Below are 124,927 nucleotides of genomic sequence, written 5' to 3'. Positions count from 1 at the left end.
TATAATTTATTAGCATAAATAAGTTTTTGCCAATGGAAATTTTCCCCTAACAGATAGCATTATGCTTAACAAAAACAAGTCACGAGGGCATGTTTGCATTATACATAACAATTAACCTGTGTATAAACATATATAATAAGAAAAAAGAAATTCAATACATTCTCATCCAACATATTGCATTCTTTGCTGAAACAGGGAGTCACCGTCCATATGCTGCTGCCATCCAAGCTCTAGCAGGGGAATAACTGCAGATTGCTTGTAATCGGATGGATAGTGGGACAACATCTCCTTAACCTGTACGTGCATGAGTTAAAACTTTAGGAGCACTGAATAAAAAATTGTAATTATTTTTTTGTTTACCATTGATTTTTCCCTATAAGACGTTCTAGATTAAACAATCACTCTAGTTTACGCGGAAATTCTTCATTTACAATCCCCATCGGCTGATTACAAATGGTTTCCAATAACATAAAATAATTGTGAAGAAAAACAACTTATGAGTGTATAGAAATTGACTCCTATATTTGTCTTAAATATTGAAGAAGTTCCCTATATTTGTCTTTGCTCAAAGTATCATGTAACAAACTAAGGATGACAATGGGGTGGGGTGGGGATGGAGGGGCCTACCCCATTTTTCACCCCATAAAAAAATTTCACTCCCATTCTCCATTGCATTCCCCAATAAATTTAATCAGGTGGGGATGAGGAATCTTATGTGGAGAATGATTTCTTTGTCCCCACACCATTCCCCATTTACTTATTTAATTATTTTACAATAGGTATAGATATATAATTTTAATAAATTAAAAATTAGAGGCTTAAATATAATAAAATCATTACTATATTAAAAAGTATTTAAATTATTGAAAAAACTTCAAAAGTTTGAAATAATATCTTGAAACGATATCAAAACCGCAAATGTCTAGATAAATAATAACTAAAAAAATAAAAATGTACAACAACGGTTCAAATCCTTCTTTGTTCGGCTTCATTTTCTCTTTATCATATTCATTCAGCATTAGCCTATGACTGTCACTTAAAATCCTGCAATATCAAATAAAAAATTAATGACGGTTAGTTCACTTCAAATTTATTTAAGAAAAGGTTTTGTTATATGTCATTTGTGAACATATGTAATAAATAAGATGACTAACCTCATTTAAAAAGAAATTTACCTCATATGTATCTTTATAAAATGAGATGCATCTATTTTTTGTAAAAGAACCAAAACTATAGCCTGATAATATAAATAAACTCACATATGAACAATGGTTTGCTAAAACCAAATAAAAATCTTAAAATAAAATAGAATTAAATATATGTATACACCTTTAATGCAAATTATTTATTCATACAGCGTACCTTTAATTTCTGCCACAACCAATTTTGAGTGCACATCAAAGCCTCCAATGTTTTAAGATGTAATATGCTACAATATGGACTCACGAATCTACCATTGGTACTAAAAGCAGACTCATAAGCAATTGTAGAAACATGAATGACTAAAATATCTCTAGCGATAGCATGCAAAGTAGGATATTTACTCCCATTTACTTTCCACCAAGCCAATATGTCAAAGTTAGAAGACTTAGGTAAGATGAGCTCCCCAAATAAAGGTTGACCTCCAACTTAACATGCTCATCACTAGTGGTATTGCTAATAAATAAGTTAAATGATGCCAAAAGATCAACCTTTCCCCAAACCAATTCTGATTGAGAATATAAAGCAATTGTAGATTGATAAACTTCTTCACTTGTATTATTCTTCAGCTAATATTTTGTCATCAACTCATAACAAATCTTATGAATTCTATCAATTTCATATGAAGAATCATTTTGGTATATTTTTGGAAAGTAAAACTCTAATAACTTTATTTGAATCTTAGATCTAAAACAGTGGCCACAGGCATTATCCCATGAATCACATTCCAATATTTGTCAAATTTTGCTCCCATATATGATGCCATATCCTTTATTACATCACATGCGAAATAAGCCACTCTAAAATTGATAGCTATTTTAACAAATCATTGGAAAGTAAAGGTTGTCTATAGGATACTGGGTACTTGAAAATAACTCAATCACTTCAAAAAATATTTCCATTCTATCACAAATCTCCTTGGCCAACATCCAATCTTCGTCATACGGTAAATATTTATATTGTGACACTCGTTGGTTTAAATGAGGGAAAATAGTTTTATATATCAAGGCATTATGGAGCATTAAATAGGTAGTTTTGCAATCATGAGATAACTTCTTACTAATTTGGATATTCAAATCATGAGCAGTTTCAAAAAAAATTTCCTCTCTTTTAGGTGTTGCTATCCAATAAGCAGCACTATTACGAATTCTTTCAACACTATTACTAATCATATCCAATCCTTTTTTTCACTATCAAATTCAGGATATGGACACAACAACGCATATGAGAAAATTCTCCACTGAATAGAAGTGAATTATCACACAATTTCTCATAAAGAATTTCAATCATAGTGTTATTAGTGGTACAATTATCTACTGTTAAAGTAGAAAGTTTGCGATCAATATCCCAATCCAATAAACATTTTGTCAACACATCAACAAGAACATCAGAAGTATGCGGACATGGAATATCAATAAACCTATGAATGAAGAATAACGATTAATTAAAAGAGAAATATTATCAAAGATATTAAAAAAAACTAAGTCATGCCAATATAACAATAATTTAAAATAAATTTCATTTTATAGAAAGTACCTCATAATTCGACTCTGCAATTTCCACGATTCATTTATGAAATGTGTTGTGATGGCATCAATTCCTTTTTTTTATTATTAGAAGTCCACATATCAGTAGTAATAACAATTTTGCTTTCATTACTTTCCAACAAGCTCATTGTTTTTAGATTTCCCATAATCATAGGTCATTAGGTATTTTGGGAAACCACCTTAAATAATGGTTGAACAGAACTAAAGAACCTTCGAAATCCAATGTGTTCAACTATGCTAAGAGTAGTAAACAAAGTGAACAATGCAAAAATAGTGCATAAATTGCACTCTAACATCATGTCGCAAGCTCTCTTCGTGAGTTTTCTTGATCAAAGCTATAGGTATCAATTTTTACTTTTCCCTTAGCTGTTTTTGTGGCTTTCAACATTACTTTTACATTTTTTTGTTTCCGCTAGGGGCATATATTTGAAATGATCATGCGAGTGTTTGGTCCCACTCTTAATTTTTCCCTCCTAGTCTCTTACCATAATAATTACAAACCCACTTGTATTTTGCATCAATTTTCTATCTTTTAAAGTGACTCCAGGTCACAAATCTTAAGTTTCTCCTTGGAGTGCCATTATGCTCAACCTATGCATCAGAAACTATTATTGGATCATTATCAGGAATTTCTTCAAGCATCGGCATATCAACAATTCCAGTTGGAACTTGGCCATCTTATTCATTCTCATGTGATTGTCCTGACATTTTTTCTTTCACTTATATTTGAAAAAATAAGTTAGCTCTACATTCAACTTTACTATAATAGAAAAAGATAAAATAATAGCCTTTTTCCATTTGTCACCTTAGCACATAGAGAATAAATACGGATAGCAATTGTGCCTGCAAACCCGCAAATCCGCCAAAATCCGTCCACCAAAACTTGCCCGCTGCAAATAATTTTGCGGGTTGTGGGCGGGTTTGGAATGGGTTTGTTATTAACCCAATATCCGGCAGATACCCGCATGAGTATCCACTAGATCCGCAATGTTTTTTAAATATTTTAAATTTAATTTTAATTAAAAAATATTTAAATCTAAAAAATATATAAAGAAAATATTACAATTACGCAAAGTGCCAAATAACTAAAGTGTTTTTGTATGATCTATTTTTTTTAATTTAATGCATGAATTATTTCATTATTATAATTTTTTTCTTCAAATTAATATTTCAAAAATATTATTCTTTGGAAAATATTAATCTCAATCATTATTGTAGGCATCATGTTGGATGAGTGCTAATGATGGTGAATGAAATGAATATGTTCTCTGGGAGCTTGTGTTGAATGATAATATAAAATATAATTGTTATTTTTAGATACTAGTTTATGGTTTTTTTAAAAAATATTTGTGTATTTTATACTTAAATTTGAGAATTTGTGTTGGATTGATGTTAAAATTTTAATTTTTCATTTACATTGGTTAAATTTAAAATTGAGTATGTTATGTGGAATTTGAGGTTATTATTGTAAATTTATATATTGAACATTTGTGCTTTTAAATGTACAAACCCATAAAAAACCCGCCGGATACCATTGCGGGTTTGGTAATTATCAAAATCAGCTGTGGGTTGCGGGTGGGTTTGGACATTTAAATTTTGTGCGGGTTTGGATTTGATAATGACAAACCCGCTACGGGCGATACCCATTTCCATCCTTGACAATAAAAGAAAAGATACTTTTTGAAATTTTAACTATATCAAGCAAGTTGAAAGCAACAATTCAAGCCAATATAGGGGCAAGAAAAAAAAAACCATGGACATGTTGCATATACTTTTGTATGTCTAAGCCAAGATCAAGCTACAGTAAAATATTTTCAATTCATCGGATTTTGCTAAAATTTTTTGAAGAATGAGGTTGGATTTGTTAGAAGGAAATGGCTGAACGACATCTTAAGACAATTATATATATAGTTTTCTGGTCAAGGATTTTAAAGTACGGGAAAATCTAGGAAAGCTTTAAAACTGCAAAGCTTTAAAGGTTTACAATTTTAAGCCTTTAAAATCATGCAATTTTAAAGCTTTACTGCACTTTGCCGCACTTCAAAATTCCAGACTGGAACATTTTTTTTTTCTCTCTCTCTCTCTCTCTCTCTCTATATATATATATATATATATATATATATCTTTTAGGGTTAAATATTTACATATAATGGGGATGGAGGTGGGGAGTATAAAATCAAACCCTATCCCATTAAGAATTTGAGGATTATTTTTCCTCGATCCCCACCCTATTCCCAAAAAAAATATTTAAAATTCACCTTAAAAAATGGGGTAGGGCCCCAAACCCATATGAAATTTTGTCATCCCTATAACAAACTTCTTGGTACCAAAATTTGAATTACACAGCTGGAGTGTGGCACATGAGCAACATTCCCCATGCTCAATATGTCCTTGCTAAGAATGAAAGAGGAAATTGAAAGGGCAAGGGTAAAATAAGCAGTTCTCAAAGAAGGAGCATGAGCCTCTTAACAACCTAAAAACTATATAAAATTTCTCCCAATATATCTTAATTCTTAAAGTTGCCACATGTCAATATAGGATCATTGTAACAGCAACAAACCCTACACCAAAATTGCTACAAGTCAGCATAGTATGGTTCCCACCAGGACCACCATAAAATATTCATCCAACAGTCACATGCACCAAAGATAAAAAAGGAGACTAGTTGAGCAGCTGCTTAAACAATCATTGAAGTTAGCAAATCTCTCAACCTTGTTGGCTCATTTGAAATAAGACAATTAGAATAAAAGATATGTTGTCAAAAGAGACAGTCTCATAGAGGACAAGTATCCAACCTTAAAAAGCCCAAAAGATTTTAGATGAGTAGTTAAATTACTTTCACCTGACTTGACTATTGGAGTGCTGTCGTTGGCCATTATCGGCATTGCCTCTACTGACTTTCTTTGTTTTCAAGATTATACGAGCTCTGACTGGCCTTTGAAAACTACCCTGAAGTAACATTGCCTCCATTATTCACCAAACCACCTCTCAAAGTAAAGCTCTCATAATGTTTTTTGCTTGAACTAAAATTAGGGCAAAACATTTCGGTCCATCTATGGGTATTGAATAAAAACTTGGTTATCCCAACCTCTATTGGCAAAGAGAGCTTCCTATCCTCAAAGAACCATTTTCTCTAAAAAGAACCCACTTTTCTTCACAGGAATTTGATTTTTCTTTACAAAGATGTGATTTTTCTCTAAAAAGTCATTTTTGTTGACAAAAAACTTGATTTTTCTCCACAAAGACGTGAATTTTCTTCACAGAGACTTGATTTCTCTTCACAAAGATGTGATTTTCTCTTTTTTTTAAAAATTCACTTTTTTGTCCAAGGCTTGATTTTTCTCCACAAAAATGTCACTTTTCTTCACAAAGGCTTGGTTTTTCTCTATAAAGATGTGATTTTTCTCCAAAAGAAAAACTCACTTTTTTTCACAAAGATTTAATTTTTCTCTATAAAATATGACTTTCTCCACAAACTTTTTTTTCGCAAAAACCCTCTTTTGTTCATAAAGACTTTACCTTTCTCCATAATGAACCCTTCTTTTTTTTTACAAAAAAGGCACAACTATCTTCAAAATGAACCAACTTTCACTGTCAAACACCAGAAGCCAGGTGAAACAAGATATCAACAAAAAGAGACTATTGACGAACTCCCAAAGGGATCATCCATAATGAGAAGAACTCCTAAGGAATTGTCCCAAAATGAAAAGAATTATAAGTTAGGTTGCGGGGTTCTACATGATATCAAATCTAAACCCATGTATGAGTAGACCCACCATATCTTTCATGTGACAAGAATCAAGTAGAAAAAAGATGGTATGCAGGTGCTAGCGGAGTTAATGAAATAATCTCAAATTACTTGAAAATAGTTTAGGTATGAGTTAGAATCTTAGCTTTACACATTTAATAAATATTTTGCACTTAAACAAAAGGATTGATAAAATATTCATCATATCTAGAATTTAATTTTTATTTTCTAATTGAAGATGCAATAATTTATTTTCAGAGGGAAGTCGTTAAGTCAATGCAATTGATAGTTGGTGTAAATTAATTCAGAACATGCACGAAACACTAACTATATCCCAATTGATTATTATTAAAGAATTGGACTATTGGCACCTTTCCAAATACTTCTTAAAACCTTTTTCCCCCCCCTTAACTTACCTCATTAAAATATTCAAAAAAATTATAAAATTTTCCCTTATTCTAAGACGGTGAAACTATTTGAACCCATTAAATTACTTATAAACTCATTTTTTAATGAAAATTTATATTACAAAAATAGCCATAAACAAAATTATCAAAAAGGATAAATAATTTCATTAACTAATTAAATTCAGCTCTTCGCATCCACCGTAAACCCTAATCCTCTCCTCAAAGGCTCCACATTAAATTGACTATCTTTTTTCCAATTTTAATATTCGAAATATTGTAATTCATGAATTGCTCCGGATGTTGTAGATTCAGAAGCAATATTTTGTGAGTGGATTCAGTAAGCACTTAACATTTAACGTTGTATAGAAATAAGGTGGCTTATCAAATGGAGATATTCACCAAATTTCCCAAATTAAAGAAATGAGAAAATATGACTTTTCAATATACAAGACCAGCAACATGAATTAAAAAAAAGAAATTGAGAAAATGACAGTGAAATAATACAAATGAAAGGGAACAGAATAGGAAGGGAGTGGGTTTCTGTTATGTAAATTTTAATGTATTCACAAGCACACACGTCTATTGAAGCATATGATTAGGAATAATGAGGTCGAACCCACAGGGACTGTCAATTTTTATGAAAGTTAAATCTAATCTAAACTAATTAAACTCCACCCTTATAGATAAGAAAATATTTTGTTTGACAAAATTAAAACGAATAAATTATCATAAGAATTCAAGAAATTGAGGCTATTAGAATTTCAGAATTCACCACAGTTCAACCTAAAAATTATCGAATTACCAATCAATACCAATTTTAGAGTAACAACTCAAAATTAAATCGATGTCTATTCATAAATGTAACAATTAAGGCCAATTAAAATTAATCTTATGTAGATTATTTTTCTACTTAATAATATGATATCTAAGCATCCCATGTAAACATATTGAATAACAAAGAGTCAAAATTTTCTTGAATACTATGTGTAAACAGTTTAATGAAAAACATAAAATCAAAGATAATCGTATGCGAAATTTATAAATTCAAATATAAATTTAAACAAATATTAATTCTAACAATTAATAATTCATGATAAAATTAGTGAAAAGATTTAATCATACTCAACCAAATAAATTACATATATAAAGATAGAGCTGGCAAAACGGGTCATCGGTCGTGTTCGTGTCGTGTCAGCTTCGTGTCGTGTCAAATTTAGGTCAACCCAAACCCGACCCATTTAATAATCGTGTCAAAATATTGAGACCCAAACCCGGCACGGAAAAATAATCGGGTTACCCAATAACCCGTTTAATATCTATATATTGAATAAAAGTTATATCAAATATTTACATACTATCATACATACGTATGTACATACATACATACATAATTTATCGATATTATAAAATATACATATATACCAATATATTACACATTTACACTATTGAGGTTTTAATTATATATATATAATATTATCTATCAATATTATAAAATATACATGTCTATCAATTTTTACACATTTACACTATTGAAACTCTAAATGTATTTAAAATTTTATAAATAAAACACTGTGTTTATATTCACCCTTTTAAAGAATAAAAAAAGAAAATCATCTCTAATATTTGAGTTTTAATGATAAAAATATGTAAATTATTTTAAAATAGAAAATATAATCGGGTCATTGATTGGGTAAATGGGTCAAGAATTTTAACCCAAACCCGACACGAAAAAAAATCGTGTTGACCCGGACCCGACCCATTTAATAATCGTGTTAAATTTGGCGACCCATACCCATTTATTTATGTCGTGTTCGTGTCGGGTAATTGGGTCGTGTCAAATTTTGCCAGCTCTATATAAAGAATTAATGAAATAAAATATAATCCGTAACCCTAACGTAGAAGATTTAAAAATACATAAAGAGATTTCAGATAATAAAACCAATAGAATCCATTATGCGGCTGCTGCCTCCAATTCTTCTCTTTTATCGGCGGCTTCCGATTGTCCTCTCTATTTCGTTTCTGTCTTCTCTCCCCTTGGCTTTTATAATGCTTAAGCCACCGACCTTAATAATTAAAGTTCAAACCTTTCTTTGTCTTTTCCTTTTTCGTCCGCATGCGCAAGCTTTCGTAATTCGCCCATGATTTCCCAAAGCCAAAAGACTTTATTTTCCTCCCTCTCACGTGCATGCTTATTATGGAAAGAAATTGATAATGACCCATTTAATTTGCTTCTACTAGGGATGGCAATGGGGTGGGGTGGGGGTGGGGAGGCCTACTCCATTCTCCACCCCATTGAAATTTTTTACCTCCATCCCCACTCTATTCCCCAAAAAATTTAGTGGGGTGGGTGGGGATGGGGAATCCCCACGTGGGGAATGATTTCCCCATCCCCACCTCATTCCCCATTTACCTATTTTATAACAGGTATATATACATGATTTCAGTAAATTAAAAATTAGAGACTTAAAATAAAATCATCACCATATTATAAAGTATTTAAATTATTTTGAAAAAAATCTCTAAAAGTTTGAAACAATATCTTAAAATGATATTAAAAGTGAAAAATATTTAAAAAAAGCAGCACCTTAAAAGAGAAAAGAAAACATAACAATGTTTTAGAGTTGAAAAAGAATTATATTGTAGGGTTTTCTTTTATTCATATCCTGTTTATATTACATAAAAATTAAAAAAATTATTAATTGACATTATAGTTGATAAAATAAAAATTATTAAATAAGAATTAAAAACATATTTATATATAATGGGGATTGGGGTGGGGACTGTAAAATCAAACCCCACCCCGTTAAGAATTTGGGGATTATTTTCTTCCACTCCCCACCCCATTTCCCAAAAATTATTCAAAAATTTTCCCGTTTGGGGTGGGGCTCCATGGGGCCCCAAACCCGTGGAGGATTTTGTCATCCCTAGGCCTTCTACAATCAGCCCGTCAAGCACAAATCCACTAAAATTCTTTCCTATCTTGATTACTTTAAGTATTGTTCATTTCTTAACTTCTAATTTATTACCTGTTGAATAAAATAATTTAATTAACAAAAAATAATAAATAAAAATAACTAACAAATATATAATAAAGGGTAAAATATATAGATAAAGGGTGGGGCTATTTGCACTCTAAAAAATACTTTGAACACTCTTTTTCTCGCAACACTCACTTCTTAAAATTTTTAAAAATAATTTTACTCAATACACTCTTGAAAATGCCAAAACAACCCTCAATTTGTTCATCACTACAAACCCTGAAAATCAAATCCCATACAAAGAACCTTTTCGACAGCACTCTTCCTCGTAACTCTAACACAATGGCATTGACTTCTGTTTAGTTGCTCTGAATGAAGGGACGATGATGAGGGATTAAGGGTGTAAAAAAATAGAAATGCTTGATAATAATATACTTGAACCTACTGCAGAAAAAAGGAGCTGCAAAAATTGAATTGTACGCTCGTGACTGTTAGGAACTAACAAATATCAAATATTAACTTTTGATAAATTGGAACCTTGAGATATTACAAGTATGATTTTTTATGGTGGTAGAATTTGACATAAAAGCTGATTCAACCTATATCATTTTGGCCATAAAATTATTAAGTTTGATAGTTTCAAGAACAACATCAGCAAGGTAGCCCACGAAGAAAACCAAACTTCTGATTCTAAAATGTATTTAAGTGGTATAATAGTTTAAAATTGATTATAATGTGGACTTCAAGAAGTATATCAAAGAAATTAGAAACCTAAAAATTAGGGTTTGTGTTGATGTAGTGAAAGGGTAAAGAGTAATGTATTTTATTGGATCACACAAAATTGTCCTTAATGGTAAATTAAATTATGGGTGTTTTTGTAATATAAATTTATAAAATAAAAGAGTGTTCAAAGTAATTCTTTGAGTGCAAATAGTCTCACCCATAGATAAATTATGCCCATTAGTTTTGAGGGATATTAAGTAAATGACGACATAATATGAAACAATAAAGACATAATTAGGGCTACTTTTGGGATATTATGAGATTTATAAATTAAAAATCTAATATTGAGATTTTAGTAATTAAGTAAATGAGTGTTAAGAGGACTTAAATAGGTTAAAATGGACCCATTTAAGAGGCATAAAATCCTTTAACACTTCCATTAATGGCAAAATTAACCTCAATGAAACTTATTCACATAAACTTTTTTTTTCATATTGTCAAACCCCATTTTAATGGGGAGTTTCTTTTGTTTCCTCTTCTTTATGGCTAATATATATACAATCTTTCTCTAATGCGGGCACCTTCATTTTTTTTTTTCATACAGACACACTTTTAAGCAGTGCAGTTTAATAGAGTTAGATTTTAATGCTATTAAACCACATGGTTTTATAAAGCATGTTAAAATAACTTTATTAAGCTGCACGACTTAACAATATTTTTGCTTTAAAAAAGAAAAAAAGAGGATGCCTACACCTAAGAATGATTTTATACTTCCCTCAACTATCACTCTAAACCATAAACTCTCATCGTCATCCTTGATTATGTAATATCCCACATCGCTCGAGTATGAGTGAAGCCTAATGCTTAAAAGGGGTGATCCACACATTAATTAGCAAGATGGCATTTGGGGTGTATGGGCACCCTAAGTACATATCCGTGAGATCTTACACCCAGAATAGACAATATATGTTAAGATAGTTCATATTATGGAGTTATAGAATTAACGAGCTAATTAGTTTTTGTTTGTTAGTATTGCTGATGTGTAACTTGCTGAGTCAGCTGGTTAGTTTTAGTTGTTAATAACGGTTTAGTAACTGAGCCTTGATTTTGTTTTTCACATACACAACGCGTGTATACCATTCCAGATTATGTATATATACAACAGTTGTCATCAAGATCAATAATATAACAAATCATTTTTTCTCATTTTTGCTCTTCGAATACTCTCAACATTTTCTCTCTGGTTCATACATTTTCTCTGTATCCAAACACACGAACTCTGTTTTTTAACTTGGTATCAGAGCTATGATCCAAGCTGCCATGGCTTCTTCAAGCTCAAATCCAAACATTAATCAAACTGTTTCTTCTTTTACCTTCACAAATCCAATCAAATTAGACAGATCAAACTACACAATCTGGAAATCTCAGATCCTTTCTACAATTCGAGCCAATGGACTTGAATCTCTTCTTGATGGAACTAGAAAGTGTCCAAATCAGTTTCACAATCAAGAAGAAGCAAGCTTAAGTTCAGATCGAGTAACTGCAGCTGAGCCACAGGAAAATCCAGAGTTCAATAACTGGAAAAGGCAGGATCAGTTGCTGCTGAGCTGGTTGATGTCATCGATCAGTGTTGAAATTCTCAGTCTAGTGGTAAATTCTAACTCATCTAATGAACTCTGGACTAACATTGAAGAACAATTTAGATCAGAAACAGGTGCTAAGAAAGTACATCTGAAAATGCTACTTAATAATCTCAAAAAATGATCAATGACAATCACTGAGTATTTTAGCAAACTTAAGGCTGTGAGTGATGAACTTGCTTTGGCTGGAAGTCCTGTAACCAATCTAGATTTTATAACTCATCTGATATGTGGATTAGGACAGCCATATTATCCTGTGGTTGTATACATAGAAGCTAATATGTTGAAAATGTCAGTAAATGAAGCATATTCTATGCTTTTAACTCATGAGGCTAGAATAGAGAGTAATCAACAAAATGCTAATAAAGAAGCTAAGTTGAACTATACTGCCAATATGGCTCAGACTGGACCTAACAAGAAATTTAATGGCAATACTGGAGGTGGTTATGGTAATTGGAACCAAAATGCCAATTGGAATGGAAATAATGGGGGCAGAGGAGGCTACAATAATAATAATGGAGGAGGTTTTGGTAACTGGAATCAAAATGTCAACTGGAATGGGAACAATGGTGGCAGAGGAGGCTATAATAGCAATAATGGAGGAAGAGGTGGTTTTGGCAGAGGTGTTACAGGCCAAGGAAGAGGTAACTGGTCTGATGGTAATCACTGGAATAATGGCAATTTCAACAGGAATTATTCTGGACAAGGAAGAGGTGACTGGAATGACAGTGGCAATGGTGTATTTGGTCAAAATGGTGCCTTTAATGGTAACAAAGGTGTTCAGAATTCTCCTGCTGTCATCTGTCAAATTTGTTTCAAGCCAAGGCACACTGCAGCTGAGTGTAGGAACAGGTTTAACAAAGATTTCACTCCTGCATATCCACCCTCAAACTTCAACCCTTATCAGTCAAACACAAAAGCTGCTTTTCTCACAACTTCAGAGGGTGGCTTAGCTGATCAAGGATGGTACTTGGACAGTGGTGCTACTCACCATCTCACCAACAATCTGCAGAATCTGAATATGGGAATGAAGTATTCAGGTAATCAGCTATTACATGTTGGTAATGGGGAAGGTTTGAATATATCACATATTGGATATGCTTGCTTTCATACATCATGTGACTCACTTTTACACTTAAATGACATCTTATATGTGCCTGCAATAACCAAAAACCTCATTACTATTTCAACACTTTTGAAAGATAATGACATAACCATTGAGTTTGTTGCCAATCTTTGTTTCATTAAGGACAAGAAGAAGACTGTGCATCTGGCTCAAGGGATTGCTAAAGAAGGATTGTATCAACTGTTGTCAAAAGATACTTTTCTTTCCAAATCCTGTTCTCTAGCCTATGTACCTAGATCAATGATTTCTGTTATTAGTAATTCAGCTTTTGTTCTGTCAAATAAAGCTGAAAATAAAGCTTGTACTGAATCAGTAAATTCTAAGAGTCATGTAAACATTACCAAATCTGTTGTTTGTGGAAACTTACTGCATCAACGACTTGGGCATCCAAACAAACATGCTTTGAAAAATATTATACCTCATTTGTCTCTTAAGTCTTCTATAACTTTACCTGATTTCTGTGATGCATGTCAGTATGGAAAACTTCATCAGTTATCTTTTTATTCAACTAGAATTAAAACCTCAGTACCCCTGGAGCTTATACATACTGACCTTTGGGGACCATCTCCCATGCCCTCCTTTTTACATGGATATAGATACTACATCAGCTTTGTAGATGATTACACCAGATACTGTTGGATCTTTCCTTTAACTTTCAAATCAGAAGCCTTAGAAACCTTTCAAAACTTCAAAACCTTGGTCGAAAAACAATTTAACCTTTCCATTAAATCTGTACAGTCAGACTGGGGGGGAGAATTTAGAAGCTTTGTAACATTTCTTCAACAAGAAGGGATAAGTTTCAGACATAGTTGCCCTCATACACATCACCAAAATGGGGTAGTAGAAAGGAAGCATAGGCACATTGTTGAAACAGGGCTAACATTACTTGCTCAAGCTCAAATGCCTCTTTCTCTTTGGTGGGAATCCTTTCATACAGCATCCTTTCTTGTCAATAGATTACCAACACCTGTCTTGAACAACATCTCTCCATTTGAAAAACTTCATAACAGAAAACCAGACTATCAATTTCTTAAGACCTTTGGTTGTTCTTGTTTCCCTCTGCTCAAGCCTTACAACAAGCATAAACTCAGTTTCCATACCCAAAAATGTCTTATGATAGGTTATAGTCCTATTCACAAGGGTTATAAATGCCTAGATCCTACTGGAAAAGTCTATGTTGCAAGGAATATTCAATTTAATGAGTCTGAGTTTCCATACACTGAGCTGTTTACCTCTCATAAAACTGTCAGCTCATCTTCTAAATTTCCACAGTCTGAAAATCCCTTTGCAGTTCTGAATTATCAGTCTTTCTCTCAAGACAGCAGCTCTACATATCCATCTGCAAGCATTCCTGATTCAGGTGCAGGTTCTGATTCTACTGCCCTACACACATCACCTTCTATCTCCTCACACAGTATATCATCCACTCCTCCACCAACAAACACAGAACCCTGCTCAACACATCATCCTTCTACCTCCACTCAAACACAAATCTCTCCTCCTGTTCATAACACTCATTCCATGGTCACAAGATCCAAAGCTGGCATATTCAAGCCTAAATCCTACTTAGCAGTTTCACAAGAGCTTGAACCTACCTCAGTCAAATTAGCTTTGAGTGATCCAAAGTGGAAGCAAGCTATGCAAGCAGAATTTGATGCTTTGCAAGTCAATGAAACCTGGGAGTTAGTTCCTAAAGAAGCAGCACAGAAGATTATTGGCAACAAATGGGTGTTTAGGATCAAGTACAACCCTGATGGCAGTATATCTAAGCATAAAACTAGGCTTGTTGCAAAGGGCTTTCATCAAACTCCAGGTGTGGACTTCTTTGAAACATACAGTCCAGTTGTTAAGCCATGCACAATCAGAGTCATCTTGAGCCTTGCTGTTATGAATCACTGGCCTATAAGACAACTTGATGTGAATAATGCCTTTCTAAATGGCATTCTCAGTGAAGAGGTGTTTATGTCACAACCAGAGGGATTTCTTCATCCTCAGTTTCCTACTCATGTGTGTAAACTGAAAAAGGCTCTTTATGGACTCAAACAAGCTCCAAGAGCTTGGTATGAAAAGTTGAAGAGCTCAATGTTGCAGTGGGGTTTTCATACTTCCAGATCAGACACTTCTTTATTCATCCAACACACTGAAGGAGAATTGGTTGTAGTTATTATCTATGTTGATGATATATTAGTCACTGGATCACATACCAGATTTGTGGAAAGAATTGTTCATCAGTTAGGAACAGAATATGCCCTCAAAGACCTTGGGGAATTTAACTATTTTCTTGGTCTAGAAGTCACACCATCACTTGAAGGACTTCATCTTTCTCAGACCAAATATATTGGTGATTTACTTAGGAAGGCACAGATGCTGGATAGCAAGGGATGTCAAACACCTATGAGCTCAACTGAGAAGCTAACTAAAGACAAGGGGACACCTTTTGAAAATCCTTCTCTGTATAGGAGCATAGTGGGGTCTCTACAGTATGTCATTTTGACAAGGCCTGAAATAGCCTTTTCTGTTAACAAGCTTAGCCAATTTCTCACAGCTCCTTCTGTGTTTCATTGGCAAGCTTGCAAACGAGTATTAAGATATCTTCAGTTGACAGCAAATTATGGTTTGCAGTTCTATCACACTGGAAAGCTCACATTGACAGCATTCTCAGATGCTGACTGGGGATCAGATTTGGATGACAGGAAATCAATTGGAGGCTATTGTGTTTACTTAGGCAACAATCTCATTTCCTGGTCTTCCAAGAAGCAGCAAATAGTCTCCAGAAGTACAGCAGAATCTGAATATAGAGCTTTGGCCTTGACTACTTCAGAAGTACTTTGGATTACATACTTATTCAAAGAGCTGCAAGTGCAGCTGCTACAGACTCCAGAACTTAAATGTGATAACAAAAGTGCTGAAGCATTGGCAAGCAATCCAAAGTACCACTCAAAAACAAAACATATTGAACTTGATTTGCACTTCATCAGAGAACATGTTGCTAGAAAGGAAGTTGAAATTAACCATGTTCCTAGTTGTGAACAAGTTGCCGATATCCTCACTAAACCATTAGCTGTTGATCAATTTAACTATCTTAGGTCCAAGCTCAATGTTCTTCCCAGACCTTGAGCTTGAAGGGGGCTGTTAAGATAGTTCATATTATGGAGTTATAGAATTAACGAGCTAATTAGTTTTTGTTTGTTAGTATTGCTGATGTGTAACTTGCTGAGTCAGCTGGTTAGTTTTAGTTGTTAATAACGGTTTAGTAACTGAGCCTTGATTTTGTTTTTCACATACACAACGCGTGTATACCATTCCAGATTATGTATATATACAACAGTTGTCATCAAGATCAATAATATAACAAATCATTTTTTCTCATTTTTGCTCTTCGAATACTCTCAACATTTTCTCTCTGGTTCATACATTTTCTCTGTATCCAAACACACGAACTCTGTTTTTAACTATATATTGCCCGGTCTAAGTTTGATCATGAGAAAATAACTTTTCTATTTCGATACATTGTTGAATTAGAATTAAACTTATTTGAGTTTTTAATAGTTGGGTCCCTATTTCGATTTTGAATAATTTTGTGGTGGCTTGTTGGAATTTTTCTAACATTGGGTTTTCCTAATTGCTAAATATATATTTTAAGGTTTCCATAAGTTTATCAATCCACTACAAATTCGCATTTTATATAAAGGTTAAAGTTGCAGTACACTTAAAGTGGAATTTTTTTTTTAAAAAAAATCTTTTTACATAAGTTTATCTAACTTTTAGATAGGGGTTTTAAAAAATTGTCTTTTTATATAAGTTTATCTAACTTTTATACTTTGACCTTAAAAAATGTCTTTGTAATAAATAGTTTCTCTAATAGTCAAATATAGTTGCGAAGTTTAAGCCCATCCACAATTATCCCAATTTTCAGCAATTTTCCTTATTTTCAAGATCCAAAGCTCCCTATTAGAAAAAAGAAAAATAAAAAGGAAAGAAAGATCAAAATCTCTGTAGGGTTATAAATACCTTGATCGTTTGAGAAGGAAGCTTTTCCTTTGATTTGGAAAGCTCGATTTTTAAAATATTTGATCATGGTGGATTTCTTTTTCAAATCTCTCTGACCATATTCGGGACTATGGATTAATTCATAGACACTCTATCGGGTACGAATTATTATATATTTTGAGATATTGCTTTAGACTTTTGATATATAATTGTTTGATTTTGCATCAAACATAGTTTATGCCTGAAGAATTGCATTAAATACCAAAATAAACTTACCAACAAGTTTTAAAGCAATAATAATAAATAAATGTAATTTAATTAATGTGCAGAACTGATTTAAAATCAAAAGAAAACCTTGGAGGAAATTTTTTGCATGTGTATTAAATCTATTTTTTGAAACTTCAAATACAATGTCTTATTTAAAGAACCGTAAACGTAAAGAAGATTCTTACGCTCCGTATGTTCAATATCCCTGTCAAAAATCCAGCATCAAGATTATGTAAGTAGGTAATGTTTGGCCATTCCTTGTCATTGTCGTATTAAAATTGGTGTCTTACAAAATCTAGTTCGCTGATTATTATGGCAGGAAAAGGCATTGATTTGGTTTAGAAAAAAATGGAGAGAGACACGACGGTGACGACAGGTTATGGAGATTTATCTGATGATGTGATGGTTGAGACTCTGTCCAGGTTGCCTGTAAAATCATTGATGCGCTTTAGGTGCGTTTGTAAATCTTGGTATTGTTTAGTTAAGGATCCTAATTTTATTTACAAGCATCTCAAAAGAGATAATAGTATGCGTCTCATGATTTACTGTACGTATAAGAATCCGTATGATACAGATCCGTTTAACGACCTAATTACTTATTTCTCTATATTCCCTGATAAGACACTGACGGACTTACATATTCAAGATCTTGAGCCTACAATGAAAGGAAATACAACTGGGCCTTATGATGGTATATTTTTATTATTGGGAGATCATACTCACATAAACCTATGGAACGTTTCGATGGATGAATACAGAGTTGTCCCAAGGTACAAAGTTCGCCTTCCATGTGATACAAGGGCTCACTCTTCTTATTATGGCCTTGGCGTAGATCCCGTTGCTAATGACTTCAAGTTGGTTTTGGTACTCACGTTGTGGGATGAAAACAGACAATGGACTTATGATGAATTCTCTCCAGCTGCTGTGTACAACTTTACTACCAACTGCTGGAGAGATTTGGGAGGCTTTCCAATGAGTCGTCATTATAGATTTGAAGGGGCAGATGATGTATACTTAAATGGATTTTGTTATTGGGTAGTGCATCGTCCTGATTATTACAAAGAAATTCTCAAGTTTAGTATGACTGACGAGGTTTTTCAAGTAATACAAGGGCCAAATATTCCTCAATTACTAAATTATTATGAATCAGCAATGAGACCTTGGATGCTAGGAATATATGACGATTATCTTTCTATACTATACTCAGAAGAGATGGCACATTCTTTTGACTTATGGATAATGAAAGGGAGGTCTTGGACCAAACAATTTACTTTTGGACCTTTTATAGAAACCTATCAGCCACTTACATTTTGGAGAAAAGGTGAATTTTTGTTACAATCAAGTGACAAGCGACTGGTCTTGTATGACTCTACATACGAAGAAATGAGGGATCTCGGAATTACAGGCTTATGGTTTTCGGTTAATATTTTAAAAGAGAGTCTAATTTCCGTCAGAGAATAATCTCGTGTTACCTAGATTTAATTAAGAGTTGTATACATCTGGGTTATTATCGTGTATTACAATTGGTAGGTGGGAAGCATTATCAACACACTCCGTTTTTCCATTCTATCTACTTTCTTTAGCGAAAGAATTCTCGCCAAAAGTGTAATTAAAGAAACTTAAAAATATCTAATGAAAATCTAATTTAAATACATCAAATAAAATGTTCAAATAATACCAGTGAAGAAGATCATTTAAATAAATACAAAAAAAAACAGTAAAGAAGCTTGATCTCCCTATAGCACAGGCCCCCACGTTCATTACCATCAATTTGTTCCTCTAGTGTGATTTTGTATACCACAGATTTTATAACAAGATTCGGAAAATAAAGGTCTAAAGGATTTTTTTACTTGTCAAATCGAAGATTATGGTATGGTAATCAAATACTAATTAGCAGATTAAATTTGGCACTACGCCATTACCTAGTTGTTCCAACTCCAATCGATCTAGTAATATTTGTTCCCTGCCCAACATTTCCATCCACACCATAGAGTTCGTTACTGGGTGAATTTGGTTTTCTTGACCGACAAAGTTCCCTATATCAGTATCTTTAACTGAAATATTCGTAATACTGAATTGATAATTGAGTAATTGTTGAACAGGCAAATTGTGTTGGTAGAATGAAAATATAAAATAAATAAATAAAATCATGTGAATCAAGTAGTATTTTCATCTAATCTATTATGTCACATCAATTTGTATGAAATAGTTTCTATATAGAGTTTGTTACTTTAGAGTTACCCTTACCCCTAATAATTATATCCAACCAAATGAAAATAAATTTGTTTAGATCAAAAAATGTTTTTAAGCCATTAACATTAGTAATAAGGTTTTAGGAAAAAGAAAAAAAAGGATCATTCTTTTGGTCCACCAACAATTACAAGGATCATGTAGTTGGTTTAATTGTTAAATCTCTTGTGATAGGCTCAAATGGTTCAAGAATGAAAACAGATAAGTATAGTCGCTCGTTTAATTTATAAACAATCTTGGTAAGTTGTAACAAGAGTAAGGTAGAATTTGGTAGTGCTGTAATTTATAAAATAATTTATATTAGCTATACTGTAAAAACAATCAATTATAAAGAAAATTAATTAAATGTTTGATAAAAATTATTTGTATAAGTGTTGTGAGTATTAAAAGTAGTTTTATGTGTTTGATAAATCTTATTATTAAACTAATATTAGAATGTAAATGATTGAATTGGACATAATATTGAATAAAATTTATTTACATATGTATAAACACGTATATAAAATATTTTTTATTTTGTATATATAATATTAATAACAAAAATAAATGTTTCATATTATTAATTCTATTATTTTATTTTGTTATCTCAGTATAATTGGTAATAACAATAATTTCTTTAAAGTTAATGATTTTATTTCCTAATTAAAAAGGATAATTTTAGTTTTTTTATAATATATAAAGATGTATATTAAATTGTATTAACTATAAAATTAATTCTCAAAACAAGATTTTGAAAGCTACTCCGTCCTTACTTTAAAAATTCTACTTTAAGACGGTGTGATTTTCCCAAAAGCAATTTCTAAAAAAATTTACCAAATACCAAAGTTAGCTTTTAGCCTTCAAAAATCATTTTTTAGCCACCTAAAAGCAATCCTAAATGGCCCTAAATGTTCCTATAGTCTAGGATTTAAACCAATTGCGCAGTTAGTCTTTATATTTTCAAAAATTGTGGAAAATCTACTTCCATTAAAATTTGGTTAATTGTTTTCTACTTTTTATCTATTTCCATGTCAAATTTATTTGAATTTTAGATCATATAAGATAAGAATACTATTTTACCCTTGAAAAGTTAAATCTAGTTGTTATGGAAGTAATATTATTTTAAGCAATCATTTAAAATATAAAGATTGACAAATATTTGACCATTAAGGTTACTTAAAATAAGTTTAATTTAACTAGTTTACCTTATATTTTAAAAGTACAAAATTATCCAAAAATTACTTTAAATTTAATGAATTTTATTTTTTTAATAAAAATGTTCTTTTCTCTAGTTCTAACTAATATATTAGCACTACTTTATTAAGATGATTACTAATATTTAATTAAACTAACAAAATATATTTATGACATAATGCTCGTGAAATTTGTCAAGTTGTCAAATTTATAACATTTACAAGTGTGAGTATTGAAAATTATTGGATTTCATTTAAAAGGTTAAATTATAGGTCATAAAACTAAATATTTAAACTATTAGATACAATGGCACATGTTCCTTGTGCAATTTGTTCACCTTATGTTACAAAGGAAAATTAGTAAAATTAAACTTATACTGAAAAATTATAAGAAGGATTTAATTAATTAATTGTTTAAACTACTAGTTAATTTGTATTTCTTAAAATAATGTGACTAATGGGGTATTGGGGTGGAAATATCACCACTTGTACCACTACAAAAAATTGACTTTTTAAGATAATGTTTTTTATGGCAATTCCAAATTTGTCACAAAATAAAATTTATCATTACAAATTCTTGACATCGTAGCTAATAGTCTCATCCTGAATTGTATTATATTTTGTAACTAATATTGTTTATTTTGAGACTCATTAATTGATCATTGATTTGACTTTTTTACAACAAACATTATTTTAGTCGCAAAATGACATTTTTTTGGTGAAAATTTGGAATATTTTGGGATAATATTTCGTCACTTCTGATAAAATAAATGATCATGAATATAGTTATATTTTGTCCCTAAACAACAGGCATAAATTTGGACAAACCATCAATGACATATAATATTATTCTCCAAAGTTATTCCAGATTTCTATAATTTTGAGAGAACATTCATTTTGTCACATATAAGTATCTATAGCGACCATAATAAAAATTGAACGTTTTGAATTAACTTATTAATGTTGTATTTTTTTGACTAATTTATTTTGCAATTTGAAAAAGGAAGAGTGATAGTTTTATCCCTTATAGATCCAATTATTACACTTACTAGTAGATTTTTTATTACTCATTTCATCCCTACAAGTGAAAGTTTAACTGAAATAATAGTGAAAATAAGTGTAAAAGGGTCATTCAAGGCATTTCACTTGGGATTAAAAAAATTCAAAAAAATAGGGGTTTTTCGGTAATTAAGCATGACCTGCTCTTCATCTTCTCTAACTCAATTTCTACACAAGAGTTACGCTCGTACTCATAAAATCCTGTAACTCATGAAACTCTCATAGACTAAATTGAACCCAAAAATCACACACTTTAGGAATGGCAAAAGGTTGGGTCGGGCTCAAGCTTGGCACAAAAAAATTTGAAGCCCGGCCCTAAAAAAACCCCAACACTTTATAGTTAGGGTCGGGTCGGGTCGGGCCCAACCCTACTCTACCGAAATAGTTTTCAACCCCACAATTCAATTCCAATTTTCACAACCATTTCAAACACAATTAAATTCCACAACCATTTCAACCATTTCAAACACAATTCAATTCCACAACCATTTCAACCCCACACACAAATTAATTTCAAAATCCAACATGAAAAACACACAATACAATTAAATTAAAAACACACAATGTAATTCCACAACCATTTTAGCCATACACAATTCAATTCAACAACCCAACATAAAAAATAAAAAATAAAAAACTCATGTCTTATACAAAAAAAAACACAATTTAGTTCCACAACCCAACATTAAAAAAAAACCATCTTATACAAATAAAAACTCATAATTCAATTCCACAACCAAACATTTAAAAAAAAAAGGAACTACTCCAACACTTGCGAGCCACTTTCATCTTCATCCACCAATTCCTCTCCACTAAAAATTTCACTTTCAAGAATATTATCTGTAAAAAAAAAGAAAAGAAAAAGAAAGTGACAAAATAATTTAAGTTTTTAAAATTATTACTAAACCAATTGTTTAAATATTTTGTACATTATTTGTATTCATCGCTTTGGAGTTTACCCATAGCCAATGTTGAGTGCACATAAGCGCTTCCAATGTTGTAGGATGAAGTCTACTCTGATGTGGAGTCAAGACTCTACCTCCAGTGCTAAACGTAGATTTAAAGGCAACGGTTGTCATAGGAACGACTAAGATATCATTGGCCATTTGAGCCAAAATAGGGTATTTGACGTGGTTCACCTTTCAATAATTCAGAATATCAAAGTCCGGAGTGGATTTGATTAAAGGTTCTTCTAAATACCTCTCAAGGTCAGACTTCGATACCATGATCTCACTATTTTGGCTTGTAAATGCCTCAAACTTACTTATATAAAAAACGTTATGGCCAGTTCCTACATTAAAATTAAAACGAACATCGACCGAAGAAGATTCACTAACAACCGCATCACTCACATTCTCATTCTTACCTTTATAAAACTTAACCAAATCGTTACTTAATTGTGCACCCTTTGAATTTCATTTGCAGCACCCTCACCATAAAGTTGTGGAAAATAATGATTAACCAATTGCATCTTAAACCTCGGATCAAGAATAATCGCCATCACTAAAATCCCATGAATTTGGGCCCAATATTTATCAAATTTCATAATCATTTGACCATCCATTTCTCTAACCCTAAGCACATTAGAAAGTTCTCATTCATCCAAATTAATCCTCATTTCAGATATCATTGACAAAAAAAAAAAAGATTAGATGTGAGATATTGCGTACCTGAAAATTACTCTATAATCGAGTAAAACAGCAGCAAATATTCCAACATCTTTTCAGCCATCTCCCATTCCTCATCTGTTGGCAAAGAGATGTAGTGTTTGTCACGCTGCTGCGGTCTAGAAAAGACTGTTTTATATTTCATAGCAACATCAAACATAACATATGTGGCATTCTGTTGTGCAAATTTTAATGTACTCGTAAGCGCACGAATCTATTGTAGTATAGATCTATGGTGACGAGTGTCGATCCCACGAGGAGGTGGATTTTAATTGTGTAGAATTAATTTTGTAAATGGGTGATTGGATTTATGGTGGAAATGATTTGGAATATGCTAAAACTTAAATTAAAATGGCGAGAATAAATTCTAAAATTGGTATTGAAATGGCGAGAATAAATTGACGAGAATTATATTGAAATGACGTACTTGGGTATCTGGATCCGTATCAACATGCATCATGGGCTAAATAATCCGTATTAATGCCAATTAAATCATGAGGGGAGAATTCACACCTCATGAACCACGCTCTAATCAATATGGTGCTAAGGGCTTATCGTGCCAAATAATAATAACCTTATACTAGAGAGCCGGTGTAACCAAGGCGGTATCTAAACAAGACTATTATTATTTGTCGACGAGAAGTCAAAACATCCACAAAAATTAGAGGGGAAGAGAAAATAAATTTACCAAATTAAGCCCATGACACATGTTGAGACTTCACCTTCAACCCAAGCTTGAAAGAAAATTAGCCACTCATAGTTGAACTAGGGGCAAAATGGGAATTTATTAAAATATGAAGAAAATACAAGATGGAGAAGGAATTACAGAAAATGGATCCCAAAAATGGATTCAGAGATATCAAATTAGGGGGGGAAGGCCCCCTTTTTATAGATACATGGAGTAAATCATGGCCATCGGATTAAAAACAGTTTGGACGCTCAGGATTGCGCTACGTCATCAGTCAACAGTCCACGGTTTGACCACGCGGATGAACAGTAACACGATTTGATTGAAAATAATCCTGTGTGATGCATGCACCGTATGCGAGATTTTTCGTCCACTGATATGCTGCCACGTCACCATCAACAGTATATAAGAATTTTAGTCCAATAGGATCGTGACACCTCATCAGTCAATGCCACGTCATCAGTCCGTCTATGTGAACAGTGTCGTGAACAGTAACGTATACAGTACCGTACATGTGAATAGTACCGTATATGTGAACAGTGCCATTTTTCCTTTTATGCTCCTCCTAAGGTTTTCGACCGTCCTGAGTTCAAAAGTGATGTCCGTTTTGCCATCTGATTTCTAGTTTATTGTGAAATGACTATGATGCCCCTAAAATACATAAAATACTTAATTAAAATAAAACACATGTAATTAAATCACAAGAAGGTTAAATACATAAAAGTAAGGGTTGTTAGTAAGACTTGAAATGTAAAATGACGGTTTTCTCCTTTATAAATATGCATTTTCTAACACTCAACACACCCCCCAACCAGCTTATTGCTAGTCCCTAGCAAATGAAGCGAAAATAAAATTCAAATTCAAAATGATTTTTTTTTTTAAATTTAGAAACACTCGTGTTTATTCAATCAGATTAATGATAGCAATCAAATAAAAGTATAAGCATTATCTCCAGTCTAAAGTAACATCACACCCACATCAACCATCCACATGAATCAGCCCAGTAGACTTTGTTATAGCTACTTTCAAGAATGACATGTCAAAGCCCAAAATCTCACTGGAAGTAGTGACACTCTCACAAAGAAATTAAACCCAATAAAAATAGTCGCTCCAATGAATAGTAATTGAGAGAAAATAATGAAGAAGTGATATCACATGCTCTCACCAAGATGAAATAAATATGCCCTCAGCTTAAAAATAATACGATCTCAAGTCAAATAAAAACTGTTAGTCAACCCAATTTATTTATTTATTTTTTTTATATGCACCACTACATCTTTTTAGCCCATATAACTAGCTTCTACTTCAAACTATAGTTCCCTAAAATCAAGAAGGACTTTTATTAGGACGTAACGTAGGCTAGGGACATGGCTAACAAAGAAGGGAAATAAGGAAAACAAAGTGTTTGTTTGAGAAAAATGCAGAGAAATTTTTTTTTTTTTTGGAAGTTGCAAGGTGGATTTCACCTATTATTTTTATTTTTATTCTTTTGAAACAACAACTTTTGTTTTTTTTTCTTTTTTTTTTTTGGCATAACTTCACTGAACAAAATAATTATTTACATTTTTCTCAAACATAAATAGGTGATGGAACTTATAAGACATCGGGTAATACTCCAAATCAGAGTGGGTCAAGATGATAAGTTGACAAAGAAAATGTTTTTTTTTTATTTTTTTTTATTTTTTTATTTTTAAGGGCTCAAAAGGGTTAACTATGGATATTTAATAAAATGGATGGCTAGAAAGGCTCAAACAGATCAAAGATGACATTTCCATCGTCTTTTAGGGCTCTAAATAATCATCCATATCTACTAGTTAGATGGGCCTCCCAATGTAACAACACACATTTTTTTTTATTATTTTACAATTTTTTTTAAGGGTTAACTCAAAAGCAATTTAGAGATCGTGTGTAAAATAATAAACTGTTAAGCTGTATAAAGAGTGGGCAAAAGGGTTATTCTCCAAGAAAAATAATAGGCTCAAAAACTCCCTTGGTACTTATTATGACATGTTCATTCCTTCAAGCAACTCACATTTGTCTCCGACATCAACATGTAAAGTAGCAAACATAGCGTAACGTCACTTAAGACCAAAGATAATACAAATACTAAAATTTGAAATTAATCATGTCATCCAATGTTAAAACAAATCACACAATTTTTTTTTTTTAAACAACATTCTACCCCCCAACCTATTCTAAACATGAAAGGAAAATATGCATGCAGAAATGTGAAAATGATGCATAAAAACTAATTAGAAAAGTTACACATAAAATGATAGAAAACGAAAATGATTTTTTATTTTTTTTTTTAAAGAAGATGCGTTTCTAGAGGAACTACACTCCATATTCAGCCATCTTCGACTCAAAAGTTGGAAAATGTATATTTATAGAGGAGAAATTAAAAAGAAGAAAAATAAACATAAACACATAATAAAGAAAAAGAAAATGTCTGAATTTTTTTTAAGTTTTTTTTAAAATTTTTTTTTTACGATGAAGATGCGTTTCTAGAGTCACTACACTCCATATTCAGCCATCTTCAACACAAAAAGTTAGCAACAGTTAGTTTCTACAACAAAAAATTAGTAAAAACTTAACCAAAATTCCACAATTGTCGACTATTCCCTCCCCCCAACCAGAACGAAACATTGTCCTCAATGTTTGATAGGAAAGAAGTAGAGTTTAGAAGACATCACCTGGGTGGTGCAACACAGAAGAAAATATTTACAGGCGGAGAGTTAAATCTAATTTATACTTCTTACTGCTGCTACTGTTACCATCATTATTTGGACGCTCCAACACAAAGGTCCAAGGGTCTGGCTCCGGTCTATAAGCTTGTAACAGATCCAGTAGCTCATTAGCAGTGTGAGCACAAAGAAAGAGTTTTTTCACATTAGCGGGAATGAAATAGTTTTTTATTGCATGGTTAAGAAATGCGATAAAGCCATCATAAAAGTTATTGACATTTAACAAACCGATGGGTTTCTGGTGGATGTGCAGATGGGCCCAAGATGCTAGTGTGATAAGTGCCTCTAGTGTTGCAAGATCTCCTGGAAGGAAAATAAAAGCATCAGCATGATTAAGCATTTAAGTTATTCTTTCTTGCATACCTGAGACGACTAACTCTTCTCCAGTTGATGAGTCAGACGAACTGCCCAATGGTTTTAGGACTCTTGGGATGATGCCTAACACTTGACTTCCTCTGATAAAAGCTGCTTTTGAGACCATTTTTGATAACCCTCGGTTACCTCCTCCATACACCAAGTGTAATTTTCTCGCTGCTATGCTTCGACCAAGATCTATGGCTGCCTCAACGAACTCTTTATGTTTGCCATATGTAAATCCAGAAAGCACACAAATGTTCTTGAATTGTCTATTGGGAGTAGCTGACATTGTGATACTTCTCAAAAACAATTTGTGAGTGCTTGACAAAAAAGAAATCACATTTAAGAGTCTTGGTGATAGTGGGTCATGGTTGTGTATGAGGTAATATGTCAGTGTCAAATAACGCGTAAAGCACGTGGCTCGCAAGTCAAAAAGAAAACAGTAAAAAGGAAAAAGCAAACAGTAATAAAATTATTAAAGACAATAATGCAAACAATAAGACAATAGTGAAATAAAATAACAATAAAGTAAAAGGATATTTACAGGTAGTTGCGACTGTGGCTCACATCTTCCTCTGGTTTTACGTCCAGAAATGGCTTGAACGCCCTCTATGGGTCGAGGATAGGCTTCCTATCCAGTTTTCTTATAAACTGGCAAACATGGTCGTTTATAGTCAGATTTCCGAGACTATATCGTGCATGCTCTTTCTGGAATAATGACCATAACTGGAGAATCGCTCTTTGCACATATCCACTGGGATGCGTTTCAAGAGACAAAAGGATATCATCCAATGACTCCTTATTCAAGCCATCCCTAATGAATTGAATCTTATTTTCCCTGTTATCAGACACCATTCCTAAAGAACATGGGTTTTTATTGCAACTCATTCTGGTACACTTATGACAAGCAACAGAAATTCTTCGAGCTCGTCGTTTTCTTGCATAATTTCCTTTACCACAACCAGGCATATATACAATAAATTTTGGAGGTAACTCACCTGCCGATCGTACTTTAGCCTCGATTAACCAACGGATGTCAGCAGGTATGTTATTCCTCATGAGTAATCGCATGCGTTCGGACCGAGCTTTATAGATCATAAGGAGGGCATTCTGAGGAAGTGAAGGGAATCGCTTGTGAAGCTTCGCTAGAATCTCGTTTCTGTCCATACTTTCGCCTCAGAATATCAGTTATTATGGGAAACTGAAGTAACCGACTTGATTGTCACGGAGTACCGTTATCCGCCACTTCACCGGGGTAACAAACTAAAGCACACAAATAGAAAAACAAATTAAAACACACAAAGAAAATTAAAATCGTCCTCTTATTGAATTTACCTCAAGCTCCAACTAGATGTCGTAAACACTTCTCTCAATGTCTCTGAGTTGGCGTTCTAAACCCTCAACATAGGCTACTAACTCTAGTGGTTGTAGAGCCCAAATGCGTTGTGTTTTACAAAATTGAATCTGCCTTTTGAGATGAGTTTTGACACGTTGAAGTGGTTTAAGAATGTTCAGAAGGAACGGTCTAAGTATGAGACTCATGATTAAAAATGATAAGAGAAAACTTAATGGTAAAATAAACACACTTATGCAAAAACAATTTCAATTAGCAAAAGAATAATAATAAAAAGAAATAAAGAAAAATCAAATCAACTAAAAGAAAAAAAAATCAATTCAAATTTGGTGGGTCACTCAAATTTATTTCGGTGTCTTCTTCATGTGGTTGGTATTCTAGATATGGCTTTAATCTTTGACCATTAACTTTAAACGTGACACCGTTCTTTGGGTCCTTAATTTCAATTGCCCCATGTGGAAAAACAGTATGAACAATAAATGGGCCAGACCAACGAGAGCGTAACTTACCTGGGAATAGGTGCAAGCGAGAATTGAATAAAAGCACTTTCTGACCTGGAGTGAACGATTTTCTCATAATTTGCTTATCATGGAAGACTTTCATTCGTTGCTTGTAAATCTTGGCATTTTCGTATGCATCATTGCGAATTTCTTCAAGTTCTGCCAGCTGTAATCTTCTTTCTGAGCTGGCTTGCTACATGTCAAAATTGAATTTCTTGATGGCCCAATACGCACGATGCTCAAGTTCCACAGGTAGGTGGCAAGCTTTTCCATACACTAGCCTGTAGGGTGACATCCCAATCGGGGTCTTGAAAGCCGTTCTATATGCCCATAATGCATCATCAAGTCTTAATGACCAATCTTTTCTATCCGGCCTTACCGTCTTTTCTAATATGTGCTTTATTTCTCGATTGGAGATCTCAACTTGGCCACTGGTTTGCGGATGATACGGAGTCGCCACTTTGTGTGTGATTGAATACTTTGTCAAAAGAGCTTTGAATGCTTTGTTACAAAAGTGGACACCACCATAACTAATTATTGCTCGAGGGAATCCAAAGCGTGAAACAATGTTGTTTTTCAAAAATGCTATCACCACCTTGTGATCATTGGTCCTACATGGAATTGCTTCTACCCATTTTGATACATAGTCAACAGCAACCAATATGTATTGATGGCCAAAAGATGGGGGAAAGGGTCCCATGAAGTCGATACCCCATACGTCAAAAATTTCAACCACTAAAATTGGATTTAATGGCATCATGTTCCTTCGTGTAATGCTCCCCATTCGTTGACACTTATCACATGAAGAACAGAAAGTGTAAGCATCTCGAAATATAGTTGGCCAATAGAAACCACATTGTAAAACTTTAGTCGCTGTTTTCTTAACGCTGAAATGGCCTCCACAAGCTTGTTCATGGCAGAATGAAAGGATGTTCTGAATTTCACTTTCTGGGACGCATCGTCTAACAATTTGGTCTGCACAATACTTGAACAAATACAGGTCATCCCAAAAGAAATTCTTTATTTCTGCAAAGAATTTAGCCTTTTCTTGCTTGGTCCAATGCTCTGGAAGTTTACCTGTAACAAGATAATTAATTATATCAGCATACCAAGGTAATACTTCCACATTCATTAATTGTTCATCTGGAAATGACTCATTCAATGGTAATGATTCTGTAATTGTGTCAAAATGGAGACGAGAGAGGTGGTCCGCCATAACATTCTCTGTGCCTTTCTTATCTTTGAATTCCAAGTCAAACTCCTGCAAAAGTAACACCCAACGAATTAGTCTGGCTTTTGCATATTTCTTTATGAGAAGATATTTAAGAGTAGCATGATCCGTGAATATAATTATTTTACAACTAATGAGATATGATCGAAATTTTTCCAATGCAAACATTACTGCTAGCATTTCTTTTTCAGTAGTTGAATAGTTCAACTGTGCATCATTTAATGTCATACTAGCATAGTAAATAACGTGGGGAATTCGATCAACTCTTTGTCCTAATACTGCTCCTACTGCATAATCAGATGCATCACACATTAGCTCAAATGGTAAGCTCCAGTTTGGGGGCTGAATGATGGGTGATGATGTCAACAACTGTTTTAACTTTTCAAATGCCACAAGACATGAATCATTAAAGACAAAAGGTGCATCCTTAGCAAGTAAATTGCATAAGGGTCTAGAAACTTTGCTAAAATCTTTAATGAAACGTCTATAGAAACCAGCATGCCCAAGGAAAGATCTTACTTCTCTGACTGTTTTGGGTGGAGGAAGATTAGCAATGACATCCACCTTGGCTTTGTCAACCTCAATACCTTTGCTCGAAATGATGTGACCGAGAACAATACATTGTTTTACCATAAAATGGCATTTCTCCCAATTTAAGATCAAGTTCTTCTCAATACATCTCTGCAGAACTAGTGTTAGATGATGTAAATATTGATCAAACGAATCACCAAAGACAGAAAAGTCATCCATAAAGACTTCAAGGAATCGTTCAACTATATCAGAAAAAATGCTTAACATGCATCGTTGAAATGTAGCAGGTGCATTACATAATCCAAATGGCATTCTCCTATATGTAAATGTGCCAAAAGGGCAAGTGAAAGTAGTTTTCTCTTGATCTTTTGATGCTATGGGAATCTGATTATATCCTGAGTAGCCATCTAGAAAGCAATAAAATTCATGGCCTGCTAATCTATCAAGCATTTGATCGATAAATGGTAAAAGAAAATGGTCTTTACGTGTGACAGAATTCAACTTTCTATAATCAATGCACACACGCCATCCTGTAGTTACTCTAGTGGGTATCAATTCATTATCAGCATTCGTAACTACTGTGACTCCTGACTTTTTGGGGACAACTTGTACAGGACTGACCCATGAACTATCAGAAATTGGGTAAATGATACCTGCGTCTAATAGTTTAAGGACTTCTGTTCTAACAACTTCTTTCATGTTATGATTTAACCGACGTTGCATCTCCCTAGTAGTTTTAGCATTTTCATCAAGGTGAATGTAATGCATGCAGTCACTGGGTTTATACCTTTTATGTCTGCTATGGTCCATCCTAATGCCCCTTTGTGCTCTTTCAAAACATCCAACAACTTACCTTTTTGTTCGTCATTGAGGGATGATGAGATGATTACCGGCAGAGTGCTTTCTTCTCCCAAAAATGCATATTCCAGAGTGTTGGGCAATGGTTTAAGATCGAGTTTCGGTGGTGATTCTGATGATGGGATGAGTTTCTTCTCTGATGGTGCTAGTTGTTCAACTCTTGACTTCCATTTATTAGTGTCCAAGGATGGTGCGGAGTCAAGTAGGGCGTTGACCTCATCGACTGATCTGTCAATATCAAAATCCAAACCAAAGTGAGTTAAACATGTTTGTAAAGGATCATCACTAAGGTTTGAAATAAAAGTGTTATCAACTAATGCTTCAATTAAATCCACATCAACAATTCCATCATCTGCATTGTGAGGTTGTTTGGCAATGTTGAAGATGTTCAGCTCCATAGTCATGTTGCCGAAGGACAACTGCATATTTCCAGTCCTGTATTAAATGTGAGCATCCGCAGTTGCCAAGAAAGGTCGGCCTAGGATAATGGGGATGTACTTCCTTGAATCCTGTATTGGTTGAGTGTCAATTACAATGAAATCAACAGGAAAATAAAACTTGTCTACCTGGATAAGCACGTCCTCCACAATACCACGAGGTATTTTCGTGGACCGATCTGCAAGCTGTAACACCACTGGAGTTGGGTGTAATTCTCCCAGTCCAAGTTTCACGAATACAGAGTAAGGCAAAAGATTTACACTAGCTCCTAAATCCAACAAAGCATTCTTAATTGTGTGGTTCCCTATACTACATGAGATAGTGGGGGAGCCTGGGTCTTTGCATTTTAAAGGAATTTTATGTTGGAGTATAGAACTAACGTTTTCTGTTTAAAATGCCTTCTTTTGAACATGCATATTTCTCTTTTTAGTACAAAGGTCTTTAAAAAACTTGGCATAAGATGGAACTTGTTTAATAGCATCAAGCAAAGGGATGTTAACAGTTACCTGTTTGAAGATTTCAAGAATCTCACCTGTGGATTTTCCTTTTTTTCCTTTAGCTAACCTCTGAGGAAATGGAGCTTTGGGAATGTATTCTCGTGGGTTGGTTTCTTGTTTCTCCTCCGGTGGTGAGTCCTCAACATTCACAGGTACAATTTGATTTTCTTTTGTCGCCGGCATCTCCACTTTGTTGTCGACTTCTTTTCCTTTTCGCAAGGTCATGACTGCTTTGACCTGTCCATGCTGTTGTGGTGAACTGGTACTTGCTTCATGTACTCCTTTAGGATTAGGCACTGGTTGACTTGGAAACTTGCCTTTCTCAACAGTCATTGCCAATGTCTGAACTGAAGAAGCAAGTTGTCCCACCATCTTCTCGAGGCTTGAAACTGATTGAGCTTGTGAGTTGAAGCCTGTTCTCAACTCATTTCGTAGTCCATCAATGGTGCGGTTTTGTTGCTCAATTGTGGAGTGAGTAACATTCTTGAAATTCTGGAATGCATCCTCCCATGGTCTGGGTTGAGAGTAGTTCTGGTTCTGATTGTATGGTCTAAATGGGGGCTGAGAGGCTTGAGGATTTTGAGGAATTGGTGGAGCTGGAGCTGCTGGTCCATTCTGTTGGAATCCTTGAGACCATGAAAAATTGGGGTGGTCTCTCCATCCAGGGTTATATGTGTTGGAGTATGGGTTGTAATTCGATGGTTTTCTCATTACACCTATGGCATTGGCTTGATCTGAGTATGAGTCATGGTCATGTGGCTCTGTTGATTTAGCAGTCGATAATGATGCTATTTGTCGAGAGAGACCTTCAATTATCGTTTTGACTTCTTTAATTTCTGAACTTGATTCGCCAATGTGAACCTCATTTACTCCCTTAATTCTTCTAGTATTCTTGAGTGATCGACTCCGTTGTTGGGAATTATTTGCTTGTCGCTGGAAGAATTCCCAAATCTCTGATGCACTTTTTGACATTAGCTCTCCTCCACTTGTTGCCATTAGTCATTCTTGCACATTCGGCAATAATCCCTCCAAAAAGTATTGGCATTTGTGCCATTTCTCGTACCCATGATGTGGACACTTCAAGAGTAACCCATTGAATCGCTCCCATGTTTCGAAAAATTGCTCGTCCTCTCTCTGTGTAAACTCTGAAATTTCCCTGCGAATAGCATTAGTTTTATGCACTGGGAAATATTTATTCAAAAATTTAGTTACCATTTGTTCCCATGATGAAATGCTATTGGCAGGCAATGTATTAAGCCATGAACGAGCTCTATCCTTTAAAGAAAATGGGAATAATTTGAGTTTTACATCATCATCTGAAAAATTTTCGTATTTAAAAGTTTGACAAATAGCATGAAAATCATTCAGATGATTATATGGATCCTCATTTTCTAAGCCATAGAATGTTGGGAGACAATTTAGCACACTAGGTTTTAGTTCAAAACTCCTAGCAGCTACATTTGGGTATCTTATACATGATGTGCTCAAATTAGCTAAGGGACTGAAGTAGTCCTTAAATGGCCTCTCCTGTGGTTGCAAATCCATTTTATTTTTAATTTGTTTGTGTGTGCGAAGTGTTTTTTCTAGTTCAAGGTCTATAGGTTCAAGATTGGGTAATAATGACCTACGACCATGCATGCAAAACAAATAAAATAAAAATAAAAATAAAGATGGGAACAAAACAAATAAAAATAAAGAAGAGGGAGAAATTACGATACTAACCTTATTGCGCTATTACAACCTTTCTATAAAAATACACAAAAATAAATACGTGAAAGAAATTAACTAAAAATTAAATTAATTAAAATAAAATAAAAAAAATTACAAAGAAAAATAAATTAAAAATTAAATTACAGAATTTTAAAGAAGAGAAAAAGAAAAAAAAATACTAACCTTTAAATGTAGATTCACTTTTTTTTTAATAATAAAAAAAATACAAGAAAACAAATAAAAGAAATTATTCACAAAAAATTAATTTTACGAATTAAAATTACTTACCTCCCCGGCAACGGCACCAAAAACTTGTTGTGCAAATTTTAATGTACTCATAAGCGCACGAATCTATTGTAGTATAGATCTATGGTGACAAGTGTCGATCCCACGAGGAGGTGGATTTTAATTGTGTAGAATTAATTTTGTAAATGGGTGATTGGATTTATGGTGGAAATAATTTGGAATATGCTAAAACTTAAATTAAAATGGCGAGAATAAATTCTAAAATTGGTATTGAAATGGCGAGAATAAATTCTAAAATTGGTATTGAAATGGCGAGAATAAATTGACGAGAATTATATTGAAATGACGTACTTGGGTATCTGGATCCGTATCAACATGCATCATGGGCTAAATAATCCGTATTAATGCCAATTAAATCATGAGGGGGGAATCCACACCTCATGAACCACGCTCTAATTAATATGGTGCTAAGGGCTTATCGTGCCAAATAATAATAACCTTATACTAGAGAGCCGGTGTAACCAAGGCGGTATCTAAACAAGACTATTATTATTTGTCGACGAGAAGTCAAAACATCCACAAAAATTAGAGGGGATGAGAAAATAAATTTACCAAATTAAGCCCATGACACATGTTGAGACTTCACCTTCAACCCAAGCTTGAAAGAAAATTAGCCACTCATAGTTGAACTATGGGCAAAATGGGAATTTATTAAAATATGAAGAAAATACAAGATGGAGAGGCAATTACAGAAAATGGATCCCAAAAATGGATTCAGAGATATCAAATTAGGGGGGGAAGGCCCCCTTTTTATAAATACATGGAGTAAATCATGGCCATCGGATTAAAAACAGTTTGGACGCTCAGGATTGCGCCACGTCATCAGTCAACAGTCCACGGTTTGACCACGCGGATGAACAGTAACACGGTTTGATTGAAAATAATCCTGTGTGATGCATGCACCGTATGCGAGATTTTTCGTCCACTGATATGCTGCCACGTCACCATCAACAGTATATAAGAATTTTAGTCCAATAGGATCGTGACACCTCATCAGTCAATGCCACGTCATCAGTCCGTTTATGTGAACAGTGTCGTGAACAGTAACGTATACAGTACCGTACATGTGAATAGTACCGTATATGTGAACAGTGCCATTTTTCCTTTTATGCTCCTCCTAAGGTTTTCGACCGTCCTGAGTTCAAAAGTGATGTCCGTTTTGCCATCTGATTTCTCGTTTATTGTGAAATGACTATGATGCCCCTAAAATACATAAAATACTTAATTAAAATAAAACACATGTAATTAAATCACAAGAAGGTTAAATACATAAAAGTAAGGGTTGTTAGTAAGACTTGAAATGTAAAATGACGGTTTTCTCCTTTATAAATATGCATTTTCTAACACTCAACACATTCCATCTAGTTACACAATCAAGCACCAACATTTTCTCACACTTTACTTGTAATTGCCACGCAACCATGTCAAAAGTTTATACCCTCTTTGGTGTGCCCGTCCAATAAGCCACACTATTCCTAATCTTTTTAATCCACTCCTCAATCTCTTTCATCCTCTCCTTCACAATTAAGTTTAAAATGTGAGTCACACACCTCATATGAAAAAAGTCCCCACCCATTAACATAGAATCAACTGGAATCAATCCCATCAACTTATCAACCATGGCATCATTGGTGGAACAATTATCTAAAGTTACAACCGATATCCTTCTATCCACATTCCAATCCATCATACATTTAAAAAATGCTTTAGAAAGAAATTCAACTGTATGTAGAGCCGGCAAGTATATGAACCTATCATTACCAAAAAACTAAATTTTAGAATTAATTAAATTGAATTAGAAATAAGTAAACATAATATCGACTTTGCAAATATATGAACTTATTCATCACCAAAAATCTAAATTCGACTTTCTAACCGCCAAGACTTGTCCACAAAATGTCCCGTAACAACGATGTACCCCTTCTTTTGATTACTCGCAGTCCACATGTCTTTAGTAATTGCCACCCTACTTTCATTATTCTCTAATAAAGCCATTGCTTTTGCCTTTTCAGCTTGATACAATTTAAGAATCTCACTCTTTAAAGTGTTTCTACTCAAATTCTTCACCAAAGGGTTGTCATAAGACATCAAATCCCTAAATGCATCATATTCCACAAAATTAAGTGGTAGCTCATGGTTTACAACGAAGGTGGCTATCTTTTGCCAAGCAATAATTGGATCAAATTCTCTCATCTCAATACAACTTGTTCTATCATCTTTCCTCGTCAAGTTAAGAGTTTTTTGTAAGCTATCAAAAACTGAAGGAACACCCTTTGCTTTACATGATCTTTTCAAATGTCTATCCAAATGTGAGGTTCCATTATGACCAGATCCTACCAACTTAGCTTGACAATGATTACATTTCGCCTTCAATTCACCATTAATGGTTACCTTAGTGAAGTGTCCCCAAACATAAGAAGGTTCTTGCACACCTCGCTTTTTTTATTACTACTTTATTGTACCCGATCATCACCATGGGATGCCTCTTCAACTCTTTTAACTTCTTAGACCCCTTCAAGATGAATGACATCATTTCTATTCTCTTCGCCAACATGAAAATCTTCACGTGAATTTGACATAATGACCTAAATAAAATGTATAACAAGTTGCAGTTAATTTATAGACTTAAAATATGATTGAACTTATTTATTTTAAGTTAATTTATAAACTCAAAATATGATTAAACTTAATTTACAATTACAACATAATAATTAATATTTACAATCTTATATAAGGCTATATTTAGCTAAAATATAATATTTATAGTAACTACATAATCATTATGAATATAATTAGCTAAAATTATAAATAAATTTATAAGCTTAAATGAAAAAAATTAATTAATATTTATGAAATTATAACTTAAGATATAATTAAACTTAATTTACAATTATAACATAATAATTAAATAAACCCTATATATAGCCTTATATGTAGCCACAATATAATATTTATAGTAACTACATAATTAATTAATTAACATGAATATATTTAGCTAAAATTATTAAATTATAGATTCAATTATAACCTTAAATGAAAAACATTAATTAAAATTTATGAAATTAAAATTGCCAAATCTAAATAGCTAATGCCAGCAGTAGAAGCTGCAGAACATGTGCGTAGCAGCTCAATCTCTGCATTGGCTGGCAAGTGGACGCAGCAGGACGGCGACAAAGGGCGGCTGGTTCACGTCGTGGCGTCGTGTAGCTGATTGTGATTGCAGTTGGAGCAAACTGCAGGCAGTAAGCGACAGTAAGACAAATGGTTGATTGGTTGGCATGCGGTGGACGGTCACAATGCTGGCTAATAGGACGGAGGCTGAGTGGCTGACTTTGGGTTTTTGTGAATTTGTGTAAGTGTATGTGGTGTATGTGATTTTCGGTTTAGAGTGAAGTGTGCGTGTGTGATCTGTCATCTGTGTTGTGTGTGTGTGTAAAACTTGTGTTAGCTTTTTTTTTTCCAAATAGGGTCGGGTTGGGTCAAGTCGGGTCGGCTTAAGCCCGATCCTGACCCGAAATTTGTTCGGGCCTAAAACTTTTGGCCCGAACTCAACCCAAGACCTGAAAATTCGAGTCAAAGCCCTAAAAATTAAAGTCGGGTCAGTCGAGCCAAAAATAGGATCGGGCTAAATTGCCAAGCCTAACACACTTATTTCATAACTATTAGCCATCTGTGTACCTTGAAAAGGTTTCAATTTGTTCACTTTGAGAACTCTCTTAAATCCATCCCTTTTTTTCCAAACTTCTCTTTGCTCCATCTTCAATTGCTTCGTTTTTTTGTCCCTTTATTATGTGTAAGGGTAGGTATTCACACCCAAATCCTGATCTAGTGTGTGTTTATCTTTCACACTTAAATTCTAATCTAGTGGGTGTATATATTTCACATCCAGAATTTGATTTGGTGTATGTATGGTTTTATTTACTACTTTTGTAGGTTAAGGCATGTTTGTTTTCTAGTTTTGCATATTCATATTTTCAGAGCTATAGGATTTCATGTTATAACAAATGGGTCAATTAAGTTTTATATGAGACTGTGATGTTGTTTGGCTACTGAGAAAATGAGAAGAAAAGAAAACTTTTGTAAGTTAAATATTCTATTTTCATTTATCTCGATTGAATTTAGAAATTACAAGCTTTTTATATGTGATTGGAAGATTCTACACACTTTACAAACATAGCTCACTACTAACAACCTCTATAACAAATTATAAAAAACACAGTTGACTCAATAGCCATGTCAACATACACATTAACTAACTAATTCTAATATACTTAACATCCCCCTCAAGCTTAAGGTCTCAAAAAAACATTAAGCTTATTGCACAAATAAGCAAATTGATCATAAGCTAAAGGTTTGGTAAGAATATCTACCAATTGATCAAAGCTGGGAACATGAGTAATAGAGAGCTCATGCTTAGCTATATGATCTCGAACAAAGTGAAGATCAAGCTTTATGTGCTTGGTGTGTGAATGATACTTTGGATTACTAGCCAATGCGTTAGCACTCTTATTATCACAATACATGACATGAAGCTAGTGTAAAGGGACTTTAAGTTCTTGTAATAGATAAGTGATCCAAAGCATCTCAAAGTAGCAAGTGCAAGTGCTCTGTACTCAGACTCTGCTATTGATCTAGAGACAATCTACTACTTCTTTGAAGACCATGAAACTAGATTGTTGCCAAGAAATACACAGTAGCCACTAGTGGATCTTCTGTCATTAGGATCTGAACCCCAATTAGCATCAGAATAAGCATTTAAGATGAAATAACTTGAATTAAAAAACTGGAGTCCATAGTTTGCTCTACTCTGTAGGTATCTTAGTACCCTCTTACAAGCTTGCCAATGGAGAATAGTAGGTGTAGCAATAAATTGACTTAACTTGTTGATTGAAAAGGCAATATTAGGTCTTTTTAAAGTCACATACTGAAGAGAGCTAATAATGCTTCTATAAAGGGAAGAGTTCTCAAACAATACACTATTTTCTTTCTTTAACTTTTCAGTTGCATTCATGGGTGTGTTATATCCCTTGTTATCAAACATATGCACCTTTTGAAGAATATCACCAACATATTTAGTTTCAGAGAGATGCAAGCCTTCTAGGCTAGGATTTACTTCTATGGCAAGGAAATAATTGAATTCTTCTAAGTCTTTGCAGGCATAAGTAAAGTCAAGCTTGCTGATCACCCCTTCTACATGCTGTTTATTTGATCTAGTGATAAGTATGTCATCTACATAGATAAAATAACCAAAATGTCATCACTAACATGTTTAATAAAGAGAGAAGTATCAAACTTTGAGGTTTGAAAGCCCTATTGCATTAATGAACATTTCAATTGATCATACCAAATTCTTGTAGCTTGTTTAAGACCATATGAAGCCTTGTTTAACTTGCACACATGAGAGGGAAATCTAGAGTCAATAAAACTCTCTAGTTGGGGCTTATATACATCTTCAATAAACACTCCATTTAAGAAAGCTTTGTTGATGACCAACTGCCTAATAGTCTAGTGTTGCATCACTGCTAAACTAAGAATAATTCTTACTATACAGGGCTTTACAACAGGGCTAAAAGTTTCAAAGAAATCCACTCCTTGTGTCTGATGTAACCCTTTAGCAACTAGGCGTGCCTTATACCTAGAAATGCTCCCATATGGATTGTATTTGACTCTAAAAACCTATTTATTACCTACAACCTTTGTTCCTGAGTCAAAATGAACTATAGTCCATGTCTGATTTCTATGCAAAACATTTATCTCCTCTTTCATAGCCATATACCATTTCTGATTGGACAGAGCTAATTCAACACTTATTGGTTCTATGTCTTGAGTTGCTGCCAGATAAGTTTTGGGTTTGAATATTCCAGATTTTACTCTAGTAACCATAAGGTGTGTCGATGTAGAAGGTACAGAGGAGGATATGATGGATTAACTGGTGTAGGAGGAAAGTTTGAGACTAAACTTGGCTTAAGGGAAGCAATAGGGAGTTGAGTTTCATTTCTTGGTTTTGAAATGGCTATAGATGGTGCAACTAAATTAGCATCATTGGGATGAGGACTAGAGAGAGAAAAATGAGTGAAAGACTTACTTGCAGGGGTTTAAATTTTTTTAAATTTAATTTGCAACTAAATAGATGTAGAAGGTGCAACTAACAGCCGCCAGTAATAAAATTTTCACCTGAAAATAAGAGGAAAAAACAATCCTTTTAATTTCTAAAATATTAGATTTTAATCTCAAGTACCACCTTCACTAAAGGTTGCTATAAATCAATGTCCTGATCTCATTTGTCTAGTTTTGTGTCTTGTTCAGTCTATTATTCACTTTATTGTGAGCTTCAAAATCATCATCTTCACCCTCAAATTGATTCATCCCATTCTTGTTATTCTCCCCTGTGGCATAAAATTCATCCACGTCATCATTGTTGCTCGTGTAATAATAATTTGCTTTTACCCTTGATGATCTTGGATCATATTCTTCCTCGGATTTAGATTTCCATATTGCATTTTCAAGATCACTAAACATGTTTCCCGACTCAAAATCATTGTTTGTCATTTTTCTATTAAAATCAACTTCCACATTTCTCTTCCGGCATTCATATTATTGAGCTCTTCCAAACTTTTCTTGCTTCCGTTTTAAAATAAAAATCTACTGCATAAGAATTTTTAAGGAAAAAATTATTGACTTTTGAGCAAAGGTTTAATTAGAAATTGTCATATTATGTAATTTTAGTAAAAGTTAAAATTGTAAAATAATTATAGGGGTTTTAAGAGGTATTTGAAGGGGTGCCAATGGTCCCACTCTTAGTTTATTTCAGAAGAAAAATCTATACATTCTCCCGTTTTCTGATTTTTATTTGGTGTTCACCGCAACATTTTGATCGAACCCAAATCCGTAAGAGCAATGGATATGGCACAACATTTTTGTTGATTTACTGATATTTTCGATTATAGAATTTTATGGGTTTTATATTTTTTGGACAAACGTTGGAGAAGGAATTAAATCTGCAAGTTAAACTACATAAATTTTAAATGTTTGTTTAAATACAAAATAAAGTTGAAAGCTTTACTTGTTCAAAGCCTCAATGATTCTGAAGAATGAAATCGTCAAATGGGAATTGATATAGAATTTGTCTTTTGTTTTTTTTGTTTTTAGGAATCAAATTAGAATGGATTTAATTTGAAGAAATTCGATAACTTGTTTCACGTCATTCTATCAAGAGGATTGCAAAGTAAATGTGCGAAAAAAAAATTTTGCCATTCTTTTAAATTCTTAACAGTAGGAATTAAACATGTCATTACAAATCTAATAAGAATGTAAGTGGTAAAAGATGTATTTAAGAGGGATAAAATGGGTTTTTCACCTTTGAAAAATTAAAATGTTTTCGTCCAATAAAGATCTTTTTTCATCGGTAACCTTACGTTTTTTTCACTGGTTAATATTTTCTAACAGTCATTTCTTCCGGTCCACTTAGATGCGAAGTTATTGCTATCCAGGATTACCCTTTTTTTGGCAATTTCCCGTTCCTATGCCATAAATATTTGGGGTTTGAAGATCAAAATCCCTGTTAGATCATCTGCGGAGGAAGCTTTTCCTGTTATGTGGAAGTTCGATTGTGGATTTATTTTTTCCAATTATATTTGTCACGAAGCTTGCGTCTGTCGGTTATCTCAGGTACGAAATATATATTTGTTATTGCTTTTGACTTTGATCCATAATTTTTCACTTTGTATAAAACATTGCTAATGAATACCTATCCAATTATACAATAACTACACCTCAATTAATTAATGAAGTTAAAATCGAATGACCTTCGAAATTAAAGTAAATCTCTGGAGGAAGAACTTTGCTTGTTCATGAAATCTTTTTTGATAATGACAGATAGTATGTAGAAACCTATCAGTCTAACTTATTCTTAAAAAATCCTTTCACTGTTTGTTCTCTAGCCCTGACAAATTAAATTCCTGCACCGGGATATTCTACTATTAAAAGAAGAATCTTATTACCTTACATAATAATGTAAGATATATAACTCTTGTACAATCGGTTGATGAAAATCCAACGGCTGTGAAAATATAAGATATCAAAATCTTGTTATTTTCACAGCCGTTGGATTTTCATCCAACGGTTGTGGAAGAGTTTTGTATGTTATATTATTATGTAAGATAACTAAAGCCTTAAAATAATATTGTTCTTTAATTCTTATGTAATCAATTCTTATTTGATTGGCCACATCTTGTAGGGATGGCAATGAGACAGATTATGGGTAGTGATCATGATCCCTAAACCTGAACTCGAATTGGAAGCAATTCCTGAACCCACCCCCATACTCGATAATTCATATTTGGAAACAATTCAAGGATAGTCTTGAAATTTTCCCAAATGAGACGGGGATTAAAACAATGACCCAATCCCCATTATAATATATATATATATATTCTGAGGTGGAGGTGCAAATGCTCGCATTTCTTTTAACGCGGACATGCTCTTAAACAATATGGTTTAATGGGTTTATTTCTAAATGAACTATAAAGCCGCATAGTTTAAAAAAGTTAAAATCTTAACTCTATTAAACCTCATAGTTTAAAAGTATGTCCATAAAAAAAAAATGAGGGTGCCCACACTAGAGAAGGACATGTAAAGAAATTAGTAAAAAAAAACTAATAAACCAATTAAAATTAATTAGACTAGCCGAATGGATGCATCTATTTAATTAATACATTCATGTTATTTTTGATCCCACAAGCTCGCTAGCTATTCCTTGGAGTACAACTTGTAACAGAACCTTTAAATTTATATATGTATGACAAAGACTACTAAAATTTGCTGATGAGGTTTAGAACCTTTTTTTTTTAATAACTTAATAAAATTTATAAAGTAAGATCATGATCCAATGTACAAAATTGAAAAAGAAACGAGGGAGTTCAATATATGCAGGATCATTAAAAAATGTCCATTTAATAATTTGATTGTTGGGATTAAGTGTGTGTGTATGTAGATGTATGTGTGTGTGTGTGTATACAAAATTTTATTCCAAATTGAAGTGCTAAAGCGGTATCCTGGTTTGGCCCCTTTTTTTAAGTTTATTAATAACAATTTGTGTAAAACAGTTTGTGTAAAGACTTAAGTCTATTGATTGATTCTTCAACCACAAATACAATTGGAATCTTAGCTTGGAAATAATAACCAAAAGAAATTAATTAAAAATGACGGAAACATGTTAAAAAAATATTTCTATTCTTGCATACCATTCAAATTATATTCATGTGCTCCAACTACTTCCATGAACCAAAATGAAAAAGACCAGCAAAATTAAGAATTTACATTTTAATAATTTTATAAAATTAAATTAACTTGAATATATGATTGATATTTTTACTGTTGAAATAATGAAAAATCTTAGATTAATAAATCTTTTAATTTTTAAAATTGATTTCGAGTCGGGCTCATAGGCCTTATTAAATTCTCGAATCCGAAGCTGAAATTTTTTGTACCACGGAATTGACAAACTATTCATCATGTATCTATGTCTGCTATTCTTGTAATAAAGATCGAATTTCCATCTCCAACCAGTGGAATTGATAAGTTAAAATTTTTTTATGATTGTCAAAACTCAAAAGTCAGAACTAAAAGTCATAATGATAGACAATTGAAATTTTGTTTTACAAAATTTTAATTTTATTATTAATTGTCGCAGGAAAAGGTATTGATTTGGTTTTGAAATTGCTGTTTTACAAATTTTTCATGACTGTCAAATGTCATAATTAGAAGTGATAATGATAGACAAGTGAAATTGCTATTTTACAAATTTTAATTTATTATTAATTGTCGCAGGAAAAGATATTGATTTGATTTTAAAAAAAATGGAGGGTGCAATAAGGGCGACAAGTCTAGGAGACTTATCGGACGATATGATGATTGAGACACTGTCAAGATTGCCTGTAAAATCACTAATGCGATTTCAGTGTGTTTGCAAATCTTGGTATGATTTAGTTAAAGATCCTAATTTCATTTACAAGCATCTCAAAAGAGATAACAATATGCGTCTCATGGTTTACTGTACGTATAAGAATCCAGATGATAGGGATCCGTTTGACGACCTGATTACTTATTTCTCTGTATTCCCAGATAAGACACTAACAGACTTGCATTTTCAAGATCTTCAACCTATAATGAAGGGGATTCACATTGGCCCTTATGACGGTATATTTTGTTTATTGAAAAGTCATACTCTCATAAATTTATGGAACGTTTCACTGAATGAATACAGAGTTATCCCAGAGTGCAGACCTCGCCTTCCATTATATACAAAGACTCACTATGCTAACGTTGCATTGGGATTAGATCCCGTGACTAAAGACTTTAAGTTGGTTTTGATACTTACCTTATGGAATGATCACAGAGATTCGTTTCATGATTTCTCACATGTTGCAGTGTACAAATTTAGCACTAACTCTTGGAGAGATTTGGAAGGCTTTGAAATGAGATATGATTATATGGTTGACAGGATATTCAATGTATATTTAAATGGATTTTGTTATTGGGTTGTTTGCCGACCTGATTATTCCAAGGCAATTCTTTCGTTTAGCATGAGCGACGAGGTGTTTGAAGAAATGGAAGGACCAAGTGTTCCTCAATCAACAACTTATTATCAGTCAGTGAAGACACCTTGGATGCTAGGAACGTATGATGACTGTCTCTCTTTACTATACTCGGATAGTTTCGCACATACTTTTGAGTTATGGACAATGACGGGGGGGAATTGGACCAAACATTCGACTTTTGGACCTTTTATAGAAACATATCAGCCAATTGGATTTTGGAGAAAAGGTGAATTTTTTCTAGAATCAAGTGACAAACGGGTGGTCTTATATGATTCTACATATCAAGAAATGAGGGACATTAGAATCACAGGTTTATGGTTCACGGTTCATGTTTTAAAAGAGAGTTTAATTAGACTGAAGGAAAAGGATACGCAGCAATAGAAATTAGGTGGTTACCTAGGCCCGGGTACAGATGATGGCCTGGAAAAAAATACAAATGAATTCCCGAATTATAGTGAACTCAATTATTATTTTATATTTATTTACTTAATGTATTATTGTATTACAATTTTTTTTCCTAAATAAACTATCAAATTCTTAGAAATATCTATTTAAAATTATAGTTTATTGTTGAGCATTGCTACACATCCAAAATTTTCTATCTCAGAAATTTATCCTAAATGATGTGATATTCATTAATTGGTTGGTAAGATAGTACAATTAATTCACTTAAATCTTATAAAAAATTATCAACCACTTAATTATTGACACATCAATTGGGATGAAATTTGGGGTTTCTATCATTACTCTTAATTGTTTCACTCCCAACAAGGATAAAGATTCAATGCTGAGCTGAGTTTTTGCTGAGCATTGAATCAATAATTGTTAGGTAAGAGAAATGAAAAAATAAAAACTCAAAATAAATCTTGACCATTGATTCAATGCTTAGGAAAAAAAAAAGAAAAAAAAAGCTCAGAATCCTAATCCTCCCAACAAAATCTCAAATTAAAGTTAAAATTAATATTTCTGATGTTACAAAATCTCCATTTAACGTAAATTAATACGTTATAATTAAAACCTTATAAATTCCTTATACACCACTAACTTATCCATTAACAATTTTTAGCTCCAAAAGCAAAAACAACATGCACGTTCGACGCCTTTTTGGTTCTTAATGGGAAAAAAAAATTAACGGTTTTCTCTACTTTCTACTTTAAAAAAAACACTATTTTCTCTATCTTCCATGATCCATAAAAGTTAATTGTTCGTTGTTGCTTAAAGACTTAAATCATCAACGTAAGGTTAATTTATGAATTCATCTCGAATTAATTTTCAGGTTTTATTTTGCTATTCTTCTCTCTCAGTTGTTTAATTTATTATTCTTATTTTCTTTTTAAAAAATTTGGTGTTCATAAATTGTTATCTTTTAATTTTTAGCATAATGATATGCTTTTTGCCTTTATTTCAATGGAAATATTAAAGGATTAACTACATTATCCACTGAGTAAAACATATTGGCAAATTTCAAATATAAAAATTATGCATCTCAAAATGCTAGGAAAAATGACTTAAAATAAAAAAAAATTAATGATGAAATTAGTACATGTATTTTTCCTCAAATTTTTAAGAAAGTCTAATTAAAATAATTTGTCTAAGGGCCCAAGTTTAGTTGAACTGTTCTTGCCTAGCAAGTTAGATGTTTATGACATCCCAATTTTCGACTTATCCACATGGTACACATTAACAACTTTTATTGCAAAAGTATATTTTAAAATTAAATTTATTTTTTTTTGGGGTAAATACGTCTAAGAATTTCTAAAAGTGACTAAATACATCACATAAATTTTGAAATTCCATTTTTTTCCAAAACAATTAAAAAAATAAAATGCAATAACTCTCATTTTATGGCAAACTGCTAAAGGAAGGCAGAAAGCTTAATGTTACACGGCTTTTCTTTATGATGCGGCAAACCTATGATGGCTGATTAGTGTTAAAAATTGTATGTTTATTAAGGGATAAAAATATTATTTTGTGCTATTAATGTAATTTATATTTGTAATTGTGTAATATATTGTGAATTTCTAATTATTTTTCTAAATATTTGATTTTGTGTATTTTTGTGTGTTTATTAGGTAAAAATAATAATTTCATACAATTTGAGGCTCCAAACAAATATATGGATGTCAAATTTTGATTCCGGAAGTTCGAGAAATTATGTCATTGTTGAGGAGGAGCTGAGACTTTTGTTGTAAATTTTTATGTTTTTACCACGGTAAATGTGGTAATTGTAAAATTATAAGTTTTTATCATCTTAGGTATGGTAATTGTTAGTGGAATGTGTTGGATATGCTTGAGTGGATTAAGTTAGATTTATGTTTTATTAGTGGGACAAATGTAAGGTTAAGATGTAATTATATTTTTTTATTTGTGTGGTGTGGATTTACCATGTATTAGTATAAATAGAGAGGGGGGTGAACACACCTCTTCACATATTCTCTTCTCTTCTCTTCTTTCCCCCCAAATTCTTCTTCTTATCTCTCTTTGTAATATATTTTCAATAAATAAAATTAGTTTTATTTTCAATTTTCAAGCATTTTTTTAATTATGTCTTTTTTTGTTTTTAAAGAAAATTCCTTTTATTTTAAATACGTTTAGCTAAATATTGGTAGTTAGGAGAAGGAGAAACTCTTAGAAAAAATATGATTTAATCAAATTCTATTTTTAATTTTATAAATTAAATTTTTTTCTATTTAATTTTATCCATATTTTATATTTTGAAATTTTGATTTATTGTAGACAAACATCGGATTTCGGCACAATGAATTCTTAATATCTTAGTATAAAGTATGGAAAAATGGTATTTTGACTTATTGTAGACAAGTTAAGTTTTGGCACATTAAGTTCTTAATCCATAATAAATTAATGGGAAAATAGTTATAATTTATACAATTAATCTTTTGGGAAAATGAAAAGAATTTGTTAAATTATATTTATTACTAGGAGTGGATCTATAACCCTAACTAATTCAATTTCATAATTCTTAAATTAAATTGCATATTTTTAATTTTAATTTTTAATTTTTTTGATAAACTTAAATAAACAAATTAAATCTTTTCTCTGTGGATCGACTCCGAACTCACTGAGATATATTATAACTGGACACTCTTACACTTGGGAGAAAATCAAACATTTTTAAGTCGTGTCAATGGCGTCAAGCCTCGCTCGACCAGCCACTCAACAATAACAACAGAGGCTATGTCCTAATGCACACCTTAGGACTTTTCACTTCAAGGAAGGAGAAACAAACACACACAAGATTATTTTTACGGAGGCACCGACCTCTAACTTTTCTATTCCCTCAATAAGAAAAAATTACAACCTAGTAAGAAGCTATGCGCGCTTAGAGGATCTCACTCTTTACTAAAATCTGGACCCCAAAACACACACTCACCCTCACTATATACACAAGTTACAAATGACATCCCCATTTGCTAAGGGGCAGCGCACCACTTCAATTAATTTCCTCTTTTGTATTAATTTTTGTTCATTCTTTATTTATTTTTCTTCATACTCTTTTCTTCTTCTTCTTTATTATTATTATTATTATTAACAAATTTTTTTTAATAAATATAATCACAATTTCTATAATACTAGTATAATTATTTGAAAAACTATTTTTAATATTACCAACAATTATTATTGTTTGGGGTAAAATTGAAAGGATATTTTTGGACCAATATATCAAGAAGATGTGGACAATTACATGGGCAAAATGGCATAATGCTTATAGTAATGTAAAGATACTATCTGGAAGAATTTACTGCATCTAATGGCCTTGGAAATTAATGGTCAAGATTGGACACTTCAAGATATTTATGAGAAAGAATAAACCTAGTATAAAAGAAATATTCATGTATTGTTTTCCTTAAATATGACGCATGAGCTTAAAAATATTCTCTTTTTTAACTTAAAATTGACATCTAACCCTAACTTTTATACATTCTCTTTATCACTATATTTTAATCACCTATATATTAGGAAGTGCTCTACCTCTCTAACATATAAATACACACTTTTTCCCTTTCCACTTTTAGATCAACACCCACTTCTCTATTTTTAGAAGGCCATGCCATTATTTATTCTCTACCTTCATTATCTTCCCCATCATATTATCACTCTCCATATATTTATTTACCATCTTCATCTTTATCAACACCAACCATCTTTATATGGCTATCTAGCTTTATCATTTATCTTGCATAATATAAAATCTTACATAACCTCTTATTTACATAGTGGATTGATGATGATTTGCTCCCATTGATTAGGTCAAAGGCCAAACCACGTAAATATTGTGTGTTCTTTATATTTATGTTTGTTTTAATATAGTTTCAATTTGAGGTCAAGATTGTGTTTGACGTATAAGCTTACCTGAACTAGGATAGTTACACTAAATATTCTATGAAACCACTTGAGCTATATCTTGAGTATACCTAAGCTATTCCTAAGCACACATTATCCACCCATATCACATCCCTAAATTAAATCCTACGAGGCTCCATTGAGCTCTTTTATTATTCCTTATATAACCACCTCAACTCACTATGTGCATTACTTTAGCTCGCCACCTACTGTATTTCAACTAAACTACTCACACTAAACATTTTACATATCTAAATTCAAACTTAGCATAAACTTCCCTCAAATATAAATTTATTTATTTGAATCAAATTGAAGCTGGCTCTAGTGAGAAAGACTCAATTAGTTCGAATTGGATCATAATGAAAATTTAGTGAAAATATTTATTATTAATTTTTTTAAAAGAAACTACTATATATTTCAGAAAATCAGAAATTTTCGAGATTACAAATTAAGTAGCATGAAAAATCTTCCATCTAGACGACATACTCCGAATAACCCAAAGCAGATCTAATGAACACGTCTGCTACTTGATTAAACTCTTGAAACACGACGAATCAAAAACTCTTGCTTTGGCATACACAAGCGTTGAGTGTCAGCAATAAACCAAAACAACTCATTATGAGCATAATCTTGACCCAAAACCAATTTAACCACTCTCAAAGGATCCAACTTGAATACTCATAGAGACAAACCAATCTCATCAGCAAGATGATTACCAAAGCATAATGTTGCAGTCTCCCCATAATCAACACCATCCATATAAACCCCGTGATGAATACTGACACCATCACATTAGCCTCAAAATTTCGCACTACTGCCGCACAGCCAACAATTCCCTTATGCACATCAGCAACAACATCAACATTAAGTTCTAACCACTCTTTGGAAGGATCTCTAAATGACATAAGTAGTAGCATTATTTCTATGAATTTGTAAATTAAGAACTTGCCTTGAACTTTCAAAGAGTTAATACCCTTTTAGCTTGCGCTAGAACCTGTTAAGACCTACAATACATTTGACAAATAATCAAACACATCCCATAAGTCAACACCAGGAGCATGCACTACAATATCATATATATAAAAAGGAGTTAATTGCCAGATCTTTCTCACAGACTTACGGTGACTAAAGAATGCACTTTAGTGTCACCCAACATACCATGCAAATAATATTTGGCATTCGCCACTATTTTTTTCATCATTAGATTGGCCATTGTAGGAAGAATATTAGATATCCAAAGAAATATTTTTAGCTTTACAGGAAACTTCAACTGTCAAATCCTCTGCCAATAGTGACTAGAACTAGATAATAAACCAGTATCGAATGCGTACCCACTATTCACAGCCAATTTACGACATGGATGTGGCACCCTATTGCTGTGATATATACTAACTATAGTTCCCAAACCCACATGCCATCAAATCTCTTGCGATGACAACTCACATCCCTAAAGAACACTATACTATATAAAAGAGGGATTAAAACCTAGTCTGGCCTCCGGAAAAGAGCATCGATGGAAACATCGAGCTCTTTGATATGGAATTTATAAAGATTTGAAGTAAAAGGTGTAGGGAAAAATAAAGAATTAAAAAAAAAAAAGAGCAGCTTTTGGAAAATCCTCTAGGAAAGAGCACCGGTGGAAAAACCGAGCTCTTTGATATAGAATTTGTAAGGATTTGAAGTAACAACAGCAGGGAAAAATAAAAAATTTAAAGAAAAAACAACTTTTGAAAAATTTAGTATCTCAATCCTTTATTCAAATAGCTTTTAGGCTTTTTATAAGACCCAAGGAAACAGATGATTACACTACTAACCACCTACACATATCAAAAGATACACACAAAACAATAATGGATAGAATACAAAAATAATCAGAAATATAGTCAATATTGCGCCTGTAGTTGATGGATCATATGTCAGGCACTTACTTAGTTTTAGAACAAACTAAAGACTAAATCCAAGACTTTTCTTTTCAGGTATGGTCTAAGTACATGGGAAGCCTGTTTATTGTGTGGCTTAATGCTTATTTTTGGAGACATATCATTCTCTACCCCTTAAGAACACCTGATCCAATAAAGTCAAAGTGCTCTTCTTAAGCATCGTCTTTAACCAGTATCAGGTGTGTGAAAGGTGATTTTCAATCATGAACAGCTACTGCATTTGGCAATGGTGGCCAGGAATGAATTTTTCGTCACAATAATAGCACAACCCTTTTACATAACGAGCTCGTGCTTCATGGTTAGTCAACTCCTAGACAAGAGGAGAAACAATGGCTTGGGCTGTTTGGTCGGCCTTAGGAGTGGGCCTAAGATCCCAACATATCTATTTGGGATTGGTTGCTGCATCACAAAAGTAGGTGATGGTTAAAAAAATTGATTGGTGTATTGGTGGAGTAAATTCCGCTCCTCAATCATCCTTGCTACACCCATGGTGTTAGTCAAGATACGAGGCTAATTAATCTTAACATCCAGTAGTATTTGATCCTGAAGACCTACAATGAAACAACCAACTAGAAAAGTCCCAGATAAGCCATTAACCTGATGTGAAAAATTTTCGAAAGCTTCCCGATATTCCCAATATGGAAGTCTGTTTTCAGGCGTTTCAAGGCCTCAGTCTAAGTCTAAGATCTTTTAAACTTCGTAAGCCATCGGTGCCATTGAAGTGCTATTCCTTCTAGATGAAAAGAGGCCAATTAAAGTAGGGAAGGCTGGAGCGAAGAGATGTGAGCTGTGGCAAATGGTTGATCTCCTGCTCTAGGGAAGTGTGTTAGAGACACAATGATTGAAGTTTTTTTATTTATTATTATATAAAACTATTACTCAGGATACAACATTTTACATGATACATAATTGGTATTTACAATCACATAATTATTGAGAATAGTTTATATTAAATCTTATATAGTATTGTCCATATTTTAACTCTCTTTAATATTTGAAGAACTTCAACCTTCACTCAAGAGATGAGGAAGGATATTTAAATTAAACCCGTACAATACTTTTGTAAGGGCTCAAACCATTTCCCTCACACTTGTGAGAGAGTGGCTCTAGCCACTGGGCTAAGGCTCAGCGGTTGCAATGATTGAAGTTCAGTAAGGATTTTCTGAAGGGTAGCATGAACTTTGTATGGATTTTAGGTAACAAGAATAGCGAAAAAGAAAAAAATTGAAAGAAAAGAGTAGCTTTGGGAAAATATATTATCTCAATCCCCCGTTGAAATAGCTTCTAGGCTTTTTATAAAAGCCAAGCAGACACATGATTACACTACTAACCACCTACAAACAACAAAAGATACACACAAAACAATAATGCATGGTGTTGTGAAAATTTTAATATACTCGCAAGCGCACGAATCTAGAAATAGAATAGTGGTAACGAGGTCGATCCCATAGGGATTGTTATAAATTGAAAAGTCTAATTTAAATCTAAAATTAATATTAATTCTAACCTAGTTGACCAAATTGAGTTTCTAAGAAAATTAAACCAATTAAACTAAGGAAGCAATTAAAATAAAGGAGAATTCAATAAGATAAGAATTACCAAGGTTTCATAATCCACCACTATTCAACTAGTAATTATCTAATTATTAATTAATCCCCAATTTTAAAGTGACAACTCGAAATCAATCTATGTCATCTCATGGATATAACAATTAAGCCCAAGTAATTAAATCTAATGTATGTTCTTTTTCTGCTTAATAATATGACATCTAAGCATCCCATGTAAACATATTGAATAACAAAGAGTCAAAGTTTTCCTAAGCACTCTATGTAAACAATTTAATGAAAGACATAAAATCAAATATAATCATGTATAAACTTTATAGATCCAAGCATAGAATTAATCGAATATTAATCCTAATAATCAATAATGCATGACAGAATTGATGAAAAGATTTTAATAACATCCAATTAATCATGTGAAATAAAAACCATAAACATTAAAGTACATATATAGGGAATTAAATAAATAAAAAGATAATTATGTCATTGAATAGGGTTCATCCTTAACCTCAGTATAAGAAAATTAGCTAGACATACTTAAATTGTGAGCAACAAAAGAAATAAAATCAGCCATGGAAGCCGAAATATTGCTGCTGCCGCTGCTCTCTGTTCAAAGCCGAATTCTCCTTTTTGTTTCCGTCCAGCCTTTAATTCAAAAGAAAAACTCCCTTTTATATTGCTTGGCCACTGAATCCTATTATGATTCTAATAACTAAACCAACTCTTACAAGCTAAAGCTCTAAGCCTGCCAGGTAATTGAAAACAATAAAAGCCAAAAGCTATTGATTCCCTTCCTTTATTCTATTTTGACTTTCCATTCAAAGACTTAATTAAAAACTTTGTTTAATGTGCTGCCCACTTTAGCTTTAAACCTCTTCTTTGTTTGCACGAGCATGGATATTCAATTTATTGGCTTCGGTTTCTTCAAACATAATTTCTTGCACATCTCCTTAATTACTTCCACAAATTGATTTGATCTTCAATGCTGTCCAATTGTTATTCTTTACGTACTTTTCATCCATAATCTCCAATTAATTTCCTATGCAATAACATAATTCAATTAATTAAAAATAACAAATAAAAATAACTAGCAATTATATAATTAAGGGTAAAATGTGTATATAAATTATACTCATCAAATACACCCAGACTTATATTTTGCTAGTTCTCGAGCAAAACTAAAACTAAAACTAAAAACAAAAACAAAAGTAATGAAACAAAAAGTAAATCCTAACTAAACCACTTTCACAGGTGATCGCGATTGCATTTAGCGTATGCAGCAAGCCTTTAAACCCCTAGGCGGCCCTAGTGGACGAGTTATAGTCTCGCGAGGGCTTTAGTGATGATACCCACAAACATCATTTAAAAAAAATTAAATTAAAAAAACAAAAAACTTTAAATAAAACATGAAAAATAGCCTCAAAGATTGCAAAAATTATATAGCTCAAAGAAAATTTCAAATATTGGCAAAGTTCTAACTTTAATTCAATAATAAATCCCATCTCTCTTTCGATTCTTGTAGTGTGTGTGTGAAATCAATTCAATCAAATTCATTCCTAAAATCTTCAATATCAACAGCCTTCGCCTCAAACAAAGAAAAGAGTAGGTCAAACTAATCTTATCATCTTGATCTCTAATGTTTTCCTCTCACAGGCTTTTATGTGCATTTTCTTTTGATTTTTTTTTCAGCACATGCACTTGATTTCATTTTTTTTTCTTTTCCTTTTTTTTCTTTTTTTTTTCCTTAACCATAGTCAAGAGCTTTCACTCTACCCCTTAAGGTAGCCTTCTTCTCATGGTAGATTATTCTCTACATACTTGTGGTACATAAGCCCAAATTACTCAAGGATAGCTTCACTCTTAAGGGTTATAGGTAGCTATTTCTGACTTTGGCGCCTGTGTATACTATTTTGTATTGTGGAGATAAGAATCAAGACAAACAGTCATTTACTCTATCTAAAATTCTCAACTCAGGCTGCATCAATCTCAAATTTCAAGTCAAAATCATGAAAGAACGGATATTAGTGCTCATGATGTGTAAAGAATCTCAATAAAGAGGAACTAACACAAGAATCAAGTATAAACTAAGACAATATTCAACCCTTTCTAAGAACCATATTCATTATCAATCAAGTTTTTATCATTGGCTTTTCACATAAAAACAAAAAGAAAAAAATTTTTTTTTTTTGAATTTTTGAAATTTTTTGATTTTTTTAATAACAAACAAAACACACACTATTCCCACCCCCAAACTTATTTGGAATATTGTCCTCAATGTTTCACAAACAAAAGATAAGCATGCAAACAAATGAAAGAAAAATAATAATAAAAACATAAATAATAAAAAGAAAGTTGGAGAGAACACACCTGGATGGGCTGAGAAAGCTTAAAAAAATGACAACTAAAAAGAAAACGTTAGAAGAAATATAAATAATGAAATAAAAAAAATCATACTAACTAACAAATTAATGTAAACAATAAATCAACCAGGATCAATAAGAATTTGGTGAAAATCAAAGCAATTATACAGAAAATACCAGAAAGCATAATTGATTAAGCACTGGAGCATTTTATCCATAAAAGGATGATGGTAATGAAACTCCTCAATATCGCACTGCTTTGATCTCTTATGTTCCAAGCTTTCCTGAGAGTTATCTGAAGTAGTATAAAAATCTAATAATTTAAGCACTTTAGATCTTACCACCTTTTTCATGTCAGAATGTGACCTATGTTGTATTTTTTTAGGAAGTAGCTCCAACTTGAATGGTTCACTTTTCTCTTCAGTAGGAAGTGGCTCAATGTTTTCTTTCCACTTAATTAGATCTATGATAAGAGTCGAATCAAGTAAATCATTAACTTCTTCAATACCACTATCAACATCAACAAAGAAATCAGAGTCAGTTATGCATGGTATTAATGGATTGTCACAGTGGTTTTGTGAGTCATCAATTGATGCTTCTATCATATCTACTTCAACGACTTCATCATCTTCTTGTGCCTGCTTGGGAACATTAAAAATGTTTAATTCTATGGTCATGTTACCAAAAGACAATTGCATGTTTCCAGTCCTGCAACTAATATGAGCAGCAGCTGTAGCTAAGAAATGACGACCTAGAATAATTGGGGTGTGTTTCTTAAGATCTTGTACATGCTGAGTATCAATAACAATAAAATCAACATGATAATAAAATTTGTCAATTTGTGTCAGCACATCCTCTATAATACCACGAGGTATTTTCATTGACCTATCAGCAAGTTACAAAACAATGGAAGTTGATTTTAACTCACCTAGTCCAAGTTGCATGTAAATAGAATAAGGCAAAAGATTAACACTAGTACCCAAATCCAATAATGTTTTATCAAAACATTGGTTTCTTATAACACATGAGATAGTAGGAGAACCTGGATCCTTAAATTTTGGTGGCATTTTACATTAAAGTAAATTGCTAGTTTGTTCAGTTAAAAATGCCTTTTTGGTGACATGCAAGTTTCTCTTTTTAGTGCATAAATCTTTCAAAAACTTGGTATATGAAGGAACTTGCTTAATAGCATCGAGTAAAGAGATGTTTATACTTACCTGCTTGAAGATTTCCATAATCTCACCTGTTGAAGTCCATTTCTTTACCTTTGAGGAAAATTAGCCTTGGGAATGTAAGCTGGCGGGTCACTCTCTTCTGGATCATTTAGTGATGAGTCTTGTGATGAAACTGGATCTGAAGAAGTAGGTTCAGATGTCTTCCTTGTTGAAACCTCCACCTTGTTGTCAAATAATTTTCCTCTTCTCAAGGTCATAACAGATTTTACTTCTTCATGCTGATGGCTTGAACTCGATCCAACTTCATGCACTCCTTTAGGATTGGGAATTGATTGACTGGAGAATTTTCCTTTTTCTCTCTCCGCTACAGTAGTTGCTAATTGACCCAATTGATGTTCAAGCTTTAGAATAGCTTGAGTGTTTGACTGAAAAGCTTGTTGGGTTAACTGAATGAAACTTTGAAGTGTATCCTCTAAAGAAGGTTTTCTTTGTTGGGGTGCAACAAATTGAGACGTAGGTTGTTGGGCAGGGGGATATACTTGGTTAGGAGGGACAAATTGTTGATTGGGCATGTTAAATTGTTGTCCTCCTTGGTTTGACAAAGGTTGATTTTGTTTCCAAGAAAAATTAGGGTGATTCCTCCAATTAGGATTATATGTGAGTAAATATGGATTATTGGAGGTTTTTTCATATGATTGTAAGACATGTACCTACTCAGAATAAGCCTCTGGATAGACTGGTAATGATGGACAATTTTGTATTGTATGAGACAAGTTAGAACAAATAGCACAAACCTCATTAGCTACACTAGGATGATGATTCATTGATTGGTTCAGAGCTAAGGCATCTACTTTTCTAGAAAGTGTAACTAGAGTGGATTTCACATCAAAATCATCATTAACTTCATATAACCCCTTTCTAGAAACTTGAGATGATTTTTCCCTTTGGTTTGAAAAATCACACTCTTGAGAATTCTCAGAAAGTGAATTAAAGAAATCTCATGCAGCCCCTTCATGTAGGTTCAAAAATCTCTCACCATTCATAGACTCTACCATATGACGATTCGACATGGTTAAACTGTTATAAAAGCATTGTATAAGTCTCCATTTCTCAAAACCATGGTGGGGACACTTAATGAGTAAATCATTGAATCTTTCCCAGCACTCATAAAATTGCTCACCCTCTCTTTGATAAAAATCACTTATCTCTCTCTTAAGGGCATTTGTTTTAGACATAGGGAAAAACTTGGTGAGGAAATTATTACTTAATTCATCCCACGTAGTTATAGAACCAGCAGGAAGCGAATTCAACCAAGCTTTCACTTTGTCTTTTAATGAGAAAGAGAACATACGAAGCCTAATTGACTCATCATTAAAATTTTGAAAACGGAATGTAGAGCATATGTCAAGAAATTCCTTAATGTGCAAATATGGATCCTCTCTCTCTAACCCATGGAAAGATGGTAAAAGTTGAATGACTGAGGGCTTAAGTTGAAAGTGTGTTGCTGTAGTTTGTGGCAACACAATACAAGATGGTTGGTTGGCTGCAAGTGGTGAAAAGTATTCTCTAAGGGTTTTCTCTGCTTGCACTGGTGGTAGTACTGGCAATAATCTATTTGGGTCATCCATGATTTGAGAAGAACTAGCTTGACTACTATCAATTTTCGACTCTCTTTTAACCAAACGATTTGTTGAATCACGTTCCCAAACACTCATAAACTAACTAGACAAGGAAAGAAAGAAAAATAAAATAAAATAAACCAACAAAAATGAGAATAAACGAAATTTAAAAATAAAAGAAATCAAACAACCAAACAATGAATTTAAAGACAAATAAAAGTTTTTTTTTGTGTTTTTTTAATTAAAAAATAAAAGACAACCTAAATTATAACTAGTAGAAGAATTAAATCAACCTAGATTAAACTGACTTTCTAGCACAATCCCCCGCAACGACGCTAAAAACTTGTTGTGAAAATTTTAATATACTCGCAAGCGCACGAATCTAAAAATAGAATAGTGGTAACGAGGTCGATCCCACAGAGATTGTTATAAATTGAAAAGTCTAATTTAAATCTAAAATTAATATTAATTCTAACCTAGTTGACCAAATTGAGTTTCTAAGAAAATTAAACCAATTAAACTAAGGAAGCAATTAAAATAAAGGAGAATTCAATAAGATAAGAATTACCAAGGTTTCAGAATCCACCACTATTCAACTAGTAATTATTTAATTATTAATTAATCCCCAATTTTAAAGTGACAACTCAAATTTCTTGCACATCTCCTTAATTACTTCCACAAATTGATTTGATCTTCAATGCTGTCCAATTGTTATTCTTTACGTACTTTTCATCCATAATCTCCAATTAATTCCTTATGCAATAACATAATTCAATAGTGCAAATCAACTAAAGGTTGAAACAAACAATTGTTGAGAGACGGAAATAAAACAATATATAAGGAAATAAACTAAGTTAAATGTGTCTAAGGTTCAATTGAGAATATAGTAGTTGAATGATCAAACTCTCCTAATGGGGTGACTGTTGATTACCGAATTAACACCAGTTGTTACAATAAGTGTTGTAGCACTGGGCAGAATAAATCTGCATCTGCAGCTATCGCATGTTGGAAATCTCATACCTTTAAGTCTACTAACAATGACCAGCTGCTCATATATTTAAGGTATGGCTTTATAATCTTTAATCTCTCTTCCCTACAAGGTGAACACCTATGTCTAGGATATCACAAATCTTAATTTCAAGTATTGCCCTTATAGGATTTAAGTTAACCTAATCCAAGAAACTTGATTTAAGAACAAGTAATACTCTAATAATATCCGCTAAGACATGCTCTTTTGCTGCTCTATCCTAACTAAAACTATTAAATGGGTGGTCAACCGAAATAACAGTTATGTTCATAAAAACTATTAGAGTATAATGCTACAGCAATACCATAACAACATATAAGAACAATCAAGAACCATTGGATTATTTGTCACTAAACTACACGTAAATTTAGTTCATATTCTGAATGAGAAAAGTAAACTTAAATATACTGATCACAGAATACATCCAAACAATTTCAAGGAAGAAAGATAATATGAGTTGAGCACGGTGAAAGACTAGTGAATCTCCTCGGTTCTTCAATGATGCCAAGCAGTCCTTCTAAATCTTTTTCTTCTTCTTCTTGCCTTTTGTAATTTCTTGGATGGTAATCTCTCCGCCGCTTTCTATGTGGTGCATCTCTCATTTATATATTGCAAATTAGGTTAAAACCAAAGCCCATCAGCGTGCATGTGTTTAAATTAGGAAACATGCAGATCGTGATTTTATTGCTGACCAGGGCCTAAGTTTTCTCCCGCGTTGCTCCTAGATTGCTGCAGTACTGGTTGCTCTAACATCCGCAACAGCACTATATTATTCTCGATTGTGCTTTTCTTCTTTTGTGGCCATCTTCTTTCCTCCTCTTTCTCATCTAATGTCTCCACATCCCCTCATGAATTTAAAACCTACAATTTAAAACCTGTTTTTAGCACAAATTACTATGATTCAAGCAAAACTTGTTAAGACTCAACTAAAATGAATGTTTATGCAAAAGGTCACCAAAATGTAATCAAAACACATTAATTGCTCTCTAAATGGCCTTTATTCAAGTCTAGAATTGATGTAATAACTCTCATTTCCTAGAGTTATCACACCCCCAAACTTAAACTATTGCTTGTCCTCAAGTAATGACACATACTAACATTTCCCGCAAATAAACATGCACACAACTTTAGCTCTTTTATCAAATTTGCAAAGATTCTTCCACCTTCAGATCATAATCCCAATCATACAAAATGCCCATAGTAAATCAGTTCTAGACTTAAGCTTCTTTCTGTCCATAGTGTGTGTGTACTTCCTTTTGATTGAATTCCAGATATGCTGTAACATCACCAAAGGACTGCAGAAATTTCAGCAGTGATATACTTCATTCATAAAAGGGGTAGCATAAATTTCACATATTCAAACTGTGATTGCTTTAACATTGATAACCTGAGGGATAATCAACCTCCTCATTGTAACATTTATTTTTCATATGAATGTCAATCACTTGTAATGATGATACCAAATTACTCAAGCCATGCCCAGATCAGAGTTGCTGCAGCAATATCTGTGGTATAATCTTATCTCGAGGTATCTTTTACCCAAGGCTGAACATGTGGCTCATGAACAGATCCGACTACTCAATGCCTTAGACAGAGGACTTTTTTTTTAATGTGATTTTTTTATTTATTTATTTGCTACAGCACTGCTCATAACTCTCGCTACCTTTTACACATTTCTGCATATGAGGTGCATACTCAGATCTGGTTACTCAGCAACTTAAGCCATTGGAGTAGAGTTTTATTTCATAAATATCACAGTAAATCAACATGCTTCTCCCTTCAAACTTAAGATATTTTCTATTATTTTGGCTTTGCTCTAGCAGTCTCATCCAACTCAATCAAAGTCCAAGTGTTGGGACAGAATTTCACTTCTATCTATAACCATCTCTACTTGGCATTCTCATAAATACTTAATAGCACTCAATTTATCTTTATTAGGTTTTCAAATCCATACATAAATAAAGGACAACAAAGCTTCACACAACACAGACATAGACACATACATAAAACACATGCATTCGGAAACAACCCCCCCAAACTTGAGAGATGTTGTGTCCTCATAAGCAAACATAATAAAGGCACACAAATGGACAAACAAAAATGTTTTTTTTTTTTTAGTCACGAAAGAAACTAGTGAGATAAGAGTACTCCCCTGTGGTGGGGACTGCAGCACATAACAGGTTGCTATTAATGCTTCTTGGATGCACTGCGTAGCTTATCCTTTGGTGAAGCTTTTGGGGAGGTGGCTGGTAATGTCTTTGTCCTTTTCGCTGCAGGGCTGGTGAGAGGAGTTGTGGCTGGGGTTGCTGTAGCAGTACCTGTAGACGTACTACTTTTTCATTTGTTGGGTTGTCTTGGACTGGTGCGGATAGGCTGGCTAGGAGTTTGCTGTGGAGGCTTTTGAGTCAATGCGTCAGCTGCCTGGCCCTCAGCTGTGATGGCAGCAATTACCTCAAATAGTTACTTGACTTGCTCAGATGTAGGCATAGCTTTAGCTGCTGCAGCAGCCAGTTCAGCATCGACTTGCTCCATCTCATCGTCAGAGGCTGGAGGTGTTGCCATTTTTGCTTTATCCTTGTCCTTTCCTTTACCTACAAAGACTGGAATGGAAGGTTCCACGTCAAGGTCTTCCTCCTCCTCTTCTTGAATAATGTACTGCTTCCTAGTTTTGGACTGAGTTGGGATGGGTGGTTCCTCACGTTCTTACTCCGAATTATCCTCTGCCTCTGAGGGTGAGCTATCAGTCTCAGACTTGTCACCTTCTTCTTCAGGTAGGTCAGATGGTTCAACATCTTCTGAGTCAACTTTTGCTGGTGGTTCAGTTGTAGCTTGTTTTACTGGTACATCGAAAGTAGTGGCTTCTTCACTGGCTTCTGCTGGAGCACCTGTGGTGATGGTGTCAAAATTGTATTGCTGGAGCAGGAAAGCAGGGAAGTTCCGGTGAGTACGTTTCATATACCAAGCAAATTGGTGTAGTTGGCTATCCAGGTGCTGTAGATTACTCCAAAATCGACTATTTTCCTTCTGCTGAGCTTCCATACATTGATTGATACTGGTGCTGAGTGCCTGGATGGTCTGTTCGAAGCCAAGAGTTCGTCGTGCTCCTGTTACAGCAGCTGGTTCAGTGGTTGTTCCAGCACTCTCGCCAGCAACTCTCTCAATTGTACGTGCCGTAAAGGCACCATCATTCTTGACATGATCATCGCTGGCTTCAAAACGAACACCTAAAACTACACAAATGCTGGTGACAAGTGAAGGAAATAGTAAGGCAGCAGTTCGGTGAGTCTCTACTGCACACTCTCGGATTTCTCTTGCAATGATGCTACCCACATCTATGGGAAGCCCTCGAATAAGGACATATAGCAAAACCAATCTTTCTTGTGAAACCGTAGTAGTGTGAGTGGCAGGCATAAGCCTAGATTTCAAAAATTTTACCCACACATTAGCAATAGGTTTCAAATCTATCCTGTTAACTACACGCTCTTCCTCGTTAGCCCATGATGCCCCTTCGATGGTAAAAGTTGTAAAAATGGTGGTCCACTTTTTCGGGGTTAACTTATCACGCAATTTAGCATACTCGCAAGTAATTTCAGCAGGTAAATTATAAAAAGCATTGATAACACGAGAGTCTAATGGAAAAAGTGTGTTTCTTACCCAGATGTTGTGCTAATCAGGGCTTACCAAATTGGCATAAAATTCTTTTACTACCGGCAGTACAAGATTGCGAGGGTGTTTGCAAAACTCTAACCATCCTCGCTTTGCTGCAGCATTATGAATTGTTTGTAGAATTCCCGTGAGTTGGTCTGGAAATTGAAACCCTTTTTCTTCCAGAATCCTACGCGGCTTTATGAATTCGTCGTATTTTTCTTCGGCGTGGTAACTCTGGAACTGTGATGGATCTTTGAGGCGACTTGCTTTTTTCTTATTTCTCGACATTGCTATAGCAATAACAAATTGAGGCTACTGTTCTTGAGAGTAAAAAGAGAAGAAGAGGTTAAGAATTAGGAGAGTTGGATTTGCGAAGGAGATGGTGAATAGTGGTGTAGAGCACTAAGCACAGTGATTCCTTTTTTATAGTGGATTTGCAATTTAAGATAAATACGGTAACTAAAGATAAATGAGGGAATAAAACATTTTTAAATTGATGCACAAATCCCAAAAATATTGGCTAGTAAAATTAGGCATTAATTTCATAAATTTATTCGCAATTGCTATCCATATCCAAGCCTCCATCTGTCACAACTTATCTCCAACGGTACACGAGAGGCTCCCTCTTTTAATTTACTATAACGGTAAAATTGGTGGCTGCGGCACCCATTCGTTTACTCTAGCAACGGTACATACTCCATACCAAAGCCCCGAACACGTGGCTCACCTCAGCACTCTGCCACCATACATTCTCACCTGTCACAATGGAATTCAATTGTCACACATACTTGAGCTGATAAGGCTGTAATTGCATCAATGCTATGTACCCCTGCGGATTCTCTTGTTGCTGGTTGCCTAGCTGAAGGCCACTGGTAATTATTATTGGCAATTCTTTCTAAAATTTCATAAGCTTCAGTGTAGGATTTGGATAACAGAGTTCCATTTGCTGAAGCATCCACCATTAACCTTGTACTCGGATTCAACCCATTGTAGAAAGTTTCCAATTGAATGCAACAAGGAATACCATGATGAGGACACCTTCTGAGCAAGTCCTTGAACCTTTCCCAAGCCTCGTACAAACTCTCATCTTCAAGTTGATGGAAGGAGGTAATCTCATTTCATAATTTTGCATTCTTTGTCGGTGGAAAATATTTCATTAGGAATTTATCAGCCAATTCATTCCATGTAGTAATGGAATCAGATGGTAATGAATTTAACCATGCCCTTGCTCGATCTCTTAAGGAATAAGGAAATAACCTCAGTCTTAAGGCATTTTGTGTTGCTCCAGCAATCTTGAAAGCATCACTTACTTCCAAGAACAATTTAAGATGGAGATGAGGATCTTCATCAGGCGGTCCATTGAACTGTCCCACTGTTTGTAACATTTGAAACATCATTGGTTTTAACTTAAAATTTACAGCGTCTGCTTCAGGTCTGATGATGCCAGGATGTACAACTTGTGGAGCACAACATAATCTCTTATAGCTCTGTCTCTGTCATCGGCCATGTAAATAATATTGTTATTGCCTGGTTGTCTCCCGTTAGCATGTTCATTCTGCTCTTCTTGAATGTTGGCTGGTTGTAAAGGCCCGTGAAGGTTCAAATTTCCTTCATCTTGCAAATTATTCATGCCTGAAACAGTCTTTGAATTTCTTTGTTCTCTTCGTAATCTCATGATAGTCCTTTCAATCTTGGGATCGAATTGGAATACCACAGATATGTCCTTGTGCATGCACGTACTGATATGCCAATCAATAGAATGAATCAAGTTTAGTTTGGTGTTATCACGATTTACTTCACACTTCAAAAATAAACAATTAATCCCCGGCAACGGCGCCAAAAACTTGTTGGTTGATTTATATAATCAATTACTATTAATGCCAATGTGCAAGTATACATAACAAATAATAAAGTGATGAGTATTCAATATCGTCTCCACAAGAATTGAGGTTGCTCAAAATGCTAAAGCAATCACAATAATGCAAATCAACTAAAGGTCGAAATAAACAATTGTCAAACAATTCTATCGTAATTATTAATTGTGAGAGATGGAAATAAAACAATATATAAGGAAATAAACTAAGTTAAATGTGTCTAAGGTTCAATTGAGAATATAGTAGTTGAATGATCAAACTCTCCTATTAGGGTGACTGTTGATTACCGAATTACCACCAGTTGTTACAATAAGTGCTGCAGCACTGGGCAGAATAAATCTGCATCCGCAGCTATCGTATGTTGGAAATCTTATACTTTTAAATCTACGAACAATGATCATTCTGTCAATGAGGTTACTTGAGCTGATAAGGTTGTAATTGCATCAATGCTATGTACCCCTGCGGATCCTCTTGCTGCCGGTTGCTTGGCTGAAGGCCACTGGTAATTATTATTGGCAATTCTTTCCAAAATTTCATAAGCTTCAGTGTAGGATTTGGATAACAGAGCTCCATTTGCTGAAGCATCCACCATTAACCTTGTACTCGGATTCAACCCATTGTAGAAAATTTCCAATTGAATGCAACAAGGAATACCATGATGAGGACACCTTCTGAGCAAGTCCTTGAACCTTTCCCAAGCCTCGTACAAACTCTCATCTTCAAGTTGATGGAAGGAGGTAATCTCATTTCATAATTTTGCATTCTTTGTCGGTGGAAAATATTTCATTAGGAATTTATCAGCCAATTCATTCCATGTAGTAATGGAATCAGATGGTAATGAATTTAACCATGCTCTTGCTCGATCTCTTAAAGAATAAGGAAATAACCTCAGTCTTAAGGCATTTTGTGTTGCTCCAGCAATCTTGAAAGCATCACTTACTTCCAAGAACAATTTAAGATGGAGATGAGGATCTTCATTAGGCAGTCCATTGAACTGTCCCACTGTTTGTAACATTTGAAACATCATTGGTTTTAACTCAAAATTTACAGCGTCTACTTCAGGTCTGATGATGTCAGGATGTATAACTTGTGGAGCACAGGATTTTATGTATACATATTGATGGGCTGATCCCCTTATATCTGCCATGGTCCATCCAATTGCTCTTCTATATTTTCTCAGTAAATCTACTAGGCTTTGTTCTTGACCTGCATCCAAAGTAGAAGAAATGATTACAGGGAGTGTGTTGTTTTGACCAAGATAAGCATACTTTAAATGTAAAGGTAACAATTTTAATTCAAAACTATGAGGTGATTCAATAGATGGTAAAGTTATTTTTACTTCCCTGTCTGAAAGATTCAGGTGTTCAATAACTTTGTTGTGCCTATTAGATTGTTGTTTGTCCATCCAATCTGTTTGAATTGCTGCAACATCTTCCTCTTTAACCTCCTCAAAGGTGGTGACTTTGTTAAGTACATTACTACAGCATCTATCCATTCTGTCTGCTACAACAAGATCCACTACACTTAGGAAATTTCAATCTTCTATTTCATCAGGGTTTCTCATAGCCTCTAGTACATTAAATGTGACTTGCTGATCATTCACTCGCATGGTCAGCTCTCTTTTCTGCACATCTATTAGAGTCTTCCCAGTTGCTAGAAAAGGTCTGCCAAGTATAATGGGTACCTCTTTGTCAGCTTTAAAGTCCAGCACAATGAAATCCACTGGAAAAATGAATTTGTCAACCTTCACCAGTACATCATCTATCTTTCCTTCAAGATTTTAAAGGAGAGAAAAAAATTATTACCTTTAAATGCAGATTCACTTTTTTTTTCTTTTTTTTAATAAGAGAAAAAACTACAAGAAAATAATTAAAAGAAATTATTTACAAAAAATAATTCTACAAATTAAAATAACTTACCTCCCGGCAACGGCGCCAAAAACGTGTTATGTAAATTTTATTGAACTCACAAGTGCACAAATCTATGGTAGTATAGATCAATGGTGACGAGTGTGGATCCCCCGAGGAGGTGGATTTTAATTAAGTGTATAATTAATTTTCTAAATGGGTGGTTGGATTTGTGGTGAAAGTAACTTAGGTTATCCTAAAATTTGAATTAAAATGGCGAGAATAAATTGAAGCGAATTCTATTGAAATGCGGCACTTGGGTATCTGGATCCGTATCAACATACACTATGGGCTAAATATTCATTATTAGTGCCAATTAAATCATGAGGAGGGTATCCACACCTCATGAACCACACTCTAATCAATATAGTGCTAAGGGCTTATCGTGCCAAATAATAATAACCTTGTACTAGGTTGTCGGTGAAACCAGGGCAGTATCTAGATAATGTTATTATTATTTGTCGACGAAAATTCAAAACATCCACAATAATCAGAGGGGAAGAGAAAGTAAATTTACCAAATAAAGCCCATGACACATGTTGAGACTTCACCTTTAACCCAAGCTTGAAAGAAAATTAGCTACTCATAATTGAACTAGGGGTAAAATGAGAATTTATTAAAATATGTAGAAAATACAAGATAGAGAAGGAATTATAGAAAATAGAGCCCAAACATGGATTCAAAGATGTCAAATTAGGGGGGAGAGCCCCCATTTTATAGATACATTGAGTAAATCATGGTCATCGGATCAAAAACATTTTGGACGCTCAGGATTGCGCCACATCATCAGTAAACAGTACGCGGTTTGACCACATGGTTTGAATAGTAACACTGTTTGACTAGGCGATTTGAATAGTGACACGGTTTGAACAGTGACACGATTTGGTTCAAAATAATCCTGTGTATATGCATATACCGTACGTGCGATTTTTAGTCCACTAACATGCTGTCACGTCACCGATCAACAGTACATAAGAATTTTAGTCCAATAGAATCGTGACACCTCATCAGTCAATGCCACATCATCGGTCAATGCCACGTCATCAATCCGTCTATGTGAACAGTGTCGTGAATAGTAACGTAGACACTATCATACATGTGAGCAATGTTATTTTTCCTTTTATACTCCTCCTAAGGTTTTCGACCGTCCTGAGTTCAAAAGTGATGTCCGTTTTGTCGTCTGATCTCTCGTTCATTGTGAAATGACCATGATGCCCCTAAAATACATAAAATACTTAATTATAATACAATACACATAATTAAATGACAAGAGACTTAAATACATAAAAGTAGGAATGTTAGTGGAACTTGAAGTATAAAATGACGATTTTCTCTTTAATAAATATATACTTTATAATACTCAACATCCAATGCTCACTCTTGGTCTCATTTTGAAAAACTTTCAAGAATGAAATAAATCAAACCCGTTCTGAGTGAAATGATCACCTTTTTATGTATATCTTATTTTCATCTTAAAAAAATATTAAAAATTTTAGGATAAAAGCTTGTTTAGTCCCTATATTATGAGGTTAGTGTCCATTTAGTCCATGTATTTTTAAAAACACCTGAAAACGTCCCTGCTACTAAATATTGACACTCATGCCATTATTTTTTATTATTTTTAACTTGCTTTTACAATATTACACTTTTACAATAATGTTTCTTTTTTGGATATTAATAAAAAATTAAATTATCAAATTAAACTAAAAAATAAAATAAAAACAAAAAAGGTATATATTAATTTTTGTGGAAGCTCACGTATGTCTAAAAAATTAATATCGTAAAAAATTACATTATCAATTTTTTTAGAAAAATTAATATTTTAACTCAAGAGTGTGTTCCACAAAAATTAATATATATATTTTATTTTATTTTATTTTTTGGCGTTAAACTGGTAATTTATTTTTTTCTTTTTAATAATGTCTAAAAAAATTATTACAATGGGCAATATTATAAAAATAAGTTAAAAGGAACAAAGGATAATGGTAAAAGTGTCAATAATTTAATGGTATGGATGATTTGAGGTATTTTTAAAAATATAGGGACTAAACATACATTAACTTCAAAATATAGGGACTAAACAAGCTTTTACCCAAAATTTTACATGTCAACTCTTATGTTAAACGAAGAAGACTTCATATTAGTAAGCACTCTCCTTGAGGCAATTGCAAGAAGATCTCTCAAATAGATCCCGTTAGACCATTTTCCAATGTGCTGCATTAGGCTGTGTAGAGTAGTCGTTGAAATGATTCTGCAAGACCTGTGGAGCTATAGTGGTGCTGACTATGGACCAATCTATGATTAGAGGCAACTAGCGAGTCTATTCCAGAATTCTGAGGAACAATATGTATTGAATGTATACACTAGTTAGTACTATGAATTATCTTCTTACATTTTGTAGAATGAACACATGTTGCGCCTTGAAAATTTTCTAGATCTTAAAAGATAAAAAGTGATAATAGTATCTCAATATAGCAACCATGGGCAATAATAATAATTGTATGAAATTTTTAACTCAAAGTGCTTAATTTAATTTCTAAGCTTTAATTTCTTGAGAAGTTGTTAATGCTTTGCTTCTTCTTCTTTTGCCACCATAGGAGAATGAGTGAGTTTGTTTTTTTTTCCTTTTTTTCATTCTTGTTTGGAGTTTAAGGTAAGTGAAAGTTGGGTTTGGTTTTGTTTTGTAAGGTTGGAGGTTAAGGCCAGTGGAGATAGAGTGTCATTATTAATGTTATTACTATTATTATTAAAGCGAGAGACTTTAAATAAAAATTAAAAAAACAAAGGACAGCATTTTCATATTATTTTTTACTTTTTAACCTATTTCACAATCTGCAGTAAAAATGTAATTTTAAATTTGGGGGTAAAAAAAGTTATTTATACAATATTTTGTTAGTTCTCTTAATAGTTTGAAAACAGAAGTGGACAAATGTAAAACAATATAACTTCTAAGAAGAGTTTAGTAAAATAAAATAAGAATTGTGTACTTTTAAAGAAGTGCAAAAAAAAAAGTGATCGGTGGATAATTACCCTTCTTTTTATTACCAAAGAAATTCAAGGTAAAATTTGATAACACTCATGTCAAAGGATTTATATTTAATAGATTACCAAATTTGCCTCAACATAAAAGATTGATTAGATGGCAACAATTTTTTATTGAATATGATTTGAAGTTGAGTATATTAAAGGATCTACCAATTGTATTACAGATTTCTTGAGTAGAGCATAAAATGGAGAAAAGTCTTTCCCAAATATTAAAAGGCATAATGATGTGCTATAAAGGCCAAGAGTTTCTTCTCAAAGGCGAAAAAAATGATTTACAATAGGCTTGCAATGATAGATGATGCCCATGAATTAAAGCATTTTCCAAATATTAAAGGGCATAATTAAAGCCTTTCTTGAGCAGATAATACAATAGAGAAAAGCCTTTCCCAAATATTAAAAGGCATAATGATGTGCTCTGAAGGATAAGAGTTTCTTCTCAAAGGCAACAAAATGATTTACAGTGGGCTTGCCATGATAGATGATGCTCATGAAGAATTGAGTAAAGTTTGTCTAGACAAAAGTTTGCAAAATCATTCAAAAATCTAAACTTCAAAATAATGTATTACAACATGCTAAAAAATGTTCATTTCAAGTATCAAACTAAGGGGCATATCACCCAAAGTTCTTTACAAAACTTAAATATCACATATCTAGAGAAATTTGTCACAATTAACAATCTTAAAGAGCAATATATGAAGAGAGAAAGATCTCAAAGCTCTTCAGGGAGCTTAAAACCTCAATATGACAAGAGTGTTTCAATGGTTAAAATTCCATTAGAAATTGACTATGCTTATGATTATAAAAAAAATTGGTAAAATAACCTAAGGGGTTTATACCTGAGGATTAACTTTGTTCTAAGAGGTGATCAAAATTAATAAAAGATATGTTTGAATATGGTTTCCTTAACCCTTTTTGAAAAAATTAAAGAGGTTGTCATTGACCTCAAAAGGATATCCAAAACAAAACAAATAATTTTTATCAAGATTCTCATTGCTTGCTGTTGTGCAAATTTTATTGAACTCGCAAGTGCATGAATCTATTGTAGAATAGATTAATGGTGACGAGTGTCGATCCCACGAGGAGGTGGATTTTAATTATATGTAGAATTAATTTTTTATGAGAGTGGTTGGATTTGTGGTAAAAGTGACTTAGATTATCCTAAAATTTGAATTAAAATGGCGAGAATAAATTAAAGCGAAATCTATTGAAATGAAGCACTTGGGTATCTGGATCTGCATCAACATGCACTATGGGCTAAATATTCCTTATTAATGCCAATTAAATCATGAGGGGGTTTCCACTCCTCATGAACTACACTCTAATCAATATGGTGCTAAGAGCTTATCGTGCCAAACAATAATAACATTGTACTAGGGAGCCGGTTAAACCAGTGCGGTATCTAGACAATATGATTACTATTTGTCCACGAAAAGTCAAAGCATCCACAATAATTAGAGGGGAAGAGAAAGTATATTTACCAAATAAAGCCCATGGCATATGTTGAGACTTCACCTTCAATCCAAGCATGAAAGAAAATTAGCTACTCATAATTGAACTAGGGGCAAAATGAGAATTTATTAAAATATGTAGAAAATACAAGATAAAAAAAGAATTATAGAAAATGGAGCTTAAAAATGAATTCAGGGATGCCAAATTAGGTGGGGGAGCCCCTTTTTTATAGATACACTAAGTAAATCATGGCCATCGGATTAAAAACATTTTGGATGCTCAGGATTGCGCCACGTCATTGGTCAACAGTACGCAGTTTGACCATGCGGTTTGAATAGTACACGGTTTCACCACGCAGTTTGAACAGTGAGACGGCTTGAATAGTGACGCGGTTTAGTTGTAAATAATCTCGTGTATATGCATGTACCGTACGCACGATTTTTAGTCTATTAACATGCTGCCACGTCACCGATCAACAGTACACAAGAATTTCAGTCCAATAGAATCGTGACACCTCATCAGTCAATGTCACATCATCGGTCAATGCCACATCATCGTTTCGTATATGTGAACAGTATCATGGACAGTACCGTACATGTGAACAATGTCATTTTTCCTTTTATGCTCCTCTTAAGGTTTTCGACTGTCCTGAGTTCAAAAGTAATGTTCGTTTTGCTGTCTGGTCTCTCGTTCATTGTGCAATGACCATGATGCCCCTAAAATACATAAAATACTTAATTAAAATAAAACACACATAATTAAATCACAAGAGACTTAAATACACAAAAGTAAGGGTTGTTAGTGAAACTTGAATTGTAAAATGACGATTTTCTCCTTTATAAATATACACTTTCTAACACTCAACACTTGCCTTAATAACTATGGTAACAAATGGTATCTGACACAGCACATGATTCAAGTTGACATTAGCACCAAGAAGTTAGTCTAATTATTGATTTAGATCAGGTCTACAATGACTATAATCTTGAGTTGTTTAAGTCTAAAGCTCTCAATGGCTCCATAAGGCCACAAAATAATCTTTTCTTTAAGCAGAAATGAAAGTATATTGGTCGAACAAGTAATATTGAAAAATAAAAAGGCAATATATGAAAATCTCATGGATTTTAGCATGCCAACGCACCTTGAGATATACAAAATACTAAAGCATCAATCATCATGTGGCTACTGTTACAAAGGATCAAAAGGAGAATCTAGCGGGTAAAACATGTCACTAGATGAGGAGTTGATAATAGGCATGTGATAGAAAAGTTTTTGAAAAAGATAAAAGATGTTAGCTTAAGGCATTAATCATTCAAAAGAAAAGATTCTAAAAGGATAATGCTTATCAAAACCATGTGAAGACTGCCTGCCAACAAGAAAAAGAAGACAACAATTGTCCTCAATGATAAAAGGAAGAGGAGTCACTTTATCTCAAAGAAATCCACCATCCACTAAGAAATTGTAACAAGTATCATGTAAGAAGAGATAACCTTATCTCTCCAAGTTTAGAAATAGAACTATATAAGGAGGATGAAGCATCTTATGTCTAATCCTTCACTTGCACCTGTATTTTCTTTTCTGTAATCTTTTGTTAAAATTTCAGTTATGAAATAAATAAAACTCTTTTTGAGTAAAATTATCATTTTTCATATATCTTATATATTCTTAGAAACTAACCAAGAATCTTACATCACTTGTGCTATATGAGGAAGATATCCTATTACTAAGCACTCTTTTAGAGACAATTGTAAGAAATTCACTTAGATCCTATTAGCCAGTCTATTGTACCTTACATTAGGCCATGTGGAACAGTCGCTGAAATGATCTTGCGTGATGTGGAGTGACGGCGGTGCTGACCACGGAACTATCTATAGTAGGAGACAATTAGTGAATCTATTCCAGAATTCCAAGAGATAGTACACTGGTTAGTAATTCTAAACTATCTATTTATATTTTAGCATCAAATGGAATATTGGGCATTGTTTATTTTCTTGAATTTTATAAGATAGGAAATGATAACAGTAACTCAAATTCATAAAAATAGAGAGATTTGTTAACAAGTTTTTATATGCAATTGATAATTTAGATTTCAGTCAAGAATATCAAGTCATTTATACAATTTCTATTGTTAAAAATTGATTAATTACAAGCAAATGCTTGTATGAAGAAATGAAAAGGACTCAAAATCATCATTGAATAATGGATAACAACAATGAAAATGCGAACTTTTTGATTTAGGAGGCTAGATTTAGATTACAATTTCTATATGAAAGCGTTAATAATATGTGTGTGTGTGTGTTAGAAGAAAAGATTTAATTTATGTCTCAAGAAAGAAATAGTTGTTAATGTAGGATCTAATTTAGAATATATAGATCTCTATGAGAATGATAATCATTTAGAACTTTATAAGATTATAGTTAAAATATTAAGAAGTTTTAAGAATAGATGTAAAAGAGATAGAAGAAAGAATGATCAACTATTGAAAATTAAGATTAAAAACCATTAAGATAAATATAAAAATTTTATGGTAACTAAAAGAATTAAAGAAAGTTGAAATTTGTGATCGTTATGTCATGCTTCTGTCCTCTCTCTCTCGTTTTTTTTATTTTTTGTTCAATCTAACTTTTTATTTGATTTTTTTCTCAACCGCAAATTTTTTTTTGTTTTTTACTCTCTCCAAATTCATTTCACAATTCTTTGTTACTTTCGGACACTGTCTGCAATCTTCTTTTAATAATCTTGTATTTCTTTTCCACTCTCGCTTTGTGTCTCTCTGGTCTCTACCCTTCACTATTTAACTTTCTTTTTCTCACATTACTTACCCAATCGAAAGCGACGTTGTTTCACGTCTCGGCATCCCACTAGAAGCAAAGTAATTGTAATTGTTATCGGGTTATTAATTTTTTAATCATCTTTATTCTTCACTATTATTTTTAATTTTGGGAAAGGACCAAAGAGCTCTTCAAATTAATTAATCTATTGTTTTTACCAGACAGTCAATCTAGCGATTCTTCTCTCACATTTTTGCTATTAAAATAAAAAAGTAATTAAAATGTCATACATAAAAAAGAGTAGTAATCCTATGTTCGGAACAATAAATAAAATAAAACCTCGAATTTTTCGTTTACATAGAAAAACAAATCAAAAGTAGATCAATTTAAGTATTGAAGATTTAGTCCCATGGCATGAATTCAATGAACATCACATAGGTAGAGCTTCTTCTTTGGTTTTCAAAATTGAGAAGAGACTTGTGTGATGAATTTAGGGAAAATTCTATGATGCCATAATTATTATGGACCGTTAGATTAAATCAACAATTCACAGTAATTATGAAATAATAAAAATTTTTAATTAAATTAGATCTAACCGATTATAAGCCGGTTAAGTACTTTTTAAAAATAAAATTTTACCAGTGTAAATTTAAAGGGAAAAAAAAAGAGGATTTACCTTTTAAAGAAATAAAAAAAATAGAAAGGGAAAACTTCCGTTCATATCTTTTCGTTAATCCCTAATTAACGGATTCCTAAAGAAACCTCTTGATACATCTGTAGATTGCAGCCATTGTTGAGTTGATTTTCTGTCTTGATTTTCTATCTTCGTCGAATTGCTGAGTCTCTGCCGTAACTGCCTCTATCTTGGTTTGCCCGTTGTCACATGTGCAAGGTAAGTTTAATCCTCTGTCTCGTTCGAATTGCTAAGCATTTTAGTTTCTTTCATGGTCATAATTTGTTCACGGCATTGAATCTAAGAATTAAGAAGTCGCTGCAAAGTGTTTGGGTTTGCATAGTTTTCTTTCATGGTCATAATTTCTGCATTTGTTCACGGAATTAAGAAGTTCCTGTGCAATGTGTTTGGGTTTGCATAGTTTTCTTTCATGGTCATAATTTCCGCATTTGTTCACGGAATTAAGAAGTTCTTGTGCATAGTGCTTGGGTTTGCTTAATGTCAGTGTTTAGTTAAAGATTACACATACATTCTTCTTTCTCTTTTATATGGAAATTGAATGGGGATTTCCCGTTAAGTCTTCAATAATCACTTATTTGAAGCTTCGATTCTTGAAAAAAAATTCTGACACTGTCTTTTTTCTCCATTATTACTGCAAGCTTTTTTTTTTCTAATACTGTAATTTGATTTGAAACTAAATTTATAATGCTTATTGAGAAAGGTGTAGACCATAAGAATAGTTTCTAAATGCTGCTCTGCATCAAGCATTCAATTATCATTGTTATGCACTTCTTGATCTCTGAGTTATAAATAAAAATTTTATGCCATGCTTGTATTATTCCATTATTTTATTTCATTTCTATTAACAACCAATCACAAATTGTGGTCTGCAGGTGTATATTCTAAACCTCTTGTACCCTTTAAAAGATTTTTTTCCCATTAACTACAAGTGGTTATCATAAACTTTTGGATTTATAGATTGACTTGCACACTTGATAAGCTGGTATTCCTCTCTTAATTGACTACATGGCACCTATTGGTACCTATAGCTTGGCCCCTAGGTTTGACAGACTCTATTAGTTCTGATTAATGACAAGTAAACGCAATATTATATATATATAAACTTTTTTTGCCTTTAACTCTAATTTAATGGTTAGGCTCGAGCCTAAATTCAAAGCCCGATTAATTTCATATCAGGGTTCGGGACCTACATGCCCGACTCAACCTCACCTGACCCTAAAACTTTAAAAAAAGTTTATATATATATATTAAGTTTATTATTTATGTAATAATATGGTTACGACCTTGAGTAATTTTTATTTTTATGTTACTTCAAACAATTTCTGAAGCTTTTATATTGTAATGTATATGGGGAGGCTATGTCCAATATTTAAATTTTAAATTAACTAAAAAAAACCTTTAAAAGAAAGTGTGATCAGGCCTAGACTTTTAAATAATCGGGCTTTTTTAGGCTTGAAAATTTTATTTCAGTTATAAGGCCATGCCCGGAAATGGCTAAGCACGGGCCTGGCTCAGCCCACTACCATCATCAATTAATTCATAATCCTTGTAAATGTGTTACAATCATTCAAGTCTCATATAATTTAAAATTGTAAATACACAAAAAGGTTTTCAAAGACTTCCAAAAGAACGCCAATAGTCTAACTCTCCAATTTATTTCGCATAGGATATGGGTCGGGTCAACTAAGCTAAACTAATGTTGAAAAAAAGGAAGCAAATTAATGCTGGAGTGGTCAATTAGTCTTCAGAATTGTAAGAATTACAAAACTTTAAAAATGACATAAAACTCATAAATTAACATTAACTGTAAATTAAACAAACAAACTGTAATCCACACATAGGATAGCTTGACAGAAAAATAAGTAAATTAATGTTGGAATTGAAAATTGGTCTTCAAAATTAGAAGAAATACAAAAGCTTAAACAAAACAACATAAAGCTCGTAAATTCACATTAAGTATGAAATGAAACTAAAAAATTGAAAATCATACATAGAATTAGAAGTATGACATAAAACTCGTAAATTGACATTAAGTGTGAAGTAAAACAAAAAATACGTAAACCACACATGAAACTAGTAAATTGATGGAAAATAGAATAGATTAATGTTCGAGTTGTAAATTGCAAGAAGAACTTGTAAACAAAACAAAAACTTAGACAAATGACATAAAATTTGTAATTCACATTAAGTGTGAAATGAAACTAAAAATTTGTATACAACACATAAAATTAGTAAATTGATGAAAAATTGGGTAAATTAATGTTAGAGTTGTAAATCACAAGAAAAACTTGTAAACAAAACAAAAACTTAGACAAATGACATAAAACTTGTAAAATCACATTAAGTGTGAAATGAAACTAAAAATTTGTAAACGACACATAAAACTAGTAAATTGATGAAAAAAAAAGATAAATTAATGTTGGAGTTGTAAATCACAACAAGAACTTGGAAACAAAACAAAAACTTTGAAAAATAATATAAAACTTGTAAATTCACATTAAGTGTGAAATGAAATAAAAATTTGTAAACAACACATAAAATTAGTAAATTGATTGAAAAATGGGTAAGTTAATGTTGAAGTTGTAAATCACAAGAAGAACTTGCAAACAAAACAAAAACTTAGAAAAATAACGTAGAACTTGTAAATTGACATTAATTGTGAAATGAAACACAAAATTTGTAAACCACACATAAAATTAGTAAATTGATTGAAAAATCGGTAAGTTAATGTTGGAGTTGTAAATTGCAAGAATAAGTTGTAAGCAAAACAAAAACTTAGAAAAATAATATAAAACTTGTAAATTGACATTAAGTGTGATATGAAACAAAAAATGTATAAACCACACATAGAACTAGTAAATTGATTGAAAAATGGGTAAGTTAATGTTGGATTGTAAATTGCAAGAAGAACTTTTAAGGAAAATAAAAACTTAGAAAAATAACATAGAACTTGTAAATTGACATTAAGAGTGAAATGAAAAAAAAATTATAAATCACACGTAAAACTAGTAAATTGATGAAAAATAGGTAAATTAATGTTGGAGTTGTAAATTATAAGAACTTCTAAACAAAACAAAAACTTAGAAAAATTACATAGAACTTGTAAATTGACATTAAGTGTGAAATGAAACAAAAAATGTGTAAATAAATCACACGTAAAACTAGTAAATTAATGAGAAATGGGTAAATTAATGTTGGAGTTGTAAATTACAAGAAAAAAGTATAAACAAAACAAAAACTTAGAAAAATGACATAAAACTTGTAAACTGAAATTGTAACATATGCACTTTGATTTTTCCTAATTAAGTGTATGATTTAATTTTTCCTCTTCGATATTAATTTTAAAATTGTCGCAACATTAAATCGAGACAAATTGAGCACGATTAAAAACTCAGGTAGTCGGATTTTATTTTCGTCACGGGTCCGGTATTAACTTAATTTGTATTGCTCAAGTGCAAAAAAAGAAAAAAGAAAAAAGAGAAGCTGGTTTCTATAAATGGAAAGGGGAAACAGATTTCCAAAAGAGGAAAGAGAGAGGGGCACGTGAGAGAGAATGAGAGAGAGAAATTGACCCGTTTAGCTGGATCCGACCCGCGTCCTTCACCCGGCTCCAGCAGCCGATTCCGGCCACCTCATCGGCCAAGCTTGGTATCGATCTGAAGCTTGAGCGACGCCGGTCATATCCGTGCTGTCATCGTCACTGGAAAACAGCCAGAACGTCGGCGATCAAAGCTTGAAAAACCTGCGGCTCAACCCGTTTTTGTCGCCGTCGATATCGCCGGATTTTAGCCGCGCCACCGCCTAGATCTTGTTCCTCAATTCACACTCATCACTTTCCGACTGACCACGACCACCGGGGACGCCGTCTTGGCCGCGAACGACCACCGGGAAACTCATGGATTTTTGAACTTCGATCCGCCGCTGTCGTCGCGCGTGGGAGGTCACCGCCGGCACCGTTGGACTCACCGAGGTTTGAACTATCATACCTGAGCTTCCCTTAATCGTTGAGTGAACTCCGGTCACCGTTGACCGGCAGGGGCAATTCGATAATTTTGTAAGACTTTGGGGTAAATTTGTAATTTGAAGAAATGATGGATAAATTGCTAATTTTATATTAGGGGATTTTGGGGGTAATTCAGTAATTTACGTTGTTAAGGACATTTTGGTAATTTTACACTCCGAGGGTAATTTCATAATTTCTGACATTGTGGTTATTTTTATAATCTGAATTGAGGTCAGCTTGGTAATTTAAGATTACGAGGATAATTGGGTAAGTATTGATGTCGGGGGCGTTTTGGTAATTTTGGCAATTTTGGGTATTTTGGTAATTTGAGGCATACGGGAATAGTGGATTATGAATGAATATTTGTTTCGAGTTCTAATGCGTAAAATTAGTTGTATTTCACATTTACGGAAAATAATTATGTCGTTTATTTAATTAAGAGGACCCACGGGCAAGAATCAACCCGCGGACGTTGGTGATACAGAGTCTGGACATCGTCACTGTTAGTGGAATATACAAAACTTATTTTCATAGTATATTCTGATTTTACTATATAGTACAACATGTTTTGAAAATAAATATTTGATGCTTCGATTTAATGATTTTCTAGAAAAATTGATTTCTATCTCCATGCTAATATTTATTGTTATTAAGAATGAGTTTGATTAATGATTTTATTGTCGTTTTTGAGTAAATGCATGATATTAGAATTCAGTGGATTTGAGATTGTTAAATAAAAAGGAAATGAGATTTCAGATGTGATTATACGTTTATGAACATGTGTATAAAAACTTGTTTGGAAAATCATTGGATAGTACCCTTCCACTTCAGATACAGAGATACAGATAATATGAGATGAATACAGTGATACAGATGATATGAGATGAGAGGCCTTTGGGGCCCGTCTGAACACACACAGGGGTTTTGGGTCGTGTGTTTGGGCGTTTTTGCCTTTTGGGGGCTTATGCATGCAGTATGATGATTATAGAGATACAGATGTTGAGATACATGAGATATGAGATGACATTTCCCTGTCTATTTGTTGTAGCTCCGGGGCATGATGATTCCCTGATTCCCTGATTCCCTGTCCATTGAGGTCCAGATATGATGAGATTATTCCCCTGGATACTTGTTTGGTGATAGTTTTTGATATTCAGTATTTGATATTATAATTATTATGATTTCATTGATTTTATGCAGATTTATGTAATATTGTTATTTCAGTGCATGATTTGAATTAAATAAGTTTATGTAAGTTCTTATGATATTTTGATGAAATTGATTTATGAAAGATTAAGTTATTTTAAATAAATTTATTTTTCTAAAAACTACTATCCACTCACTGAGCTCACTGAGTTTTATACTCACCTCGTTTTTATTATATCCCCCCCCACAGGAGATTTGCAGGTACATCAGCCGACCCAGTAACGATAGTTAGATGTGAAATTGTGGCCACGTGATGGTGCTAGGAGTCGTAAATTTAATATTTTTTTATATTTGGGATATTGTGAATTGTATTTATTGTTATATTTTGTAATTAAAGATAACCATTGTATTTTAATATTAGAATGATTTGGTGATATTTGGTATATTGACTTAAGAAGTTAGTTATGAAGGATGGTTGGATATTGAATTATTTTTTGGAGTGTTGTTTTGTAAATTGCAAAATTGGGAATGTTATATTTATATGGAAGATTTTGTCGAATTTTTGGTAAAATTTTTAGATATCAGAATTATTATTAATTCGATTAGGCGAGATTAGATAGACTCGTCCTGGGGATTCGGGGCGGGTCGTTTCATAAATTAAGTGTGAAATGAAATAAAAAATTTATAAATCACGCATAAAATTAGTAAATTGATGGAAAATCGGATAAATTAATGTTGGAGTTTTAAATTGCAAGAAGAATTTGTAAACAAAACAAAAACTTAGAAAAATGACATAGAACTTGTAAATTGACTTTAAGTGTGAAATGAGATAAAAAAAATGTGTAAACCACACATAAAACTAATAAATTGATAGAAAATTGGGTAAATTAATGTTGGAGTTATCAATTGCAAGAAAAACTTGTAAATAAAATAAAAACTTAGAAAAATGACATAGAACTTGTAAATTGACTTTAAGTGTGAAATAAGACAAAAAATGTGTAAATCACACATAAATCTAGTAAATTAATGGAAAAATGGGTAAATTAATGATGGAGTTGTAAATTGCAAGAAAAACTTGTAAACAAAACAAAAACTTAAAAAAATGACAAAACACTTGTAAATTGATATTAAATGTGAAATGACACAAAAATTTGTAAATCACACGTAAAACTAGTAAATTGATAAAAAATTGGGTAAATTAATGTTGGAGTTGTAAATTGCATAAAGAACTCGTAAACAAAATAAAAACTTGTAATTGTTGCATAAAACTTGTAAATCAACATTAACTTGTAAATGTTGTATAAAATTTGTAAATCACACATAAGATTAGTGATGTAACTTGGAATTTGAATAAAAAGAGTAATTATATGCTATTTATGTAACATATTACCTATTTATTTAGAATTAGTTGTAGAGATTTTTTATTCAAATCTAACGGTTCACATCAATTATGGCATCAATGCTATAAATTTAATTACGGGATTATAGAATGACCCTCAATTTAGAGAGAATAAAAAATTTAAATAAAGGGTTTATAGAAGAAATTGATGGATTTAAATAGTCGCACCCCTTTTTTTAATAAGACCAAAAAAGGGTTTGAATAGCTCCAAGTAGGGGTGGGCATATTTTAACCAAACCGATCCAAACCGACCTTTTGGATCGGTTTGGATCGGTTTCATTAGTAAAAAAATTGGTTTCGGTTTATTGGATGGTAAACCGACATCACTCGGTTTGGATTTCGGTTTGGAAGGATTCCAAACCGATTCAAACCGATCCAATCCAGAAATATTATATAATTACATTATATTTTAAGTTAAGCAATCTAATTAATTATATTTATCATTTTATGCAGATTTTGACAAATCAAAAGTAATTGGGCTATAATTTTTTACGGACAAGATGCACAATATTTTAATTGTTAAATGTTGTTCAAGTTTATTTTAATTTTGTGGATTTGTTTTGAATGAACATGTTAAGAACTTGTTTATTAGGATGTATTATGCTGTAAACTTGTATGGATGTATCTTTGAATTGTTATGTAGATATAAAAGTAGATATGAATAATATAAAAGAGGTATCAATTTAGATTATGGACACAAAAAAATAACAAATAATTTAGGTAAAATAATTTAAAAGAAGTGAAATTTTAGCTAATAAGTTCAAACCGGATCCAAACCGATCCAAACCGATCCAGTCGGTTTGAATCGGTTCGGTTTGAAAAAATTTTAGGTTGATATCGGTTTGAAAATATTTCAAACCGATTGGTTTGGATCGGTTTGAGAATATATCCCAAACCGATCCAAACCGAATTTGCCCACCCCTAGCTCCAAGATATACATTAATATACTATAAGATAAAATACATGACATTAATGTGTGTATATCTTTTAGTTTGTCCACCAAAAAATTACATTATTATAAAATTATAATATTCATATTTTGCTCAACGGAAGAAGAATACGAGTACTTGTGACTATCTAGAAAAAGAGTCATCGCTTTCGATTTCACCATATTCTCCGTGGTTCTAATGTAGTAGCACATAATCCGACGATTTTTATTTTTTTCAATTGTTATAACAAATTGTTTTCAAAATTATTACTCAAACGTTCCTTATGCTTTCAAAGTCAATACTTTAATTTTAATTTTTTCTTCATTCTCTCACCACCGATTTGCTTTTGTGATCCCTAAGCGATTGTTTTTGGTACCCTGTATTAGATGGACCTGAACCGTATCAAATCACTTAAATCTTGTTGGTGATAAAGGATGGTTGTATTGTACTAGTTTAAATAATCATATCGGGCACCACACCCAAGGTCAATGCGGATCTGCACTCTTATTTGTTAAATTGATTATGAAACTAGATAATCAAAACATTGCCGCTGGCAGCCCTACGCACCACCGTCCACCATCACCTGATAGTGGCCGTCGAAGTCGGGTGAAGTTAAAATTAGTATCATTGAAATCGTCATCCCCGGATTTATCTAACCGTGCCAAATTTAATGGCAAAGGATATTCCTTCCGCTTGATAAATGTTTGGGAACCGCCATCCAACTCAGTTCGCCACAGTTTAAAGGTGTTGAGTTGAGAGGCACAACCGCTGTCATCACAACGAGTGTATATCAGTGAAGAGAATTGGTGGGCTTTACGAAGAATAAGGTTCATTAAATTTATTTCTGTCATTAAAGAAAGTGTTTAAAGAATTTTAAATTATTTTTATATTTTAATTAAATAAATAAATAAAAGATAGTTTAAAAAGTTTTCAGAGGTCGCCAATACTCCTATAGTCCAACTCACAAACGAGTTTGTGTATTTTTAAAACTAAAGACTAATGTACCCACCTGAGCAAATGAGGTAGAACTGCCTAAATGGGCTTCAATTGGGCGGAAGCGCGTAGCTACATGCAGCTGCAGGAAAAAAGTTTCAGGAAAAATAAGAGATTGGATTGAAATTTACCATTTTATGCATAGTTTATGTTTGCGCACAGGGTTTACATTTTCATGTTATACCCTCCCTACTCATGTGTATGGTTTTTGTATTATAGTCCTCATTTTGCATAATTGGTCCTCTCAATTTTATTGATTTTACTTTTATAACATAATTAGGGCATCTCCAATGCTTAATACCATTTTGGTGTAACACCAATACAAAAAATATATCTTTTTCACACTAAATTATTATTTCATCTCCAACCCATTTACACCAAATTTTACACCAAAAATAATATTCTTCTTTTTATTCTTTTAATTCTCAAGAATTAATTCAATTAACACAATAAATATTACTATTAATATAGATAATTTAGTAATAAGTAATTTTATATCGATTAACAAAAAAAATATAGAAAATTATTAAATTTTCATTTAATTAACTAAATCAATATTTTCAAAATGAACAAATTAAGATTTTACAGAGAATATCTTTGCAAGGCCAAGCATCTCAAAATACTTCCAATAAAATTGACCAATATTTTGATGATATTGGAGAATCTAATAATGATCTCCCAAATTATTAAATAATTGTTCTAATATATGCTAGTAGTAGTAGCTTTTTTAATTTGTGTTAATTTAATTTTGTATTTTTAATTTTGTAATATGTAATCTAGTAATTAATGTTATTGGCATTTTGTTTTTATTATTAATTTTTTGTGTTGAATATTTTTTTATTTAAAATATTAGTATAATATTCAAAAATTAAAAAATGAAATAAAAATAAAAATAATAACTTAAAATATTATATAAAATATGACATATATGTAAATAAAATAATAATAAGGATATTTGTGATTTTTTTCCTAACACCAAATGAATAGTATTGCACCATATTTAGTGCAATATTATTCATAACACCATTTTAGTGTTGGTTTTAGTGTTACATTAAAAAAGTATTTTACACTAAAAATAATGTAAAAAATAATTTAATGTTAGTTTTAGCGTTATATTAGATATGACCTTAAGTTCATATTTGTTTTCTCTCTCCCTAAAGAAAAAAAGTTTATATTCTTTGCAGTATGTCCTCCATCGAACCAATTGTTTCATGGCATTTGTCTTTTCTATTTCTCTATTTTATTTATATAATAAAAAACAAGAAAAGAAAAAACAGGTCGAAGTGGTGGCCCATGACTCCATTCCACATGTCCTCGTCATGTCTCTTCACTTTTGCCATGCCCTTTTGCAGCTTTTTCCCGCTCTCCTTATTAAATCTCTTTAATTTCGCCATGTTCCTCTGCAGCTGCCCATATGTATTTGCTGCATAATATTGAGTCTCCAATCGTTGCTGTCACCTCGTTCACTCTGTTCAAATTATTTTTGTTAAAATTGTTTTCACTATCATGAGTATCAATCAAATTTTTGGCAAATGTGATTCAGTTGGGTATGATAAAAATACCATCATACAAGCATCATTTTATTTGCCCCTAAAGTCTAAGTTGCTTGGAGGAATCCTATGTATCCTTATCTATTTGTGGGTTCTTGTTAGTTCTACCTTTTAAAGTCTCACGCATACAAGATTATTAAAAGAAGATTGCAGACAGTGTCCGAAAGTAACAAAGAATTGTGAAATGAATTTGGAGAGAGTAAACAACAAAAAAATTTGCGGCTGAGAAAAAAAAAACAAACAAAAAGTTAGATTGAAAAAAAAAAGAAAAAGAGAGAGAAGATAAGAGAGAGGGAGAGAGAGTATGATAAAGGAGGGAGATAAGAGAGAGGGGCAGAAAGATAGGGAGTGGTGTCCATACGAAGAGAGAAGCAATATTAAAAATTTTAAAAATTTAATTTTAATAAAGGGATAATTTTGTCCTGCACCCAACTGTTTCAACATTTTTCACCACACACCCATATGTTTCAAAAATACTCACTCCACACCCAATTCCGTTAATTTGACCGTTTATTCTAACGGTCAAAGGGCAAATTTGGAAATTCATATCCTAAATATTATTTGATGATGATAAATTAAATTTATTTGATAATTTAATTGATGAAATTATTATTAATTACCTTTAAATAAAATTTTTTAATGTAAACATTAATTATTAAATTAATATTTTATCTCATTTTATTTTTCTCTAATTCAAGATAAGGGGTATTTTGGACATTTATTTAAATTTCAAATAGCTCCGTTAAACATAACGGTCAAATTAACGGAATTGGGTGTGGAGTGAGTATTTTCGAAACATATGGGTGTGTGGCGAAAAATGTTGAAACAGTTGGGGGCAGGACAAAATTAACCCTTTAATAAATCTCATGAATTGATTTATTTCAAATCTAATGGATATTAATTAGTGTAAAATTTAGAGTATTTTTAACAATCAACTAATCCGCCTCTCTCTATATATATATGTGTGTGTTTGTGTCTGTGTGTGAAGAGAAAGAGCCTCTCAAGTGCAAACGCTAAATGTGGATTTTGTGTGAATTCGCTATTACTAATATGGCGTTCGTGTGTTTCAGATGTATTTTCATTCATTTTGATTCATTTACAAGTAAATGGGTCTTACCTAACCCTCCCACCTTATTCTGGTTTTGAATAAAAGAAAAATTAAAAAAAGAGTCCAATATCCTTATAGCTCGCACAAGAACCTATTGAGGCCCCATCACCACGTTCTCATACATGTGTTGGTTACAAGCAAACCATTTAGGGCTAATTCGGTGATACTATAATTTTTAAAATAATTATTATTAGCTGTGCTATAGAAATAATAAACTGTGAAAATAATCAGTTAAAAGTTTGATAAATCTCACTGTCAAGTTGCTATAAGAATATGAGTGATGATACAACTACAAACTCTTATATAAATTTATCTTGTACAAACTGATGTGGTATTAATTCATTGGTTGAATGAGCCAAGAGATATTTAATTCAACCAATGAATTAAAGCCACATAAGTTTGTACAAGAGTTTGTAGTTATATCATTACTCATAAGAATATAAATGATTGAATTGGACATAATGTTGGATAAAATTTATTTATATACTAAAGCAAATACTTTATATTATTAATTTTATTTTTTATTTTGTTATCTCAATATAATAAATAAAATTAATAATTTCTTTAAAGTTAATGATTTTATTTCCTAATTAATAAAGATAATTTTGGATCTTTATAATATATATGAGGATATATATATATAAGTATATTAAATATAAAAGTAATTCTCAAAATTAGATTTTGAAAAGTAACTTTTTTTCTACTTTTCCAAATATACTGTAAGATGAGGTAATTTCAATTAAAATAATTTTTAAAAAAATTATCAAATAATAAAATTAGCTTTTAACTTTTTAAAGTCACTTCTAAACTTCCCAAAAACAATCCAAAAAACGAGCCTTTACTCCATAATTATATCATGTAAACTTCACACATAATTACATTTTTGTCTATATGTATGCTTATAAATAAATCACAAGCATTCAAATTAATAAGGGACACCTCTCGACCATCTAAAAAATAAAGCAAAGAAATAAGATGAGCAGAGGATTTGAATCCCTCCACACTGCTTAAGATTACAATAATATGCAAGATTTTAATGTCAGCAAGATATAATTCCAAGAAATCGATTATTATTATTTGTAATGTAATGGAACTTTTACGATCCCTTATCGGAAAATATGTTTTTTTTTATCCATTTTATTAATACTCATAGGAAATATACATCATTTTTAATAAGGATTTGCCTTTGAAATGTTTAAGTTTTTAGTCTTTTTTTTATAGCTATTTCCTTAATATCTGGATAATTACTATTTTATGAATTTGGTATTATAGTTTTCTTTGTAGAAATTTTCTCGAAGAATTAGGTTGTTCCTCATTATATATATATATATATAAAGAAAAAGTGAAAAAAGTTGAGTTTACTTTTTAAATACAACTTCTTCTGAATTTAGATAGCTCCTAGTAAGAAAAACATGGCGGTCTATTGTGATTATATGTCATCGAAGTACGAGCGTAACTGTCTAAGGAAGAAATACTTTGATGAGGTTGTAAAACACTTTCAGGGTTTAAAAATTTTTATGTTGTGTAATTAATTATTTGGTATTTTTGCTTGCAAATCACTGATGGGATTGGAATCTCAACAATGAACTTCATTATTGCACTAGATTAAGAATCATGTGAAGATCTAGGAAAGGAGAGAAGGATCTTGTTGCTCCTAGTCCTTTAACTTTGGTCAATTCAAAAAAATAAGAATATGTCATACACAAATTTATCATCCACTAGTTTTGTTAAAAATAGTAGGCACTGCTCTTCTGAAACTTGTGGGGTGGTGATGCCGCGTAAATTGAAGAAGGAAAACGGAAAAGCCACATTTGTTGATAAAAGAAAAATATATTATTTTAATAGCCTATTTTGGCTATAAGAGGGGGAGTTCCCCATAGGCTTTTATCATCTCATTCTTTAGCTCTCAATTTTATTTTCATAAAGAGAAGTCAAGAGTTAAGTGAGAGAATTAAGGGTTGTAATAAATTCTTAAGTAATTAGTGAGCGAGAGATTGAGTGTATTGAGGTTTTAGGTAATAAGTCAAAAATATTACAATATGTGTAATACTCATTTCACTAGTAAAGTTTTATCCTTCTATCTTCACCCCATGGATATAGGCTAAAAGCCAAACAACTTAAATTTATGGTGTCCTCTTTATGTGCTTAGTTTTCATTTTTCTTTAAATTTCATTTTAGCTATGATTCTGTTTCACCCATCAATTCCCTAATATTGGTATCAAAGCAATTGGTTTTATTTTTGAAGTTGAGGCACCGTTAATGAGAACGACCCTCTTTACACATGGTACTATTCACATATATGGTTACTGTTCACGTGAAATAGCGGGAGCCAATTTTAACAAAGGCAGTTCATGGTGAAAAGCAATGGTGGTAAAATACAAAATTAAGAAGTTCAACGGAAACCATTTCTCGTTATGGAAAAGGTATTTTGAGGAAAAACAATTACTTGGGAGCAATATGAGAAAGGCCTACAGGGATAATTGATGATGCCAAGTTGAATGAAATAGATAGGAATACAATTACTGATCTGGCTAATGAAGTGTTATCTAGCGTGAAGGAGAAAAAGAGAGCAAAAGAAATATGAGATACTCTAACGAAACTATACGAGGCTAAATCACTACATAATAATATCTTCTTGAAGAGGACACTTTACACTCCATTGGTGACAGACCATATCAACACTCTGAAAACTCTATTATTAGAAATTACAATGTTAGGCCATAAAATAGAGGAAAATGAACGTGTAGAGTTTTTCCTTTAAAGTTTACTAGATTCGTATGATCCACTTATCATCAATCTAACGAACAACAACTAAGCAGACAGTCTAATCTTTGGCAATGTTGCAGCCTCTATATTAAGTAAAGAGAGCAGGTGAAAAAATAAGGAAGATGGATAGACAAGTTTACAATAAGCGGACGCGCTATCGATGACAAGCGAGAGATCAACGGAATGTGGCCCAAGTGAGAGTCACAATTAGGGTAGATTTAAAATCAAGAAGTAAGGAAAATGCCAAATACTACAACCGTGGCAACAAAGGGCATGTCAAGAAAGAATGTTGGAATAATTAAAAGCGTTGAGACAATAAAGTTGAGTCATCAAATACTCAGGGTTGTGTAGCAAGTACTTTTGATGATGGTGAAATTCTCTACAGTGGGGCAACAACTATTATAGAAGGCAAGAAGTGGTTAATTGACATCTAGTTTATAGACTCAGGAACAACATGGCAAATGATCTCTCGAAAAGAATAGTTCCACAAATATAAACCTATCTCAGGAGGATTTGCATACATGGGGTGATGATCATGTCTTGAAAATCATTGGTATTGGTACTGTCAGAATAAAAATGTTTGATGGTACAGTTCGCTCAATTAAAGATGTATGACATGTTGAAGGTTTGAAGAAGAGTCTATTGTTTTTAGGATAAATAAATAGTCTTCACTACAAAAACTCATGTAGAAAATGGGATAATGAAGATTGCTAGAGGCGTACTTGTATTATTAAAAGTAGAAAAGATCAATATTAATCTATCTATGGTCAAAGGGAAAGCACTACAAGAAACCAATGCATGTGTTGCGTCAAATAATGAAAAGTTGGTGATGATGCAACATCTGAAACTTGGCCACATGTCATAACAAAATTTAAAGATTCTCTCTGAGGGAAAGTTGCTTCTAGGGCTGATATCGGTGAATTTACTATTTTGTGAGCATTGCGTTACAAGTAAGCAGCATAGATTGAAGTTCAACAGATCTAACATTAAAAGTAAATGCATTCCAGATTTAGTTCATTCAGATGTTTGGGAATCATTGAATATATCCTTGAAATGTGTCACGTACTTGGTGACTTTCATCGATGATTATTTTAAGAGATGTTAAGTGTATCCAATCAAGAAAAAGTCAAGTTTGCTTCTAGTATTCAAAGAATTCAAAGCATGGGTAGAACTTAAATCCGGGAAAAAGATCAAGTGCTTCAAGATAGATAATGATAGAGAGTATACAAATTGTGAGTTTCTTGTGTCTTATAAGCAAGAAGGTATTAGAAAACAGTTCACAATTACATAAACTACTCAACAAAATAGAATGGCGGAGCTGATGAGCAAAACTTTTATAGAAAGAATAAGACATATGCTTAGGGCTGCTGGTTTACCTAAATCATTTTATGTAGAAGTAGCCAAAACTACATGTTTTGTGGCAAATTGATCACCATTTATGGTAATTGGGTTGAAAACTCTTATAGAAATGTAGACTGGGAAGCCAACTGATTACTCTTATTTTCTTGCATTTGGATGTCTTGTGTACATAATGTACAATACCCAGAAAAGAACAAAGTTGGATCTAAAATCCAAAATATATATCTTCTTTGGGTATGTTGATGGAGTGAAGTATCATCTGTGGGAACCCACTTCGCATAAGATTGTCATCAGCAGAGATGTTATTTTTCTAAAAGATCAACTACAAAAGAAATATGAGGATGATATCACTGTAAAGAAAAAGTCAGAGACTATACCGATATATATGAAAAATAATCCAAAAAATTGAAGATTTAGATTCTTCTAAAATAGCACTAGAGCATAAGAAACAAGAACCAGTCGATTCCGAGGCTCCAGAAGTTCATCGGTCAAATCATAAGAAAAGATCACTGGTATGGCACTTGGAGTATTTTATGGAGATCAATATCACATACTATCTTGTAACAAAGGATGGAAAGCTATTAACTTTTCATAAAACTTTAAAAAGCTCAAATGTTGCTTTGTGGATGTCAACAATATAGGAAGAAATTGAAGCTCTACACAAGAATAAAACATTAAAACTTTGTACCATTACCAAGTGAAAGAAAAGCCAATAGAAACAAGTTGGTGGTGAAAGGTTATGCTCATAAAGAAAGCATTGACTTCAACAAGATTTTTTCTCCAGTGGTTCGACTCACAACAGTTAGAGTAGTATTGACAATGTGTGCTACATTTGATCTATAACTAGAGCAGTTAAATGTGAAAACTGCATTTCTTCATAAAGAACTTGAAGATAAAATTTATATTCTCCAACCAGAAGTTTTTGCTGAAATAGGTAAAGAGAAATTGATTTGAAGTTGAATAAATCTCTATACGGTCTCAAACAGGTGCTTAGGTGTTGGTATAAGAGATTTGATTCCTTCATTATGAGCTTTGGATACAACGAGTTCAGACCATTGTGCATATTACAAGAGGTTTAATGATGATAATTTCATCATTTGTTGTTGTATGTGGATGACATGTTGGTAGCAGATGATCGACTCGAGAATTGAAGGCACAATTTCTAATTAAACCCCACTCAAAATCAAATAATGTTTTCCCCTTAAAAATTTCTTATTACTATTGGATTTGTTAATAGAATTATTGCTATTATCATTGACATAAAATCATTCCTTGCTCTTAGATTTGTTCCATTATCACGTTCTTCACATAAAATCATTGCTATTAGATTTGTTAATAGAAGTCATTTCATAGAGGTATGTAAAACTTTGGAAATTCAAAGTATGCTGCAATATCTTTATTATTGGACTAATTTTTCTGTGGCTTTTTTTTTTTTTTTTTTCTGTAGGTGTTCATGCTTCCAGCTTCACATATTTCTCCTATTGTGAATGGTTTGATCAAGTATCATGAACCATGTGTTGATTAATTGTCTCAAAATCATGGCTTTTTTTTGCAGGTGTTCTCTCTTTCTTTTTTAATAGATGATTAATTGTCTCAAAATCCACAATCAAGGGATCAAAAATAAAACAATGGGGTTTATACTAATAATTTAAATTAAGGGTATTTTTTTTCATTAAAGGGGTGTTAAAAGAATTTTATAATATTTTTAAATATTTTAATGGGGTTAATAAAGAAAAGAGGTGTTGAGAGATATTTAGAGGGTGCCAATAGTCCCACTCTAAAAAGAATCATAATAGTAATGTGGTGTGTCATATCATCATACCATAAATAACCAAGAGTTAAACCTAATATGGATAACCTCAATTCTCCTAAAAAGGTGAACAACTCTTTGGTTGAGTCACACTTTCTCCTCTCCTCTTCGAGGTCAACGGTTTGATTTTGTAGGTACGTGTGGGAGTATATTTGTTTATTTTTTCTTGGTTTCAATTTTGATACATCTCAGGCAGTGAGCTGTATTTATAATACTATCCAATACAATATAAAAAGGTTGAGGATATTGAACCCACAAAGATCCCCATGACACCCATTTTCTTAATTCACTGTTAAATAATTAAATTTAAAATTTTAGTTTATAAACCTTCAATATCCCAAAATTGAACCTTATTATATCTTTATAATTCTATTTTATTTTTCTCTTGAGCTGCACCCTAGTCTTCATTCTTTTTCGTTCTTATTATCCTTCGTCCCTTTTTTTTTAATTCACATCCCAACCTCGAAATTATAGTCTATTGAAAATCCTTCTCCTTGTTACTTGTTTTGGAGGTTTGGTTAATTCTATGAACCAAATGATACTCTTTTAAGCGTGTTTTGAGGTATTGCAAATTGAAATGGCCAACAATTTAATAAAGCATGCATTGATAAAACAATATCAGATATATTCAAACAAGCATTATATTTTGTAGATATTATTTGCAGTAACCACAATATGAAAAGAGATGATAGTGATAATATTGAGAAGAAGGAAATTAAAGTTCCGAGGATCTGCAGAGAGATAACAAGTAATTTCATTTATCTAATCAATAAATTAATAAATCTGTACTTAATAGTAAAATACTATAAGGTTATTTTAGTAATATAATATTTTTTTTTTGAAGAGAATAGAATATTTTATTAAAAAGCGGATACAAGTAAATATTCTCATAGATTCAAATAAACCCTCTCTATTAAAAATTTTCTAAAAAGAATTGTACTTAAAAAATGTATATATATATCAAACCAACGAGAGTTGACTGTTTGAGGCCATTCAAAACAATAAAGTTTTATTGTAAAAAAAAAAATAAAATTAGGAACCAAAGCCTACCATATAACTGATAAAAGCACACCTAAGACGATGTTGTTTTGGATTTGTTTAAGAAAAAGTTTTAAATTCACCCAAAACGACATTATTTTACATGTGCTTTTGTTAGTCTTTTGTGAGGGGCTAGTTCAAATATCAGTTTCTCTTTATTCTAACATATAAATACTCTAACATCCGTTTCATCATTCTACCGGATATCAAAATGAAGATTAATTTCTGCATTTTCATTGTTCTGTTTGTTTACTGCATTTCCTCTGTAGAAAATAATTCTGGTTTTGACCACTTTTGGCTGGTCCTGAGCTGGCCACCTGTCTATTGCCTACAAATCCGCTGCGAAAGAAAACCAACAGATTTCGTCCTACACGGTCTCTGGCCAGTAAACTCTACCGGGCACAGTTTGAAAAATTCCACCAACGGCACCCCTAATTTCTACTCGATGGTACTCCCGCTCCTTTTTTTTTTTTTAAAAAAAAAATTAGGAGTCAGTTTGCTAGCTTTGTTTTTCAAACTTTTTACACCGTTCTAATGTTGCGAAAATTTATTTGCTATTGGTTCTCAAGCTACGCAATCATTCTTTTGGTATCGAAATGGATGAACACTGGCCAAGTCTCGGTTCCAAAGAAGGACGAGATCCGTACAAACATATTCGTTTCTGGGAGCATGAGTGGGAAGAGCATGGCAGCGGCCAACCTTACGGAGATACATATTATCTCCAATCAGCTATCAGACTAAGGAAAAGTGTGAACCTGCTGAGAATACTAAGAATCAAGGAATATTTCCAGATGGAAGGAGTTACTGGGAAACTGGGTACGTGGATGCAATAAAAGACGCATACGGTTATCCAGTACTTAAGTGCTTCAATGGTTATCTGCTAAAGGAGGTGACTATATGCGTTGACGGTCAAGCAAGAAGTTTCATTTCATGCAGTCCCGCAGAACGGAGATCAGCCAATTGCCATAACGTTATCAGCTTCCCCCGGCATAAATAACTAGCAAGCAGTGTGAGTCATGCGTCAGTTTCTTGAAAAGTTGAGGGTGCATGCGTCAATTCTGAAAAAAAGGAAAAACTAAAAGAAAAAGAGAGGAAGAAGAAGAAGAAGCACAAGGAGAGCATACACTGCCCCTTATATTAAACAGAGGACATGTTTAAATAAAATTTGATGTAGGACGATTTTATATTTATATATATATATATATATATATATATATAGACGTAAACTTTAGTCTGAATCACATCATTCTTTTTTTAAATGTCTCAATATTAGATTCTCTTTTCTGAAATAAAAGATTTAAAAATAAAATAATTTTACATTTGTTCCTCTGTAGATTTTAAATATTAATAAACAATAAAGCATCTTTAGAGAACATATATAATAAGTAAAATTCTCTAAACTGTTAAACAACAAAGGCAAAGAAGAAAATTGTAGACATAAAATATAAATCATCATTCTTTTATCTCCTATTATTTCGCATATATTCAAGAGTATATGATAACAAAGTCAAAGTATACAAATAACAAAGTCAAGTCTCTTTCTACAGGCAAACAACCATAAAGAGGTATGTAATGGGTCAAAAAAATAAGAGGACAATGGACCTTAATTTAGTAGGGAGATAAGCGGTTAGTGGCGAAAGATCAAAAGTCTTAAAAGTTACAAACATGGATATGGTTATATTTCCATTAGATGGACATCTAGTTATTTGTTCGCCATATTCATAACTTAAACTACTATTTCATTTTATCTCTAAAATAAGGTTACGTACCCCTTCATTTATTGACAAAATTCAAAACTGCTCCATATTTTTATGAGTTATAAAGTTTAACACACGTGCTTGGCTTTAGCTAAAATAAAAAGCCACAAATCGCTTATTAATTTTCAGCCATCAAGATGCATGCTTCATCAATCTCAGCTGCCTGCTTCACTTAATCTATAATCCTGCATGCTTCATCTATTTCACATGCCTGCTTCATTATTTTAGCCACCAGGCTGCTTAATTCGATGAGCATTTTAAAATGAAAAATTGAAAGCAGCTCCCATTTGGATCATTTTAGGAAGCGAGCGAGCGAGAGAGAGAGAGAGAGAGAGAGAGCAAGGAAAAGAGAAAAAGAAAGAAGTAAATAGAAAAACAAAGAAGGAAAAATAAAGGAAAAGAAGGAAATGATTTAAGAACCCAAGAGTGAAAAAGAAGTTAAAAAGAGAAATTGCGAAGAAACATTACATGAAATGGAACTAGGTGGTTAGATTAATTTCCACTGAATCAGTAGGTAATAGATATATGAAGTTTGAGTAATCATGTTTCAGTTTTCATGACATATATAAGTTTAGACCAGTTCTAATAGTTAATTTTTGAACCCTAAGCTTAGGAGAAATTCACGTTCCCAAGAATCAACAAGAGTTCTAAGAAAATAGCAATTGAGCTAGGATTTGTGAGTGGATTACTATTATTACTAATATGTATTCTATGAAGTATCTATATTTGATTTAATGGTTCAGTAGTATGATATGATTACATTTATGCATATTATATGACTTATGATGTCATGAGATGTGATTGCAAGTTACCATATGTGTATCCTCCCCTTTATATACTATGCACATGCGTATTAAGAGTTAAATTACTCTACCCATACAATGTGGTTAAATTTTATTGGGTTTTAAGAGATTTTTCCTCGCTCTGCTCCTTCAATAATGATCTTAGTGAGTACGACAATTATTTTCCTTGTTATTATTTGGTACAGTTGTCATGTATGTATGTATGATTTCATGTTTACTTATGTATTATGTTCAATGTGGAGTTATGTCATATAATTATGTATAAGCACTAAGGCATTACTTTATATATATATATATATATAATTTTTTTATCTTTTAGCGAATCCCTGACTTTAATAAAGTCAGGATCCCTGATTGAAAAACCACTATATATATATATATATATATATATAGTGTTGTTCCAATCCGGGATCTCAGATTGGAACAATGTCCAAGAGGGAGGCTGGTGGCCTTTGGATTCAAATCCAAAGGCCACCTGTGGCTGCACATGGTGGAGCAGCCAAACCAAAAAAAATTAAAAGAAGAAATTTGGGGCCGTTGGACTTGAATCCAACGGCCACAAATTTCTTCTCGGATGCTGTTCCAATCCGGGACTCCCGGATTGGAACAGCCTCCTATATATATATATATATATAAATATATCCACTCACTAAGCAGCAAGATCACCATTTTCTTATTTTCCCAAATTCTACCAGATTTCTGTAGGATTCTATGTAGTTCAATTTCTAATTAATTAAGGTTGGGTAACGATCCACATTGCTGCATGACCTACATTTGAACATATTTATATTTGTATGTATATATTTGAAATGTACGTATGTATAGTGAGCTGTGAAGTGTGCATGTTTCAAATATATTTTCAGATTAGACATAGATGTTATTATTTATTTATAGTATAGGTCCGAGGCCATTTTTATATATATAAATTAAATTTATATTATGAGCTTTAGATATGAGAATGAAATAAGTAATACGGTGAGTTTTCACGCGATCTGCACTAGATCTGATAAATGGTTCGGATCAGGTCTTGTCATCAACACATACCATCCCCTAGTACTTTAATTACATGGGCAAAAACATTATTGTTAAAAATTAATATAAAATTCTAATTTAAATAAATAATTATTAATATAACGAAAAAATATTTTGAAAAGCAACTAAAATACTTATCAAGAAAAATACTTATCTTTATTTTTTATTTTTTAAAAGCAATGAAGTTTTATTTATAGAAGTCAGATTGTAATCAGCTAAATCAATTACCTAAATCTTAAAATAATTTAGACTATTAATTGAGAATTAAATAAAGAAGATGAATAATAAACTAATTTTTTCAAAGAATAAAGGTGAAAAAAGTGAGAATTGGAATTGAAAGTTGAAGAGTTTAGAAAGAGGGAACTACAAATTGAGAATTTGGGAGTGAAGACAAATGTCAAATATATACCACTGTTAATGTTAGCTTAATTTAAGGATATACACGTATTGGTAATACAACTAACTTGAAGGATTTTAACTATCTTATTATTTCATTTAATATATTACATATTAATTTTTTCAAATTTTCTTATAGGGGCCACTGCTCGTTTCTGTCTCTTCATGGAGCCGCCCCTTGCTACAAGGGATAGAGTTAATTGTTTTTAGAGTTAATCGTTTTAATATCCACATCCTAGTCATCAATTGGCTTTCAAAAGAAATGAAAAGCAACAATTTTAGAACTCCGAAATGTTTGTTGTTGTCATCGTCGACAAAGGACTAGAGAAATTTATTTAAATAAAAGCATAGATACACCTAGTGAGGGGGACATAATGTGCCTTATTTTAACCCTCAAGCTATATATAATAGAGCAAAAGCAAAGCATGAATGCATACAAGAAAATCACAATAGAAACTAAAGAAAGTGTTGTGCAAATTTTATTGTATTCGCAAGCGCACGAATTTATTGTAGAATAGATTTTGTGGTGATGAGTGTCGATTTCACGAGAAAGTAGATTTAATTATGCGTAGGGTTAATTTTCTGGGTGTAGATGTGAGTTGGTTGGAAGTGAATTTTTTAATCTTAAGATTTAAAATAAAATGGCATAAATAAATTAAAAATAAAATCAATGCAAATGAAACGCTTGAGTTTCTGGATTCACACTCAACATTCACCATGGGCTTAATATTTCCTTTTAGTTCCAATTAATTCATGCGGAGTATTTTCACTCTACATAATCCTCACTCTAATAAATATGGTATCAAGGCGAAGTGGCTGGCCGAATCAATCTAATTGGCTAACCGTTTGGTTTCTGCCTTCGAAACGGTTAGTTACCTTGTAGAGACCAAATGGACAGTCACTTACAACCCTCCAGCAAGCCGCTTGCTCTGGTTTTCATCTTCGTCCTTCGGTTTCTTCATCTTCTCTCTCTAAAACACAAAATTTGCACCTCTATCTTACTACAACCCAACATTTTCTTATGCTTTTCTTGCGAATTTTATGCTTCCAAACTATTAATCATCTTTTCAAACCATTAATCATATCAGGAAAATTTGTTGAGAAAAACAACAGAAAATAAAAAAAAAATTTCAGTTGTTTTGAGGAGTTTCACTCTCAACATGGACTTTCACGGTAACGATTCCGATGATGACTATGGTAATACAGGTTGAACAACCGACAATGAAGACAACGGTGCAGCAGGAGCAATGGTCACCAATCGGAAAAGCAACAGCTTTGCCACTCTCTCTACCATACACAAACAAAATACGGGGTTGATGTATTAGATTGGTTGTTTAATGTGAGCGAGATGGTGGCTTTTATTTTATGGGATCAACAGCGAAATCAAACAGAGAAATTAAGGATTAGAGTAGGGATGGCAACGGCGGGGGGGGGGGGGGGAGGGGGCGGTGGGGGGGCCTCCCCCATTTAACCCAAGGAGGGTTTTGTCATCCTAGATAAGAGAGAGATGTGATTTCAAGTGATGAGCAAAGAAATTGAATAAGAGAAAATTGGGGACTTTGATGGAGATAAAAATTGCTAGTAACCGGTATTACAAGTTGCCCCTTTTTTCTATTTTTATTTACCATTAAATCTCAACCGTTGGATTCTCTTCCGTACACAAACAAAATACCATGGTTGATGTATTGGATTGGTCGCTTGATGTGAGTGAGATGGTGGCTTTTAGGTGGCTTTTATTGTATGTGATTAGTAATGAAATCAAACATAGAAATTAGGAATTAGAGAGAGTAGATGCGATTTCAAGTGATGGGCAAAGAAATTGAATAAGAGAAAATTGGGGACTGAGGGAGATAAAATTACTAGTAACCGGTATTACAAGTTGGCCCTCTTTTCCTATTTTTTTTTTACTATTAAATCTCAACCATTGGATTCATTTTACTTGAATCCAACGGTTAGCATCAGCCAATATAAATTTAGTTACTGTATATGGAGTTTGAGATTTTAAAGATAAAGAGAGAAAATGAGGTAGAGTGAGAGAGATATAGAGAAAATATTATATAAAATAAAAAGTAAAGTGTATTTCAGAAAATACGCTTACAAGGTGTTTTATGAGAACTCCTGAGGAGTGCCCGTAGCACCACTTTTCTCACTTTTATTCAGCTTGTAAAACAAAGTACAGCCTGAAATTAAACATTTCCAAATAATAATGGAAAATTTATGAAAATAACCATAAATATTTTGTTATTTTCACAATTAACCCTCTCAACTTTTTTCTATCAACATTAGCCAAACACAAGCTTTTCTCCCCAAATTACCCTTCTTTACAGACCAAAAGCAACATTGTTTTACCCATATCGTCAAACCAAACGTAGCTTTCCACTCATGAATCATCAGCCAACGGTGATGGCAAAAGACAACGATAAAAGTGAAATCCGATCATAATCTATCCAGATCCAACACTAATCGGCATCATTTAGTGGTATAAGTTATTTTCTGAACTTGTTGAACTGAGCCGGGGGGTGAATCTGGCGATAGGGTGCCTGTCGCACCAAAACTTGGTGCGACAGGCACCTGTTGCACCTTGCTTGGTGCGACAGGCACCCTGTCGCACCAAGCTTCAGGCGACAGGTTGCCTGTCGCCCCAACCCTTGGAGATTCATTAAAACTGTATTATTTTGATAGGGCTCAAATAATTTTTTTTTTATAATTTCAGGCTTAATGGATTCAGTTTTACTTGAATTGTGTTACGATGGTTGATGGAAGACATTAGAGGATGGCCGTATGGAGTATGTGAATGGTAAAAATTGAGCTTTTTTGGTTGGAAAAAATTGTCTGTTTGATCAGTTATTGGCAAGAGTATACGAGGTGTTACAAATAAACCCTAATGAATATAGTATCACAATGAAGACAACTTTGAGGTCTAGTAACACATTATATCATATATGTGCACTGCCTATGGATATATGTGATGATGAAATGGTGAGGGTTGTGTTGCATATGGCATCCGACGTAGCCAATTTTGGATGCATTCCTATATTCGTGACCACATCACCTCGAGTTCTGAGCGAAGGTATTGAGCCACATGTCGATACAGAAACTTCGTTTAAAGCAAATATGTCTGGCCCCGATAATGATGAAGAGGTGTTGCCAAGGACAATATCGCTGCAGTAATATTACTTTCCAATCCACGACAATTATGACAACATTGATGATAATGACGTTACGTTACAGGATGTTGGAGCAACGGTATTCTCTGTATCACAACAATGATTTTTGGGACAATGATGATTTTCATAATGAGACAGAGGGGGATAATATTTGTGCAAAACCTTCTAATAATACGAGGGGGGCACTCATTTCAATAATGATGGTGATGATGGAGGAGCCGGTCCTTCGAATGTTCCGTCGTTTCAGCATGAGGATGAGTGTGAAAACAATACTCCTGTGAATAACAGAGGCAATAGACCTATTCCTTCTATAGTTCGATCGAGAAGGAGAATTGACCCCCTTATAAGTCTTACTCCAACTTTGCCTTCGAACATGGTTGCTCCAAGCTTTGTTAGCAGTTGTGACTCAGATGATATCAGTGTGGGTAAGCTATTTGCTGAGAAGAATGAGTTTATATTATAACTACGCAAGGTGGTCTTTAGAGATAAGTTTGATTTCAAGATTGCACGGTCTACTACGACACGTTTCGAGGCTCACTGTTGTTCAGAATCATGTAAATGGCGTATTCGAGCAACTAGATGTTCGAACGAGCAAAATGTTCCTTGGGTGGTGAAGAGAATTGATAATGTACACACTTGTCAAAATGAGGTATTGGTTTATGGACGTCATCAAGTAAGGAGCCGGGTTGTCGGTCATATTATCGCAGAAAAATATATTCAAGATAAGAGGATTTATACTCCCAATGACATAAGAGCATATATGCAATATGAATACCGTGTTCAGTTAACATACCAGCAGGCATATCGGGCGAGAGAAGTTGGTCTTGAAATAGTTCGAGGCAATCCTGCAGAGTCATACAACTTGCTCCTTAAATATTCTCACGTACTAACTACAGCGAATGAGGGTACAGTCACTCACCTCGAGCAGGATGGAGATGGTAATTTCTTGTATTATTTTGTAGCACTCGGATCTTCCATCAAGGGGTTTATGCAGTACATTCGGCCTGTCATTGCTGTAGATGGTACTCATCTGAAGGGACTATATCGTGGAAGCATGTTCGTGGCAACATGTCTTGATGGTAACAATCAATTGTATCCGTTAGCCATTGGGATCATGGATTCAGAAAACAATGATGCTTGGGAATGGTTTATGATAAAGTTACATGGAGTGATTGGCGATAGACCTGAGTTGGTAATTATCTCTGATCGATGCATTGCCATAAGGAGAGCCGTTCTTAAAGTATTTCACAATGCAACTCATGGCGTTTGTTTTTACCACGTCAAAGGTAACATTAAGTCACAATTTAGAATGTCCAAAGCTCTTTAGGATGAATTTGAGCCTGCCTTTATTAATGCAGCAAAAGCATATGGCCACGAGGAATTTAAGAGACAACTTGAAGGGTTGTGGATGATTCACTCGGGTGCGGCTGATTACCTAGAAAATAATGTCGGTACGTGTAATTGGCCAAGGTCTCAGTTTGAAGGTAGGAGGTACAGCATACTTACCACCAACATCGCGGAGAGTGTTAATTCTTTCATGAGGGAACCTCAAAAATTTCCTGTTACTCATCTTGTTGATCACTTTAGGAAAACATTGCAGCAATAGTTTTATTATAGAAAAATTATGGCTGAATCTATGACTACTCGACTAACAACATGGGCGGATGAAATAGTCACTGAGAGGAGAACTATAGCTGAAAGAATGATAGTTCGGCCGGTGTCTCTGCATCGATTTCAAGTTATAGGCGGTGGGCTTAAAGAAGGTTTGGTTGACTTGCAAAAGAGAACTTGCTCCTGCAGAGTGTTTCAGCTTGATCAGCTTGTGTGTGCTCATGCAATTGCGGCGTGTCTAACACACCGGGTGGATTTTATTAACCTTTGCTCGGACTTTTACACTACAGAATCGTTGGCGATGGCTTATGCACAACCAGTGGAGCCAGTTGGTGATGTGGCTGATTGGGAAGTTCCAGATGAAATTCAGGAGATGTAAGTATACCCACCAGTTGAGGCACCACCACCTGGCCATCGTAAAGAGCTCAGAATACCCTCGGCTGGCGAGGACGTTAACCGACGGACTGTAAGATGCGGGCGGTGTCATGAACTGGGCCATAATCATAAGCGATGTAAGAATCCCATTGCGTCGACTCGAAGTTAGTTGTATTTTGTGTGTTATTCGTTGGTTAAAACTGTTATTGTTTTTTGTATTTCTTTGGTTAAAACTATTATTGTTTTTTGTATTTCGTTGGTTAAAACTATTATTGTTTTTTGTGTATTGTACACTTATATGTCATAAAACTTTATTTTATTTTAAATATTAAAATGTGAGCATTAAAATTATATAAACTTAAGTGCGCAAATTAAAATAAAAAATCAAATTTCAATATTGAAATTACTAAATAGGTTTACAATACAATATCGTCATTAAATATGTCAACCGCAATCTTCTTTTTAAAGTATTCGACATGACTAGCGTTAAACTCCAATCTAAGCCCAAACATTAAATACATCGTAACCATCAATACAAAAACACCGCAATCGCCAGTTCTGGGCTCTTGTTATGGCGCGCTCTTAACTGTCATAACTTTCCAGGGGTCTGTACTCTGCAACTCAGGTCGGATGTTGTAAAACCCAACATATTCCAACCATTGAGGGAATATAACTTCAAGTGGCTTGAATTTCAACTTGTACCTTTTGTCGTCGCGAAATGTGAGTAATGAGTCATAAATCCAGACTTTGTTTTTCCGAAAGTCAACTCGTACTAGTACCCAATGCGCGCCGTCCAAGTTAACAAGGATGAGTAACTGTATATAAAAATTGAAAAACATGTTCGTTATACATGAAATTGAAATATAACAGAGAAAAAACGACAACTCGAATATTTTCATTATGGAGTATGTGAAATTCAATAAAATACATATCATATCGACATTCGTCATTGATTTGGACATTGTGTGCTGTCGCCCACAAAGATAACTATTCAAGCGGTCGTCGAATACCAATGAATCGACCGCACAATCCCCGTTATTTCATAACTGATTCAAGAACACCTAGTACATAGATAACCAAGAAATGTATAAATTAACAAAACTTAAAGGCAATAATTAAAAAAAATTAAATAGTATTTATAAGTTTTGTCGGCAAGTTACCCAAAAAAATGTGTCAGTATGTGTGACACGTTGGAGTAAGGCATTTGGATATTGCCGTTGTTTCTCGCTAATCAAGCGGAGATACTCGTGAATATGCTGTAGAGAAACATAAATATAACGATTTAAAAGAAAAATTTTATACACAAATCCACAACACTAAAAAAACTTCGAAAATATAAATACCTCATCGCCTAGCCATCCCATCGAATCTGTACCCAAAATTATTTGAAAGAATGACCGCGGGTGCTGGACTCTCCGGCGGACTCTGATATCACCAGTGAACCATCGATCAAACTCAGCAAACAGACTAGAGTCCTCCAATCCTCTCAGTGGATTTACATCCACACTCGTACTCATGTCAATCGCATGCTCCATGATTTGGGGTCGAGGTAAAGGCCGGACGTTCTGTCCTCGCCTGACTGGAGGAATTATGTAAGGACTGTTATAAACATACGACGGTATGTACGCGCGGCCAAACTTACTAACGCCCGGAGGCACCTCAGTGAACACCTGCACGCTCTCCCCACTAACATCCCCGTAGAAACTATACAATGACGTGGGCGTAGACAAATTTTGATTGCCCACGTCAATATACACTCCATAGTCATCCGGGGCCTGTCCATTCGCCAAGAAGAACATATTAAACAACTATCAAATTAAAAGTTAAACGAACATAATTATTAAATTTAAATTTGCTCACCGCATACGAGCGTGCAGTGGGAGAATCCTTATTTGGACGTTTAGAAAATGTGTCGATGAAGCCAACAACGGTTTCTTTAAAATCTTTTAATTCTGACTTTATTTCATACACGTTACGATCAATCTTATCCAGCCGTCGTCGCATGTAATCATTAAACTGCTTTGTCCTCGACTATTACAAAAGAAAACAATAAAACTTTAGAATAACAGTAAAAAAATAATGATTTATAAAGAAAAAATATCATATATTATTTATAACCTCAGAATCCCGTGCGTCATCAGAGTTGTCTGTTTGCTGCTAATGGTCATCAACAGCCACCTCATCCTCAGAAGTGTCATGACGCTACTCTGGTATTGGGTTTGGTATGTCGTCATGATCGTTATGCTCGTCTGATTGCCTTGTAACCGACGGCATCGCGTTGATTGAGGGTTGGTGCTGTATAAAGTATCATTTGAAATTAGTAAATGAAAAGTCAAAAATTTCGATTAAAAAATTTTTAGTACTTAGAGTATACTGACCTTATGAACCCAGTCTGGAATGCTTGGCAAGTAATCCTTCACAGAGAGCCAATATTTTCTACTACTTTCATTTGAATTCTGCTCAAGAGTTTGTAAAACGTCCCCCTGTCATAAATTCAATTGAAAATTTTAAGTAAGTATACATAACTTAAATTTAGTAAAGTTAAAAAAATAAGTAATACATATTACTTACAAGACGAGATTCATCGTTGAAGAACGAATAAACCTCCGCAAAGTTGATTCTCGAAGACGCCATGGGCTTCTATTGCAGAATGCGGGGAATCTTCTTCTTCGTTTTGACGACCCATGTTGATGGCAACCCTCTGATTGCTTCATAAATCCAAGCCTACAACAACCAAAGTGAAAAATCAAATAAAACAACTATCAAATATTTAATACTATAAAACTTATTAATAAACAAAAAAAACGCACTTGAACCCCGGACGTAAAGCCGTAAAGATTGTATTTTTCAATGTTATGATCTGGATTTTTCAACTGAGTCTTCTTAAATTTCTCGTCTTTCTCGAACAGTGCATTGTCAAGACTCTCGTAAATCATTTCCCACGATAATAGACCCTATGGACGCCTTCGGAAGTACTGTATATCATCAACTTGGTCAAGCCAATCGAAATTGATTTGACAGTGATTTTTTCTTGCATTTAGTACTCTGTCCGCAAAATAAAACAACGCAATCTTTAATGCGTCCATATCGTCCATTTCCTCGCATTTCAACTCCTTCAATACTGCATCGAATTCGTCCACATTAAGCTTACTATGCACACCACCAAAATATGTATTTCGTAGCCTCTGCTCCATTTCATCATTTTTTTTATTGGTATCAACACCAAATGAAAGTCTAGTAACCAAGCACCATTCGACAATTGACAAGCGAATCAAATGCTCACTAATTTGAAACCATAACTGATCCTCAAGGCTATCTTCTTCATGGGCCACTTGCCTCAGTAAAAGATTGTGCAAAATTACCCCACTAAATGGAAAACTTCGACACTCCAAGAAATGCCCAAATATATCCTTTTTGAACATACTCAACTGCCGCTTTGTTAATTTTTCCTCGATGGCTTTTACGACCGAAGATAACTTACACATGCTCGAAATTCGACCAGGAAAGTGATCGGCATAACGAAAATACATCTTGCCTACTTCGATATCAGATGATTCTGATTTCGCCATGTATCTGTAATATTTATAAAATTATTACATTACATTTACAGAAAAAAAATTGACTCGTTAAAAAAAAAGGCCACTCTAATTTTTTGTGCGATAGCGGGGCGCGCGCGCCCTACCCCCCTCCCTCCCCACCCCCAAAATTAATCCACAACACTCCAAAATCGAAAAACAATACTCCCAAACACCACCAACCACCACAAACACCACCACCATTAACATTATTCTCAAACTATAACCATTATTATTCTAAAATTTCATTTTAAATTAATGAAAATAAGAAAAATGACTAACCTAGGTTTTGTTGAAGGTTGTAGATCGTAGATCGAATGCCGGTGAGAGATGGAGTCGCCGCCGACGAGGGTTGATGTCACCGCCGATGATGGGAGTTAGATCGGTTTGGGAGAGATGAGTGAAAGGGAGTGTTGGGGGAGAGATGAGGGAGAAGGGTATTTTGGTCTCAAAGGTTGTTTTATGGCTAATGTTGATAGAAATATTTTTGGGGGGTTAAGATGAAAAAAATCAAAACTTTAATGGTTATTACTGTAAATTTCCCAATAATAATCAACGTGATAGATCCGAATTCGCAGAAATCTAGGCCACTCCGAACAATTTATAGCCCCCACTTCTCCCAGGAATAAGCTTTTCATATTCCTATAACTACATATTGGTTTTTATTTGATTTAAATTTATTTATTAATGCTGCGAATTTTATCATATTTTACTTAATATATTATAAGGTTGATTACAGTTAGCTATTTGAGTTTTTTTGTTCATTTTACGAAAATTTTCGTGTTTTAATCAGAAAAAAGACATGTCTAAATAATTTTATTAAACTTACTGCAGAAAAAAAAGAGACAAGTTAAACTTATATATATTTTATTTATTATATCATGAAACAATACTTGAGTAATAAAATTTACCAAGCGTATATACTTTTCTTTTGAAACTCACGAGAATCGCACCAACATAATTTAACATATACCTAACTGCTTTTTATTACGCGACTTATTTCATCAACAGAATAAATCTATGTTAATTAATCAAGAAAAAAAAAGCTTTGTACATTCCCAAGGTTTAATTTAATGGTCGCATAGACCGCATGACTTCATAAATGGTCATACAAACCCCTTTAACTATTATATCATTTGATTGTAACAGCCAAAAATTGACTTTAAATAAATTTCTACAATAAATATAAATAAAATATAAAATAATGTAATACAAAAAATAATTCAAAATTTATAAATTATTTTGAATATTAAAAAAGTTATTTAATACTATTAATCTGCCATATATTATTTAATAACAATAAGATCTCTTTGAAAAAATTAAAAAATATATGACAGGTTTATTAACGTCGAAATTTGGACTAGTCAGTTACCGATTGGATACCAAATCTCTACGTCAGCATTAAATTTATTTGTTGGGGAAGCGACTTACCAATCGCCAAGGATGCGTTGCGATCACTAGGAAACAACTTGCAAACACCTGAAATCACAAAGAACGATAAGAAGTGAACCCTCTTACGCTCAAGTCAGTTATCGAGTTTACAAGAAAAATAAAATATGCAATTTTTAGTTTTTATGAATAAATAATCTTAAGTAAATGTAATAGAAAAATCAAAATTGAGAAAGAAAGTTTAACCTCCCTTGGCATGATTTTCCTAGGGTCTTTATAAACTCCTCAAACCCACGATCTTAGATCATGGCAATAATCATTAATGGATCAAATTCACGCCTTGATTTTCGTAGGAGGTCCATGGTAGTTCATTTTGACTGAGTTTTGTTTCATGGTAATCTCTTAGTCGAGATGATCTGCTCGAGATCACCAAATAATCTCCTGGTCGAGGTGATGTGCTCGAGGTCACCAAATAATTTCCTAATGGAGTGATGTGCTCGTGGTAACCAAATAACATCATGGTTGCGATCATCAAAATTACCACCTGATCAAGGTTTTCTGTTCGAGATCATCAAAATTACCACTTGCTCGAGGTAATATGCTCAAGGTCATCAAAAGTACCACCTAGTTGAGGTGGTCTACTGTAACATATGCACTTTAATTTTTCTTAATTAAGTGTATGATTTAATTTTTCCTCTTCGATATTAATTTTAAAATTTGTCACAACATTAAATCGAGATAAATTGAGCGCGATTAAAAGCTCGAGTAGTCGGATTTTATTTTCGTCACGGGACCGGTATAAGTTTAATTTGTATTAAGCTTAAGTGCAAAAAAAAATAAAAAATAAAAATAAAAAGAGAAGCCAGTTTCTATAAATGGAAAGGGGAAGCTGGTTTCCAAAAACGGAAAGAAAGAGGGGCACGTGAGAGAGAGAGAGAAAGAGAGTTGACCCGGTTTGACCCGCGAATCCGACCCGACCCGCGACCTTGACCGGGACGGCTCTAGCGATTCCGGCCACCTCACCGGCCGAGCATGGTACCGATCTGAAGCTTGGAAGCTGCCATGACAACCCAGCCGTCCTAGTTACCGGAAAATGACTGGAAACGCCGGCAATTGAGCTTGAAAATTCGCGGCCAAGACCCGTTTTCGCCGCCGTTGATCCTGCCGGATTTTTTGGCACACCACCGCTCGGATCTTGTTCCTCAATTTAGCCTCGTCATTTCCCGACCAATATCATCACCTGAAACGGCCGGATTACCGCCGATCAGCCACTTGGAAAGCTCACGGCTTGGGAAGCTAGATCCGCCGCCGGAACCGCGCGTGGGGACCCACGGCCACCACCATTGGACTCACCGAGGTCTGAACTATCAGACCTAAGCTTCCCGTCGTCGTTAATTGAAGTTCGGTCTCCGTTGACCGGCGGGGCAATTCGGTAAATTCATAAAACTTTAGGGTGAATTTGTAATTTATGGAATCAGTGGATAATTTGGTAATTTTAGGTTAGGGCAATGAGGTAATTTGAGATTTCGAGAGTAATTCGGTAATTTACGTTGTTAAGGGCATTTTGGTAATTTACGCTCCGAGGGTAATTTCATAATTTCTGACATTGTGGTAATTTCGTGATTTGAATTGAGGACAATTTGGTAATTGAAGATTCTGAGGATATTTTGGTAAAATAATGATGTTGGGGGTATTTTGGTATTTTTGGCATGTAGGGGTATTTTGGTAATTTTGTACATGCGGGAATAGTGATTGTTGAGAGATATTCGTTTCGAGAATTATTATGTAAGATTAGTTGTATTTCAAATTTACGGAGAATGATTATGTCGTTTCCTTGATTAGGAGGATCCGCGAACGAGAATCAACTCGCAGACGTTGTTGATACCGAGTCTGGACATCATCACTGTGAGTGGAATATACAAAACCTATTTTCATAGTATATGCTGATTTTATGATACAGTGCAGTATGTTTTGGTAAATAAGTATTTGATGCTTTAATTTAATGATTTTCTAGAAAATTGATTTTTATCTATGTGTTGATATTTATTGTTATTAAGAATGAGTTTGATTAATGATTTTATTGTCGTTTTTGAGTAAATGCATTATATTAGAATTGAGTGGATTTGAGATATGTTGAATAAAAAGAAAATGAGATTTCAGATGTGATTATATGTTTATGTACATGTGTATAAAATGTTATTTGGGAAATCATTAGACAATACCCTTTCCCTCCAGATACAGAGATACAAATAATACGAGATGAATAGAGAGATACAGATGAGATTAGATAGAGGCCTTTGGGGCCCGTCTGAACACACATAGAGGCTTTGGGCCGTGTGTTTGGGTGTTTTTGCATTTTGGGGGCTTATGCATGCAGTATGATGATTATAGAGAACAGATGTTGAGATACATGAGATATGAGATGAGATTTTCCCCATCTATCCGTTGTAGCTCCGGGGCATGATGGTTCCTTGATTGCCCATTCGTCGAGGTCCGGATATGATGAGATCATTCCCCTGGGTACTTGTTTGATGATAGTTTTTGGTATTTAGTAATTGATATTATAAGTATCATGATTTCATTGATTTTATGCATATTTATATAATATTGTATTTCAGTGAATGATTTGAATTGAATATGTTTATATAAGATCTTATGATATTTTGATGAAATTGATTTGAGAAAGATTAAATCATTTTAAATAATTTATTTTTCAAAAACTACTATCCACTCACTGAGCTCACTGAGTTTTATACTCACCCCGTTTTTATTATATTTTTCCCCCCCACAGGAGATTTGCAGGTACATCAATCAATCTAGAAACGATAGTTAGATTTGAAATTGTGGCCACGTGATGGTGCTAGGAGTCGTAGATTTAATATTTTGATTTTTGGAATATTGCGAATTGTATTTATTTATTATATTTTGTGATTAAGGATAACCATTGTATTTTAATATTAGAATGATTTGGGTGATATTTGATATGTTGACTTGAGAAGTTGGTTATGAAGGTTGGATGGATATTGAGTTATTTTTAGAAGTATTGTTTTGTAAATTGCAGGTTTGGGGATGGTTTATTTATAAGGGAGATTTTGCCAAATTTTTAATAGAATTCTTAGATATCATAAATAATATCGATTTGATTATACGAGTTTAGATAGACTCGCCCTGGAGGTGCGGGACGGGTCGTTTCATCTACTAAAGGTCATTAGAATTTTCTTCCCCTATCAACAAATTGCACACTTTTTACTTGGAGGATATCATGGTTACTTGATTTTATTCCCCAAACAAGATTAATATTTTTAAATGAATTGTATTCAACATTAAAAATAATTTATAAAATTTATGTTATTTTATTTTATTTACAATAATTTAAAAATTAATATTTTTTTTTGGGTGTTTGAGGTGCACCCCCAAACACACGCCAGAAATAATCGTTTGGCAAAGCACTTTGTGGAGTTTGGAAATCCCCCTCCACAAATTTATGTTACTGTCAATTTACTTGCGAAATTATTTCCTATCCACGTTTGTCTATTCTACTTTTTTTCCAATTTCCCTAGTGTCATCATATCTAATTTTAAGATATCTGCGTTGCAAAATTTACCATAATTATTCCTAGAAGAGATTTTGTCCAAACATGTGGAATTCTTGAGGTAATTTAGTATTGGGATCGATTGATCAACATTACCTGATCATGTTAAGGAAAAAGCCAAGACATAAATCACTTGCAAGACACGGGTATGGATTTATTTATTTATTGCTCTCTTTCTTTGAAAATGATTTATAACTTATTCTCTCCGCATCAACATAATGAATTTCTAACTCTAGGCTGCTTGCTGCCTTTTTTTTTTTTTTTTTTTAAAAAGTATTCACAACACCTTGTTACAATGGATATATGTCTGTAGAAATGAAGGAGCAATTCTTTTTCTAGTAGTCGACAGAATTGATTTTTTTTTTTTCAAATTAACTATATTGTATAGACCCTTTTTTTTTTTTCGGAAAAGAACTACATGCTGATAACTGATAAGTTTTGATTTGCAATTTCTGTGGCCATTATTCTCAAAGAGTGAAGAATTGAATTTTGTTTCAACAGCATAATGGTATTGCACGTATATTTCACAGTATCCCGTAAATTGTTGTGGCAGGCAGAATTATTAATTGGATTTATTTAAAGTGAAAAAGATATAATGGTGATAAATAGTGGAGACTTTTATGAAGATGCGGTGCATGCAATTCTAGTAAAGCTTGCAGTGAAATCTTTAATAAGGTTTAAATGCGTCTGCAAATCATGGTATGCTTTATTTGAAGATTCAGTGTTCATATCCAGACACCTTAAGAATTATGAAAATACTCGCCTTATCGTTACCTATTCGATGGTGGATGAAACAGATCCATTTCACTATCCATTAGATTTGTTTCATTTGTACCTTGACGAAACACTGGCAGATTTATCGTCACTAATTCTTGATCCTTTATTGCCCGTATATGGTACAGCTGGGGGTCCTTACGATGGCATATTTTGTATACTTGGGGTCGATGATCGCTTAACGTTATGGAACCCTGCAACTAAAGAGTCTAGACCTGTCCCAAAATGTAGAATTGTCTTTCCACGATATACAAAGATTTTGCGGACTAATTTTGGATTTGGAAGGGATCCCAAGAAAAATGAGTACAAATTGGTTTTGATATTTACCTTATGGGATGAAAAACGCAATGACTTGTACGATTTTTCTCAGACTGCAGTGTACACCCTAAGTACAAATTCTTGGAGATATTTTGAAAGTTTCAAATCAAGTCATTACCATATGCCTTGGGATTATGATTGCATAAACTTGGATGGAGATTGTTATTGGTTATTAGAGCTAAGAAATAATAGTCACAGAGTGGTCCTTTCATTTGACATAGGTGACGAGGTATACCAAGAGATACAAGGGCCGTGCCTTCCTCAATCAGTGGATGCGATTATGGGTTTATACAAGGAGTGTATCTCTTTACTTGTTTTACATACTATAGAGAGTTGTTTTGATATATGGACAATGAAAGACAATAACTGGACTAAAAAGCTAACAGTCGGACCTTTTGTAGGAATGTCCAGGCCGCTTGGATTTTGGAAAAGTGGTGGTTTCTTTGTAGAGACTCACTCTGAGCAGATGATATTGTACGACCCTAGTACTGAAGAAATGAAGGCTTTTGGCCTCAATAGTAATTGTTTTCAGGTATACAACTACACAGAGACTTTAATTCCAATAAAAGGAGATGATAGTTTATCGGGTTTTTTTGAAATTCCATGGCATACATTGGGTGTGTATTAAGCAGTAAGTTTTTATTTAGCTCTCGCCAATTACCCTCTTTATGCATAGTGTTATATACTAGATTTAGTTTTTTATCAACAAATCATCATGATAAATTTGTAATTTAAATAGTTCTCATTCGCATCTTCCTTTGTCGATCTGATTTCGCAGTTTTATGTAAGAGTTTGATTTTGAATGGATATTTCAGTTCCGGCGTAAGTTTAGTTGAAGATATATATATTCCATTGGGATATTCTAAATGGACATACAGAATGATATCACAAATAAAATGTCATACTGGTGAGAATGAGAATTACAACCAAGAAGCCGCCTGTTCTGTAACTGTAATATATTTTCTTCACCTTCTGGGTTCTAAGAATCAAATTTTGGATATTTGAATTGAGAGCGATGCATATCCCATCAATAAATCCCACTTGGACCCTAACAAAGCAAAACATTAAACAAATTAAAGAAAAGAAAAAAAGAATAGTGGGATTCAGTAGTGAGATATCCATCATTTTTGTTGAATTGAATAGTGATATGTCCTATTTTCGTGGGAGTAAAATTAAAATTAAAATAAAACTATCGTCAAATTATTCACGCACTGGTAAAACGAACTCGAATGTTCTAGATTATAGATACAAAGAACGAAGTTGAAATGTTAACAAAAAAAAAAACACTTTCCTTATTAGTATTTATTTTGTTAAGGGAAATCATTCATACACCGTCTTTCTTTTGTCATATATACATCTAATCACCACAAACTTTTGACATGTATTTTGCGTCACCTTTATTTCTAACTTGTATGAATTAAAAGACTATTCTATTACAAAATTTTAAAAAATATAAAAATTATAATGACAAGAATACCCTTAAATTCAATAAAACAAACAAATCTCAAAATCTAATGTGATAATTTTTAAATAAAATTTTAATTATAAAAATAACATCTTGTAATTATAATTTCATTTAATTTTTGTATTTAAATTATGTAGAGGGAAGTTTCCAAAAATTAACAGAAAAGCTTCGCATAATTATTGTAAACTTTCTTATAATTAATATTAAGAAACTTTCCTACACAAATTAAATGAAATTATGATTACAAAAAATTAACATGATAATTTTTAAATGAAATTATATTTATAAAAAATTAAGATATTGGATTTAAGATTCATTTGTTTTATTAAATTAAGGGATATTCTTATAATTATAAATTTTTTTATTTCTCAAAATTTTGTTGAATAAAATGATCTTTTAATTCATTTAAGGATAAAATAGTCATTTTTAGTTCAAAACAGTTGATTGATATAAACTTAAAAATAAAGGTAGTGCAAAGCACATGTCAAAATTTTATAGTGGATAGATTTACATATGATAAAAGAAAGGTAATGCAGAGATAATTTTCCTTATGTTGATCATATGTTGTCCTAATTGTGAAATTTTGCCTACAACCTAAAAATGTCTATATATATTTTGATTACCTCGATGGGACGAAGGAAATTTTATTGAAATATAAGAAAAAAAGTACAACTAATTACAGTTGGGGAGGATATAATAAGCTTTATCCCTCAGTTAATACATAAAGATAAGACAAAAAAAATCACAAAAGATAAGGACAACATGAAAGCAAGACATAAACTAGCAAAAGTCATAATTTAGAAAGCCATTTGCATACTGAGAAAGAACAACATTGATATGTGATGGAGAGAAAACCCACCAAGTGCAATGAACATTTTGAGAATACACTAAAAAAAAAGTGGTTTATGTGATGTTGCTTTTGCCGTCACATATGAACTTTTGTGACTGCTTTGAGACGGCATATAGCTGTGACATACTAAGTGAAATACAAGTATGCAACCCAAGAGGGGGGGTGAATTGGGATTCTAAAAAATTATTCAATTTATTAAAGAAAATCTTAATGCAATTATAAATCAAATTCAAAGCAATAACAATTAAGAAGATCACAATATAAAAAGATAAGGGAAGAGGGATTCAAACACCGAGATTTTTACGTGGTTCGGCCAACCTCGCCTATGTCCACGCCTCCAAGCTTTCCGAGCTTGAGGATTTCACTAAGCAAGCCTCCAAGGCTTCAAATGCTTACACTTGACTTCCAAGGTGTCAATGGACCTTTACAACAAGAGATTATCCCCAATCTCTTAACCCAAGTGTATCCCAACACTTATAATCACTCAAAGTAAAAGATTACAAACTGTTTTGCCTCTCACAATATATAAGATTACACAATGATGCTTAATATGTGAATAGAAGAAGCAAGAATGTGTTCTAAGCTCTATGAAGATTGTATTCTCGAATATTAGCTCAAAATGGTCGTGTTGTGATCAGCCTCCTTTGAATTTGAATGAGCTTATTTATATTTGGAGCTGAAAATCTAGTCGTTACAAACTGTCGAACAGAAAACGGTTCACCGTTAACAATTAACGGTTAACCGTTTAGGCTGGTCAAAGTTACCGTTGGGCCAAATTTCAAATAAACGGTTAGCCGTTTAGGCTTAACCTTTCGCCGTTAACTTCCAGAGACCTACAAGATAAACATTGGTTATCCGTTTACACTAAACGGTTAAGGACTTGCGTGAAGTGGCTTCTCTTGATATTATCGGTTAACCGTTTGAAATAAACGGATCGCCGTTTGTCTCCAGTAACCTGCAAAATGAACATCAGTTATCCGTTTTCATTAAGCGGTTAAGGGATTGCAGGAAGTGGCTTCTCTGGATATTATCGGTTGACCGTTTAACATAAACGATTCGCCGTTTGGCTTCAGTAATCTGGAAAACAATTTAGCCTTATCAGTTTTGGTTAATCAGTGATTCTGGATGTTATCGGTTAACCGTTTAAAATAAACGGTTTACCGTTAATTTCCAGTAACCTTCACATCTTTTGTGTTTTTCGTTTTTCATAAACGGTTAGAGGTTTAGGAAATATGTTGCTCTCTGTCTTTAATCGGTTAACCGTTTTAAATAAACGGTTCACCGTTTATAACCAGAATTGCAATTTTAAACTAGTTTTTGCAGAGAATCTTTTTCTAATTTGAAAATTCATCTTTTATGAAGAAATAAGGTAATGATTATAAGGGCTTTCGTTTATTAAGAAATAGCTCCAATATTTTTGTCAAAACCATATAAAATTTGTTATCATCAAAATCAATATTATTAACATATTCATGTTAACAATCTCCACCTTTTTGATGATGACAAATTTCATTCAATGATTAGCTCCCCCTTAATATGTGTTCCCCCTCAATGTATGGCCAAATTGAGAAATGTTCAATAAAAAGATTTTTGCTAAAAAAAATTCTTAAATCACCCCATTTTAAATCCATCTTAAAAACCATAGTTATCTCCCCCTTCATCATCAAAAAGAAAAGAGAGAATAAGAAATACGCAAATCCATTAAAGAAGTTGCCCGGCTTTGGCGAGCGAAAATTTTGGCAGAGTTTCCCCTTAAAAATGATCAAAACCACTTATACAAAATGAGATAGAACACTTCCAAAAATAGATTGACACCAACTTCTTCTTTCAACAAGCCAACAACTCCATGAACAAAACAAAACAACACTCCAATATCCACAAATAAACCAATACTACAATATCCAACAATCAGTCAATCACAAATCATCAATCATCTAATCATCAAGAACATCACACACATATGCATCAAAATCCAAAAAAAATAAAAATGCTAGCAACCAAAATGTAAAATGTATGTGCGAAAACAATGCTCAGAAACTACGGAGGCGGAGAAGATGTGCTCCCCGGATCATAGCCGAAATAGCCGAGAATAGTGCGCTGTCCAGCGATAAGCTCAAGCTGCTGATCAAGGCTCTGTCGCTAGAAGATCTGAAAGTCAGAACGCGGCTGCTGGTGGTCACGGGAAATAGTGTCCAACCAATCAAGAATCAGCTGCTGGCGCTCCGAAATCCGCTGAACATCAGTGATAAACTGCTACACTGCGTTTGAAGCAGAGGGCTGAACTGGAGCTAGAGGCGGCATAGAGGCAGATGGCTGCTCGGGAACAGCAGAAGGCTCAGGAGCAGGAGGCAGCTCGGAAGAGGAGGGAATGTCAATATCTATCGCATGCTCCTCAGGGTCAGAATCAGCAGGAGGCCGAGGTACAAAATGGCGACGCGGAGGATGAGGAAGAGCTCCTAATCTAAAGTCAGGAAGCTGATCGGGAGGATAGATATCATTGAGCATCCGATCGTCCTCTGCAGCAATCAAGGTATCCCGATTTTTGGAGTTGCTTGTCTTTATCCACACTCCATTCTTCCTAGAGAATCCGATACTGGTCATGGCCTCGGGACCAATCCGTCGAGTCTCCATATGTCCAGTATCAAGAAGTGGCACCTCAAAGCGTCGCAGTATTTTAGTGATGATACTGCCATAAGGAAGCAAGCGGTGATTGACCGCTGGAGTACTCAACATATGTCGCACAATAATATACCCAAGGTTAATGGGACGGTCTGTAAGAAGGCTATCCAATAGGGCAACGTCCAACCTCGTAACCTCATCCGAGTGACCCCTCCTAGGAGTCACTATGTGCTGTAAAATAGAGTGAAGAATACGAACTTGGAGAGGTAAAAGTTGAGACCGAAACGGAAGCATACAAATCTCATTCGATAAGTCTCGACGACGACATATATTACGGACGCCATGAGTGTGAGAAAAGCTATCAAAGGAGAGGGCTTTCCTAGAGGTGTAAATGTCAAGCCCCTCACAAGAGATACCTAGAAAGTCAGCTAAGTCCGCATCATCAAATTCTATGGGTACACGACCGACTTGAGTGACTATCCTATTTGGGCGAGTATCGGAGATTTCCATGTTGGAGTAAAAGACTCGCACTAAATTTGGATAGACCCGGTCATCAAGGTCAATGATAGCCTCCCAAAGCTGAAGCATATCCCTAATGCTTCTACCACATACAATTAAGTTGCGGAAATCATCAATATCAACAAAGAATGGGTCAAGTACCTTTCGACCATTGAAGCGATCTTCGAACCGCTTAGCCAAGGAAGGTATGGGGAAGTGAATCCTTGAAAATTCAGAGACCTCCCGAGGTGGTATGGGATTCCTTGGAGGCACAGATTTACGCCTGGGATTTCTCCTAGAGGGTTCAGCCATGGAAACACGTAATGAAGAGTAGATGATGTGAGTAGGATGTTCAATTTGGTTAAAGAATGGTGGAAATCGGATTAAGAACGAGGAAACCCGACCCGCGACAGTTAGGGTTTAGATTTGGGATTTTTGAATTTTGGGCTCGATTTGAAGTTTTGAATCGGTAAAATTGTTCTAAAGGTGATAAGAAATGATTTTGAAGGTTTGATTTGGCACGGAAAGCAAGAAAAATGAGGATTTGAGGACAAAGAAACCTTCGGCTGCGCAACAATGGTGGAAACGGTGAAAGGGTAACTGGAGAAGGAGAAGAAAAGCTTTGAACAGTTTTATACTTCGCGAAAACGGTTAACCGTTTATTGAAACGGTTAAAGGGTAACATTCAGGGACTAAGAAAAAGGTAACGTTGAAGGCTTAAATGCATAACGGCTAGGAACTAACTGTTAGAGAACTCTCTATTGAAAAACGGTTCACCGATTGTGGCAAACGGTGAAAGGGTAAACGGACAGACACATAATCTCGTTTCTGAAATTAAATGGTGATCCGTTTATAGGAAACGGCTAACCGTTTATTCTATATGTAATTTCGCACATTTGATTTAATTTTTGGCCAGTAAATAATATATTCCAAAATCATTTAATTGATCTGAAAATATTTTATGAGCCAATTTAATGCATGATTCATGGACATATTTTCAATCAATCAATTCATATAATCAAGAGTTATCAATGCAAATTCATCATTTGTCTACCAAGCTTAAGCATTTCATAAATAGTAGTCAATCAATTCAGTACACTCAATAGCATGAATAGAGATGTTAATGCAAAAATTTCGTCATCCCAAGTTCATGCCGAATTTTTGAAAATTGTTCTTCACAAAGCGGTTTTGTGAAAATATCGGCAAGTTGTTTTTCCGTGGAAATAAACTCTAATGCAATATCTCCCTTTTGAACATGATCACTTAAGAAATGATGTCTTATTTCTATATGCTTGGTTCGAGAGTGTTGAATGGGATTCTTTGAAAGGTTTATAGCACTTGTATTATCACACTTAATAGGAATTTGTTTAAGATTAATGCCATAATCACTAAGTGTTTGTTTCATCCAAAGTGCTTGTGCACAACAACTTCCAGCAGCTATATATTCAGCCTCGGTAGTTGAAAGTGCGACAGAATTTTGTTTCTTGCTAAACCATGAAACAAGAGAGTGTCCTAGAATATAGCAAGTTCCACTAGTGCTCTTCCTATCCACTTTATAACCAGCAAAATCCGCATCCGAAAAACATGTTAAATCTATATGAGTTCCCCTAGGATACCAAAGGTCAATATCTATGGTTCCACTCAAATAACGAAAAATTCTTTTAACAGCGAGCAAATGAGATTCCTTGGGACATGACTGAAATCTTGCACACAAACATACACTAAACATGATATCGGGTCTACTTGCAGTCAAATAAAGTAGGGATCCAATCATACCTCGATACGTTTTGATATCCACTTCTTTACCTTTTTCATCTTTGTCCAGCTTGGTTGTTGTGCTCATTGGTGTATTCTTGGTCTTTGAATCATCAATGCCGAATCGTTTGAGTAGATCCTTTACGTACTTGGCTTGATTTATGAAAATTCCTTCCTCGTTTTGTTTGATTTGAAGTCCAAGGAAGTATTTCAACTCTCCCATCATACTCATCTCAAATTCTTTGCTCATACACGATGAAAAATCTTTACACAACAACTCATTAATATAACCAAAAATAATATCATCAACATAAATTTGAACAATAAGTATGTCTTGGTTCTTATGTTTAACAAATAAAGTAGTATCCGCTTTTCCCATAGAAAAATCATTTTCTAGCAAGAAATTTTTAAGTCTATCATACCATGCTCTAGGTGTTTGTTTTAATCCATTCAAGGCTTTAAGCAACTTATAAACATGATTTGGAAATTTTTCATTTTCAAAACCAGGAGGTTGTTTCACACGAACTTCCTCCAAAATATAACCATTTAAGAAAGCACTCTTGACATCCATTTGATATAAAATAAAATCCTTATGACATGCATATGCTAACAACATCCTAATGGATTCTAACCTTGCTACATGTGCAAAGGTTTCATCAAAATCAATTCCTTCTTCTTGGTTGTAACCTTGAGCCACTAATTTAGCTTTATTTCTTACAACCATACCGGATTCATCCATTTTATTTCTAAACACCCATTTAGTACCTATTACAGATTGATGTTCAGGTTTAGGAACTAATTCCCATACATTGTTTCTTTCAAATTGATTTAACTCCTCTTGCACTGCCATAATCCAAGATTCATCATTTTCTGCATCCTCAAAGGATTTTGGTTCAATTTGAGAGATGAATGCATTATGCTCACAAGTATTTCTAAGTGATGATCTAGTTGTAATACCTCGTGAGGGATCTCCTAAAATTACATCTTTAGGGTGAGAAGAGACATACTTCCACTCTTTGGGGAGTGTTTGAGAAGTACCTTCATTTTGCTCCACATTTGGTTCTTCATGATGTTCCTCTTGAATTCCATGTGGTGCATCCTCTTGATTGTCATTTGATGCTTCTTCCTCTTGTTCTTCTTCTCCTGCATCATCATCAACAACGACTTTCTCCGTAGAGGAGGGGTTAGACTCATCAAATGTGACATGCATAGATTCCTCCACAACTAAAGTTCTTTTGTTATAGACTCTATAAGCTTTGCTTGAATTTGAATAACCAAGAAAAATACCAACATCAGATTTTGGATCAAATTTACCAAGATTATCTTTTGTGTTCAAAACAAAACATTTGCATCCAAAAACTTTAAAATAGCCAATGTTGGGTTTTCTATCTTTCCAAAGCTCATATGGAGTTTTATTAAGATTAGGTCTAATCAACACCCGATTTAAAACATAACAAGCGGTGTTGACGGCTTCGGCCCAAAAATATTTTGGTAATGCATTTTCATTTAACATAGTCCTAGCCATTTCTTGAATAGACCTATTCTTTCTCTCAACAACTCCATTTTGTTGTGGAGTTCTAGGTGATGAAAATTGATGCTCAATGCCTGGATTATTGCAAAAACTCTCAAATGCATGATTTTCAAATTCTCCTCCATGATCACTCCTAATGCATACAATACCATGCCCTTTTTCATTTTGTAATTTCTTACAAAGCACTTTAAAAGCATCAAGAGCATCATCCTTATTGGCTAAGAATAATACCCATGTATATCTAGAATAATCATCCACTATCACAAATGCATAATATTTGCCATTTAGACTTGCATATCTAGATGGCCCAAAAAGATCTATGTGAAGAAGTTCAAGTGGTTTTGAAGTAGAAATATGGTTTTTATTCTTGAAAGAAGTTTTAATTTGTTTTCCAAATTGACAAGCTTCACAAATCTTATCCTTTTGAAAACCAATTTTCAGAAGACCTTTAACTAAATAATCTTTCAAAATTTTTGAAATCAAATCCATACTAGCATGTCCTAATCTTCTATGCCATAACCAACAATCATTATGCAATGCCGAAAAACATTTATCAAGAGTAGATGCACATTCTATGTCAATGATATAAACATTACCACATCTATTTCCAACAAATAAGGTTTTGTCATCACATGAGTTCTCAATAACACAACTAAATTTATCAAAGATAACTTTATAACCTTTGTCACATAATTGACTAATGCTAATTAAGTTGTGTTTCAAGTTTTCAACCAAACATACATTCTCAATTAGAGTTGAAGAGACTTTACCAACATTTCCAATTCCAAGAATTTTTCCTTTTGAGTTGTCTCCAAAAGATACGTCTCCACCATTTTCAATTTTGGTGAAGCTTGAGAACCATGCATAGTTTCCGGTCATGTGCCTTGAACAACCGCTGTCCAAGTACCATTTATTTTTCTTCTGCTTCAAGCCCTATAAGAAAAAGTCTCAAGTTTTAGGTACCCAAAGCTTTTTGGGTCCTTGAAAGTTAGCAACGGTTCTTTTTGGAACCCAAATGCATTTGACACCATAATATGCATTCTTTTTTACGGGACATCTAAATTTCATGTGACCATTTTGATTACAATAATGACATACAATCTTATGATCATTTGTGGAGGTAGTTTTAACAAAATAATTCTTATAATACTTTTGCTTCAAGTTAGGCTTATATCCAAGTCCTCCTTTATCAAAAACACATTTTTGTGAGTTAAGCATATTATCCAACATCTTTTGCCCATTTGTAAATTTCAAAACAATTTCATTCAATTCATTATTCTTTTTCTTGAGCAATTCGTTCTCATTTTTCAACTCATCTATGTGTGATTTCAAATGCTCATGTAAGATGCTAGGTTTCTCATTTGATAATGCAATTTCATCATGCAATGTTTTGTTTCCTACTTCTAGGCATACAATTCTTGCATTTAGATATTCATTTTCATTTTTAAACTTTGCCATTTCCTTTTTAAGACATACATTCTTTTTACCAATTTTCATCAACTCATTATGCAAATCTTGAAAAGCATCATACAATTCATCATAGGTAGGATCACTTACCTCATTGAGGTCATCATCCCTTCCTATTGCCATGAGTGCTAGGTTTGATACTTCTTGCGATCCTTCTTCATCATTTGAGTCTTCCTCACTATCATCCCAAGTTGCAACCACTGCTTTTCTTCTTGAGTTTGTTGATAAGTGGGCACTCCGATCTTATATGTCCAGGCTTCTTGCATTCATAGCAAGTGATTGCCTCCTTCTTTTCCCTATGGTTCTTGAAGTTTCTGAAATTTCTTCGCTCTCCGATTTTCTTGAAGAATTTTCTGAACCTCCTTGCTAGCATGGCTAGCTCTTCATCATCCGGTTCACTCTCCCCATCACTCTCATATTTTGAAGCTTTGAGAACAATGCTTTTCTTCTTCTCCTCATGTCCTTTTTCTGTAGCTAAATCCTCTTCATACGAAATAAGAGAACCAATTAAATCATCAAGAGGTAAAGTATTTAAATCTTTGGCCTCTTCAATGGCGGTTCTTTTAGGTCTCCATTCTTTTGGAAGCGACCTAATGATTTTCTTAACTTTCTCACTATTTGAGAAGGTTTTCCCTAAGGCACCTAGGGTGTTCACTATGTCCGTGAATCTAGTGTACATAGAATACACATTTTTATTTTGTTCCATTTGGAACAACTCATATTGACGAGTGTATCTACTGATTTTAGACTCTTTCACTTGATTTGTCCCTTCATAGACAACTTCAAGTTTGTTCCATATCTCTTGTGCACTTTCACAACTAGATACTCTATGGAATTCTTTCTTATCAAGGGCACAAAACAAAGCATTCATAGCCTTGGAGTTTAGAGACATCTTTCTCTTTTCTAACTCACTCCATTGACTCGATGGTTTAGGAATATCATCTCCTACTTCATCTTTGAACATAGGCATGAATGGACCATCACAAACAACTTCCCAAATTTCATAATCTAAGGCTTGCAAATAGATTCTCATTCTAGTTTTCCAATAAGCATAGTCATTACCATCGAAAAATGGTGGCCTAGTTGTGGATTGCCCTTCTCTAAAGGTTGAGTCATTTAGGGTTGCCATGGATCTTTTACTCTAGACGATTAAGTCTTAATAAGAGAATGAGGCTCTGATACCAATTGAAATACAAGTATACAACCCAAGAGGGGGGTGAATTGAGATTCTAAAAAATTATTCAATTTATTAAAGAAAATCTTAATGCAATTATAAATCAAATTCAAAGCAATAACAAGGGAAGAGGGATTCAAACACTGAGATTTTTACGTGGTTCGGCCAACCTCGCCTACGTTCACGCTTCCAAGCTTTCCGGGCTTGAGGATTCCACTAAGCAAGCCTCCAAGGCTTCAAATGCTTACACTTGACTTCCAAGGTGTCAATGGACCTTTACAACAAGAGATTATCCCCAATCTCTTAACCCAAGTGTATCCCAACACTTACAATCACTTAAAGTAAAAGATTACAAACTGTTTTGCCTCTCACAATATATAAGATTACACAATGATGCTTAATATGTGAATAGAAGAAGCAAGAATGTGTTCTAAGCTCTATGAAGATTGTATTCTCAAATATTAGCTCAAAATGGTCGTGTTGTGATCAGCCTCCTTTGAATTTGAATGAGCTTATTTATATTTGGAGCTGAAAATCTAGTCGTTACAAACTGTCGGACAGAAAATGGTTCACCGTTAACAATTAACGGTTAACCGTTTAGGCTGGTCAAAGTTACCGTTGGGCCAAATTTCAAATAAACAGTTAGCCGTTTAGGCTTAACCTTTCGCCGTTAACTTCCAGAGACCTACAAGATAAACATTAGTTATCCGTTTACACTAAACGGTTAAGGACTTGCGTGAAGTGGCTTCTCTGGATATTATCGATTAACCGTTTGAAATAAACGGATCGCCGTTTGTCTCCAGTAACCTGCAAAATGAACATCAGTTATCCGTTTTCATTAAGCGATTAAGGGATTGCAGGAAGTGGCTTCTCTGGATATTATCGGTTGACCGTTTAAAATAAACGGTTCGCCGTTTGGCTTCAGTAATCTGCAAAACAATTTAGCCTTATCAGTTTTGGTTAATCAGTGATTCTGGATGTTATCAGTTAACCGTTTAAAATAAACGGTTTACCGTTAATTTCCAGTAACCTTCCCATCTTTTGTGTTTTCCGTTTTTCATAAACGGTTAGAGGTTTAGGAAATATGTTGCTCTCTGCCTTTAATCGGTTAACCGTTTTAAATAAACGGTTCACCGTTTATAACTAGAATTGCAATTTTAAACTAGTTTTTGCAGAGAATCTCTTTCTAATTTGAAAATCCATCTTTTATGAAGAAATAAGGCAATGATTATAAGGGCTTTCGTTTATTAAGAAATAGCTCCAATATTTTTGTCAAAACCATATAAAATTTGTTATCATCAAAATCAATATTATTAACATATTCATGTTAACACTAAGTGTCCAAAAGTTCATATCAGCGGTGCTATGGGAACACAGAGTATCTTTGCGACCGCAAAACCTGTCGTCACAAAAGACAGAATTGGTGAAACAACCCACCCCGAACATAAAGGTGAATCTATCTAAACTCGCTAATTGAATCAATAATAAATCTAATATCTAAGGATTTTATTGAAAAATTCGGCAAAGTCCCTCCTAAAATTAAAACACTCTCACACCTAAAAAATTAAAAATAAACACTCCCAAGATAATTCAGTATTCAACCGATCTCCACAATAACTTCCTCAATCAACATACCAAATATCACCCAAACATTATAAT

General features: G+C 33.3%; 6 protein-coding genes, 1 long non-coding RNA gene, 4 other non-coding genes and 1 pseudogene across 11 annotated transcripts; 10 read left to right on the top strand and 2 right to left on the bottom strand.

The window, feature by feature from the left end:
• The first annotated feature begins 17,974 nt into the window (after nt 1-17,974).
• On the top strand, nt 17,975-19,087 carry LOC107178882 (putative F-box protein At3g16210). The gene has a single exon (XM_015534527.1). It carries the CDS (start codon nt 17,975-17,977, stop codon nt 19,085-19,087), a length of 1,113 nt encoding a protein of 370 aa, XP_015390013.1.
• A 14,945-nt stretch (nt 19,088-34,032) lies between these two features.
• On the top strand, nt 34,033-34,136 carry LOC127899021 (small nucleolar RNA R71). The gene has a single exon (XR_008050788.1). It is a non-coding gene; the product is annotated as a small nucleolar RNA R71 (small nucleolar RNA).
• Nucleotides 34,137-44,845: 10,709 nt separating this feature from the next.
• Nucleotides 44,846-45,967, top strand: LOC107178884 (putative F-box protein At3g16210). The gene has a single exon (XM_015534530.1). It carries the CDS (start codon nt 44,846-44,848, stop codon nt 45,965-45,967), a length of 1,122 nt encoding a protein of 373 aa, XP_015390016.1.
• Nucleotides 45,968-58,098: 12,131 nt separating this feature from the next.
• LOC127898970 (small nucleolar RNA R71) lies at nt 58,099-58,205 on the top strand. Its single transcript, XR_008050738.1, has one exon. It is a non-coding gene; the product is annotated as a small nucleolar RNA R71 (small nucleolar RNA).
• A 6,094-nt stretch (nt 58,206-64,299) lies between these two features.
• Nucleotides 64,300-64,407, top strand: LOC112496499 (small nucleolar RNA R71). The gene has a single exon (XR_003063057.1). It is a non-coding gene; the product is annotated as a small nucleolar RNA R71 (small nucleolar RNA).
• Nucleotides 64,408-65,803: 1,396 nt separating this feature from the next.
• Nucleotides 65,804-65,911, top strand: LOC112496501 (small nucleolar RNA R71). The gene has a single exon (XR_003063058.1). It is a non-coding gene; the product is annotated as a small nucleolar RNA R71 (small nucleolar RNA).
• Nucleotides 65,912-93,229: 27,318 nt separating this feature from the next.
• LOC127898929 (extracellular ribonuclease LE-like) lies at nt 93,230-94,289 on the top strand (annotated as a pseudogene).
• A 7,610-nt stretch (nt 94,290-101,899) lies between these two features.
• LOC107174356 (uncharacterized) lies at nt 101,900-102,265 on the top strand. Its single transcript, XM_015525180.2, has one exon. The coding sequence runs from the start codon at nt 101,900-101,902 to the stop codon at nt 102,263-102,265; it is 366 nt and encodes a 121-aa protein (XP_015380666.2).
• Nucleotides 102,266-103,190: 925 nt separating this feature from the next.
• LOC127898739 (uncharacterized) lies at nt 103,191-104,282 on the bottom strand. The gene is made up of 4 exons (XM_052431231.1): nt 104,122-104,282; nt 103,605-104,036; nt 103,422-103,517; nt 103,191-103,322 (listed from the first exon to the last, which is right to left on the bottom strand). The coding sequence occupies exons 1-4, from the start codon at nt 104,263-104,265 to the stop codon at nt 103,302-103,304; spliced, it is 693 nt and encodes a 230-aa protein (XP_052287191.1). The 5' UTR covers nt 104,266-104,282; the 3' UTR covers nt 103,191-103,301.
• A 933-nt stretch (nt 104,283-105,215) lies between these two features.
• On the bottom strand, nt 105,216-105,830 carry LOC107178886 (uncharacterized). The gene has a single exon (XM_015534539.1). The coding sequence runs from the start codon at nt 105,828-105,830 to the stop codon at nt 105,216-105,218; it is 615 nt and encodes a 204-aa protein (XP_015390025.1).
• A 2,283-nt stretch (nt 105,831-108,113) lies between these two features.
• On the top strand, nt 108,114-110,371 carry LOC102618855 (uncharacterized). Its single transcript, XR_369438.4, has 3 exons — nt 108,114-108,657; nt 109,068-109,130; nt 110,017-110,371. It is a non-coding gene; the product is annotated as an uncharacterized LOC102618855 (long non-coding RNA).
• A 1,041-nt stretch (nt 110,372-111,412) lies between these two features.
• Nucleotides 111,413-112,537, top strand: LOC107178890 (F-box/kelch-repeat protein At3g23880). Its single transcript, XM_015534544.1, has one exon. It carries the CDS (start codon nt 111,413-111,415, stop codon nt 112,535-112,537), a length of 1,125 nt encoding a protein of 374 aa, XP_015390030.1.
• The last annotated feature ends 12,390 nt before the right edge of the window (nt 112,538-124,927 follow it).

This window comes from Citrus sinensis, chromosome 7 (genome assembly GCF_022201045.2).
Source record: "Citrus sinensis cultivar Valencia sweet orange chromosome 7, DVS_A1.0, whole genome shotgun sequence".
NCBI lineage: Eukaryota > Viridiplantae > Streptophyta > Magnoliopsida > Sapindales > Rutaceae > Citrus > Citrus sinensis.
The sequence above is the reverse complement of the archived record's forward strand: the minus strand, read 5'-3'. Positions and strand labels throughout refer to the sequence as shown.

Excerpts from the sequence above, each read along its gene's own strand:
- LOC107178886 (XM_015534539.1), bottom strand. The coding sequence starts at position 105,830 with ATGGCGAAATCAGAATCATCTGATATCGAAGTAGGCAAGATGTATTTT.
- LOC107178890 (XM_015534544.1), top strand. The coding sequence starts at position 111,413 with ATGGTGATAAATAGTGGAGACTTTTATGAAGATGCGGTGCATGCAATT.
- LOC107174356 (XM_015525180.2), top strand. The coding sequence starts at position 101,900 with ATGGCTGAATCTATGACTACTCGACTAACAACATGGGCGGATGAAATA.
- LOC107178884 (XM_015534530.1), top strand. The coding sequence starts at position 44,846 with ATGGAGGGTGCAATAAGGGCGACAAGTCTAGGAGACTTATCGGACGAT.
- LOC127898739 (XM_052431231.1), bottom strand. The coding sequence starts at position 104,265 with ATGCGACGACGGCTGGATAAGATTGATCGTAACGTGTATGAAATAAAG. Across the intron at positions 104,037-104,121 it reads CCACTGCACGCTCGTATGCG|GCCCCGGATGACTATGGAGT; the intron begins GTGAGCAAATTT and ends GCGAATGGACAG. Across the intron at positions 103,518-103,604 it reads TGGGATGGCTAGGCGATGAG|CATATTCACGAGTATCTCCG; the intron begins GTATTTATATTT and ends GTTTCTCTACAG.
- LOC107178882 (XM_015534527.1), top strand. The coding sequence starts at position 17,975 with ATGGAGAGAGACACGACGGTGACGACAGGTTATGGAGATTTATCTGAT.